General features: G+C 38.6%; 4 protein-coding genes and 1 pseudogene across 4 annotated transcripts; all 5 read left to right on the top strand.

Annotated features, from left to right (window-relative positions):
- Positions 1–10,170, top strand: part of LOC115778253 (structural maintenance of chromosomes protein 3-like) — a 12,794-nt pseudogene extending 2,624 nt beyond the window's left edge.
- An 11,161-nt stretch (positions 10,171–21,331) lies between these two features.
- Positions 21,332–73,038, top strand: LOC115787868 (RNA-binding protein 20-like). The gene is made up of 14 exons (XM_030740633.1): positions 21,332–21,393; positions 54,588–55,629; positions 56,025–56,089; positions 56,496–56,605; positions 57,762–57,862; positions 64,688–64,834; positions 65,611–65,742; positions 65,823–65,902; positions 66,007–66,700; positions 66,791–66,877; positions 66,988–67,573; positions 68,014–68,079; positions 70,819–70,940; positions 72,784–73,038. Exons 1-14 carry the CDS (start codon positions 21,332–21,334, stop codon positions 72,829–72,831), a joined length of 3,342 nt encoding a protein of 1,113 aa, XP_030596493.1. The 3' UTR covers positions 72,832–73,038.
- A 3,161-nt stretch (positions 73,039–76,199) lies between these two features.
- pdcd4b (programmed cell death 4b) lies at positions 76,200–87,015 on the top strand. Its single transcript, XM_030733157.1, has 12 exons — positions 76,200–76,298; positions 76,751–76,855; positions 77,200–77,517; positions 80,264–80,355; positions 80,621–80,734; positions 80,871–81,092; positions 82,282–82,379; positions 85,292–85,406; positions 86,048–86,155; positions 86,477–86,587; positions 86,690–86,829; positions 86,924–87,015. Exons 2-12 carry the CDS (start codon positions 76,813–76,815, stop codon positions 86,982–86,984), a joined length of 1,422 nt encoding a protein of 473 aa, XP_030589017.1. The 5' UTR covers positions 76,200–76,298; positions 76,751–76,812; the 3' UTR covers positions 86,985–87,015.
- A 5,794-nt stretch (positions 87,016–92,809) lies between these two features.
- shoc2 (SHOC2 leucine rich repeat scaffold protein) lies at positions 92,810–111,666 on the top strand. The gene is made up of 9 exons (XM_030733101.1): positions 92,810–92,870; positions 102,205–103,262; positions 103,824–103,961; positions 104,122–104,252; positions 104,340–104,528; positions 105,217–105,339; positions 105,659–105,796; positions 106,141–106,258; positions 110,147–111,666. Exons 2-9 carry the CDS (start codon positions 102,560–102,562, stop codon positions 110,353–110,355), a joined length of 1,749 nt encoding a protein of 582 aa, XP_030588961.1. The 5' UTR covers positions 92,810–92,870; positions 102,205–102,559; the 3' UTR covers positions 110,356–111,666.
- A 9,543-nt stretch (positions 111,667–121,209) lies between these two features.
- Positions 121,210–124,072, top strand: adra2a (adrenoceptor alpha 2A). The gene is made up of 2 exons (XM_030736773.1): positions 121,210–121,428; positions 121,607–124,072. Exon 2 carries the CDS (start codon positions 121,813–121,815, stop codon positions 123,094–123,096), a length of 1,284 nt encoding a protein of 427 aa, XP_030592633.1. The 5' UTR covers positions 121,210–121,428; positions 121,607–121,812; the 3' UTR covers positions 123,097–124,072.
- Positions 124,073–140,896: the final 16,824 nt, after the last annotated feature.

The raw sequence follows: 140,896 nt of genomic DNA, 5'->3' as shown, positions 1-140,896 counted from the left end.
CGACACATGGTGAAGACATGAGTAACTTTTCTGTATCGATCTCTCTGTCCAATTGCAGGACAACAGACAATTGTTGAATGAGAGAATCAAGCTCGAGGGTATAATGACCAGAGTGGAAACGTATCTCAATGAGAACTAAGGAAACGCCTTGACCAAGTGGAGCAGGTACACTTTAAGCACTTGGCATGCAGAATATTTTGTCACATGATCTATGTATGTTTATTTTCCAGCTTATTTCTCTATTTATAAAGTTATAACTGCAAGGTTTGATTCTTTGTTATCAGCTGTTAGAGAGCTTTCCGTTAATTAAATTGTGTTCTGTTATAAATGAAGTCTTGAGAACAGCTGACTTGGTTATAAGTAATGCTTTCATTTGTACAAATAGGCAGAGGGGTGTTAAACAACTGTTTATTATTTATTTTGATGTTCCCTCTTTATTTTATTTTATTTTATTTTTTTTTTAATTCCACAGGAGCTAAACGAGCTCCGTGAGACCGAGGGAGGCACGGTGCTCACAGCCACAACCTCTGAGCTGGATGGCATCAACAAACGTGTCAAAGAGACTTTGGCTCGATCAGAAGGTGTGTGGTTTTTAACTTGCTGATATGCTCGTCAATACGACTATCCATATGTTTGTGCGAGACATCTGGATGGATGTCAGGACAGCTTACACCTACTTTTTAATTTAGACATATTAACTTCGAGGGGATCCTGCTGGTGTATTTTTATTTTTGGTTCCTCTGTTGTAGTTGTTCGCTTTCAATAAAAATCTAAGTATGTTTCACAGTTGTACAGGAGATAAAGTTGAATTTTTGAAGAAAAGTCAGACAACTGAACAGCTGATCACTGTATTCTGGACAGCAACACAATTTGTGATTTATATTCTGATAATCACATACAGTTATTTTAATAAAGTTATCAGTGTGCTCATTATAAATCAGGAAAAATAAAGGAATTTAAAAAAGTTATTTTCATGCAAGTTAAAAAAAAAAAAAAGGCTTCTCAAGCTGAATGTTGCTGTTTTTGTGCATGTGTGCTCCAAATACTTTCAGTTCTACTTTTTCACAAATGTAAGTGCAATCCTTGCAGTGCTGAGCCCCGAATATTTCTTGACATTGACTTTTAAGTCTTATTTTTCATGTATAGCTAGACTATGGGTAAATATGTGTATGAACTCTGAAAGTAGTACTCATCACTGCATATTGTTGTTAAAATGCAAGCGACAAAAAAACACAGCTTATCATTTTAATCTTGTATCTCTTGAGATTTTGTTTAATTTATTATCTGTCTGGGCCAATTTGTTGTATCAGCTGAGTGTAAATTGAGAAACTGTAGGATGCCTTTAGTGTGGTGGTACTGCAGCAGATGGTGAAAATGGCTCTGATATGTTTGACTCACAATTTGATAATATGCTCTTGCACAAACGGCTTGGTCGCACATTTTTATAAATGTTCTATAAATGTGGTGCACTGACTAGAGGTGATAAAATGCAGTTGTCAAAAGCACTCGTTCCTGAATAGACTTAATTTACATGGATTCATATTTCATCATTGGCACTAACTAATGAAAGACATACTCACGGCATGATCCTTTTCTTAAGTAGGCATTATATTCAGTCATCTTCTCTTGACTATTGTCAGTTTACCATTTTTGATCAAGTAAACAGTCTCATTTATTCTTTCTTTAAATGACATTGTTGCGATTTAGTAGGCTGTTGATAAAAGACTGTAAAGACAAATGCTGTAATACCTGCTGCTGAAACGAAGATGACACAAAGTCTTAGAAGCAAGTGTTGCGCTGCAGCAGCCATCCCTGAAACTAAGGATGTACCAGAGGAGTTAACAAAATGATTTAAAAATTGCTGCCCTCGCTAGCTGGCTCTTGTAATACTAGTCAGTTTAACTAACTACGTATTTCAGTGATGTACAACAGTTAGCTCGAAGATGTTTTGCACCACCTTTATTTCTCTTGTCTGTGACGAGTTGTAAATAAGCAAGGTGGACAGTAAAGCAGTTGGCAAATCTGCAAACCAGTTTGTTCTGCAGGTCTTTTCAGTGTGTGACCACATTCTGCAAAGGTGTGTAGATGTTGATCTGCAGCTAAAAGACAGCTGCAGGTTCTACACTGCCAGTTTAGTTACTGTTGGCAAACTCATCTGAAAGTGCATTAAGTGTCAAACATTTCATCATTTTAAATGTTTCATCACCAAGGTAATTATGATTGGTTTAACCTTGTTATTTAGATAATAGATTGCGTTTTCTTACTTTTAACTAATGAACCTGAAATTCTTGGGGCTTTTTGGGATTTTTTTCAACACCCTTCAACATTAACTTTAATTTCTAGAGAGACCGGTACATAAAAATTGTACGTATGGAATTACCAAGTCTGATTTAAGAAAAGGCTCAAACATTTCACCTGACCTTTCCCCAAATAAGGTTGTAAAAAAGCTTCCCCGCACCATCTTTGCTGTTTTTCCAGCTGATTTAAGAAGCAAATTTCAGTAACTTTTAAAACATTGTGTAGACAAAAATCTAACTGCCACTTCCTTAAATGCCTTCCCCAGATCTGGATTCTCTGATTGACAAGACAGAGGCAGAGATCAAAGAGCACATAAAGAGTATGGAGCGATGGAAAACCATAGAGAAGGAACAGAATGACGCCATCAACCATGCCACAAAGGAGCTGGAGAAAATGACCAACAGACAGGGCATGCTGCTGAAGAAGAAAGAGGAGTGCATGAAGAAAATCAGAGAGCTTGGTTCTCTGCCTCAGGAGGCCTTTGAGAAATACCAGACCCTCACACTCAAACAGGTACATGCCCCCTCCAAACGCACACACAGCCCAGGCACACAAGCGAGCATGATGTTGTTACAAGCTTGCCCTTGCTTTAAAATTTCTTTCTTTCTTTCTTTCTAAGCCAACAGTAGAATTTTTTTTAGGCAGTTATTGTTCAGTGTGAGTTTATTCAAAATATGAACTTTATTATTCTTGAGGGAAATTATTGTGCATTTTACATGGTCAGTGTAATAAAAAGAAACTCTGGGTGCAGAGAGTCACAGAATAAAACAGTCCATTAAAAAAAGATGCACATAAAAGAAAAACTGTTGGAGTATGATAAGAAATATAAATACGGCATATCAGTTGAAATGCAAATAGACAGTGTGACACAGTGTTAATGATATTAATGCTATCAGCAGATGAGGTAAGTGATAATGGAGAGAGAGAAATCACAGATATTATAATAATTCACCTGCCCAGTAAAGAACAGATGGAGTAGTGTAAGAGTATGGTGTGTAAAAAAGTGTTGTTGTGTGTGTGTTTAAATTTCAAAGTGTTTTTTAAATGCCCCCCCCCCCCCCCTTCTGTCTGCCTGATGATTTTAGGTAAAAAATATATTTTCCCACTTGTGTATACTAGCGATTCAGTAGAGTAGAGGACTTTGCTACTGAAAACATTTGACTTGTTGGCTAGAATGGGGTTAAAGAGATCAGTGATAGTAAATTAGTGACCTGAAATCCAAAGTAGTGAGCTGAAAGACTGCAGTATCCTGTAGAGAAATTCAGTCTTACATGAGCAGTTTTCTTTGACACTTTAGCCATTACAACAGCAGCACAAACAATAATGAAGTGTGTTGAGGTCAGTCTTTATGCGCTTCTTTTTTTAATCCATCCAGAAATATCTGCGCATACACATGCAGCTAGAGCCAGGTCTCTTTAGGAATAAAGCCCAAGGCCATCACATCCCACCCACTCACCAGTGACTCAGACACTAGGGGCAGAGACTGTGTGTTGAGTGGACTTGGCTGCATCTTTGATAAGTGTCTGAGTGTATGCACTGTGTGTGTCTATGTGTGTGCTTTGTGTCAGTTCCCCTCCTCGACAATGCCAAAAATAGATTCAAACTTGCTCATAAACACTCCATATAGTTAATCTTTCTCCGCAGGACACTGCTTGGGGGCATGATGGTGCCATTGAGTGCAGAAGTAGATGAGAGGGCCATGTAATAATGGCACTTGCTCATGTTCCCTTGGTCATTAGTGAATTTAGAGATTGGAGAGAGAGGGAGAGACACTTTTGGGCCAGACTGAACTAGTTCTTAATTGATCAGGCTGTGTCATGTTTTGGATATGAATAGGATGTGACAAAAGACTTTCATGAAATGCATTTTGAATGTATGTTGGTCAGTTAGTTAAACATGTAGAACTGAAGCTACAATTGGCAGGATTTTCTATCATTACGAAACCTGTCCTTGAGTGGAAAAATAGTCTGAAAATATGAAGGCAATGAGCAACATTTCCTGGCTGCGTAGTTGTAACAACAAAACAAAAATGCCAAATTAGAGACTTCAGGTTTTAAAAACTTTAAATTTGAAACAAGCATGCAGTTTCCTACACTGTCTCTCTGTGTGCGTACCTTAATGAGTATTTCTTTTCTAAAATCTAAAATCATGCACAACAGATTTAAAAAATTGAATCTGTCTACTAATAAAAATGGGGAAAAAAATTACAAGCAATCTACAGTATAACTCTAAAAGCAAGCATATTTCAAAAGATACTGACTGACAGCACATCTGATCTCGCCTGGAACTAACGATGTGTTGCTTCCTATTTTCACCCCTCCAACAGTTGTTCAGAAAACTGGAGCAGTGCAACACAGAGCTGAAGAAGTACAGTCACGTCAACAAAAAGGCCCTGGACCAGTTTGTCAACTTCTCTGAGCAGAAGGAAAAGCTAATCAAGCGTCAGGATGAGCTGGACCGTGGCTATAAATCCATTATGGAGCTCATGAATGTCCTGGAGCTGCGCAAGTATGAGGCCATCCAGCTCACCTTCAAACAGGTACAGTGCAGCGCAGACTCTGATGAAAATCTTCAGTAATCCAGCTTGTTTTGTTTTTTTTTTAACCCTTAGACCTGTAGTTAAATCACTCATCATCACCACATTTCCTTTTTGGAATCAGAAGTGATTGTATTTGGACAAGCATGTGGAGTGCTGACTTATCAGCTAAGGCTAGCAAGCTTCATCCATCAGTGGTTGGATTGCATTAGACAAACTCAGACACCTGCTTATTATTGCTTAGTAACACTCTAATAAAACAGTACACTTCATTACACCATAAACCATAATACAAATGCTTCAAAAGCAACAAACACTACAAACATGGTTAAGTGGTCCAGTGTAGTGACTCCACTTTAGCTGAGGTGAAACCTAGAAGATGGCAAGAGTTTTATCCCTGAAGGAAGTTCAATACTTATTTACCGTATTTTTTGGACTATACGTCGCTCCGGAGTATAGGTCGCACCAGCCAAAAAATGCATAATAAGAAGAAAAAAACATATATAGGTCGCACTGGACTATAAGTCGCACTCTTTTTTTGGGGGGGGGGGTTGATAGAATCCGAGACCCAGACCAGAAATTCCATCTTGAACGGCAATTTAAAATAATAATGGATTAAAGAACAGGACGAACACGGTTACGCCTACGTTATGCTAACGTAGCACATTCAGCTACATGACGCACAACGAACACGTGTTCGGTATGTTAACGTAACATTAAGTTATTCAGATAACCATAGCAGAAAGAACATACTAACAAGTTAACCAAACCATCAATCCATTGAATTCTTCATCCTCGGTGTCACTTCTAAACAATTCCGTACACTCCGTAGACGAAGCGCCGCTTCCTCTTCTGTGTCGCGTTAGTCAGACTCGTCGTCAGCTGCAGTTCCAATTATTCCAGCCTTTCTGAATCCCAACAGGATGGTTTGTCACTGAAGCCCATGTTTTCTTGATCCATCCAATGACTTCCAGTAAAGTTGGGTGGCGCATTCTCCCAGTTGCCGTTAAGCTGTGCTCTCCGTCCATCATCCACTGCGCCCACAGGTTACGCAAGACTGCCTTAAAGCTGCAGTTCACGGAGATGTCAAGTGGCTGGAGTATTTTGGTTCATGTGTTATAAATGTCACATATACGTCGCTCCGGAGTATAGGTCGCACCCCCAGCCAAACTATGAAAAAAAGTGCGACTTATACTCCGGAAAATACGGTAAATATTTAATTATTTGAATATTTTACTTGCCTGTTGTTACCCTTATTAGTTTACTCTGTACAAATATACTTTTGTTAATCTATTTTGGTCCATTTTCTTCTTTAAGACATTAAAATTAGTTGTGCCTGCTAATAATGTCAGAGCAGTGTGACTAAAATTCACGTTATGTCTCTTCTTGCCATCTTTTCCTCCACTCAGGTGTCAAAGAACTTCAGTGAGGTCTTCCAGAAACTGGTGCCAGGTGGCAAAGCTACGCTGGTGATGAAGAAGGGTGATACTGAAGGCAGCCAGTCTCAAGATGAAGGAGAGGGGGGAGCAGACAGCGAGAGGGGCTCTGGTTCACAGAGTAGCGTTCCCTCAGTGGACCAGTTCACTGGAGTCGGCATCAGGGTAGGAGATCTTTTCAGTTCAGTTGTTTTATCTGCTGTTAGATTGACTTTATTTTTTTAGCCTGATTACCATTTACAAGTCACTTTTTTAAGAAATAAATGGAAGACAATCAAATGGGAAGAAGGTACCTTAAGTGAGCAAAAAAGTTCTGTTCTTGAATTTTTCACATTATATAAAATTTAGACATTTAAACAGTGTTTCTGAGGTAGAATTGTGCTTTTTAAATACCCTTAGTGTACGAGTTTCCTTGAGTCTTTGTTTGGAAACATGTGAATGTGTATTTCTGGACTGTTATGATTTCTGGTCCTCCCACACAGAGAAGAACCAAGGTGAGATTGGTCATGCAATGAGTAATGCGCAACCCTCTTAAGGCTAAATTTATCTTTATCATTATCAAAGCTGTTGTAACAATGCAGAGGATTCATATAACTTCATAAAACAGAGACTATAATAAAAAACTACTTTCTCTGTTTTTGTTTCAAGTAAAATTTGACTGCATAGTGTAATTTGATGCATGTCTTGTGTAGGTGTCCTTTACAGGGAAGCAAGGTGAAATGAGAGAAATGCAGCAGCTGTCTGGAGGTCAGAAGTCTCTGGTGGCTTTGGCTCTGATATTTGCCATCCAGAAGTGTGACCCTGCTCCTTTCTACCTGTTTGATGAGATCGACCAGGCCCTGGACGCTCAGCACAGAAAGGCTGTCTCAGGTAAAGATGAGTTATCTTTGTGCACACATGAAATTAAAGGAATTAAATATATAGGTTCAGTAGGCCTGATTAATAGAAACTTAAACACCAGTGTAATCTACCTAATATAACAGCATATTGGCATACCTCTATCTCTCCAGGCTCTCTTTCACCTGCTCCCTACTCTCACTACAGATGACATTGTGATCTGTTGTGGGTATGCTCTGGAGAGAAGAGGAATGAAAGTTAGTAGAAGGAAGATTGAATACATGTGTATTATGAGAGGGAGACAAATGTAACAGCAAGCTGCAGAGGTAGTGAAGGTAGATGAGTTTAAATATCTAGAGTGAACCATCCAAAGCAACAGAGAGAGCTGAAGAAGAGGATGCAGGGTGGATGGAGTAGGTGCAGACAAGTGCCAGGGGTGATTTGTGACAGAAGGATAGCAGTGAAGAGTGAAAGGAAAGGTTTACAAGATGGTAGTGAGACCTGCTACGATGTATGGTTTGGAGATGGTGACACTGACAAAAAGACAGCAGGCCAAGTTGGATGTGGCACAGCTGAAGATGCTAAAATTTTCATTGGGGAAATGACCAGGATGGACAGGATTAGAAATTAGTACATCAGAGGGACAGCTCAGGTCAAGTAGTTTGGAGACAAATTTAGAGAGACAAGGCTGAGACGGTCTGGACATATGCAGAGGAAGGAGAGGGGATATATTGGACAACGGGTGTTGTATATGGAGCTGCCAGCCAGGAGGAAAAGCAGAAAACTACAGAGAAGGTTCATAAATGCAGTCAAGGAGGGCATGCAGGAAGGACATGAAATAAAATACTATGGATGGGGCGAGATGGAGGCAGGTGATCCGCCGTGGTGACCCCTAAAGGGAGCAGCTGAAAGAAGATGGCAGCATAAAAAGCTCCTTTCAGCTGTGCTGACAATAAATAAAATTCTCTTTACACATTTTATGAAACAGAACTTTGACACTGCCAGAGACCGATTGTCCGACTCAGATGTTTTTAATGCTGGTTTTAAATCAAAGCGCATGTTATCTTAAAAGAACAGTTGCCAAAATATTGAAAAACAATGTGTAAAGAGCCACTGTTTATTTCTTTTAATTCATTATCTAAAAATTTTCTCTTGAAATAATCAGATCACATTTTGCTTATAATTGCAGATATGATTGTTGAGCTGGCAGGCCACGCCCAGTTCATCACCACCACCTTCAGGCCCGAGCTGCTCGAGTCTGCTGACAAATTCTATGGTGTCAAGTTTAGAAACAAGGTGAGGTCTTCCTTCCAAGTCTCTGTGTTTCTACCGAGGGTCTGAATATGTCCAAATATGCTCAGGGATGAATCAGCTTTAATCTTCCCTGTGTGGGATCTTCATAATGCCATGAGGTCCCAAAATACAAATGCACTTGATGTATTCAGTGCCATGTGGTCATTTATTTTTTTAAACAGTAATAAGAAAAATAAGCCACATTCATGCTTCCACAGCCCAGACTACCAAAGTTAGTAGGGGAAAAAAAACAAAATCAATTTTCTTCACTTTAACTTTAGGATTTAAGGGAGAAAATGTAGTGGTGGTGACAGTGTTGTAACCATAATTTGGCTTTCTGTATAAATCCATTTTTATTAAATCAATAGCACTCGAAGTTAGTTTGTCTTTGTTCTTCCTCAGAGAAAATAGTAATTTCTCTTACATTTGTCAGCGTTTCTCTAAAAAAGCGATTACAGCTCAGTCAGTACGTCATTGATTAGTCATTAACTGTCTTTGTGTTTTTAGGTGAGTCACATCGATGTGATCACAGCAGAGCAGGCCAAAGACTTTGTGGAGGATGACACCACCCATGGTTAAGAGTCTTCTGCTCTTTATCATCTTCACGGTCCCTTCCTCCTATTCCTCCTCTTCCTCCACCTCTGCAGTGCACTGCGAACCTCCAAGGCCTCCAAAGCAGGCCCAGACAGAAATTTCCAACTCAATCCAGAAACCTTTTTATAGTCCTGTTAAACATAAACAACACAGCAAGTCTGTGCTTCTTAGAACATTTTGAAGATTAGATATGTTATTTAAATAAGTTTAGAAACTGGCCATTAATCATATTTAGAGTTTAATCATCAAAGGCTGATAAGAAAACTCCGGAGGAAAAAGTGTGGCTGTTGAAAATCTTCAGAGGACTTGATGTGAAGCAGCCTCATTGCATCTGACAGCTAAGTGTAGTTACTTTACACTAAAAACAAAACAAAACAGGTCCTGAAGGAAGCACTTCACTTTCGTGTTACTGCAATGTTTTATTTTAGCTGAGTTTTGGTAATCTGTCATCTGACGTTAGAAGTGCCAGAGATGTAATCCTTCAGGATCTACGAAAAAGCAAATCCTCTTGTGTACAGTTGAGTGTTTTGATATGACTTGGATAAATCTTTGGGGGCCTTAGGCTAATCTGGGTGTGCGTTTCTGTTCCGACATTGGGAGGGAGAAGAAAAAAAAAAGTCACCGGTGTTCATTCTTACTCTCTGGTTTCTGTAATGTATACTCTTTGTACTCATGAAACATTACGTAAATGAGTCTGTCACAAAAGCCACATGGCTTAAAACTTTCAAAGGCTGTGGTTCCCTTTTTATGCTTGTATTGTCTGATTTCTGTTTTTAGTTCATTTCAGTATATCAAGTTTAATTCCAAAACAACAGATACCCATTTGGAAATCAGCACATCCTCCTAACAGATTATTTGTTAAAGTAATCCTGCTGGATGACTGTGTCCACTCGGGTTCAGTAGTTGGTCAGTTGCTGTCAGTTGCTAGAAAGCCCAAGTTGTCATTAATCTTTAATTTTCTTCTTGGAGTTTTTGTTTGGGATTGAACTCTTCATATGTTGTACCTTGTTTCAGATCTTTCTTTTGTAATGTTTGTGTTCCTTTTTATGTAATAATAAAACAGAAGAAAAATAAAAAAACTTATCCTGTCATGCTGCATTTTAGTTCATAAGACTCCCACCATAAGATGGTGCTGTACCGCTGTTGCCCTACATCCTCACATGATAGAGCAGTATTTGTACAGCAAAGTGGTCCGTTGATAGTAAAGTTGAACTTTTAAGGAGTTCGGATATGATTAGGTTGTTTTTGTATTTAGTTTATTTACATTGTCACCACAATACAGTAACTGTTGAGCAGCAAAGCTGATCAAATTATACATTTACGAATTTAGTGACAGGAAAATAATTTAAACCGCTTTAATGTGCTTAACAAATTTATAAGATCACCTGTCATAAAAACAAGAAAACAAATATTTTGGAAATCTGTCAGACTTGTTTACAAATGATGTTTATTAGGCAAATAAATTACGTTCATGTTGTTATACCCAGATTTGAGCTGGCATCCTGGACTTTTTCTTCTCTGAGAAGTCAGAAGTTAAATAAGTATCACATTCAAGCACTAAAACAAATTTCTGTTCAAAAATGCATGTAAATAACTGTAATTTGTCATTTTAGTCAGAGTGCTTTACTATTTTTTCATGTATCTTTTTAAAACTGTAAATCTGAAAATTCATGGATAATAATTATATTTTAACATCAAAAATATTTTTGATTAAAGAGCTTGCACATACGGGTGGATTAACCATTACAGAAACATTAAAAAATAATGTTGGTAATTACGAGTACTGTTAATTTATGGCAGCTGTGGCATAAACCTTACACTGGGTGGTGGTCTAATAAATTTGTTAAGCACTGTAAGTCGGCTACATAAAGTGTTTACAGAAGATCTTTTAAAACAGCTTTGAAAACATAAATTCATAGAAACAATACATATGCATTTACAAAAGAGGAAGATAAAAGTGTCAGTATATTCTCATACCCGATTGTACTCTGCCACGTCACTTGTCTGTGTGTAATCCTTTCATTTCAACACCAAATTAATCTAACCTGAGAAGGAAACCTAATCCCCGGCCACTTCAGATTCAGACACAGGGCACAGTAGACATGCGGTCAGCAACAAGGTCAGTGTCTGGCACACACTGCACGGCCCTTTAACGTGTGTTATATTTTGTTTTTGATATCAATGATCCTGAATTACTTTGTGTCAGGGGAGCTCCCGCATGTCACGCATGCATGGCTGCCATTCTAGTGTAACATCACCTTGCACTGGCAGTGCATTTGAAAGGTTGTGACCTCTTGAGATTGAGTCTTAGATCCCCGTTGTAATACCGCAGACCTCCTGAGCATCTCGGTCCACAGCGTTCGCCAGCACTAGCATGGTATCTTACGTCAGAGTGTTTTCCCCTTTGAAAGCAGAGTACCAGGAGCTTTGTCCTACACGTAATGACTCCAGTTCTGTTGTTAGTCGCGATCTAAAACAGAAATATATTTCTGTCCTAAAGCTGGTGTGTGGGGGTGACCGCAGAGACAGAAACCAAATAGGAGTCAATTTAGATTTTCCTATTCTCCATCCATGTGAGATTCTCTGTATTTAAGAGCCAGTGCCTCCAAAACTAATTCACAATCTTTACATAAATAATTAGAAATAACCATTTATCCCACCTCATCCCAACATTTATTCATTCTTAAATGTCCATGGGTATAATAAAAAATACCATATGGCATCTTCATCTCCTTTTTTCCACTGTGGCTATCATACTCAGTAAACAAGAGCTTCAACTGCCTTTATTTATTTATTTACTATTTTTCTGAGTCTAAAGAGAGCATCAAGGAACAATATATAAAAGTGTAAGATGGCATAGGAGATGTAAATTGAATTTTTAAAGAATAAAGCAAAAATATAAAAAGGGAAAGGAAAGTGACTAAATTCATAAATCAGAATCCGTGGTTACGTGGTGTGCCTAAGTTGAAAACTAATCCAGATTGGATTCTTTGAGTTAATGAGAGTGAATGTATCCATTTTGTGATTGGTATATGTTGGCAAATCCATCACATAGACAGGTAGGTAATATACAGTTGGCCCTGCTGTTCCTCTATATGTGAATACACACTGTAAAGCTAACTCTTATCAAATATAATATTTCAAGTATTGGTAATGACAGCCCAGCTCATCTGTTCCCCTGTGGATGCAGATCTGCTTTCTCTGCCTGTCACATATTAACAACTCTGCACGCTTTCTGTTGCAAAGTCAGCTGATATACATCAAAAAGGATCCAGCCTGCCTACCTACTCCACCATACTCTGTCCACCAATAGAAAAGCACGATCTGCTCTCTCACACAGGTGTGAACAACAAAGTAAAGGCTCATACTTTTTTCTTCTTACGATTGACATTTAAATAGAACAGGAAAACCACTGTGTGCACACTGTTTAGAAAAAATAAAATCTCATAAGCTTTATTTGCAGAGTTTTTACTAAATAAGCCAGCATGAATACACAGATGCCTGAATCAGGTGGAGTTGGTTTTATTACTTTATCCAGTAATTGTTAATCTGCTTAAGTTGTCTGTGTAAGTCCCAACATGTTTACAGTGAATGTTTATTCATGAATTTTGTGCAGCAAATTTAAAAAGTTTGTATGTCTCCAGAACTTCTCTGGAGACATCCCAACTTCTCTTCATAGTCAAACAATAAACACCATATCAAACCATCTGCTCAGCCCTCTGCCCCCTGGTATCAACATATGGAATACAGTAGTGGACTGATAATACCAAATCCCATAATCAAGCTCCTTATCATAAAAAAAGGCATAAAGCAGTCAAATTAATTTGTTGTGTAACAGGTGCTTATTAACTGCAGTGGAGAGGAGGAGGAGGGAGCCTTGTGAAAAGACTGGCTCTGTCCTTGCACTTCATGGTGGTCCATCTGCCACACAGACCCAACAGTCTGACTGGTTATTCCTCTCGGCCGCTCCAAAGTCATCCGTCTGTTTTAAGTGCCTGTCAGCTGATCAGTCAGTCTGTCATCTGTCTATTTGTCTCACTGTTTTTCCCATCACAGACATGCGATTCTGTTCAGTGTTAAAGTTCCTACATAAACATGTAACTGATCCAAACCCTGACCTGAAGCCCCTGGACGTTGTGGTGAGAGATGAATTGCAGAAACATTTTTGCTCTCGGTGTGAAAAGAAAACTCATTCATTAGATCTCAGTAAGCACAGTCAGCTGTGTATCCAGCTACGGAAATTTAAAAAAAAATCTGGGTTTGCTCTGGTTTGTGTGTGTGTGTTGTGTAAATGAACTCACAAAATCCTTAAATTATGGAAGCCCTGGAGGAACATTTGTAATACAGTGAATCAGTGATTGGATTTTTTGAGACCTTGGGGAGAAGTTGAGTAAACCCAAGCCAAAATCCTGCTAATATAGCTACCAGTTACAACATTTCATTTGGCACATTGAGTTAATTAAATATCTCAGAGTAAGTTTATAGGTTGTAAATAAACACAAAGACTAGTGAAAAAAAAAAAAAAAAAAAAAAAAAATATATATATATATATACATATATATATATATATATACACACACACACACACACACACACACACACATGTGTTTTTTTTAGATAACTGCAGAGCTTGGGTGCTGATTTACAAGAACAATTTCACTCCATACAGATGGTGTATTTGGAGCAATTGGAATAATAGTATAACAATATAAAAACAATTCTTTATTTTATGGCGAAAGGTTTAAAAAATACATTATCAGTCAGGTGGATTCCTTCAGATGTAGCCATAGCTATAGCATACCTCAAAAACTCTCCAGATAGATTAGTGCCAGATGGTTGTATTTATACTCCGGATAACTTTACACACAGGTGAGCATAATGGCCAGAATTATAATTAAACTGGCACTTGTTACCAGTTACTGTACAGGGTTAGCAGCGAGGTCCTTCATGTGAACAGAGTATCCTGGGATCGGCCCCCTGATGTTGACTGAAGTGAATAAACAGAACACACTTGGCAAAATGTGAAATCCTAAACCTGAGTTAAAACATCTCTCACTCAACCTCAGAAAAGATGTTTTTGTTAATGACACAGCAGCTTTTGATTTTTTAATTTTATTTTTTTTAAGTGATCAGATCAAAGCTGCCAGTCACTTAAGGGAAGGGATGTTGAGCCAGCAGAAGGATTTAAATAGTGGTTGCTGACACTCTAAGTTCAGGGGCATATCCAGGCCCAGGGGTGCCAAACACATTTTCTCATTTGGTTTACACACAGAAAATAATCACAGAAAAATAATAATTTTATTTAGCACAAGTACAACTACATTCTGAAAACTTTCACATTTAATCACCTCTTTGAATTAAAAAATGATGAAATGTCGATGTCAGTGCTTCTCATTATATCTAATTATTATATCTAATGCTATAATAAGGAGCAGCATGGCTCCTGGGTTCATACACCTTACGCCATGCCAGGCGCTGAATTTTTTTCTTTTCTTAATTGATTAATTAATTAATTAATATCAGGTACAATTAACATTGCTTCATTTAAATAAAATGTACAAAGGACTTGTATCTACAGCTGATCTGCAAACCTTGTTCTTTGCTAGGCTTTTAACACAACATGTCCATACAAACAAAAAAACAACACAGTGATGGAGACAAGAGCGACTAACATAAATAGGTGCGAATGTCTTATAACAGCAATTGCGACTGGTAAATGATGATCATAGACATCCTCACATTTTAACTCCGGATCCATAAGAACCACTTGATTTTAGTCCAGCTGAAATAAACACTGATACAGTTTTTGCCATTTCAAAGTCACTATGATTCACTGATCATCTGCTCATTCAGTAACTCTCCAGCCTGTTGTGTCTTTGTCAGTACTGATGTGTACACTGGCTCAGATGTTTGCAATCACTCATGGTGTTATCCAGTCTACACAACTTGCAACACAGTGCATCCTGATGCAAAATAAGGTAAAAGGTTCAGAAATTATGATCTCCTTTTTGACAGTTTCTGGCATACCAGTTCAGGAGTGTTTGACATTCTTGCACGCTCCAGTTTGCCAGAGGCATTTACTGCTTGAACTGGATCGCCCTGCCATTGTAGAGCAGTCTGTTTAGCTGATAACAGAAGCCTGCAGTAGATCCCAATCATATTGATTCTGTAGAATTTAACCAGGTTTATGCCATATTTATTATGCAAAGAGGATATTTCAGTAATGTGACACATGCTATTTCTTGCCTAGCTACACTATAATACAGTCATATATTCAATGTGAAAATATTTTACACTTGATTTCGCCTTTACTAACATGGTTATGGTTAACCACATGGTTATCATGTAAAGAGTTGCAGAATTGAGGTAAGGTTAAATAAGGTTTTTAATCAATATTGTGAATTGTTCTATTTAAGTGTTCTTAAGCTATGATAATGTGACAATACAACAAGAATTGGGGTCATAAAACTAAAGCAGCAAACAGAATATATTTCATTGCGATAATATATTCATAATTTATTATTTATTAATGTTATTTCTATGTGAGTAATATCTAAGAGCACATGTGCATACACATTCAAAATACTGCTCTTGTACTCTTATCATACAGGAACTTCAGCTCAAAGAGTACCTGTGGAATTACAGGAAGCTGCACTGTTCACTGTCGTAAAGGCTTGCCACTTACTCACTGTCGGCCAGTTTAGGAGCTCCTCGGGTCTATAAAATGTTCACAAACCCTCTCCGAATCGCAGCTTTTTAAAGCTTCTCTTAAACCATTTACACAGGATCTCATGCAGCTTGCGCTGCTGGTGTTAGTGTCGTTCGGGCATATAAAACATTGAGGTGTTTATAAACTTGCTTCTGCTTTTGGTTATTTAAAAGACACCTTTCTATGCTCCATGCAGCCAGTAACATTGGAAGATAGTGATTGTACTCGGTGTGTCACTGTGTAATTTTAGTTCATCAATAAAATAATGCAACTGCTGTCCTGTCATGAACAAAGGAATTTAAACGCCGTTGTCAGTGATCATTCCTTTTCTAAGCTTGTTTTATGAGGTCATATGTTCTTTGGGTCCTTGGCCAAATGCTGATGACTGGTTATAACTTCTAGCCACTAGGGCACCATCATGAAGTGGTCTTAGACGAAAAAGTGTAAACACAGGGTTTTGTGTGTGTGTGTGTGTGTGTGTGTGTGTGTGTGTGTGTGTGTGTGTGTGTGTGTGTGTGTGTGTGTGTGTGTGGTGTGTGAGAGAGAGAGAGAGAGAGAGAGAGAGAGAGAGAGAAAGATGGATCTGTAAGCCAAACAGCTTTGGCACTTACAAAGAACACTCCTATTATATATATATGACCTTTAATTAGGCAGCAAGCAGCATCAAATGTTGATTTGAGGATTAATAGCCTTCCCGTGACTATGTGAATTGGGAAAAAAAAACATTTCTGGGAAAAATTGTTAATCCACAGACCCCATATAATTACAATAATTTAAAAAGATATCTTAAACAGCTTCAGCCCAAACTACAATTAACACTAATGCCCTGTATGTTTGTGTTTGCTATTAGTGCTAGCTGGTGCGCACACAGAGGCAAAGAGGTCTGCTGAAATAGATACCTTCTTCTCATGCAATGGCCACAACCACATTTGACCTTCAGTGTGCATATGTGTGTGTGTGTGTGTGTGTGTGTGTGTGTGTGTGTGTGTGTGTGTGTGTGTGTGTGTGTGTGTGTGTGTGTGTGTGTGTGCGTGTGTGTGTGTGTGTGTGTGCGTGTGCCACATGTGTTAGTGAATGAGCTTGTGAGCTCTTACATGTTGCGTACTGCTCACTTCTGGGTGCAGAGGTCTCGCTGTAATGAGGCCAAAGGTAGAGTATTAGAATGGATTTAATTAACAAACTAAGTCTACTTAATGGCTTCACACTTGTCAGTTTAAATCCTGTGCAAAATGAGCATTCCCATCTTCATGGGAATGCTCGGCTCCACAGAGGCATTCTCAGCTGCACCGGGAGAATTTTCTGAAAACTGATCGCTTGGAAAGGGAGTTGCTTCTTACTTAGCGCAGTATTACTTGAGCATTTCACAAGTGGTATGGATTGATAGAGTTGTATTTGTTTCACTAAATTATTGTGTCACAAAAGTTAATGGTGATATTGATATGGAGAAGTTGTGGTGCCATTAAACTTTACATCCAGTGAGATTTGTACAAAGGGCAAACCATATCCCTATTTCATTTATCCCTGTAAAACCAGACACTCTTAATTTTCTCATAATGACTACATGCTCTGCTTTCAAATCATAGCAGTGTGGACACACATGCTGCAAGATTAACCACACACATAGACTACCAGTCAAAATTTTGGACACACTCACTCATTCACATGAATGGGCGAGTGTGTCCAAACTTTTGACTGGTACTGTACACAAGAGTTCTAGCCTCATATCTTAAATTCTGTCAAAAGTATTTCATTGTTCCAGTATTTTCTAGTATGTATCAGCAATAGTCTGTCACACAGATATCTGCAATATTTCTGGAGACACAAGTACTGTGCAAAAGTCTTGAGCCACCCCTCATTTATTTATATTTTGCTAGGAAACTTATAAATAGGTGCAGCCATTTATTGAAGTGCACAAACACACATCAAAATACAGCCTGTAAGGCAAAAGCAGAGTTTGTACAATTGTCACAAGCTTGATATTTTATTTTTCAACACAGCCTGAACTCTTGGGCAAACCTTCTTGTAATTTCTTTAAGTAGCCTTCAGGAATAGTTCTCCAGGCTTCTTGTAGGACATTCAAAGCTCTTCTTTGGGTGTTGGCTGCCTTTTGTTTCATTTTCTGTCAAGATGATCCCACATTACTTCAGTAATGTTGATGTTGGCGCTCTGATAGTGTTCCTTTGTGTGTTTTTCTATCGAGGTATGCTTTTACTGCATTGGCAGTATACTTAAGATCACAGCCATGCAGAAAAATGTCATGATGCTTTCCAGATGCTATTGCATGGTGGCTCAAACTCTGACAGTATTTCTCTGTGTTCGTAATTCCATCAATTTTGACATGATCCCCAACACCACTGACTGAAATGCAGCCCCAAACCATGACAGAGTCCATCGTGTTTCACAGATGGCTGTAGACACTTATTGCTGTACCTCTCTCCTGACCTCCTCTTTGCACGCTGAGGATTTGAACCAAACATTTCAAATTTGGATTTGTGCCACTGATTTGTTGCAAAAAACAGAATTTTATCCAGTCAAACTTTGTTATTGGTAGTTTTTGTAGATTCATCTAAAAATGTTTTTGCAACAGGCTGCTAGTAAAAATGTGCCTAAAAACGCAATCTAAAATGGATAATTTGCTAAGTTGTCTGTTATGTGTAAACAGAGTTTGTTGCACTTTTTATGCTTGAATGATCAATTTTAGGTTGCTTAATAAACATAAAAATGTTCCTCTGAAAATGGACAGGTCCGAGGACTGGACTGAAAATGAGTGAAAAAGCAGCCAATGGCCAAAGAAGCACCTTGAAAGACCTTCAGAAAGCCTGGAGAATTATTGCTCAAAACCACAAGAAAAGTCTGCCTCCTTGGAAGCAAAATATAAAGAATTGCCAGGTAGCTCAAGACTTTCAGTACTGTACATTTAATCACATACTTCACATATTTCTCCTGTAATATAAAAGCTGCCAGGTCTTACTGGTAGCTACATTGCTATTAGTTGGCATCAGTTTGTGTAGAGAATTGTTTAAAATCAGAATTCCTTAAAATATAATTCCCATGACATTCAGAGTTGATATTTTTAATGCTGAACACCATCACGGTGCAACAAAAGGAAACGGATTATATTTCTCTCAGATCATTAAGTGAAAAACTGAAAGAACTTAAAACACATTTACTTAGTAACAAATGTGTTCAGATGCGACTCGGCTTCCTTTAATGTCTCATGTATTGCTGTCCATTTACCATTTTTACCATGTAAGTGCTGTGAAGTTGTGACCTGGACAGCACTTTGTCACTGATTAGCTCTTTGCTAGGCCTCTTGTTGTCACTCCTTATCATCAAAAATGACTTTTCATCACTCGGCTTTCCAACTGCAGCTGGCTACACTGAATATGACAGATCACTTGTCACTGTGGTCTCAGTTCACATGACAGTGCTAATGTTAGCTGCTGCATTAGTGAATTGTGGGAAATGTGGTTTTATCTCACATAGTGAGACAGAGTTTTGTTACAGACAGCACACGCAGACTCACTTACTAGATGGATAAAAGTGTCTTTGTGTTCTTGATGCATCACTATTGGAATAAATCAAAGAGAAGGGAACACAAAATATTTATTCATTAATCATCATTAATCATTATTTCATAAAATGCGTGTCAGTAACTTGAGCTGTTTGAGATGTTTTTATTAATATTGCAGGTGATTCACAACAGAAACAGTTCAAATGTATTTCACCTCTGTAACTGCCATGCTTATCATTGAGTTCATCCAGTCACGCACCATTATAGAAACCACTTCATGCTACAGTGGTATCTGCTTTCTTGCAGGGCCAAAAATAAGTCGGGGGGGTTGTTATGTAGAGTGTCACATGAATCTATACACACGCTTGCACACACACAATGCATAGCGATAGTTTCCTAGTGGTTGTCAGCAAGGCGTGTCAGATATTTAAAAAAAAAAAGCCATTCATTATTTAAGCAGACAATGTGAAGATGGAGAGAATGTGCCCTCTCTTGGATGATTAGGAAATGCCCCCTCATTTACTATGATTTATAATTTCAGTCCTTGTAAAATGCTGATAGGGGAACAGCGTGTTGTCTCCATCAGCCAGTCAGTAACGTCCCTGGGTTGATGTGGTTACCGCTTAAATATAGACGAGGATTAGATTTGCAAAAGGCTGTGAATGGGTGTTAGACAGAATGTAAAGTTAACTATTGTCTTGCCTTTTTTTTTTTTTTTTCTTGAATTTGACTGCTGGACGTTTGTGTTCTCAAAATTATTTACCATAAATAGCTGATCAGTCAGCAGCAGCTGGCTTTAAGCTAGCCGGCAATAGAAGCAGCAACCATGAGTTGCCGTGTTTTTCCCTCATAGAAGTAGATTCATTAAGCACAGGATAAATCCAGATGATGCTGATTTCACCAATTTTGATTTGATTGATATCTTTGGGTTTGGTATCTTGGGTTTTGCAGATTTGTTAAAAAATCTTTTGTTTTGTGATCAATCTGATAAAATATATTTATATCTGGATCTCTAAAGGAAACATAATGTTCAAACTAAAGTCAAGATCAGATTCTAAGACTCATGTCTTGAAAACAGTCTCGGTTCCTTGTAATAATTTAACCCCCCCCCTCCCGGCCATGCTCAAAAATCCAACCATACAGGACAAGCACGGCCCTGAGGTGCTCTCGCTCCGTACTATTCTTCTCTTAATAGTGATTTATTATCAAGCACAACCTACCTTTTGGCTGACCAGATGTGAAACCCCAGACTGTCTGACCATTACAAAATGTTAATAATCTGACACCGTGTTCCAGGTCTAGAGACTGGATCTCTCCAATGATTCAGCAGCTAAACTGATCTCGACACCTACTGAGTGACTGATGGCAGTTCCAGAACCGCAGGCATCCCTTCATCAGCCAGACTATGCGAGTGTGGTGTCTGTGTTTGTGTGTGACTGCAGAGGCGATAATCAGCAGTGGACTGGAGCGACTTTCTTGCCCTGTTGTTGTGCCGCGTGGAGCTGTCCTGGGCAGGGGGGCTCCCTTTTAGTCCCCCCCCCACCCATGCCATCCCTTGAGCCCACCTCTTCTGTTATTCCCTCTTTGACTTCACTCAGTCATCCTCCTGTTTCTCTTTGAACAGGCGCTACTCTGATTTCTCCATCTCTGGCCACTGAGAGGAACACAGGAAGTGAAGGAAAGTCTGGGAAGTGTATGTAGCATAGTTTGTAGGGAAAGAGAGACAGACGAGGGTAAAGGGGGGTCTTTGCTGCCTTTGCGCTGTCGATCAGGAGTGGCTGAGCAGCAGAGACCCTGCTGAAGTGCATCAGCAGCCAGTCTCTCTTCCTGCCTGCTGGTATTTGTTTTCATCTGGCCATTCAGTAAAAGGAGAGAGAAAAAATACAACAACAAAAAAAAAAACAAAAGAAAGAAAAACAGAACAAAGCAGGCTGGAGAAAGTTACTCTATCAGGATTTGTTGTCTTTGGTCTGTGGTTGGCTACTTCTAGGAGGGCTGTTTGGAGAGATTAGGGGTGTTAAGGCTGTGGGTGGTGCTAGGGGAGTTTGTTTTGCCATGCAGAAGCTTGGGATCGGACAAGTAGCGTTGACAGTGACAAACCAGGCCATACAAAAATGCTGGGGAAAGGACAAAGCAGTGGATATCCCCCTGAGACAGCAAGTGACACCTTACAGAGGTAAGAGGAAATCTGTAAACCTCAGAATCAGAAGGTATACAACACATTCACACGCCTTGTGCTCACATGGCTATATGAAAAAAAAAAGTTTGCAAAGTCCACAAAAAAAAAAGTAGTTGTGTTGTTGGAATAATTTCTGTATCTGTGGTGTAAGGTCTTCCTGCATGAAACTGAAATTGATAAGAACGCAGCCGTTATCTGCAATGTGTCTCAAAAAGTATATGAATATTAATACAGTATTGAGGATTTTATACTCTAATTATGAAAAAAAAAAGCATGAATAAACACTATAAAAGGTGTTTTAATTTATTTTATAATCATATCTACACTCTAAAAGGTTATTTTAAATTACAGGTATGCTTTAAAAATAAATGGAGGGCTCTAAAATTAATTGTGATATTTCATAGCATCCTATTAATCTTATTGTTGTTGCTTTTTTAAAAAGTAATGTAAAATGAAATAAAAGGGAAACTGTACAGTCAGGAGATTTATCTGAATATATTGATCACCGAGCTAACACATTTTGCCAAACATGTCCAGGTTTATATGTAACAGCAGAAAATGCTGACTGACACTAAATTCTTATCAGTCACTATTATGAATTAGATTTCCTGTTCATTCAAATCTGTTGTTTATCTTGTCCAAAATTTGGACAGGTTGGAAATAATCCCACTATTACGTGCATTATGTACAGGATTGTGTGAGGATTACATATATTTTATTATGATTTAGAAAAAAAAAATCACGGCACTTTTTCTGTCATGTAAGGATTTAAAATGTTTCACTGGGCTGCTGCTCTTACAGTTTAATAAAGCAAACAAATATATTTTTCTTTGACTTTTTGTTGCTTTTCTTTTTAAACCAAAGTAATAAACTCTACAAAAAATAGGCTAGTTTTTCTGTATGTACTGCATCCATAAAAACCCCCAAATTCAGTTGATAAACATATCAATTAATTGGGGAATTCAGGATGTAATTTCTAAGCCAAACAATCTCTCGATGAGAGTCAGTAAACTTCTCCGTCTTTCTGTCGAAAATACACACAAAGCTCCGTATTTATCGAATTGTCAGCATCACAATAACATGCGCTCAGCGCTGCAATAAACAACAAAAACTGTGTGAAGGTATTTAATCATTCCTGTAACAAATCTTGATTGTACTTTGTATTATGATGATTTTTTCTATGAATTGCTGTGCAGTGTGTGAGGACAGAATGGTTCTTTATTTTTTTTATTAATCAGATTATTTTTTTAAGTGATTATTTTATTAATCAGAATATTAATTTCTTTGCAAGGGAGTGTGCTCTTGTTGACTTAGTGTGTGCTGTATACTGGATATTGGTAGAAAACTGTACTGGTCAAAGAGTAGTTACTGAGTCAAGAATGATAATGAATAAGTGCAAATTGTTGTGTTGGATTGCGTGTGAATGTGATGGCAGCTACATTTTATTTGGGTGATTGCAAATCAGAGTAAAATAGTGTGATAGTCCTTTAATGCATTTCCAGTCTGTTGTTAATTTAAGATCATCTCTCCATCAAGGATCTGCCACCCTGCCTGGTCAAAGTCATTTACCAAATTCGGCGTATTTTCACAGCTCATCCTGGGCTTAGATCGAGTTTTTCTCAGTACTGTACTGTTAGTTACCTATCAAGAAATATTGGATAACCTGGAGAATCAAGATTTGAGATGAATTATTAACAGTGAGGAATTTAGAAAATGAAAAAAAAAGAACTCAACAAAACAAAAAACAGCTATAAAAAAATTTCAAAAACAGAAAAAACAAACAAGAGTAGGACTGTACAAATATTCCAATTCAAATTTAACAAGATCATCATAATCCAGCATGTAAAAATGTACAATAAAAAAAATGTTGGGTAGTGGACTGTAACTGTAAGTTTTTCATTTTAGCTGTTTTTTTAAAAAGCCCACCAAGGTCTTTTTAATTATACTGTGACAGGCTGGGGTCTCCTTATCTTATTAAAAATTTCTTTGCCGTAATTCCCAAATATACAACTTTTGTATGGATTTAATCATTTAAGTATATGTCAAAAAAAGTCTTTACACTAAGTATTAATTTCAATATTGTTAGATGAGGAATTTGTTACAGGAAAACCATTAACTCTGATTTATTTTTGCATTTTTATTTTTACATAGTCATCACAGGCTACAGTAAAATACAAGATTCTCGCTTTTAAGTGCAGTTCTTGACTTGTCCAAACATGTTATCTAATTATTTAAAGCTACTTTTAAAATAATTTTCTTTTTCTACTTGGCGTAGTGGATTTTCCAGAGCTTAGCGCATCTGTGTACTCAGTTTGCTCACTTGCTGTGACTGTTAGGCATACGGGCCGGTGTGCAAACATCTGCAAAATAAAGAAGAAAGCTGTGAAGTTAAAGCGCCGCAAAAACAAAAAGGTGTGTTTTTACAAAAAAAAAAAAAAATCCAGCCAGAGTTTTTTTTATATGTGATCAATATGATAAAATGACTAGATTTCAGGCTAGTTTTGCTTGTGTGTTAGTGGTGGCTCAGTGATGAGTTGTCTGTGATGGATTGTCCTGTAACAGATCAGTTAAGCATGCTTGACATGCTTTGTCACAGCATCTATGCATTAGCATTCATACCTTCCCTTATTTTGCCATTTCACTTTCCTCATCTTATGACGCTTTCCCACCTGCTACAGCTCTATATCACTGTGACAGCATGTCACAGAGAGGACAGTTAAATGCCTGAGCAAATTTTACCTTGTACCACAGACCCTGCAGCACTGCAATCAGGACACTGACATGTGAAAATGCCACAGGAAAGGTAAATGCCAGAGTTCTTCCATCTTTGTGTTTTGTGTTCATGCTTTAGGTCCTTTTGTGTTGATTTATTTATTTTTTTCTTGAGCTTGAGCTTGAGCCTGAAGGCTGTAAATGTTGTATTGTGGTAAGGCAACGCAAGTGCAAGAGAGAAGACAAGTCAAAGTGAAGGACCATTTTGCCATGTGCAACTATGCTCAAGCCTTACAGGACAGAATATAGTCTGATTGTGCTCCTACAGCTACAGCTACATAGCATAGATTTCATCCCATTAAATACAGATGTTTGTAAATTTGGTAGGAACGCGGTAGATGAAACACATCAGTACAAAAATTCAAATTCACACCATTTAGTTTACACTCCAAGCACATCGCGTTTAAAAGTGCTCTTTACACCGAGTCGTCAACTTCAAGTTCCAGTCATATCCCCTGCAAGGTCATTAACAGGGGCTAATTTAGACTTTCCCACACTTTAAATGGCTCTGCCCAAATGGTCATCTGGACAGAGATGTGCCAAGTGATTGTGAGGTTGTTTCACAGCTCTGTGATTGTGTGGGGTCTCCCTGAAACCCAGGGCATCTGTTGGTGCAAGGCTGAGCAAATATAAAATGCAGAATAGCAAGTTTTAGACAAAAAGGAACACCAGTGCCTCCTACAAAATGTTTTGATTTAGTCATTTTTGATATTAACACACACAGTCATCACTGTTCCAGTGACTTGTTCTTATCTCTCCTTAAGGAAGGGAGCAAATTAATCATGCCCGTACCTCACTTGTTGGCAGCGAGATTTGTCCTTTTCGTTGCTTACAGAAAATCTTCATTTCTAGTGTCGTCTATTTGCGTTTCGGGATCATCTACCTCCCCCACCAACACCTCAAGCATGTGTTCATTGCAGTGTTGACACATGGCAACAACTGTGGCTAATCCTGATGTTAAATGGCTGACAGTTGCATGGCACCGGGAGAGTCTTCATAGTTACAACTGTGACATAGCACTTGTGAAAATTAAATTTTAGTGGCTTGTACACAAAGATGACTGTCTATAACGGGGAGTACCAAAGCACAACAGTAAAAACATAAACATGTCACAGCTTTCTAAACACAGCAGTTTGTTTGGAAGAGTTGCACTTAATCTGAATGAAATCTAGCTTCTGTTCCTTTTTAGTTTACGTACACCTACTTAAAGATGCTTTCTTAAGCCTCTGAGATTCAGCACACATTCTTTCACACCCCGAGGCTATTGCCAGAACTATTAAATGCATATTCTTCAGGCTAACAGTTTGTAAAATGGCCTTAGAAAAGCATTGTTACAAGCAGGATTTGTGACATGCCTCAAACGGTGCAAGAAAATCCAAGAGGTTAACTTCCTACAACCTGTTGCAACAGCTTTGGTTGGTTGGTTGAGTTGCTGTTTTATTATGCACATCAAAGAAAGTTCTATGGCCAATTTTCTGCAGACTTGAGACTTGATGTTAATATAAATATCGACCAGTATCTGGTGTAGATGTAATGGCTGAACCAAACAGTTGATCCAAATATCAGAATAAAAGTCTCAGTTTTAATGTTCAAAGTTTGGCTCATGCACAGGCAGGCAGTCCAGGAAGAAAACAATTGACAAAAAGGGGCAGGCAAGAGGCAGAGACCAAAAATAGTGCAAAGATTCAAAAATTCCAACAAAAAAAAACTGGCAGGGGGTCTTCACAAGAGAATCACCAGGTCATAGGAAAACGGTGGAACGCTCAGGAAAATGCTGCAACAGTCTGACAGGGAACAAAGGGAAACATGGCTGTATAAACACAGGGTGAGTAATTCAGTCATGGGAAACAGGTGCACTAGAAAATTGGTGGGAAAACAGAAACCAAGAGAGCAAACAGAATAAACAGCTAGGAAATTTCAAAATAAAACAGGAAATGATTCCATGCTGGTGGTTACAGTAGATTTTTGTCTGCAGTTCTTCTCCTGCAGCACACAGGGTTACGTCCTAGTGGGAAAGGGTTTACAGGCGTTGAGTTGGTAGACTTAGCGGGGTTAACTATCTGGAACAATGGGAGTGGTCAGAGTTAAAGGGGTTTAACTGTCTTTACAAATGGTATTCACATTAAAAGATAGCAATGATAAAAGAGCATTGTCAAATATCTGCATCTGTATATATTTACCAATGAGATTTGCACGCAACTTAGATGGGCTTGAGAGGGATACACTAGTTAATCCTGAAATCATCACAGTTTCAGTTTAGTTCTGGTGTCTCTATAAACGAAGCTGTAATGTGACTCCGATGCTGTGATGGTCTTCTTAGCTGAGGCAGAAAAAAACAGATGCAGCTTGAACAATATTAATAAAATGAGAAGCTGTAATTATTTGTGAGGTTTGATCGCAGTTGCTTGGATTCATCAGTGACACAGTATCAGCTGCACATTGCTGTAAATTGTACGGACTTTTGGTCTTGAGATGGACGGACTGTAATTCTAGCACTGTCCTCTGCGCCGTGACCACAGAACTGATAAAGATTAGCAGGATTGCTTAGAGAGATAGTCACAGTATCAAGATCGTTACAGTTTTTTTTTTCTGTGCAGAGCTTTAAATAGCAAATAGCCGTTTGACATTTTTATTTTTTTCTTGAATAAGTGCAGTCACAGTTGTAGTGTAACATTTGTGCAAGACTGTGTGACACTGACATTTTGAGCAGTTGATCTTAGTTCTAATTACAAGAGATAATTGGTCATCTTTGGGATCAGCTCTCCATCACTACCTTTCGAGCTCTTAATGCTTAAACATATGAGCTGGCAGAGTTTAAAGGTCTCGATGTGAACACAATCTAAATTTAAAGGGTTGTTCATTTGAAACGGATGAAGTGTTCTTCCCAGTACAGGCTGTAACACTTACAATTTTTTTTTCTCATAAAATCTTGTGTGTGTTTGTATGATTTGCTCTGTGTGTGTGTGTGTGTGAGTGTGTGTGTGTGTATGCTTTTATCTTTCCGATGGTGTGTTTGTGGTGTCTGGGATAATATTTCTCTACACCATAAAACATCCTGATATAGCCAAGCCTTTCTCTATTTCCAGAAAATGCAATTGGTGAGTTAATGTGAAAACTTGTGTAAGGGAACATTCCCATTGTCACCCACTGGGAGCTCAAAACCAAACTGGGAATTTTGGTTTTTACTTCCTATTTTAATGATGATTATATGACTTGTTTTCCATCTTTTCAGTACTTGTATAATCAGATAACATTGACCATCACTAACTAAGGTATGCTTTTTTAAAAAAAATCAAACTATCTGCTGGTGGACTAGACTCTCCTTCTTGTTCTAACAAATTATGTTGGGAAAAGAGCTCTGCTGTTCCTCTGCAGGTGTGGGGGTTGCATCAATTCTTTTGTAGCTTGTGTCTGTGACAGTTATCAGATTTTATTGCTCAGGTAGTAGGTAGGTAGTGGGCTGCATGTAAGCTTGGATATGTGGGCACTTTGCTTGAATTCAGCATAATTAATCCCCACATTTGATTCAATGAGTCATAAGTGAGTCAGATACTGTTTTAAGGTCCTGTCAGTACTGCTGCTGCTACGCTATTTTCTTCTGACAAGGCTAACATGAGTAGGAGGCCTCTGCTGCCTGTTGTCAGTCAGTCGTTTAGTGGTATTTGTTCAGGATGTAGTAAAGGGAGGGAAAGGCTGGTGCCAAAAGCAAAAGTTTATTTTTTGACACTCTATACACTGTCTAAACCTTACACTGTCAACAACAACAACACTGTCCAAAACCACAGTGTAGCTGTCATAAAGTTTACTTTTCACTATGTTAGAAGATTTTGCTATCCATACTGAGTGCTCAATATTGATTTGTTATGCATATACATATGGAACCATGCAGGGCAAAGGAGTCCCTGTTAGAAGTTAGCAAGTTTTCTGTGTATGGTTGGTGTTTACAGTAACAGTAACCAGCTAGTCCCCTGCTAACCATAGTTACTCGATAGAGATAGTAAATATAATTTTGCTTTAATCAATAAACCATATATCAGGTAAAAGCAACATTTGCAGAAGAACAGAATTTAGGTGTTTTTATGAAGTACTGTTGTCAGCCTGTCATTTGTTACATAAGACTATAGTGCTTTTTAAGCCTTGCTGTGCATTTGAAACCTGCAGTATTTACAAACTGGCAGTGTTTAACCTGGAAGTAAGGTGTTATTTGAAGCAGGAAAGCTTTGAATAGACTGAAGTATTATTAATAACCGGTGAGTATTGGCTTGCAGGTCTTCTGATTGTCCTAATTAATAGGAATAAATGTCACCCTGCAGTACAGCTACCGTATGCCAGACTTCAGTGCAAGGTCACACATCACGGACATAGTTAAAGGAACCAGCTCAGCTATGAATTTGGAGAATGTACTGAATGCGTGTTGCCCTACAGTTTAACAGAAGGAGAGTATGGGTGTCTAAGTGACACATAAACCCGCACAGTATCACACAGCCTCTCTGCTCTGCTCTGTTAGGCTGGCATCAACAGCTGAGGCCAGTGGAGATTGTAGCACGTGTGCTCACCCCAAAGGCATCCTCCTTTCATCCACATAGTGATCAGGCCAGAATCCAGGAAATCAAATTCCCTGTATATTTGTCACACACACAGGTGGAGTTGGCATACACACATACACGGACAATAACTGCATATTGTTCAATATGAATAGTGTTATGTCACATGTACATTTCTAGAAGTTGCTGCTGGAAGCGAAATGCAAGCGCGAGAAAAGGAAGTGTGCCCACATTTCTGCAGTTTGCACATCTTCACCCCAAGATTATGTCACTATGTAATCTGTGTGTTTGCCAACACAATCTAATCTTTTGTGATGTGTTTTTTAAAGACACATACATTTTATTTGCATTTCATACATTTCAGAAACATTTTTATAGCACGCTTTGGTTATTTCAATCCTCAATGTATCAGCGTTTATTTTTTTTAGGTGTTGTTTAATTGTTTAGTTGCAGCCGTGCACTTTGTGTGTGGGTGTATTCTTGTGTTTAAATGTGTTAGTGTGCTTTTGTTTGCGGTGTGTGACTATGTACTGCTATAGATCATTACATGCTTGTCATCATGGAGAAAACTAATCTGGCGCAACATATTACCAGCAATGAATTTATTATTGCATGGTGCTAATATCTGTTAATATAGTCCCTTTGTATCTTGAAAAACGTAAAGCTGAAAGACAAATACATGGTATTAGGGATGGACAGATCTGTTGTGTTAAGGATTTATCCTAAAATTAGTTGGTTATGTAAATTAAAAGAGCTAGGCTATTACTGGTTGTTGAATTTGGGCTTAAATTCTATCAGTATCTGGGTAGGGCAAGTGAGCAAGTGGCCCCCGTCCCATCACCAGGGGTTTGGCTATGTATAGGCCCTTAATAGCAGAAATACCATGCTCAGCTTCTCGGCCTTAAAAGAGGGGCTGCTCAGCAGGGGACATCATTGCAAGCAGAAGGAAGGCAAAAGACGATAAATATCTTTGTAAAATTATTTATAATCACCATATAAATGAACTACGTGTGAAATTTGATTCATTCATCCTTACCACCACAGGCAGTGGAGCAGTGGCTGATAGTTTTTGCTTGGCTTTTTTCCACCAAGGAGATATTTATGTGTTTGGCTGACCACTAAGCCCCCCCCCCCAAAAAGTCAGTTAGTCTAGGCTTAAGTTGTATTTAATGGTTACTGTGATCTAAAGCCTACTCATAACTTTGTTGAGTGTTAAATTAGTTGAGTACGCAGTGAACTGCTCTGTGTTTTAAAGTCTGTATGTCTCCCTAACTTATATACCAGTGATAGATATTTTGGAATAAAGTGAGCTAACAGACAGAAACACTCTGATGGTCAGTTGGTCGGCAGATCAAGCAATAAAATGCTTTTTCTCTTTTTGCTTTATGCAGGAAAGTCATTTATTTGTAGGTGGCTGCCATTCAGGAAAAGGGAACATGTTACCCAAAGGTCAGATACCAGTAATTTAAAAAAATGTTTTGGGCAAATTAGCAAAAATACAAAACATAACTTCATCAGAGCAGCACAAGCACTGCAAAGTGATAATAGGTCTGAACACAGTCTGAAGTACTAAAACTGTAAAGGCTGACATGGTATCAAAGCCCATTTGACCAAGTTCTACATCATCCATAAATATCTGGCATTTTTTTACCAATGTTAATGTTGCATTAGATTATTAATGCTCATTACTAGTCTATTTGCGTATCAACTGACTTGTTTGTTGTTCAGCTTTAAAAGCGACATACATAGTTCTTAAGTGTCTTTTAACTTGCATCATCTTCTCTGTCCTGCAGATCCAGACTTATGGGTCTGGATTCAGCTGTGGACCACAAGTACAAGAACAAGTTTATTTCCCCCAAAGTCCAAATGTATAAGACTTTCATTTAGAAGGCAAGTCAGCACTGTTCACACTCTTTTGACTAATGTGGAAATGAGCGACAGCCTGAAGAAGCTTGATGATTTGTGGTGGTATTAAGATAGAGCTGGACATTTAAATAGGGTTGGCTCATGTTGCTTTTTGACCCATTTCTATTTGTTTTAACCCTTGAGAGGTGAGTGGGAAAGTAGGACTGAGGGAGTAGATGACAGAAGCTGTTCTCAGTGTGGCACATTCAGACCCTGGGATTTGTGGAGGGCACCAGGTGGGGGCAATGTATAAATTATCAGACATGCCAGGGAGAGAGCTCCTTTAGTTGTGTAATATACAACATTACAACTCAGCAATTGTAATTGTATATACAGTCCGCACAATGTTGATGGGGCAATGTCTGATATCCACTCTGGAGTCAGCATATCAGGTGAACAGAACATTTCTGTGTGGAAATGTAGGCAAATAAGAGATGTCAGAATGAGGTAGGCTGTCTTTCAATAAAGATTTGGACTTTGCTTATGATCCAGTCGAGGAGATAGGAACAAAATGCAGCCCTGATGATAATGTGAGGATTAAATAATCTAATTCCTTTGGACACAAAGCAACAATAACATAGGGTGAAAAAATCAACGTGGATGAAACCTGTGTTGTAATATTTCACAAAAAAACAAAAGCGTTATGAGAATAATAATAATATTGAGAAAACATAAAATAATTGCTTCATATTAAGCAACACTAAAGGTAACTTTCTTAGATCAATTTTTTAAGTGGTCAGTGAAGGTGGTGTGTTGGTCCTGCCTCAAACCTGGGCATTGTACACCCCCGGGCTACATGTGTGAGGTCAGTGGGAAATTCAAACATAAATAAGTATATAAATAAATATACAGCAGCACTGCAGCCAACACAAAACAGACCTGCAATGTCTGTGTGAGCATGAGAGTGTGAGTGTGCACATGTGTGAGTAAAGTTTATTTAGTGTGTAATTAACGTGATATGTTAGAAATACTGTTTATCAGAACAACTTAATCTTTCAGTTTATTATTATCCACATCGTATTTGGTCATTTTGTCAGAATAGTCCCACTGGGAGGCCTATTTCTGTGAGTTAATGTCCAAATGGTGAACATCTAATTTTGGTTATAGAATCTTATCTGTATCTATCTTATCTCTATATTATTTGTTTTATTTATGCTAAGGGAACCACATTGAGTTATTTTGGGGTTTTTGTCACATTTGATATGAAGGGTGTATTTTCTATGTTTCATCCATTACCTAAGTTCAGTAAATGTTCAATTCTTTTCTGTTAAAGAGTTGTCTGGCTCAGTTTATTTAAAACATAGTGGGTGATTTCAGCCACAGAAAATTCAGTTCATTCAATTCAATTCACTTTATATAGAGCCAAATCACGCGCTTTATATTGTAGGGTAAAGACCCGACAATAGTGGAGGGAAAACCACAACAAAGTTTGCTTAATGTTAGCGTTGTGATCAGATCACTTTAAATAAACCTTCATGTATCTACCTTACATCAACTCAACACCCCACCTAGTTTGGTCAAAACTAGGATACCAGGATTAGATAAAGTATAGAGCAGTGGAAGTATAATGAAAAAGTATTTTCGTAGGTTGTACACCGTAAAGTATTTGTGACCACTTATTAAAACATGGTGATTTTATTTACACTCATCTTAACTTTATTAATTATTGTCTTTGCCTTAAACTTGTGACACTATGTAGATTATATTATGTGTTTATTATTTATATTATTAGTGCTCTAATTGAATGTGTTTTCATTGCTTTTCCATTAAAGTCAGCTTTTGTCTCAGTTTCTGCAATAACCACTTCTTTTTTGCAGAGATGCTTGAGCTACAGTTATGCATTAAAATACCCACACTTCACAGCCATTTTGTACTTTATCTACAGAATGGTAATTAGAGGAGTGTTTCTCATGAGACCACATTACTACCAGTGGAGAACTACTTTATCTGTCATCTAGCCCACTTTGTGTTATCTTTTATGTAATAAGAAACCTGGCATTTTGCCAGACTCTCAGTACCAGACCAGTAAATGAGCATTACTTGTAAAACATTTTTTTGTACAAATGTTATATAAAAACTCAAAGAAGAGTACATCTAAAGTACATGTACACCAGTGACGTGCAGTCAGGGAGGCAGGTGAGGCACGGCCTCACTGTCATCGTGGAAATATAAAATTAAAAAATAAATTAAATGGTTATATTCATTCAGTGATTTGTATTTTAAAGTTCTTTCCATTTAACTACAACCATTTTTAGATTAGTTTTTTCAAAATCGTTGAATTTTCGCATTTGCCGGTCAAATACTAAGAGACGAACGGTGAGGCACCAGCCCGGCGAGCCGCACCACGGATTGCGCAATCCGTGGTGCGGCTCAGTATAGTCATTGCCAATGACTACTAACTGTGCTGGCATGCTATGCAGTGAGACCGGATTACTTTCCCTTTGCATGTGGCTATTAAAATGTTCTAACACTTTTACTATATGAACTAATTTCTATATTATAGGTGGTGTATTAATGCACAGTTTTTTTTTTTGTTTTTTCATTAACACTGTATGTGTGTGTAATGCATTCTTGTGTTGAGCGATCATGAAACTGCTGCGAAGAGACACTAGGTGAGGCACGCAGTTCTCGTGCCTCATGGTAGGGGGCGCTGGTGATCCCAGGGACTCTACGACTCCTCGGTGGCAAGCTACCATAAACAGTTAGCAAGGCCAGTTAGTTTTTCCTGTTGCTTGGCCTTATGTTCAACATGGAAGATTACATAACTCAACTGAAAGAATTTTCTAAACTGGACTTTCAATCGAAGCAGAAGATAATATTAAAGGAAGACCACACCGGAGCTAAAAGGTTTTGCTTCAGACTATGTTAATGTTAACAAAACAACTGTTGCCAATCAAATGGTGAATAAGCTATATGTTTGTAAATCTGATGTGATGACGTCAGTGCCTCACCAGTCACGACCCTCACCGCACGTCACTGATGTACACTATACTCTTAAATAAAACAACCCAAGCTATTGGAAAATTTTAGATAATGGAAAACAGGAAAGTGTCTATGTATAGTAAAATAACATGGATATAACACCAAAAGTAATCAGATGCTACCTAAACCTGCTAGTGGTGAACTAAGGCTGGTAAATTTAAACTGAATTTACAGTGATGAACTGTATATATGTGGAAATAACATTAATTATACTGAGAGAATTTAGAAATCTTTCAGGCCCTTAATCTGAGCTTTGAAACGTTTGTTTCCTGAGTGAATGGTACAGCAGAAAGGTACAGTACAGGTAATGGTCTGTTCACACCAAATGTGAAGTGAAGTTTTGGCTTGTGTTATTCGTGTGAATACAGTTGTATGAATCATCGTGTTGGACACCTACAAATAATCACCCCTAAAAGCTAATGTGACAGCACGGAGTACAGCTGATGGCTGGAACCAAGTTATAGTAACATATTTTCAGAGTTCACCATGAAGCCTACAATTTTGCTCATATTCCGTCAAGGTGAGAGCACACACACATTTGTGTGTGTATATATATATATATATTTTTTTTTTTTTTTTTTTTTTCTTTAAAGCGAAAGTGAACCATATAGTTCCAGCTGCCCTCAAACAGCATCAATAAGCTTGTTCTCACTGTGTGATTGTCTACGGCATGTGGGAAACTGATGGGTTTTTACATTTTAAATTCACCCAAAAGTGGATTCGCCTCTACTTGCATTGCCCAGCACAAATGTGTAGACTTTGCATGTGACTGCACCATGAGAAAACCTCACTTAATGTTTGGTGTAAATAATCCTGAGAAGCTGTTTCTCATCTATTGGCGGCTAAAGTTAAGTGGCTTGCTCAAGAGAACCCAAAATGCGGTAGTAAGGAAAGGGATTTTTTTTTATATTACCACCCAGATTTACAATACAGGACTGTAAACTGTCAATCATCAAACTTGTTTCTCTAACCTTTGGGGCACATCTTAAAATGTATTGTTGTCTGCATCATCACAAATCCAGTTTAGTGCGGTTTCAGTTACTTTCAACCAGCTCAATGTGAGTGATAACATTTTGCAGTCAATAAAGTTTCTCTATAAACATTAAAATCTGCGTAAATAGATTTCTGAAGAGTATGAATGCCAGTTCAGAACATTATTGGGAAGCTTTGTTGCAATTATGCTGCCATCAGATGACCTCTTTTTAGGGGAAAAGCTTGCTTATTCAAGCAAGATACTGCCAGTCATATTCTGCATATGCATTATGAAAGCATTGCAGTGAAGTAAGTAAATCTGGGTGCTAAACTTATTGTTGTTATCCATGCATTTTCAGAGTTTCAGATTTACAGTTTTACAAAAAAAAAAATCTGAAAAATGATTGCGTTCCTGAACAGAAAAATTTGTTTTAGTGGTTGAATGTTATGCTTGATTCATTTCTGACTTCTCAGAGAAGTCCAGTGTGCCGGCTCAAATTTGGGAATAAAAATGTGAACGCACAATATAATTTTTAGTCTTGAAGAAGTTTTTGACACATTTCTGAAATATTTGTGTTTTCTTGTTTTTATGACAGGTGGTCTAATACATTTGTTAAACACTGTAGTTTTAAATTCTTTGCCTGATACTAAATTCTCTTATCCACGTTTTAAAAAGCATCTTTTTTGGAAATTAGATTTTACCTTTAGTTTACGGTTTTCTGGTAATTAATAAAAAAAACAGTTAATAATAAAAAAAATTATTATTAACTTAATAATATTAATAATAAAAAAAACAGACACAATCATCCCCGTGCCCAAAAGGTCATCTGTCACCAGCCTAAATGATTACCGCCCTGTGGCCCTCACACCGGTAATCATGAAGTGCTTTGAGAGGCTGGTTCTCCAGCACATCAAAGACCACCTGCCCCCCACTTTCGACACCCATCAGTTTGCATATCGAGCAAACAGATCCACAGAGGACGCCATCGCTGTAGCTCTCCACTCTGTGTTGAGCCACTTGGAGCAGCAGCAGAGCTACGCTCGCATGCTCTTTGTGGATTACAGCTCAGCGTTCAACACAATCATCCCGGACATTCTCACCACCAAACTGCACACCCTGGGCCTCCCCCCTCTCACATGTTCCTGGATCAAGGACTTCTTAACCAACCGGCCCCAGACTGTGAGACTTGGCCCCCATCTCTCCTCCACCCGCACACTGAGCACTGGCTCCCCACAGGGCTGTGTACTGAGCCCCCTCCTGTACTGCCTCTACACCATGACTGCAGTCCGGCCCACAATAAAACCTCATCGTCAAATTTGCTGACGACACCACAGTGGTCGGACTCATCTCGAAGGGAGACGAGGCAGCTTACAGAGAGGAGGTCTTGAAGTTGACAGCCTGGTGTTCAGAGAACAACCTGGTACTGAACACCATGAAAACCAAAGAGATCATCATCGACTTCAGGAAGCACAGGACTGACCCAGCTCCCCTCTACATCAACGGCGAGCATGTGAGAGGGTCCACACCTTCAGGTTTCTTGTGTCCTCATCTCTGCTGATCTCTCTTGGTCAGATAACATCACAGCTGTTATCAAGAAGGCTCAGCAGCGACTTCACTTCCTGAGGGTCCTCAGGAAGAACAACTTGGACTCAAACCTGCTGCTGACCTTCTAAAATAAACCATAAACACCGCTCATCCATTGAGAGCCTGCTGACGTACTGTATCACAGTATGGTACGGCAGCTGCACTGAGGCAGACAGGGTCAGGCTTCAGAGGGTAGTCAAGACAGCACAAAGAATCGTTGGCTGCCCTCTCCCCTCCCTGATGGACATCTACACCTCCCGCTGCATCAGCAGAGCCAGGAACATCATCAAGGACAGCTCACACCCTGGCTTTGACCTGTTTGACCTGCTGCCCCTCTGGCAGGCGCTACAGGTGCAATCAAAGCCAGAACAAACAGACTCAAGAACAGTTTCTTCGCCAGAGCAATCACCACCCTGAACTCACACACTCACCCACTGTAACTGTGCAATATTATATTATTCATACTGAACAATATCTGACATTCCTATATTGTGTAATATCCAGTATTCATTCACTAGTGCAATATTCATTCACCAAGTGCAATATTCATCATCTTCATTATTATATGTATACACATATTTACTTTTCTTACAATGTACAGATGCACCAATGTATGTATATATTTTTATACATGCTATTTTTTGTATATTTTACACATTGTTTATTTCTGTATATCTCTTGATTATATTGATCATACTAGATTATAATATTTTCATATATTTTTATTTAGAGAGTTTGATTTTCTGTTACATGGCACTGAACAGGAGTGGTCCTCCAATCTCATTGTACATCCTGTATAATGACAATAAAGGCATTCTATTCTATTCTATTCTATTAATTGTCAGCGTTTGATCACTCACAAAACTCAGCTTAAAGTTAAGTGCTATTGCTTTTCCCAAAGTGTGGAGCAGCAGGGGTTCAGAATTCACAATATTTTTGGTGTAGTGTTGAGTCATGGAGAGATTTGTGGGTCTGGAGTGAGTCATTGCCCTGTCTATCAGCACAGACCTTACATAACACTAAAACAGTCTATTTTTTTTTTTTCAACATTTAAGCAGCTACTTCGCAAACTAGGTCAGGCCAGGCTCATTGTGTTGATGTAACATCAAATTTTTCTTTTTTTCACTGGTGTGGGTTGTATTATTAAAAAGGCTTTGAGCTCTTTGGCTTTAATAACAAGCTTATTTTAATTTTGTAGTTCATCTATCATGTAGGTTAATGACAAATGAGCTGAAAGCAAAAAGAACATCTTCATTTTGTCATTACACTTGACTCATCACTGCTATGTAACTCTTTTGTACACATTCATTTTCTGCCATCATCATATCATCTTTTTGAATGCATATTGTGTTCATGTACATATACTCACCCACACTAGGTTTAATTACAGTATAGATCCTTGATCATGCCTCGTCTTTGCTCCAGCCCTCATCTGAAAGGTTGGCATAATGTTTTTGCATTTGTTTAGCTTTAGTTTCGAAACTTTGTTGGAGGGTGATGCAAAAGCAAGTCTTATTCCAGTCCATTCAGCACTGGGTAAGGATGATGGATGTCTTCTCATGTGCTGAATATTATACAAGAGAGGTGTGATCACCTGTGATAGTGAGGGAGAACCAGAGCTAAAACTGTAAAGTCAAGCAAACCACTAGTTTTACATCCAGAAAAAGCTTTAAATTGTGCAGTACAGAGTCTAGATGGAGATTTTCTTTTCATTTCTTTGTCTTCTTTGCTCTCACACTAATTTAAAATCAAAAGAATCAACCATCTCAAAGCATTCGCAACTTTTAACACAGGCACAGTTTGTGACTCTTCCTAGAAAAAGGGTTAACTCTTTATCTTGTAAAGAGAACTCTGCAGTGCTGTGTCCAAGGCAGAAACAATGATACGTCAACCTCCTATTTCTGGCTTCTGCTATCAGCCACTCTACTTCCCCTATCATCGACTGACAAGCAAAGATGATGAAGAGATGTCTGTGTGGATGTCTGGGATGGGGGAGGGAGGTGGCAGTGGTGGTGATGGGAAGGCATTTCTAAAAAGAAGTAAACAGTGGATAGAGCATCAAAAACCTTCAAACAGGAAGAAACAGTGAGACTGCACTGTACATACATACAAATACATAGGCAAACAGAAATTATACAGCAGTAGTATCATTACAGCAGTTTGAGGAAGAGATTAGAAAACAGGCATGCTAATGGGTAGCCTAAAATATCCAGTGTCACGAGGGAGGTGACCTGGAAGATTTTTGCTTGTCATCACAAGGTCAATATCCACGCCATAGAGCTTCCTGTCAATTAACTTTCCAGCTAATCAATTGCACCACAGGGAGGTGGGAGAGGTGGCGGGCTGACATAACTGTTATTGTGCAGTTGGCTGTAATTGAGCTACTGATTTGAATTTGTTCTCTTCATTTTTCATTTGTCCGAGACACACGGACTGTCAGCACAGTGCACAAGAAAAAAATAAATAAAGTTACACTGGTGTTTTGTGCGTGAGTCTGGAACAGCTCAGACACAGCTGTCAGTGACTCATCAGTGTGAAGATAGCAGGGCAGTGACCTTCCTGACTCCCTGTGGTGTGTGGATTGCCTGTTCCCCTATCGCAGGCACTAAACTGAAGATAAAACTTCCTCAGACTGCTAGAGCTTTATGTTCTCAGCAAAAATGCATGGCTTAAATGCATCTGCGTATGTTAAACATTACCCCATGTATCCACACGAGGCTTCTGCTGACAAAATTTAACAGAAATGACGTGTAACATTGAAAATACACTACATCTAACCATAGAAAAGTTCTACACTTAGCATTTCTTAACAGCATTTCCCTCAAGAACTGCCAGAGCTGTTTCTACCAGACTAACTTTATAGTTATTGTACACCCCTGGCACTTCAAATTGTTTTTAGACTGCCATCACCTTACCATATGGTGGTAACCACACACAAACTAACTACCTTGCTAACTGATCAAGGCGCATCATCGCCACTATCAGATTATTTTGCATTCAAATATAAGGAGATGTGATTTTCTGCATATGTAACTGTATATTGTGCAAATTTGTGAACTATACGAAGTCAGTCTTTGTAATGGGGGATTTATTTTCATATGACTATGATTTTGTATTTCCTTACTAATGTGTCAGTTTATAAACACAATTTTATGTTATTTGATATATGTGTAGACATATATATGTGTGTGTGCATAGCAGAGTTTTTTTTTCAGCCGTCACAGATGCTGTGTGGATTTTTTTCTTTAGTTTGATGTAGTTTATGTGAATGAAGGAAAGACATGACTCAACACTGTGTATTTGTAGCTATAAAATGATAAAGTACAAGATGAATAGTCTTATTTTATCGTTTCAGTTTTATTGGTGTGTATTACCCCAGTGACCAACCTCCACAGAGAAATCCCTCGATGGTCATTACTCCAGGGCATAGCCAACCCATTCTGTCCACTGGCTTTGTGGGGGATTTCTCACTTACACTGGGACGACTGTCTCTTCTTTCCCTTTTCGTTCATTTTTTTGTTTTAGGGTTTCTGCCGAGCAGCTGTTGGAAGAGGTGGTAAATTCATTTGCTTTTGCCGTTTAGGCTAAATTTTACTAAAGGCTCTTTGAGCAGCCTGAGATGCCAGCAGTTTCCTGAGATGAGAAATGTTGAGACATATGGCAGCAATGCCCTCTCCGTCACTGTCAGCTTTGTGCTGTGTTCACAGTGTGTGGACGTGCGTGTGATTGGCTGTTTTACCCCGAAAAGTTTTATCCTCCTGTCATCTTCATTTTAACTCTCATCTTCATTGCTGTGCCCATGTGGTGCATGTCTTGACTGTATTTCAATATCTCAATGAGGCAAAAACATTAAGCCATTTTTATTGTTAAAATAAAAGATGACTGAACTGTTCCTAAACAGGCAGTAGTAGTTTGTACTGGAATATTAGCACAAATAACATTAGAGGATTCACACCAGATTCTCCGACTGCATTCTTTCTTTCTTCTTGAACTTTTTTGCATGAGACCAGTATTTGCAGTAAAATAGAGGGAAAGTCTACAAAAGTATGTGTATAATCACTCTCAGTTAGTTATTTGTTGAATTTGACTCCCAATCCACTCCTAAGGGAGCCTGCTGAAATACCCATGCTGTTGGATAACGGATATACTTAATCACACTGAGAAAAATTAAAGAACAGTGGTAGAAGATGTTGTGTTTTTTGCTTAAAAAAAACTGTATTTTAGCTCATTGCCAGGTAGTTATTAGACATATATAATTCAAATTTTGTGGCTACATATCAGATGCTATTGTTTTTATTGTTGGTTGGCACTGTAGGTAAATAAAGGCTGAAAACTGGTTATTTTAGCCTGTTGCTAAGTTGTTGATGACTTCATAATATACTATGCATACCTCAACTTTTGTGCACGCAATTTAGATGTTATTGCTGTGAAATAAAAATGAAATTTTATAAGGTGTTATTGGTACATAATTGCTAAAAAGTTTCTTTTTTTCTTTGTCTGTTGCTAGGCACTTGCAAAGCAACATGATGACATCTTAATAATCCAAACAGACAAGTTTAGTTGCTCAATCCCTGACTGTGTAGCAGGAGTTTGTAAATCCTTTCCACAACTTTTTTCCACTCTTCATATTTTATTTTTGTCCAGTTTTGTGCAGTCATCTTCCAGTAGAGAATCCTGTGCATTCTTGGCTTGGTTTGCAGTGGTTTTACTGAAATACGTCATATCTTAAGCACAGACACTGCAGAACAGTTTAACGCTGTGGAAGTCAGGGATCATTTTAAAAAAACAATATTTTAACTTTATTTTAGATTTGAATACAGCACTCTCATTTGTGTATTACAGACCAGACTATTTTTCTTCTGTGAATTAATTTATTGAACCATTAATGATGTATTTCACTTTGCTTTGGAAAGATGCAGTATTGTAATGTAGGTCAGGAAACACTAGCAGGCTTGCAAGTGGCACTCATGGGTGGATGGAGTAATTTTAAATAATAATGGGAGGTGAGAAGGGAGCTGCATTGCCATTGGCTGGGAAGGTCAGTGCTGGGATGACACAGCTGGGTGCGATTGGTATTTGTGAGGCTGGAAGAAGTGACAGATGGCAAAATGCAATGCTTGCTTTGGAAGGAGATGGAGGAGAGTGGGAGTGAGGTAAGACCATAGAGACAGGGTGAAAGGAAGGAAAGAGGGAAGGAGTGAAGGAGGGGTTTTAGGAATCATCGCTACGTCACGTTGTGCACCAATATAGCTCTGATGTTGCTGACCACAGTCAGGGAAGACTCCAGTTACGTGTTCCTTACTGTACCATGCAGTTACTCATGAACAGAACTAATTAGCAAGCTTGTGGAAATGTTATGCTTTATTTTTATGTTTACATTCAGAATTTCACAAAACATTAATCTGGCACTGCACAGCAGCTTCCAGTGAAAAGTTAAATTTCTGTCTACACTCGGAGAGCAGCTATAAATAACTGTTTCAGAGCAGCAGAAAAAAATGGCTGGTAAAGCTCAGTTGTCAAAGCCAACACAGCCCCCCCCCCCCATGTTACTTCACCTCTGAGTCTTGTGACAATTCCTGTGCCTGAATTCCCGCATTACAAATATTGCACTGACTTTAAACAACGTTAAATTGCCAAAGAAGAAGAGCCTTCTTTTTAATATTATTTGGACTCACTATATTTCTTTTCCTTAGTTTTATGATGAGTTTTATGATGAGCATATTTTGTCTAATTGTGGCTAGTTTAGAAAGTATAGACTTTCCCTATCAGGTCGCCATCCTTCTGTTGGCCAGCAGCAACTCTGACAAGCTAGCTGGATCTTTGATGTCATACTGTCCAAAGTCCAAGCAAGCTGTTCAGAGACTTGAGTCACCTGGCCCCCAGCTCTCAGCACCCAGTTTGACACTCAATGTCAGCAGATCCCAGGTAACCGAAGGGCTTTTCTTAGCTCGCGTCAGCACTACTGCATCAAAACTAACCACAGAACATCCGATAGACCAGAAAAAAGGGCAGAGCCTTGATAAATTGTCAGAAAAAGTGTGGTGATACAATTTATGGTTTATTTGTGATAGCTTATCTTGTTTACTTTATAGTGAGCATGTTTTTGTCATTAGTCGGCCAGTAACATTTTTATTTGCAAATGCTTCAAGCAGTTGTCACTGTCCTCAAGTGGCCACCATGCCAGCGGAGCTTTAATTACTAATTACTGATTTCCTGCTAGGAAACATACTTGTTGGAAGGTTCTTAAAAGTCCACAGTTGGGAGACAGCTGTCAAATCAGACTTTTGACCTGCATGTTCCAGTATCCCACCACGCTATGGTTGAAACAAGATCACCTTCGGCTACCACGTGCATGTGAGAAGTGGAGAAAAATGTTTCTCCAGCATAAGTCTCCCGACATGTAGTTGCACATCTCCTGTTCACTTTTGGTGTAACTTAATGCCAGCCACGAGAACCTAAAGGTTTATTTGACACTGATAAGCCTGAGGCCGAGTACGCACGATTACAGTTACCTCACAAACTTTAGTTTACCTTTTAATATGACTTCATAAAACCCTGTGACTGATCCTCCGCATAAATCTTACCATTTTACAAGCATCATCAGAGAAGCATGGTATGGATCAAAGTGATGCCTTTGAGTGGATGGCCCAGCTTTACGGGGGGCGTGATGGGCCAGACCCTATGTCTCTGTTGCCAAGATACCCGACCCATTGCTGGAGAACCATAAATCAGGAACCACCTCCCTTACAACTGTGCCAAATGTGGAGGAAGGCAAGCTGACCCTGCTTCCTAACCCATATATCGTGCCATGTGACCGTCTTTCATTGCTTGATGGTGTCTATGTGTTGACTTTGCAGGCTGTAGCTGTGTGTCTCATTTGTTGAAAAGTTAAATTAAGGCTCTGGAGTGTCAGTAACGGTTTATGCCCTATTAGGAAGAGAAGAGCTTACATGTGCTCCTCTTGATTAGTGTCTTGAGTCATGCATTCAGAAATATGCATGTATACGCATCTCTCCACAGTCTGTCTGCGGGATTGGAAAGCCTTTCTTTCCTAATCCAAGGTTACCGTACCACCAAGATGGCATTTCATTATGAGTCACACTTTGTAAATCACTGCCTGCAGATGTAAACATTCTAAGTCCCAATCTAGGAACCTGGGAAGGACCTGCTAATCAAAATGAGAACAGTGCCCTCACATGGCAGACCAATGCTTCCTTGTCAGACCACCTAGGGCTAGTTATGTCGATATGTGGCGCCACCTTGTGGGCAACAGAAATACTGTTTCAGAAGAGACCTGCTTTGTGGGTCTGTTTACTAAGGTTTTGTAAATTATTACATTTTATGGTGAAAACTTGGTTTAAGTGTAGTTAGGCACATACCCAACACTGTTTGTGGTTAGAATAAGTCTTCAGGGAATGAATACAAGTCAGTGAAGCAGCAGAGGTATGACAATGTGTGTATAATCATAAGCTCTTTCCCTCTACACAGTGACAGGAAATTACAGATCTGTAAAACAAAAAAACAAAATAAGAGTGAGAAAAAAATACTTATTTAAAGTGTAAAAGAAAGTTGTGATAAGTGCAATAAGCATTACTTTTACTTCTTAACTAAGTAATAACATAAATACCAGTGTCACTCTGTATAATACTTCTGGCTTTCAGTGTATTTCTAACTATAGTTTTGAGAAAACTGTACTTACTCACTAAGGCAAAGTGGTGCCACAGTGTATAAAAAAAAAGAGCATCACAAGACACTGCAGCTGCAAATGCTCAGGGAAAAGATCTTAATTTAAAAACTAAAGCAGACAAAACAATCTGTTTCTTATATTAGGAAAAATATTATCAGCATGATCATTTTTTCCCCTTCTACACTAACACACAGTTTTAGTTATTGTATTAGTCTATTGGATCCAATCAGATATCTTCAGACAAAATTAAATGTAGTCGTACTCATTTGTTTATTGCTGTCGTGTTAATATCAATGTTAGTACACAGTACTTATGAGCCAATATAAAATTTGTCTTACTGGACATTAATAATACTAATAGTATTTCTACTACTAATAAAAAATAATAGCCTTTTTTTTTTAATAGTTATAAAGCATGGTAATCAAAAGGGATAAAAAGCAGCTTGTTCTCTCCCTGCCATCTGGTTGTGATGCTAACAGATGGAGTGTCTATAAATCTGTCAAACTGAAGGCCCCCCCACCCCCGGGAGTTGAATGCATGTGTGCTTAAAGTTTTCATTTACAGCTGCAAAAAAATGTACTGATAGAGCTTTAAAGAAAAAGAAAAAAAGTATGATTGCAAATAATTTCCTAAAAATATTTTCTTCAATGGAAATTTGTTTGTGTTATAATCTATAAATTTAAAAAAAATGTATCTGCATTAGACTACAACATAGAGTAGTGATTTACACATTCTCCTGACAAGCAAAAGATCTCGCTATGATCTCAGGAGGAGACGTAAATCCCTTTTGGGGTTGTATCAGGAAACATGTCTGATGTAAAAAAAACAAACAAAAAAACAAATCAGCTACCTGCTGTAGTGACCCTTATGAATATTGGAGCAGCAGAAAGTAGTTTTTAGACTGCAACAAAATGGTGTAATTCTGATGATCTGGTTTTAGATTAGAAAAAAAAGATAAATGCATTACAAAAAAAGCAGAAATAAATCAAAGGAAAAATGTTCTGGCTTTTATTTTCTTGCATGTAGTAGAGCATGTAAGTTCTAATCCAAACAGCACATTTATAAAATGATATGTTGATGAAATGTTGTGAAATGCAGTAAAGTGTATTATAAATATAAAAAAATAAATATAAAGACACATTGCAATATTACAGTTGTGTAGTTGTATTGCGGAACAGAAAATAATTTAACTCATAAAAAACAGGAGGGCATAAATTTAATGTAAAATTTTAAGTTTATTTATTCTGTTCACAGTGATCAAAAGTTGCTGTGAGCACTGCTTGTCTGATTGCAGTGAGTTTTAAGCATACTTCACTTATTTACCGGGTGCCTTTTAGAGAAAGTAGAAATCATTGCCGATTGGTTCTTAGGCAAAACAACTTTTTAATTTTTTCATATCATATCTTGATCATTCCACAAATTTTATATATCTTATAGCCTAAATTTTATAGTTTAAACATGTGATGCTGTAAATAGGTGTGTTCAACATTCCCTTGAACATTCTTGTGTTCTCTGCTTTTTTCCCCTTACCTTTGCTTAAATATCATTTATTGTTAAACTCACACCCTCATACCCTTCAGACTGGAGGTGTTTGAATATGCATATTTTCCAGTTCATCAAATGGTTCTTTTAAACAATCTGCATATTTTGAGAAAACCTGCTTCTCAAAACTTCCTGATCATTTTTTCCTACTGCAAAAGATGTATGAGGTAGTTGGTCAATAGTCCTGTGAGAGGTTTTACTGTTTTCTGCAACTTTGAACCTGACAGTTGACTCTACACCAAGCTTTACAGCTGCCACTGTGGAAGCAACAGATTCAGGATTGCACAGCATTACCCAAATGCCTTCCCTGTAAATACTTTCTCCCCCTATGTGCTGGTCTGCCCCCGTCCTCATACACACACATGCTGGCCACTTGTGACTTTTCATCACATGCGTCTCTGCCTCTGCCTGTCCCGTTAACAGAGGGACGCAGCGTCACTCACATTGGGGTAAAGACCTCTAGCAGTGATGTTATGTTAGTGTACATGTGCTAGCATTAGTCAACATGCTAGAGGACAAAGATGCAGTCTCAGCTGCTAGGCAAAGGTCAGTCTATGAAGAAGCAGTGCAGACTTTAGCGTCAGTGGAGTAACTCGGACCTTCACTGCCTAACTTTTCAAGGTTTGTGTATTTCTTCCATTACGTTCAGGTTTGCTTGGGTATGTAGCTGTAAGTCTTGTCAGCTGGACTGTGCTGGGAATCTGCACAGAAGCAGGATTTATAGCTATCCATAAAGATGCAGAGTGTTTGGATAGTGTGGGGTATTTTGCAGGGTGTTTTACTTTAAATGGTTGGCTATTCTTAAATCAAACTGGACCAGAATCCTTCCTCTAATTTGTTACTTCCTCTGATAGGGCTTTGTAGACTGACTGGGTCCAAGTTTTTTTTTTATGACTATGATGCCATTTTAAATCTTACTGAAAGTGTGGGTTTTGCAAAGAGGATGCAATTGGTTTAGTCCCCCAAATGATTGAGTAATTATTATTATTATTTTTTTTTACTAGAATAGGAAACCATTATCAATCAAAGCTGCTCTGTGTTTCTGACAGCTGTTGTTTTCTTTCTTTCTTTCTTTCTTTCTTTCTTTCTTTCTTTTCTTTCTTTTTCTCTTTCTTTCTTTTCTTTCTTTCTTTCTTCTTTTTCTTTCTTTCTTCTTTTTCTCTTTCTTTTCTTTCTTTTTTCTTTCTTTCTTCTCTTTTCTTTCTTTCTTTCTTCTTTCTTCTTTCTTTCTTTCTTTTCTTTCTTCTTTTTTCTTTTCTTCTCTTTCTTTCTTTTTTTCTTTTCTTTCTTTTTCTTTTCTTTCTTTTTCTCTTTTTCTTTCGTTCTTTTTTCTTTCTTCTTTCTTCTTTCTTTTTTTTTTTTTCACTTTTTGTTATTTTTAGCAACACACAGCATCCACAACTGTGACAAATTACAATTTAATGAGAAGCTTCAACAGGATATTATGATGCAGTCTTATATTTGTATAATACCTTGTTGAGCAGAATAAATAAGGATTAAGACATTCATCAGAACTCCAGTTGCAGACTAGAACTGTTTGATTACTTTATTAGACTTTGTATCCATGGGCGTTCGTTTCAAATGCTGCAACCCTTTCACCATGATACATGATTATATGCTTTTAATATTCATACCCATTTTTTCACTGAAATATGAGAAATAATGTGGTTCTTGAACTCCTGCAGTCAAAATGTGGTGCGGAACATTGTAATTCATCAATTATGTGCTCCTACACACAAGTGAAAAGAAAAGAAGGCATTCTCATAACAAAATGATTAATATTGTTGTGGTTTTGGCATTGTGTAATGGTTTATATTATTAGAAACACAATACTCTCTGGTATTAAGCACCGATGGTTTTTCAAATTTGATTGATGACAGTCAACTTTTAATTGGTCGGTGTTTGGGCTGCTCAAGGTTGAGCTGTTAACCTTTTTTTAATTGTCTTTTCTTTTTTTAGCAAAAATATTATTAGGAGCCTTTATCATCTTTATAAAAAAAATGTATGGTTCCCTATCAAAAAATGAATCAATGAATGAGTGTGCATAATTAACAGCAACTGAACTTGTAGATGAAGCCATATGAAAAGTGAACATTCTTGTTTGAAACTATCCACTGTCACTTTGCTCTGTATATAAGTTCATATACAACTGTAATTCTGATGTTGTTTATTCTCTAGAATTATGCATTTCTTAATTTAACCTTTATTTTTTGTGGGTCAGAACAGAAATATCGCATGTCATGTAAACTTGTACATTTATTTATGTGGCTAACTTTTTTAAAAGAACACATGAAGCTATTCTGAAGACTGAGCTAATGCTGTCTGCTTTGAATCTCTGCTGCGACATGACTCTGAGACTATGAGAGGCTTTTTTCAGCTCGTCACGCAGAGCAGGGACTGTAACACACCCAAAACTTTCAGACGTAGAAGTTGAGAATAAATAAAAACAGTTAAACACATCACAGACAGACATACACTTTGAATATTATATTTGGATTTCATACATATTATTTTTATATATGATTTACAGTAGTTTTCTCTTTGAAAGAGTGAAAATAACAGGCACATGCAGGCTCAAATCCAGGTTTGCTAAACTCGTCATTTTAAACAGACATTTGAGTTTTTGTCTGCTTTTGCTAATATGTGTTTCAAATGATGTCTTTAAACAAGTTCAGGTTTGTTTGTGACTTTATAGTTCTCTATCTATCTATCTATCTATCTATCTATCTATCTATCTATCTATCTATCTATCTATCTATCTATCTATCTATCTATCTATCTATCTATCTATCTATCTATCTATCTATCTATCTATCTATCTATCTATCTATCTATCTAATATTGCCAAAGGTATTCACTCATCCATCCAAATCATTGAATTCAGGTGTTCCAATCACTTCCATGGTCACAGGTGTATAAAACCAAGCAGCTACTCATGCAGACTGCTTCTATAAACATTTGTGAAAGAATGGGTCGCTCTCAGGAGATCAGCGAATTCCAGCGCGATACCGTGATAGGATGCCACCTGTGCAACAAGTCCAGTTGTGAAATTTCCTCGCTACTAAAAGTTCCACAGTCAACTGTTAGTGGTATTATAACAAAGTGGAAGCCACGAAGTGGTGGGCCATGTAAAATAACAGAGCGGTGTCAGCTGATGCTGAGGTCACCAGCTTTCTGCAGAGTCAATTGTCAGAGACGTCTGAACGTCATGTGGGCTTCACATTAGTTCAAGAACAGAACCTAGAGAACTTCATGGAATGGGTTTCCATGGCTCAGCACCTGCATCCAAGCCTTATATCACCAAGCACAATGCAAAGCATTGGATGCAGTGGTGTGAAGCATGCCACCACTAGTGACGAATCACGCTTCTCTGTCTGACTGCCAGAAGAATGGTGCTTGTCTGAGTGCTGAGTGGCAAGTGTAAAGTTTGTATTATATTGTAAGGTAACGACCCTACAATAATTACAGAGAAAATCCAACAGTCAAAACAACCCCCTATGAGCAAGCACTTGGCAACAGTAGAAAGGAAAAACTCCCTTTTAACAGGAAGAAACCTCCAGCAGAACCAGGCTCAGGGAGGGGCAGTCATCTGCCATGACCGGCTGGGGCTGAGGGGAGAGAGACAGAACAAAAGACATTATTTTTTCAGGAGTTGGGCTTGGCCCCTTAGGTCCAGTGAAAGGAACGCTTAATGCTTCAGCATGCCAAAACATTTTGGACAATTTTGCTCCCGAATTCGTGGAAATAGTTTCTTGTTCCAACATGCGAACCAGTGCACAAAGCAAGGTCCATAAAGACATGGATGAGTGAGTATGATGTGGAAGAACTTGACTGGCCTGCACAGAGTCCTGACCTCAACCCAATAGAACACCTTTGGGATGAATTAAAGGAAACTGCAAGACAGGCCTTCTTGTCCAACATCAGTGGCTGACCTCACAAATGTGTTTCTGGAAGAATGGTCAAAAATTCCCATAAGCACACCCCTAAACCTTGTGGAAAGCCTTCCCAGAAGAGTTGATAGTTGCAAAGGGTGGGCCAACATCATATTAAAAGATAAAGAATGGGATGTCACTCAAGTTCATGTGCATGTGAAGGCAGGCGAGCGAATACTTTTGGCATTATAGTGCATCTCTAAAGTTACAGAAAAATATACATATCCTGTGTTAGTGTTAAACCCTTCCCTTCCACAACTGGTTAAGGTTATTTTGACACCTATATTCCCTATCGTCATAACAAGATTAGTTTGAGGTGTCTGGCACACTGTGCCAGGAGCCCAAGAGTCCATATTAGTCTATTAAGGACACTATGTATCATGATGGCAGTGGGCAACTCCAGTATTTATAGCTTTGAGTCATGAGCTGGAATGGTGTAAGTGTATCTCTCCATCAGCATGCTTGTTCACTTAAGAGCATGTACAATCATCAGAGCAACTGAGAGCTGGGAATTGTCCGAAATCAGAAAAAAAAAATTATATTTGCAGGTATTATAATTCCACAGACTATGTTACATTACTTTGCTTAACCATGCAAAATAACTTCTCATCTTAATGCAAATATTTCTTGAAGCTGTTTTTTGTTTGTTTGTTTACATTTTGGTCTAATAATAAATAATTATAGTTTGCCTACATATTTTTTAACAAAGTTAAAGAGTTAAAATTGTAGATGAAGAACAGACATAAAAACAGTGTACTGAATTACAGTTATGAGAATGATCAAGTATAAGTGGAACATGTATGTCCAAAGGAAGGTTACACAGATGAACTCATTGTGTTAAATGAATGTTTTATTATCAGATTTGACTGAAGTAGGAATCTTTTTTGATTCGGTGGTGTTATTTATCAGCCATTACCGTTATATTGTGGAGTTTAGTGATAGAAATCAAATGAAAATGCACCACCTTTGATACAATGTTTCAACACATAGTGAACTAAAATCTTTCCAATTTTTCTCAAATTCCAAAACAAACGTACAAAGTTTCATGTAGAGAGGTGGGATTTTAGGACCACAGTATGTACACCAGGATAATTTATGGCTTGCTTGAAGTATGAGTGATAGTTGTGATATGATAAGTTTATGATGTGGCGATGTACTCACAAGACCATATCACAACTGAAGAAGCCAACAGGATGACAGACCTGGAGGTGATAATCCCCTGCAAGATTCAGTTTCATAAATTAATATTTGAAAATGTCTTTTGACTTTTTTGTTTGTTTGTTTAGGGACCACCAAAATCCATTTTATAGTCTGTCACTTCTTATGTGCAGTACTGCCTTTTAAGAAGGATTACAAATAATCTTCATTATATGGCTGCCCAGTCTTCATTAATGCTTCATTATCTCAGTATATAAAATTTTATGGCTGCTGTTGTTTTGTCTCAGACAAACTGTGCACACAAAGATTGAAGCAGTGGCTAGACAGGCCAGTGCCAAGTGCTTAACATAGATAATGTGATGAATAGTCAAGTAAACTAATTTTAGCCTTCCTGTAAGAGCATTCATCAGAAAGTGAAAAGGCCGATCAGTTAAACAGGGTCATGGCACCAGTGGGCTGTGTTGTTCTATTACAACAGTTTGTGTTGTAGCAGTAGGTAAATAGCTACCTGGGCTGCTAACTTTCTAACATATTTGTAAAAAAAATTACAATGGAATTTAGATGTTTTTATTGATGCACAACATTAAATAAAATATTAATGTTAGTTTAAAAAAAATCATACAGGACTCAGTTATCTGACATGGATTTGTATTGGTTCATTTACATTTTTTAGATTTTTGTAGATTTTTGTAGATTTTTGTACATTTTTGTACTTTGGCTATCCAAATTTATTTGATTTTTCTTGGTTTTTGTGGTGCTTTTTCTTCACATTTGTAAGGCTATTATATTGGGAGAATGAGCATTGTTTTCCCCAGCAATCAGCTGATTGAGCTCGCCAAAGCCACACTGCAAGACTCCAAATCCCCAATCAGTTGAGGAGGATACCCTGTGAATGCAGGGCCGGAGCCAAAATGGAGAGCAAGGACTAGAATGTCTAAACGCTTTCTTCATTCCATTTCTAATACAAAATGGAGAAGGTAGCTGCACTGACTCTGACTAAGACCCGGTGGGACTATTGGTAATGGAGGATTATGTGCTTTATGGAGATATTCTTCCAGACTCACACTCACCAGTTTTCAGATCTCACAGGCAGACAGACACTTCAGGCCGACTGGCAAGAGGAAAGGTGTGAGGATTGCAGTACTTGTGATGCAGGATTAACAGATGGTGTTCTTTTGGACACGTTAATGTGAACCGCTTGCTGCGAGACTCCAATCATGTCATCGTCGAGGGAGTTCACATGTGCCATTGTTGTTGCTGTTTACATCCCACTGTCAGCTGGTGCAGATGGAGCATGTGAAGACATTAATTGTGTTCAAGCAGACAACACCCAAATACTCTCACACTAACTTCAGGAGACATTCACCACACACATTAACCACACTTCTTTTGTTGTGAGAAGGATGTAATTGCACTACTGTTTATCCACTTGGTAGACTATATATGTATAAAATACATACATATATTATATACACACACACACACACACACACACACACACACACACACACATGTGTCACAGGTTGCTAATAAGGCTCTGCAGAGACTTTTTAAGTGCACAGATTGGAATGTGTTCTGTGAGTTATATGGCCATGACATGAACACCCTGGTTAACTGTGTAATGGAGCAAATTGACTTCTGTGTGAACAACACAATCAGTACCAAGACAGTGTGATTTTTAAATGCAGAAAGCCCTGTTGCACCTACAAAAGCTGCTAAATGTGAAGACAAGAACCTTCAGAAATTTCCACAGAAATCTAAGAGCATGCAAACTGAATGTCAAGGTATTTACAGGGGAAAGATGGAACGGTAGCTACAGCTAAACATATAAACAGATGTGTGTACAGTAATCCCTCACTTATCACGGCTGTTGCGTTCCAGGACCACCCGCGATAAGTGAAAATCCGCGAAGTATGGACGCTATATTTATTTTAATACTTATACATTATTTTAGTAGTTATATACTATTTCAAGTTTTGTAAACCCTCCCCACACACTTATACACCAAATATATACATTACTGTACAACACGTACTACACATGTGAAGAACGAGTACCGCAAAAACCCGCGAAACAGCGAAAATACCACAATAAATATTTTACACTAATATTGATTGAAAACCCGCGAAACAGCGAGTCCGCGAAAAGCGAACCGCGAAGTAGAGAGGGATTACTGTACTGAAATATACAGATCATAGGATTTATTAGGGGAATCTAGCACAAGAAATACTAAACAAAGCTGAGGACTGAACAGTTTTGCCTATCTCTTATTAATGACTGCCAACAATGGTAACAACTCAAAACATGAAAATTAAATAAATAAAAATGTCATCATCCCTGATGTGGAGCCCTTTATGTGGTACTTTTACCAAAGCAGAGACTGCACTGCTTTAAAGCTCCAAAAGATGCAGATAGCCTAAATAACCTCAAGGATTGCTGATTACTTGACAGGCCACAGCTGCTCAGCAGATGTATCATTACATGTGGTGATCGCCATGGGAATACCACCATGGACTGTTTTCTTACCTTTCTACATCATCCTTGCACTTTGGTCTTTGAATAAAATTGTGGCATTTGCAATTTCTAGATGGTTCTGCAGCTCTGGGGCTGTCAACAATGGACAGGACACGTGCTAGTATAGAGAACTGCTGGACGACTTTGAAATGTATGCTGCTTTAGAGACATATAACATTGCTTTAACTATGCTGGTATATGCACCATAGAGTTTATTATGAACTTTCAAAAGGTTTCAAAAGTACCGTGGCTCTCTGTATGCACACACTGATTAGCCACTACATTATTAATGTGTAAGTCCTGAAGAACAACTCTGATCCACTGGGGCGTGAACATGAACCTCTACAGGTTTGCTATGGTGTCAGCCAGCAGAAGCTGACAGCAGATCCTATGAGGTCTGATAGCTTTAGGTTGGGACCTCTGTGAATCAGACTTGTCCAATCTGCTTATCAGCTTATTAAACATCTTACTTCTTGTACAAGTCATAAAATCAAAAGAAAATACACTTGCTGACCACAGAAGACATTGCTAGATTACAAAACAATTTTACCAGAAGCAAAATGCTGTGTAATTACATCATTTGGGTTATCCTAAACCCAGCAGCACTTTTTGCTGGTTTATTGCTGCGTTATTGAAAGATTTCCCCTGTGTTAGGTGTGCAGAACATAAACATTCAACAACTGTAAAAATTAACAACTGAAACTTTAAATCAGCCAGTGCCAGCAGGAAAAGGAAAGTTGTGAAGTATCCAGTAAAGATATCTTTGTAATAACAGTGACATGTGGTTTGTGGTTATTGTTTGTTGTAATGAAAGCTAACCAAAAATTAGTTGCCAGTGGGCAGGTAGTCAAGCATAATATGAGTACTTATTAGCCCTTTCCAAAGTGTCTAAAAGTGGTCATTGTTTGGTATCAGTACACAACATTTGCAAAAAGAGTAATAAAATGCTCTGGACACTATGTAATACAAACTGTAACATGTTAAAAAATATGTGAAGAGCCACATTGTTACTTATGTCGTCAATAATTATGGAGCTGAAAATGATCTAAAATTGGTATACCAATCACAGTATTTGCTATACTATATTGCTCCCGTTTTCTCATCTAGTTGAAAATTAAAAACAAGTTCTAGTCCTCTTTCTAGGCACTGTTATAATGTTTAATAGAAACTTGCTATTCCTCTACATTTGAATGTGTTGTGCTTATCAAGTTTAAGCATCTTTTCTTTTTTTTTTTTTTAAAGTGTTTTACATTAATTGCCTTGTTAAATAAGTGGTGCCAGGCACAACAAACCCCGCCCCCAGCAGACATTTTAGCTGATGGCCATCTTTCCTGCAAATTCGGTATGAATCGGACTGATAGTTTTGCTGTAATATTGTTAAAAAGCAAGCAAACAGACAGACCTCTGTTTCAGATTGACTGGATCTGGTTGCTGTAAATATCAGCACAAATTTAACTGGCCTAAAACTTCAGGAACATGTTTCTAATCATAAGCATGAATATTAGCTGCTTATTGACTATTGTGTGATCTCTGACAAGGTTAATGGATTAGTTCTTTGAGGTTCCTGAAAAACATACATGATCTTTTGTACCCCGCAGCATCACTGTGGCACCTTTGGACAGTGCCGATAATAAAGGCCTCCAGGTGGGTGTCCAGCTTCCAGGCAGTTCGCAGACAGGGCCTCAGCACCAAAACCAGCAGCTCCTCTTGACTCCAGCCAGCCTCCAACTCGCTCAGCTCCAGGCCCAGCTTACCCTCCATCGCCTAAAACTGGCTCAGGAAGGCAACACGGCTGCTGCTGCTGCTTCCGTTCTCAATCAGGTTCTTTCCAATGTCAACATGTCTCAGCCCTTGTTTAATCAATTACGGACTTCCTCTATGGTTGGAAGTCAACAGAGTGCCTTTCCCACAGGAGTTCTAGGTTTCTCCTCTTCAAATTCACCCTTGGGGGCCTTGGTTGGCGGAGGATTCAACCAAAATCCGGGTAATGTGAGACTGAACCATCCTTGTGGAGGAGGTACGATGGGTCAACAGGGTGCTGAGTATGGGAAAACGGGTGGGTCAACTTACCCCTCTGACACTGACAGACGTCTTCAGTACAACTTAGTTGGAGCGGCATCTGCTGCATTGGCCACTGCTGGTGATGGACCGTCCACAGTGATGAGCACTCAGGCAAAAAACATGACCAATGCTGGTCTTCAGAGAGATTTCTATGGGCAGGATATACAAGTGCAACAAGCTGGGTTTGGTGAGCAGAAAATGAATGTTTTCAACTCCATGGGACATAAGGAGCAATGGAAAGGTCATGCCAACTTGTCTCACACTGGTAAGGTGGATGTGGTTTCTAATCCTCCCCCAGCGTGGACGACAGCTGGACAGCCAGTTCAGCCCAGGATTGAACTATATAACCCAGAGGAGCCAACCCCTGACCCAAAGTTAAACTGCAGCAGTGCGGCAGCTTCCTCTTTCGATTCAAGTGGCATGCAGGGGTTAGGAGTCTACCACCGCCTGCATGGAAAAGAGGACGCTTCGGGCACCAGGACACTTCAGCCTTATCAAATCAATGATTACCATGCTGTTACACCAACTCAGCTGCCACACCAGTGCAGCATTTGTGACAAGAAGGTCTACAACTTGAAGGTGAGCAAAATGATTAGTGTAAATCTTTACACCTGTCCATTATATGAATGTATGCAGTCGTATATTTGAAACAGAAACAGAACAAAGTTAAGGAGTTTGTGTGACATTTATAACATTTTACAAAAATAAAAAAGTTCTGACTTTTTAAATGAGAATAAAAATAGACATTTTAGCTTAAATATAGATGACATACTGTAGCTAAATGTTTTTGTTAGATGGGCAGCCTCTAACTAAATCCAAGATGGTGTCTCTTTAATTGGTTCCAGCAATGAGGTTATACAAGGAGTATGCAAGTGCCACCAAGGGAGGGCAAACATTGGACTTCCTGTGTCCAAGCTGTTTGAATCTACATGTTTAGACAGTGCGTATGTGTTTATGTGTGTACTTGTTTTTAGGACTGGGATCAGCATGTGAAGGGAAAACTACACCTGCAGAATCGAATGTTGTATGCAAATGAAAGGTGAGTTATTTGCAACTCTAAAAATGAACTGGACAGAGTTTAAATTAGATCTTGATTGCAGAAAGTATTCTATTATTAACTTAGGATGGTCAGAAAGCCTGTGTCTTCACATAGTTTGTTCTGATTTATCATCAATTTTCAGACTATTATAAGCAGAAGGCATTTTTTTATTCTGTATTATTATTGAAAAGGGCTTAGTAATTCCCCAGTTTCTTACCACAGTTTTAAAACAATGCCGAACAATTCAGGGCAAACGTCTTTTCGTAGTTTGAAAAATTTTAGTTTCCTTTTCCTTGCGCCATATGCAGCTGTCTTGATCTTTCTATGAATATGAGCTCTGTCATAAGATATGAGCGAGCAAGGCAGGGGAGAGACAGCTAAAATCAGCCGTCTATGATTGTTGCAGTTCAGCGGTGGTATCAGCTGGAGCTATTCACTATGCTGTTGGCAGACCTTCTGATGGAGGTCTGAACCCCGGAGGAACGAGTCCCATAGTTTGTTCTGCTGCAAGTCAAGGTAGGATAACCCACCACCAGCTATGTGTCTCCTTACATTAGCACTAAGAGTAAAACGTCACTCTTAACTCCTGCTGTGAGAATGATGTTTTACTGATCACTCGATTATGAGAAACAGAGTATTTTTAGAGTCACTTGAGAGCCTGAGGCAGCATGTTTTTATAATTTAACCCTGCTTATTTTAACACACTGTAGTGCTGTGTGCAATTAGAATGAAGTATTTTGAAATCCTAAAACACTACAGCACTATGTCAGATCATCTTTTTTTTTTTTTTACATGCTGGAGGAGTTGCAGTAAACAGCTCAGGACTTCTGTGTGTTGCTTTTTATACACATTATAACGACAGACTCTCTTGATCCTGTTACATATCTTTGATGTATTCACTTAAGTATAATTACTTATTGCAAACCACCAGCATAAAATAATATTTGTGCCTAACTGCCTAACACAATTTTTATTGGATGAGTAATCTGATTTTAGAAAGCGCTTGAGAGATCTTCAGAGATCAGATGTAACCTTTAATTAATTCCTTGTATTTTTCTGTTTAAGTATTGCATTCCCAATGCTAGTAAGGTGGCTGAGTAACAAGAAGCAGCCTCTAGCAGAGCCAGGGTCAGGGCAGGGCAGCCATCTAGCTGAGGGCTGAGGGGAAAGAGAGAAGAGAAAAAAAAAAGAACGACCACTATCTAGCTGTGACTTATACCTGCACGATTTTCACATCACCTGAAATGGCAGAAATCATCATAAATTGGCTCAGTCAAACACCACGTGGGCTTTGTAGTTGAGTGAAGGCAGGATGAAGACTCCAGTCCAGCTCATCTCAGCATTCTCAGCTGCATCTCCATCTGGTTATGTCTATGGAGCTACAGGGCTTATGTGAAAATGGATTATAAGTAAAAAAAAAACTGGAAGTACATCTGCATCACAGCGGAGCATCTTTACGTCCAGGTGTTATTTCTCAAGAGTGATGAGTCTTTCAAAGCCTTTTCTTCCAACTAGATGTTGTTTGGAAGAAAAGGCAATCAATAAACAACAAAAAACTATGGGGGAAAAAAAAAATAGATAAACCTACTTTAGTAAAGCAAAGGTTTTCCCCTTGCACTGGGTTTACTGTTTCAGGAAAGTTGTAAGTTCCCATTTCAAATTGTTTCCACAGATGTATCCTCAGGAGCCAATATGTCATACTTGCCAGCTACAGCCATGAAGACTTATCCCATGTCAGACACAGGATTTGCCTCACAGCAGCCAGAGTCAAAGGTCAGACAAATGTTTTTTTTGCTTTTTTTTTTTGCTTTTTTTAAAATCAGGATTATTAGTTTGCCAAGGGTGCATAAATCAAATTTTGAGACAGGCTGTAAAGAGTGCCAGTGACAAAAGAAACAGCTGAAACACCATGAAACACAAATTTTTGATTGTGCACTAAAAAATAATAAAAAATTTATGGTTCAAATTTGAGTCTTTTCAATTACCTCTCCAACAGTATACTGAAAGGGCACTAGTGTCTTTTAGATGATCATTTGTTCCATGTGACAGCTAAGCAGCAGGAAAAAGTGAATAAGGTCAATCAACGCTGAATGTGTGCTGGTTAATGAATGGACTCAGTGCGCCTCGTTGACAGCTGCTGGGGCCCAACACCAGGCTTCGAGTTGGTTTAACAAATCTTTTCCACTGAACTTTAATAGCTGGCAAATTATATCAACATAAAATACCTTAAAAATATACAGTTATAAAGATTTTTTTTTATATACTCCTATTTAACCTCATAATGATTATCGACCCTGCCAAAACAATTTAGACATGTATCTGTGAAATTATTATTTTTATTGGTTTTTGCATTAACTGATTCCTCCATTTACTTGAGGCAGGAAAATCACATTTACCAAATGTGGGGCAAAAGCAAATACTAATCTTAATACTCATCTTAAAGTATTCCTAAGAGTATTATAATTGGAGTGTAATCCTAAATGTAGTCCTACAGTCAGTTTGCCTGATGTAAAGAGTCTGTTTTTGACTGGGTTTAAAAAAACAGCAGCTGTTGATGGGCATCCATCATGAGGGAAGGTCTCTTGAAAAGCACAGTGCAGATGATGAGTGAGGGAAAGGGACACCAAAATTAGACCCAGCAAACCTTCAGAAAGCCTATACTTATGTCTAGCATGCAGCTTTCAACAGTCGGCGGGCATCAACACACACACCCAATGTAGGACCACATATTGTTTTCCACAAGTTAGTACATCTCCAGATGCTTTCTTGTTGTCTTTAAAGCCACTTGCTCACAGTTTATTAGCTATATCGTTAACCTTTCAGTTGATATGATGCGCTTTCTTGCCCAGTTAGTCCTTGAAAAATATATTTTAATCTCAAGAGACTTCCTAAATATAAACTTAAGATACAAAGTGTAGTTTGTACATAATACATGCTGTATATTGTACGCATTTAATATTAGATAAAGATTTAAATAAATAAAGTAGGAAGATAAAGTGCAAATACATTGGTGAATAAAAAAGTACTTTGATTATAAAATCATAATAATATAAAGGAGGTGTGCTTTAACTTTAGGTCTCTGAGAACAAAGGTCTGTACAGCTGAGAGAGGCTGATCCAGAGATGGATGCCTTAGTGTTGAAACTACATTCCTTCTGCTCTAAAGGCGCTTCTTTGATGTGCATGACTCTACGGTTTTATCAGCCATTTGTTTGCTCTTTGTTGCCAGGATAACTTTCTAACAGGAGCTTGAAGTTAGTGATGGAAGAAGCCATGCGTGTCTTTGGTTGGTTATTGACAAAGGATTTTATTTTATTAGCACAGAAATATTTATAGGCTGTGCTACACGAGCTAATGTTAGCTGCAATAAACACACACCTGTCCAAGTCTAACGTGTGAGGTTTTATTGTTTTAAAAGCCTTGTGAGAGCCCAGAGATCACACAAATGCACATAGATGTGTGTGTGATATTTCTTTTTGCAGTGTATGAAATTTAGTTTTTGTATGTGCACAGAAAGAAAATAAAAAAAAAAATAGAATTAAAATATTACTTTGTAGTTTCCTAAAAATAAAATAAAATCTATACCTTAGAAAGTAAAGTTTTCTTTATAAAATTCCACAGACAAGCAGTCACAAATCACTGTCCAAGGAAATAAAGTAAAATAAATAAGAAAAATAAGTGCTGTAATAGCAACACAAACCCAATTTAAGACACAGAATAAAATAAACAGGAAGTTTTAACTACTTTTTAAAAGAATCCACAGAGTCAACCAAACATATTTGTAGACTGTTCCAAAGTCTTGGTGCCACAGACTGAAAGGCATAGCTAATAATTTTTGAGCCTATGATCAAAAATTGCCAGCAGCAAATGTGTTTAAGAAGAAGCTGGGATAAATAGTCTGGAACCTGGCTGTCTAGTGCTCTGTATCAAAGATTTTACAAATCCTAAAGTCTACAGGGAGCCAATATAAAGAATATAAAATAGGAGAAATGTGAGCGTGCTTACTAGAACACATTAATAGTCTGTCCAAAACATTCTCTATTGCTCGGAGGTGTGAAAGAGAGCCGGTAAACAGGGCACTGCGGTAATCTAAGGTGCCGTTTACACGAGACCGTTTTCATTTTGAAACGGTGTCGTTTTGATGCGTTTCGGCCTTGCGTTTACACGACAACAGAGTGAAAATGATGTGTTTCAGAAACGGGGTCCAGAGTGGAGCGTTTCAGAAACGCACCTGCTTGCGTTTTCGTGTAAACACTTGAAACCGGGGTGATTTGAAAACGCTCGACTCGCACATGCGCACTATGGTTGCGACGGCCAGTTTTTCGCGCACGCGCAAACTGATAAACAGTACTCGCGGATTTACGAGTGCTTCTTATGCTTTTCCTGTGTTTTTACCGTTTTGTAATTCAGCGTTGTGTGCAGCAGCGATCCAACCTCATCATCGGTCCACACAAAACCTCTCACATTGGCCGTTTTGTAAGTAATGAACAATTTGCCGCACTACCTACTGTGTCACTCCACGCATGCGCGTCTTGCATAAACAAACTTTGCAAAGAGAAAACCAACGCCAACTTGTGGCCTGGCATGAGAACTACATCGTTTTCATCGTTTCACATGTCCTCGTGTAAACGCGGATCGTTTCTGAAATGCCATCGTGTAAACGAAAGGCTGAAACGCATCAAAACGACACCGTTTCCAGTGAAAACGGCTTCGTGTAAACGGCACCTAAGTGCAATTACACAAATGCATGAACGGTTTTCTCCAGTTCAGCCAAGTAGATCATATGTCAATATGTTAGAAATATTCCTTAAATGAAGGAAACAGGGACGAGAAATAGATTTTACATGTGCCCAGAGAGGAATCAAATATTATGCCAAGAATTCAAATGCTGGACTTGGCAGTTGAACAAAGAGAAACAAAAGCCTGCCTGATTTTAGGAAAGAAAAAAATGTAATTAAATTAACTGAAACACATATTGTTTACTTACAACCCTAACTATAATAAAAATATACAGATCTTTTTTTTTTTTTTTTTTAGTTTTAGAAGAGGCATGACAAGATCTTGATGCATATGTTTATTGAGGATCACATGTCATGACTGTGAGTCAGTGGCCTTTACATGTGGTGTTGTAATTACCTATTCTATTATTACAGGAATCTGACAAAAACCCTCCATATTATGACAAAAGCTGCAAGCAAAGCTAAACATTTTTGAAACAAACAAAACGAAGCTGAAATGTTCACTTTGAAAACAAACAGGAACTAAAGTGAAATGAAAGCAAAATTCAATTGAAACTGAAAAATAAAAACTACAATAACTCTGGTAGAAACCATCATAACAGAAAATCCTTTTGAAGGGTTGATTTTGTGATCATATATTTTTTTAAAAAAATCCCCTACACTCAGTGCAAAGCTAAAAGCTTTTACTTTTAGTAGGGCTGCAGGTAGCGCCACATGTTTGAACTGGCAAATTTTTACACAGGATGCCCCTCCTGATACAACCCCCTTGCCCATTCAAACAGTATATATATATGCCTTGGCACATACATACATTAGAAGGATGCACAGTTTTTGTTTGTTTGGACTGCAGTGTCAGCTGTCCAGCCTGAAGTAACACAGTAGCTTCTTTTGACAGAACTTGAACAGAGATAAACACAGGATTACAGCTAACTGCTGTGTGGAGCACAGACCTAAAGACCCCAGGGTCACACCCCCCGAGGCAGCAGTGTTAAGTTTCAGACTGGTGAGAGACTGGTAAAGTGATCTGAGGAATCGGCGTGTGAGCACTCTGCATTGGAACGTGGGGAGAAACTGTGAAACCAAACTGACCATCTCCCTGGATCTTTCAACATGAATCCTGATTTGTACAAATAAACAGACATATCCTTAGGAGAGATTCCAGATAATGTCAGTGAGTGTGCTGTCAGGGAATACAGGGGGACAGGTAAAGCCATTATCATGATGTACTGAATACATTACAAGGCTGTGATTTTAAGACTGTTTTCTTTGTAACTGTAATGAATTCACAAGGGTTTAATTCATATGTTTCAATCAGGGTTAATTTCTTAGAAGATCATTTGGAGCTAGTTTGGGAAACTGTTTTCATTATGACTGCAAGTAATTCCAATCCTGTTCTTTATGTAGTTGTGCTTTTTAATTGTTAGCCTAATAATTAAGGTAATAAACATGAATACCAAACATCTTCCGTGGAGGCAATTCATTTATCCAGATTCTTGTTTTCTGTTGCTTTCTGTTGTGCATTTGCAAAATAAACCACATTAAGGAGGCCCAGGCTGAGTGTAAAGTGTCACCTTGTGAGCAGGCAATGAACCAGCATAACTCGGCACTTCTGGTTTGCGGTCCACAGAAATGGCTACTGTTCAAAGCCTGAGCCAACCTTAACAGTGATCTTAATGCTGTGGTCAAACTGTCTGGCCTTTCAGACACAGGCCTGACTTTTACAGGTCACACATTTGTGACTACAGCAAGCAGCGACCGAGCCTCTTGTTCTCACTAATATTCCAGGGACATAAACAGCCTATTCCTGGATCTGTTTATTGAGCCCATCCTGAATTGACCTTTATGTATTCTGGTGGTGGCAGTGGAACTGGCATGGGGCTGTTAATAGAATTATCACTATTGCATCTGAAGTTGTTAATGTCACTATGCTGGCCAGAAACCATTAAGTTATTAACCATTATTAATCAATTTTTTTTGTCTAAAATATAGTCACGTGACACATGTCATGTTTGTGGACAGTGCTTCATCTATGTTTTGAATTATGTTGCTCAGCATATGTTCCACCGTGCACTAAAGTGACTTGTAAATTGTAAAAATTGTCTCTTATGAAGAGATTTATACATTCTAGACTCAAGTGAAGTAAAGTCTTTGTTATTGTTGGGCTTTCCTTGAGCAAATTCCCTATAAAATCTGAGATGCTGACTCCTGGTCTGAAGTTGAATTAGAGCCCCAGTCTGTCCCACACATGGAACTGTCTGTCAGGTTTGTCAACCAGAGATGCCGGAGGAGGAGGAGGGGCGCTAGAGAAGTTGCAGTTGCAGCACAATGGTTGCAGAAATAAGACTCCGTGATATAACGAGTTGAATTTACAACCGCTTTCTGCAGTGATGTCAAAGGAACATGAGGTGTCAAATGGCATTTCAACTAACTAGTTTGACGAAGACTACAGTCCTTGCATTTGCAAGATACAATATGCAGTAGATGGACCACTAATAGGAGGGTGTACTGTTCTCCAACACAGTAAAGAAGATACATAAGATCTGCAGGTATCTGAATTATCAATCACAATATCCCTTATATGGTTCAGCTTTCTTTGGTAGTTCCTTTGCCTTTCCTTTTCTCTAATGATTGGCCTAAACAAAATAATACATATAATATGTACAATAGTTAAAATAACCTACATTATATTAAAAGCTTACATAATACAGAGAAAAGTACTGATTAGTTAAATAGAGCATATATAATACACTTATATAATACAGGTATAGTATGATTATAGTCTTGTTAAAGGTAAAAGAAGAAGTCGCTGTTGGTTGTCCATAATCTATTTCTTGAGGCCATGTTTAAATTCAATAACAGGATGGGTAATCTGATAAATGGAGATAGTGAAGTCTATTGAGGTGATGCTCTAAAAAGTAAAGACAGCTGAATAAAGTTGTTTTAATACTAAAATTATAAGTGCTATAAAAGTCTATTAAATCAACTTATCAAACAGTAGGTATGTGAGAATTACTGAGTAGAAGCAAGTCTGATAGTAACTTGTTTGCAGCCTCTGTCATGATATACTGTGGTAAAAAAATTTTTTTTTAAAAAGGTAAAAATAATAATAGATTAAAAAAAAGATATTACAAGTGGGCACTAAGCATTACAGGTCACTATACTTGGCAGCCTGGAGGGATTTGTGTCAAATGTCTGTACCTAGTCAGCTGACGAGTCTCTATAACTAAACAAAAAAAAAACTAGCATTATCACTGCTGCATTACTCCCAAGGAAGTATTAATAGATGCACTGAGGTTAACTGTATTAAGGAAAGAAAATTACACATTGTCCTGTTTGTTAGCATTGTTAGCATAATGTTAAACTCATTTTTAAACTACAGAGATTATTAAAAGGTGACAGATATGTTTTCATTATCAAACCAAATTAGATAAGCCTAGCTTCATATAATAACTGAAGGAAGGGGGACACTGCTAATCAAGCTTTGTCAAGTGGAAAGGGAGAGGGGGAAATTTCCCCCTCGAAAAGGCTGTGATATCTTTTATACTTACCTTAGAAGCACTGGGCCCACTTCATCTGAATTCCCTGACCAACAGCTATGTTCAGCATTCTGAAAGTCATGTGCTCATTGTGGGGCACACTAAATTTAACAACTAAACACAGCTCTTTGTTTCCTGGTCATGGTGTTAATAGCACTGTAAATAGGATGAAGTTATTTTAACGTGTGTGTGTGTGTGTGGTTGAAGTTTGAAGATCTAAATACTAAAAAAGTTATGTGAATGTTGTTAATTTAAATGCTGTAAATGACCAGTATGTTTAAACAAACACAGTTGCTCAAAGCTTGCATTTTTTCATATTCACAGCCATTTCCCATCAGAAAGGCCTCTGCAGGCCGAGTCATCCACATATGCAACCTCCCTGAGGGCAGCTGCACGGAGAATGATGTCATCAACCTGGGACTACCCTTTGGCAAAGTTACCAATTACATTCTCATGCGGTCTACACATCAGGTGAAACTATGATTATTTATCAGTTAATAATAATTTGTTAATGTTTAGCAACAAGTATTTTCCTTATTTAGTTCTCAGTTACACATCCATATAAAAAGCTAATTAGATTTTTGGCCAACACTCATTAAGAACAATATATTCTTTACTTGTATTAGTATAAGAAGTTAACCTGTGCACCACCCAGCATAAAAAGTCACAGTCATTTTCTTTATTTTGCCATTATTCATGTGCTATTGCAGTCCAGCTGCTTGTCAGACATACAGTTGAGCGATGGGGTTTTAATACCAGTGCCAGGGTGTTTAATTACACACTTCCAAACTTTAAATTATATTAAATGTGTTTCTGTAGTGATTACCTCCAGGAAAGATATGGATCAGAAGATGATCTTTATTTGGAACAAATGTGTAAAATTCAAAAAACCTAATTATATTTCACTGGCATCTTCTTTTATGTTGCAGCAGTTTCATGAGACCATATATTTTGTTATAACTTACTGGCTGTTTAACAGAACTGCAGCATGAATATCACCCCTATCAAGTTTAAAGCATTCACTCTAAAATCATGGTATTAGCTGCAAAGACTAAAACACATGTTCCAGTAAATTCATATGTTAATGAAATATGATATTCATGAATGATGATTTTCAGATTTCCTTTCATCCACGCTGCCGTCTGAAATGTACAATATATGTTTGAGAAGATTAAGCCTGAAAAAAGAACCTCTCATAAGAGGTTTTATGTTTATAGCAGCTTTCTAACTTTTTGTTATCCCATCAGGCCTTTCTGGAGATGGCGTATGTTGAGGCAGCTCATGCCATGGTTCAGTACTACCAACTTACTCCAGCTATGATTAACAACCAAAAACTTCTAATACGAATGTCTAAGAGGTACAAGGAGTTGCAACTCAAGGTAAAACCGGAGAGCATAGTAAAAAATAGGTTATAAACTATGTTGGGCATTTACTAAATGCAAATGTCTGTTTCATTTAGAAGCCAGGTAAAGATGTTCAATCGATCATCCAGGATATTACCTCACAGCGGGAAAGGGATGAGATGCAGCAACATGAACAGTAAGGAAACTTTGAGTTGCAAATGTTTGTTCTTGTGCTGCAGACTTCTTTGAGTTGCTAATGGAGTAAATGCAGTCTCAAAAAGGTACATAATCTTTGTCCAGCTACATGCCAGAGAGAGCACGTTCCCGCAGCCCTATCAGCCACTCTCTGAGTCCTCATTCCCACAGCCCCAGTTTTACATCATGCAGCTCAGCCCATAGCCCCCAAGGTGCACCATGCAGGGGTCCAGAGAGAGGCTTCGATGGCCTGGGCCCCCACCGGGGCTCTTGGGAGTGGTCATCACACTTAAGAAAAGGTGAGGATGAAAGAGAGAGGGATGATCCATGGAGGAATGGGAGCAGTGTGGATGATGATCGACCTAATGGGCGGGCTGACCGTCGAAAGATCTACCAAAAGTCCTTAGATCATCTCAGTCTGAGATTTTCTGATGAGCGAGGAGGTGGAGGTGAAGGGATGAGAGGAAGCAGAGACTGGCACCCACGAGGCAGCCCTCAAGGCTCATCCTTCAACTCATACCGGAACAATGAAGATGATTTCTACATGGAGCAAGTGTATAAGTCAGACAAGCCGCTCAGACCTCCATACCAGCGACATGATGCAAAGCCAAAGAGGAAGGATGGTGGTGACTACCACACTCGGTCCAGGCATTCAGAGACTAACATGACTGATGAGCCACTTTGCAGAACACCTGAAAATAAAAGACAGAGTTCACCAGGTGGGGGCAGGAGCAAAAAGACAAGCAGGAGGTACACAGCCACAGAGAAAAAAGAGAGAGAAAAGGCTGCTGGAAATACCGTGAGTAACTTCTGTAAAATACATTGTTATTATAGCCCTGCTTCACATCTGCCACATATTTCCTGCAATTAAAGACTTTTTGTTTTTTAGGATTGCCACTCAAAAGAAAAATCAGCTTCACCTCAGCAAATCAGTAAAACAAAAGAGGCTTCTGAATGTGGCAAAGACAGGGACATAGTAAGTCAAAATTGTTAATGTTTATGACACCTTGTAAATGCGCGTTCTAGCTGGAAGCTGGAAGCTAGAAGTAGCGTATTAACAACTATGTTCTTGATCCATTTCCTTAGGAGAAGGATTGGGAAAGTTGTGATGACACCGATGAAGAGTGTTGGTATCCTAAGAACATGGAGGAACTAGTCACTGTAGATGAAGTGGGAGGAGAAGATGATTCCATTATTGAGCCAGACCTTTCTGAGCTAGAAGAGCTTACATCCTGCCCCAAAGACTCTGCAGTGGAACAGTCAGTAGAGGAGCGCAAATCACCATCTACCTCATCCTTGGAGGTGCAGCAGACATTTAACGACAAATCTAAGACTGAAAAGTCTTGTGGGGATGGTGGAGACCAGGCAGCAACAGCTGTAACTAAGAAAGAAGAGAATATTTTGTCTTCAGCCAAAGAGGAAGACCAGAAAACAATTCCAGTGACTTCTGAGTTACCAGCTTCTAACCTTAGTGAATGCCCCAGTGAGGAGTTAAAGGCTGCATTGGAGGAGACACGCTTAGAGGACAGTGAAGTAACCAATAATGGGCCACCAGGAGGGCCAATGGAAAATCATGTTTGTGTATCAGAGGATAGTAAGACCCCAGAAGTAGGACAGGTCACGGAAGTAGTCAATAATGGAGTGCAGCACAAGGACAACATTCATAAAAAAGGTAAGTTTAGTGTTCATAGAAGAAACAAGTGTTTGTTCTTAAGCTTATTATTTTACAATTATACAAATCTTACCAATTCAGCACTATAATGGACTGCTAGTCATTTGTTGGACAAAAGACTCTAGTTTTACTTAAAAAAAAAAAAAAGGTGGGACCTGTAAAACTATACCTCTTTATGTACCTTATTAGGATAAGATATGTTCTTTGCTCTCTAAGTTCACACTGAAGACACAGGACAGCAAATTTATCTCAGCTGACTGTAGATTATAAATGTAATTAGAGCTATTTGATGCTTGGAAGGATGGTTGTAACAAACCACAAAACACTTGAAGGTTTTTTCTACAGCTCTCTTATTTAGTTCCCTAAACTCAGATAAAAAAAAAAAAAAAAAAAGACAAAAAGTATAAATTCCTTTCTCATAATTTATTTGCCTTTTATAGACACTGAGGCCTGCTCACCATCCCATGAACAAGACAGAGCTGTCAGTGAACACAGCATACCTTTAGGTAAGCAGAACACATTTCATTACCATAACTGTTACACTAATAAAATCACTGAGAGCGACTGGTTCTTATTTTGTCAGAAAAATCAGCTTACATCAGTGGCTAAATGTAAACCAGCTTAAACACAACTGTAAGTTTTTCCACCCATTTGGAATAAAGTTCACAGCCTGAAAAGATTTTAGAAGTTTCAGATTTTGAATGAATCAAAATGTCACACATGGAAAGTCTTGACTGAATTTTTTTCTTTGGTACTGCAGTAACTTAGTGTGTCATCCACCCTGACATCCAGTCTACTTCTGGTATCTTTTTATGAGTTGGGATGTTGTCTAAAGTTTTGCTTACTTACATAAAGCACAGAAGAGGGAAAAGTCAGCTTCAGATGTAAATGTACAACTGGAAATGCTTTGTTTAGTTTAGGTGAGGGAGCTACCTGGCTAGAGCATGCAGGAGATCGGACACCACTCTCTTGCTGTGGATTCACTTGACTATTACCTCTGTTCTACTATCATACCGGTGCAAATTACAAGACTTCATTCTATCAAGCTAAAGATTAAAAATTGTTTAATATAAATTTCCAGTCTCACATGCACGTTCTCTGAGTCATCTCCAGAAACGTTTAGGGTGGCAGTGCAATAATGAAAACACAAATGCTAAACAAACTCACTGTGGTCAACTGAACAGTTGTTTATTAAAAAAAAAAAAGATTTACACATAATGTGCAAAATGCTCCATTGAATTTAGTGAATAACCTGGTTCTGAGTTAGAACCAGTTTAGCATCTTTTGCTGTTTGCATGTATATCCTGATGGTCAGAATATAAGGTCTGAAACAGGAGTCTCAGTGTGCATCCACGTGCATTGCTCTGCTCTCAATTGAGAAAATTCTTTAATCCATATATGTCAAAGCAATACACTTAAAGCCCACTTATCACTGCTATATTTAATCATTATCATGGACAAAAGCTGATGGAGTCTTGAGCCTGTAGTCTTAGTCCAAAGATAAAGTATTATCTTGGACACCATTAGTTAAGGACACTGACAATCTGTTGCATTAGCACTCTAATTGACTGGAACTGCTTGGCCACTTGCTGACCTATTTCTGTGAGCAGGTTGTGAAATGCACCCCTGAGGGATGAGTATTTATATTATCATTAGAGTTAGAATGACACAGCCAAGCACATGGCCAGGTTTCAGCCTGCACTTCAGAGACTTACAGCACATAAGCAAAACAACAACAGACCTCAGTGCAGAGTGCAGACACGGAAGCAGTGTGCAGTTATTTCTGTTGTATGTGTGTCCAGAAAAACCTGTCTGCAATAAGATCAAGACAAACATAATACTGATATGCCTTCTGGTTGTTTTCATCATGCTCATTTTTACCTTTTTTTCTTTTTACTGTAATATATGTGGATATGGGAGCATTGTCAGAAGCAAATCTAAGAAGGTTTCTGATTCGCTGTCATGTACTCACCAGTCTAAAGCCTCCTCATGACTGTTGAAACAATTTTACAAAGATTTAGAAAATCTTTGACATCCAATCTTTAGTTATTCAAGCACACAGTCTCATTACAGTTTAGTTTTTTCTAAAGTCCAGCATTATTTTTTATTTCAGCTAAATGAAATATTATCTTCATATCTAATTTTAGTTATTTGAGTTATATACAATTAACCTTGTTATTAAAAATAAGCAATTGTGTACTTGAGATTGAAATTAAGGCAGTGGACATGGTACAAGAAGTCACTGTCAACACGGTGCTGCAATTCCATCACAGTATGATCTTTTTTTATTGTTACACTTATCAGAAATGGAAATGCTGATTCAATGAAGTATACTGTGGTGCTTGGAGAATATAATCCTATACTCTTAAATTACTTTAACGTAACACAAAATCAAATTGTAATCTTGTGACATTACACTACAGAAATTAACACAAGTGCCCAGTGCAGTCAGATTGGACATTAAACAGCTGCTGTCTTGCCAGCTCCCTAATTGAAAGTGTGTGTGCTGTCTGGTTGTGCCCAGCAAATAGCTCAGATAATTGTCTGGTAGAGTCAGAACAAGTGAGTAGATGTCACGTGTCCTGCTCCATACACTCGATCCAGGTGCTCCCTGATTCCCCTGACACTGTCCAGAGTTCATGATAAAAAAAGAAAGAAATGGTGATGACTGTAAACAGAGGGTGGGGGGTATCAACTGGAAGAGGTCAGTAATAGGGAAATCACTAAAATCAGTAAAGGAAAAATTAATTTAGACTAGTAGAAATGTATCAGGGCACCACGGGGGGAGAGAGAAAGAAAAAAAAAAGTGTAATCTGAGAGCAGCAGCATGATGGTTTCAGGCAGCCATGAGTCCCAGTAGAGTAGTTAATTTATGTTTGATAACTGACCTTCAATAAAAGATTTTTTTAATTATTATTTATCGATAATATATGTAATTTTTTTCTTAAAATTTATTGAGTATAATCAATCAAATTTGTCCCATTTTTTGATTTGAATACATATAAATGGTGGGAAGAGGCATGACTGTGATTCTGGGTCAAAGTTAAATTTATTTGAATGACAAAAAGGATGTAGAATCTGTCTAAAAAGTTTTTATTAATAATTACCATTGTGAGTCCCCCTCTTTTGTCAGACAATTGAATTTTTATTTATTTTTTTGTTTGTTTGTTTTTATTTTATTTTATTTTATTTATTTATTTTTTATTTTCAATTGAATTTTAATTATTGTTTTTCCTGTCTGATAGGAGTGGAGTTTGTTGTGCCGAGGAGCGGCTTCTACTGTAAACTCTGTGGACTTTTTTACACCAGTGAGGAAACTGCAAAGACCGCTCACTGCCGCAGCACAGTACACTACAGGAATCTACAGGTACAACCTGCACAGCGGCACACTCCTCCTTTATTTTATCCAGTCTTTATTAATTTAATTATATTAAAACATAAACCCTCATGGCGGGAGATACACGTATGTGACACAAAAGTGTGTGTGGGCATATGCACGTCTGCCTATTTAAAGTCAATCTGTACGCCGCACACTCCTTACTGAGGACTTCATTGGCCACATTGATGCGGCCATGAGATTACACCAGCTGTTTTCAGGCTTGTGAGTAATCTCTTTGTTTTACTTTCAGCACGTTCGTATTATATTAATTTTCCTTGCCTTTCTTCACATGAGGATAAAACCGACTTTTAATTTTTTATTAAGTATAATTTTGTTCTCCAAGCAAAATTCTCTGCCGTGGAAAGTTAATGACTTTCCTGTTTTGATTTAGCATCAACCCCACTGTATAAACTGTATGACATATTTATGCACTGAGCACATTATTCATAAACACACATTTTTGAAAAACAAGCTCCTTTGCTCTCAGAAGTATTTTCTTTATAAACTGTGATTTGGCAAACAGCACTGATCTTAAATAATCACCTCATCAGGCATCAAAATTTTGGCAATAAATAACTGTTTATTGCTGGGTTTTTTTGAGAGGAAATTTGCTGAAATCCTCACATTTCCAGTTCCTGATATGTAAGGATGTACAATAGACGTTTGTGGCTGGACAGATCTTTATATTTCGTTTTTTTTTAGCCCATTTTCTGAAATTTATGAGCCTTCATTTGATCATAGCTAAAATTTCAATAACTAAAAAAAGTCAACAGATCATAATCTTAAATTGAAATCTTAAATAAATGTACAGTTTACTGCCCCATCCTAGTGCACACACATACACACGAACATTAGCATTGCGTGTAATCTTGCGACTGTATTAGGTTTCCTGTTACTGGCCAGTCAGCACCGAGCCATCTTACATTTCCCTCGTCCTTTGCAGCACAGCTGAAGCGAGGTCGAGGAGCGTGTTTCCTTCACATTTGATGCATTACATTCCACGAAGAAAAAAAAAAAACAGTTTTAAACAGTTGTGCTGTCTGTCACAGCTCTGTGTGCTCAGAAGTTCATTTTGTTTGATTTTGTTGTTTTTATTCACGTTCTACTCTTCTCGTCTACAGCAGAGTGAGTTTATATTTACAAAGGGAGCACAAAATAAATGATTTAAGGACTGAGGCTGGTCATTTATAACATTAAATCCGGATATGTGTTAATTTAATTTTACTGGATATAATGTATCCATTCATAAAGTATTTGGACCACCTGTGACTCAATCAATTCTACAAAAAAAAAATTGTGAAAAGAAACTTCTGGTACATGGAAAAGACTGACCAGATGGTGGTTTCCCTCTATTACTCTCTTATTCTGACCTTTGTTTAAAGAAAAATGGATTTCAGTGGAATGACCTGGATAGATCTACATTAACACATCTTTGCTATAGAGGTCTTAGTCTTGGTTTTAATTTGGGGTAAAAAAAAAAAAAAAATCACATTAACATTTCACATTACCTTCTATTATGAAAATACCTTGGTGCAGCTGGATCATTCACAGTCATCAATAGGTAGAATAGGTGTTAGGGTGTAGGGGGGAGTGCTGGAGCAAGACTGATCCATGAAAAGTCTATAGCATGCAACTTGCAGGTATTAAAGGATCTCCTGCTAACATCTTGGCATCAGATACTGCAGAGGCACCTTGAAAGGTTAGACTGGAGCTTTTTTGACACCATGCAAAGGATCAACAACACAATATGATAGTGGTTATATTGCTGTAGCTCATCGGTGTGTATTTTATGTATTTAGATATTTATTTTTTTATTTTTTCTCTTTTACAGAAATACCTGTCTCAGCTGGCAGAGGTCAGTCTATCGGGCGTGCTCTGAACCTCCAGCTGCACGGTGATGATAGCTTGACCTCTCACCTCCTGCAAAATGAACATCAGAAGAAGGATTTGTGTGAATCCTAAAGCACGGATAATGCGCTTTAGGACAACACGGCATAAAGCAGACAAATTCAACAATGCTGATGTTTGTTTGGATAGGAATGCTAGAATGACGCAGACAATAGACGCTTTCAGTTCTGTAAATATACATGCGATGAAATGTATAGTGAGGTTTTAATATTTAACTGCAATTTTATCATTTTTCTTACAGTTTTACTTTATCGGTTTGTGTGAGATAAAGTTCTTTTATTTGAATGAAAATGCATTTACAATAATGTTAAATTCTCTAGATAAAAGTCTTTTACAGTTTGTCTCCACATCACTGAAACAACCGTGATAGATTTACATCTGCTAAATTACTTGAATATGTTGAGTATTAAGATTTTTTTGTTTTGTTTTGTTACAGAGCCTGAGAGCTCAGTGTGCTTAAGAAAACAACAAAAAGCCAACATTGGTGACACTTGGTGTTGGTTTTTTTTTTCACTTTGCAACATTTGTTGTTGTGCTGACGTCATATTATTGAGGATGTTTTCATCATCTTCTCGTACTTGACTGCGACGTGAGCTCTCAGGACCACTGTATTTTTTTTTTCCTCAGTTTAAAAACTGAGGCAGATTCTCAGGTTTGTTCTTCTTGTTAAACAGGTTTCACTGTAAAGATCATAAAATTCAAATTTTTATTTATATCTGAGGTTTTGCGCCTTTGGCTGGTTTTTTTTTTTTTTCTTTTTCTTTCCTTTTTCCCACACCCGATGTGAACTTGAGTATCTGTCAGGGAAAAATGTACATGGTTTGGATTAATAATATTTCAGTGATACAAAAGATCTTTATTTTCTGGAAGTTTTATGTTGAATGTAATTTATAGGACAATCCCAGTCATATTTGCCAAGAGATGCCTTAGACATGAAAGACCTTCAACTGGACCATGTGTTTAACTTAAACATGAAGTGTTTCATGTTACGACAATTTGTTACGGCAGGATTATCAAGCCACACTCTGTTTTTGTATACTGTGAATACTGATCCTGTGATTCAGTGATAGTTTTGTTTTCTTTGACAATTTTTTTCATATGATTTTTGATGGAAAACACTTGAATAAACATTGTGAATGTTTCAAATTAGCAGTCTCCCTTTTTTGAACAAAAATCGAATCATTCAGATTGTTTTTACAGCTTTTTTTGTGTGTGTAATAACCTTGAAAGGCAGTGCTGTGAAAGAGCTCCACCAAGTGTTGGGGCAAAAAAACACTTCAACCATCGACTTTAAAGCTGCAGTAAATCTGCTGTTGTAAAGAGAAATGTAAAACTCAGCGGAAGTTTTCAAATGCTGATGCCATCATCCTTTTTATTTACTTATACTGTCAAATAAATTTGAATGTGCTTATTACTCACAGTATGAAAGAATGTGTAAGAAAAACACAAGAATGCTGTCAGTTACTATTGCACACAAAAATACTTTTGGTTGGCCTAATCATAATGTTATTTATTAGATGGCACTAACAATGACAAAAGAAAGTTTATTCATAATAAATTTTAGCAATTTATTTTAAACACCAGCTTTAAACACGGAAGGTGTCATGACACAAAACCCTTATTTTGATGCACTATCCCTTTATATCACAATTTATGTCATAAAAATAAGAAAGCACACATATTTTTTAAATCCTCAAAAACTTATTTACAATTAAAAATTATACTGTTAATTAATAGACAAATAATAAACTGAATTAATTTTTTTATACCCAAATTTGAGCTATACTGGGCTTCTTTGAGAATTCAGAAATTAATTAAGCATAACATTCGACCACTGAAACTTTTCTGTTCGGGAATGCAAATAACTGTAATTTGGTATCTTAATAAAAAAAAAATTAAAAAAACAAAACAATGTGCTTTTCTATTTTTTCACTTTTTTTGTAAAATTGTAAATTTGAAACTTTATGGATAGCAACAGTAATTATATTTTAGTATTAAAACTATTTCATTTAAAGAGCTTGCACATACTGGTAAATTAACCATTACAGAAACATAAAAAAAAAAAAAATTGGTAATTACTAGCACTGTTAATTCAGAGTACTTGTGGCATGAACCTTATGTCACACTGGGTGGTGGTCTACTTGTTAAGCATTGTAATGTTATATGGCTTTTAAGTTTTACTGCTGCTTTTTAACTTTACTCTATGCAAACCCTAATTTGTCCTGCACAAAATACCCATTCTGATATTCAAGCAGTTTAACACACACATAATTTTGGTAAGAGCCATCTCCTATTTTACTTAATGGACTGCATGTTTCACTATTACTGAGAGCTCCAGATTGTAATCAGAAATTGTTTTGTTACAAATGCTCACTTAAAATATAAATATGACAGACAGAAAATGTCAACTCTATATACAAAAAAGTAAAAATAGTGCACTCAAAGTGTAGTAATGTTAAATTAAAATGAAAGGTTCCAAAGTTAAAGCAATACTAAATACAGTATAGACAAGAAACTACATGACAATAGTCCAGCTGTCACATAGAGGAGTTATAAAGTTTGACAGCCACAGGTCGAAATGATTTACTTGGACAACATCCTCCTTTCTGAAGCTTTTGTCAAAAAGTCAGGCTCCACACCCACAATATTACTGTCCGTGTGGATCCGTTTATTGAGTCTGTTATTATATGCTACCCTCAGTCTGCTGCCCCAGCACACCACAGCATAGAGGATGGCACTGGCCACCACAGACTCATAAAACATCCAGAGTGCCATGCTGCAGATTGTAAAGGACCTCAGTCATCTCAGAACATAGAAACAGCGTTGGCCCTTCTTGTAGAGGCTTTTGTGTTTTTAATGAAGTCCAGTTTATTGCCAATGTGAACACCAAGGTCTGCACACAGACCCCGTGGATGGAAATAGGGGTCACTAGTGTTTGTGTCCTCCAGTTCAGCTTTTATTGATTCTAGAGTGAAAATATCGTGCAAAGTATATATATAAAATGTATCTATTATAATATAGAAATATATAATATTTTAATAATTATTTAATATTATTTCAAACCTTTTTTTGGGGGGGGGGCTGTCATGTCTGGCAGTTTTTGCAATCAGAATGATGGTCCGAATGCACTGCTGTAACAAATTATTTCATATTATTTCAAACCACATTGTTGTAGTTTATATGAATAAAGGAGTTCTGTGTGGAAAGCGCAGCTCCTCACCATCGCCGACAGGGTGCAGCACTTAATAAGCCACACTAACCTCACAGAACATGCGAGAAGAACATCCGTGTTGCATGCTGATTGGCTCTTCGTTTAAAAAAACCTTCTCTCCAACCAATCAGGAAATGAAAACAGTGGCCTACGTGCCAGCGCTGCCTGTAAGTAAAACAAAAACAACGGTGTTCGTGTCAGAGTTTGAAGCTTGGACGCAGCAGACGGTCAGAAATTTATACTTTTTTTTTTTCTTTTTCTTCTGCAGTGATTTATATGATAGCGTAGCTAGCTAGTTAATTTTATGGTTGTATTGAAAGATGGCTACCGAGCTAGCCGACTGTGTAATTTGATATTATCTTTAATTGACGTTCGGGCTTCGATAAGAACTAGACAGCAGTTAGCGATGCATAAAACGCCTACAAAAGTGCGGATATTTGATTGTGTTGGAGTAGTAGCCGTTGATACGCGCATTGAAAAGGAGTTATCTCCTTTTTAAAAAGCAGTAGCGTCCCTTAGCAGTGAATATTTAGGCTAATGTAATGTTATGCATTGTTTATCAACAGTGGGACTTTCAATGAATAGGGGGGAGGGAGAAGGCGTGGTGTTACCGCAGCTTGTCTGGACTTGTTATTGACGCATGTCCGCACAAAACGTGACAGTTTATTTTATATTGCAGGTATTGTTTGAAATTCTGTTTTGCGCTGTTCTGCCGTAAAAGCCTCTTTTCTACTGTAAATCATGGCAGCTGACTGCGAGGCCTGGCTGAACGCAAACCCTGTGGGTAAGTGTGAATCATTCAGAGCCATTTGTTAAATATTGTGCTTCATCAGCAGGATGGGGGATGCGGGGCAGTGGGACTTTTTCATACAGGCAGCAGCTGAATGTGTTACCTTGCACTGTCTATGGGTTTGGTGACTCTTCCATTCCCACCCGCAGCTCATACTATATTTTGTGTTTGAGTGCAGATAGAAATTAACTGTATTGTGACATAAAGCAGCTTTTGCTGAGCTTACTGTTTTTGCTGTGGGCAAAGAGAATATAAATGCTTTGTGTCTAAAAGTTACATACATATTGTCAATCAAATCAAACATGAATTCAGTACAATGTCCTCTTCTAAACCCACAGAGGTTGGGGACCTGAGCGACTCTTTTGTATCTGGGGAGGAAGACAATGGAGGTTTCATTGTCTCTAATAAAAATATCAGCAACGAGATCAATGGCAACTGGGTGTCCTCCTCTAGCAACAGCATCCACGAGGCACGTCTGAAGGCCAAGGCCAAGCGGAGGCTGAGGAAGAACTCTTCCAGGGACTCTGGCAGGGGGGACTCTCTCAGCGATACTGGGGATGCGATTAGGGGAACCTCAGTGGCACCCACGAGTCCCAAGAGCAAGCTGCTGGATAGAAAGTCCCGGCTGGGGAAGGGCAGAGGCCTCCCAAAGAAAGGTAAGAACATATTAATAATGCAGAAGGTAGTAGAGTAATTTAACCATGTAATTTGTTATCACGAAGATCAGATGTCTCAGTCTCACTCAGTTTTCAGAGGTTAACCTTTGACTGGTCATTACCAAAGGCATGTACAAGCTTATCAAAGAGTAACTTGTATTTCAGATTCCAGGACTTCAGAGGGAAAGTGCAACATTCACGCATTCATTTAGTGTTGTTGTCCTTGTTTTTTTTCCTTTTTCATCTGGTAGCCATAAACCAATTAACAAGTAAACAAATGGCTCAGACTCACTTTAAATGTGCTCTTTTCCTCACCATTTACTCAGCCAAGCTTTTCTGGAAATTTCCAGGCTACTTTTCCACATGGTGAAATGTTTGGCGCCCCCCAAAGAGCATTGTAATGTAATTGTTCCTGTAACCAGTTTTGTTCATTGAATATTTAATTTTCTCAAGCATCATAAAATTGTTTGTCAAATGTGCAGCAATAACAGCCAAAAAAAAAAATCCTGGCACCATTTTGTCTGTAATGTACCATGAGTTGCTTTTGTTATTGATACTAATGCACAGGATGCGACATGAATAGTTCATCTTTAACACTACTTTTTAAAAGAGAGCATCTTCTGTTTAAAGGAGTATCAAATAGGAAGTTACATTTTTGAGGCTCATGGAACATCTAATTTCCTATGTTTTATCTCTTTTTGTGTTGCTGAAGTGAGATGATCTTGGGTGTCAAAGTACAGTGATAGCTATAGATAATTACTACTCATAATAGTGTTAAGGCCTCCTCTTGCTGCAGATCTTCATGCAGTGATGTAACCATACAGTGCTCAGTTACAGTATGTGTCCCTGCAGACTGCAGTACAGTTCAGGCACTTTGCTCTCCCCATGGGCATGTCTAGTTTCTCCCAGCACAGAATCTGCCCATTTTTTTTTTTCCTGGTTGCGTAACAGAAGTGCGACACTATCGGTGCCCTGCAATTTGAGCTCTTAGCTGCATTAAAATTTTATGTTTGAAAGAAATGGAAGAGGGTGTATACAATATTTATCATAATATTTTAGTGCTAAAGCTTGGTGGTTTTCACAACCAAAGTGAGCTCAGCTAAATATAGTGACATGTCGTATGCCACACACTGGGTGGGACTAATGGAGGTTTTAAGGGATGTCTCACAAGCTGCTTTGGCATTCAGCTTCTTAAACTGTCTGCAATCTGCCGGTGCTGACCTCAGTCCTGGCAGATGTTTGCTGCAGAAAATGTAGTCTGGGCAACATGTTGGCAGCAGCTTCAGTTCTCTGGATGTATCTACATAGGCAGTATTTAACCATCAGAGCCCCATACACCACCACTGAAGCATGTTAACATACAGGATCTCAGATTTAAAGTGGATGTTGGGATGTTTAAAGGCATGTAACATGAATAAAATGTGACCTGTTACATGGCCTAAGTAGACAGGTGGATTGTTTATATGATGCAATGTATACAAAGGAATCACCGCCCCACACAAAGGGATTATAGCACAGCATGTTTGGTGCTGGGATTAAAAAAGTGCTTTGGGATTGGTACAAATTAAAAACATGCATAGATTAAATTTAAACTAAGTGCTAATAGAAAAATGAGTATTTTTCCTTTATCGATCAACAACCTCTCTGCTGAAGGGCATTTGTACTATTATGACCAAGACTTTACTTTACTTTATTTTCTTTATTTTTAGAGCACTTTAAACACAGGGACTGTAACAAAGTGCTGTACAGACAATACAATACACATTCACACAAAATACATAGCAAGAAGAACAGGCTAAAAGCAACAGTCTTAACTCGGAGTAAAAGACAAATGGTTAAAAATGGGTCTTAAGAAGAATCTTAAAAGTAGATACTAAAGGAGCACTCCTATTATATGATGGAAAGTAATTCCACAGTTTAGGAGCAGCAATACTGAAAGCTCTATCTCCTCTGAGTTTAAGTTTTGACCTAGGTATTCTCAGGAGTAGTTGGTCAGCTGACCTGAGCGAATGAGTCAGAGTATATGGGTCAAGTAGCTCAGAGAGGTAAAAAGGAGCAGAGCCATGTAAACATTTAAAAACAAGTAAAAGGATCTTATATTGAATTTTAAAATGTACTGGCAGCCAGTGCGGGGGTAATATGTTCAGAAAGAGAATTTAGATTCAGCAAACGTATAGTAAATCAAGCATCATCACCTGTTTTAGTTCTGAGTAAAACACTGGATGAACTTTTGTTGAAAATTTTACATCTTTGCGTCTTACACTTAAATCTTACAACTCTAAAATCATTCTTGATGTCAGAACTGTTTCTACTCAAACAATGAGCAGATGTGAAACTAGTCCAAATGTCTCAGATGATGACAAATCCAGTCTTATAGTTAGCTTATGTTGTGTGGATATAATTAGACAAATGTTTAAAAAGGCTACATTTAATTCAAGTTGCTTTCTTGCTGTTGCAGTGTCTTATTTTTAAACATAACATCATGCTCAGTAGCCCTCACTACTCTGCCCTCTTGTTATGTTGGCTTTGATCTTAGAGTTGCGATGTTATACCATAATGATTCTAAAAGCTGCTGCTGAACTGTTTTTCAGTGGCCACCATGAATTGAGATCCATTCAGTGGAGCTCAGTAGAAATAAAAGTTTCAGGTAGCCAAAGTGTGGTCCACTAAAGCTTTAAAAAAACAAAATGACAGGATTATGTTCTTATGCATCACATTTCACATTGTCACTGCCCTTCGTCTCCAGGTGGGGCTGGAGGAAAAGGTGTATGGGGTAGATCTGGTGAAGTTTATGAACCAGAGGCGGTCGATGAAAGAGACCCCAACTATGATGATCAGGTAATGACTCCTGTGTTGACAGCATACACCTGCATTATTATTATTATTATTATTATTATTATTGTTATTGTTTCTATTACTATTGTTGTTAATACTGTTAGTTATATGGAATGTTTGGAATGTTATGATTATGTTATAACCTAATACAAGCCAATATGCAGGCTTTGTAAATTTTAAAATTCTCAGGTGTTCCTTCCTACCAGACTCTGCTGCAAATGCAAAAACTATATACGTCCCACAAACAAGTGTGATTCTGTTTTGACAGGAAAACTGTGTTTATGAGACTGTGGTCCCCCCGCTGGATGAGCGAGACTTTGAGAAGACAGTCACCCCAATTGTGCAAGAGTATTTTGAACATGGAGACACAAATGAAGTAGCGGTGAGTGTTATTAAAATAATATGGAAAGAGATTATCAGTTAGAGTGAGCTTATTCATTGAGAGCGCCATGCTATACAAAAAATAAACAACACAACCATAAAGCTCAAGACAACTTAGTGTCCCTTTACATTTCCAGGAGCTGCTTGCAGAAATGAACCTGGGGCCTATGCGGAGCGAGGTGCCCTCACTGGCTGTGTCACTGGCCCTGGAGGCCAAAGCCAGCCACCGGGAGCTCACTTCGAGGCTGCTGGCCGATCTTTGTGGGCCTGTTTTGTCTCACAGCGACATGGAAAAGTCGTTTGACAAACTTCTCAGAGAATTGCCCGATTTGGTCCTGGACACACCTGGGGCTGCTCAGGTGAGTGTTGAAAGACAAATGTGTGTATACCTGTTGCCCAAATAGCAACTTATTCTGTGTGTTTGTGAATTATAGTTTGTATTATTGTTGGTTGTGTTTTTTTTTTTGTTTGTTTGTTTGTTTTTTTGTTTTTTAAACAGGAGTCCAAATTAGGACTGTTGATCAAATGGTAACTTCAGTTATAATTTCTGGTGAATATTAAAACAAGATAATTGAGATGAAACAATTGGTAAAGGACATTTAACAGACTGATTTGCTGAAGTCTAATCTTTTATGTCAGCCCCTTTTAAAGAAAATTTAAAGAAAGAAACTCTTAACACTCGTCAGCTAAAAGTATGCTCTCTGTTTGAGGAGTGATAATAGCTTGTGGTAGAGCACAGGGGAAAAACGCTGTGGGTTTTTTTTTTTTTTTTTTTTCGTTTTCTCGTGATATGTTGGTGTGCGAGAGAGAGCCTGTGTGTGTTTTAGGGCTCTTTCTCTTTCGGCCTGCGCAGACATGAAATCTGTGGCTATTGTCTGACTGTGCTTTCAAAATGCAAGCTCAGCATAGGACGCTAAAAGGGTTGTTCAGCGTCCTTCCCCCTCACCCCTCATCTCGTCATCTCAATGAGTCTCGATGGTCATTTCTGTTCCACTCTCCCAGTTCTCAGTGGGTTTAAAGGGGCATTATGATACCGCCCTGCCCCCACTTCCTTCCCTCTGCTCTTTCACTCTCACTCTCACACTCACTTTCACACACAGGCGTACACACACACACCCTTTCTCCTCATATGCCTGTCAGTCTAGACACAGCAGTGGGTCAGCTGAGATGTAACTGCCTCTTGTCTGTACAGGAACAATGAGCAGCAGTGAGCCCAGGCTTTGTGGAAGCCAGAAGAGCAAAGCCAGCTCTTTTATTTTTCTAAATCATGTGCTCACACTACTGTAAACAAAGACACACGTGCCACTGAAGCCACTGTCCGGTCAGTGTTTTTGTGGGGCCTCTGAACTGAAACTTGTAAACTAAGAATAATCAGATTGTTGCAGGCTGCTGATAACTGACTTGATTTTTTTTGCAGAAAATACATGACCAGTGAACCATCTCTCCTAATTTAGTTGACAGAAAAACAGTTCTAAGCATCAGGAACATGATGCTAGGTGTTGTGTTTAGGATTGTTTACAATTTTTTCTTCTTTGTGTTTCTTTTTAGTTGGTGGGCCAGTTCATTGCACGAGCTGTAAGTGACCAAATATTGGCCAAGAGCTACATTGAGGGCTACAAAGGAAAAGTTGACTGTGAATATGCAAGGTATGTGGTTAGATAAGTGATGTTCATGTGATTTTCAGTTCCCTGTTAATTCTGTGAGCATGAAAATTTTAGGTTTCATTGTTTTGAATTTGTGCTGCTAACTTGTTAAAATAAGCAGCCTGTTAAAATTATAAAGAAGCTTTCTCACACATAATGTTACATGGTCTCATCAATACATATAACTTAAAGTGCTAATTTCCAGTTTGTTCTTGGACTCTACCAGAGTAGCTTTGCATGATTCACAGCTCCAAATAATGCTGTGTGAAACAGGCAGTTTTAGCTCCTCTCCCTTAAATGATCTCTGATCATTTAAAGGGAAATTAGGTTTGAATAGTAAGTAACTGGGGCTGCTGTGGGCCTGAAATGACCATATTAAAGACATTCCCTCTCTGCAGTCAAAAACAGAGTGATTAGTTTGAGGTGTGTGAAGCTTTTTGCTCACAGGGGTTACTTGTACAAACACTGACCTGATGTTTAAAACACTGGCCATATTTAATATGAGCACCTAACAATATAACTGTATATTTGATAGAAAATAAAGAGAAGCATAAAAGTTCCACTATCTTTTAGCTATAGTCGTGTAAATTGAACACTGAAACTGGTGCTTCTTGCTGTAATTATTCTCCTGTTCATATTGAACCTGTTGGCACTCCCTCTTAAATTGACCAGTGTTGTGTTCTGTATAGAAATGTATTTTGGAGTTTTGGAGTCAAAGTTTGTCTGATAAATTAACGAGCAATACATAATTCCCTCTTTAGGTTTTAATCTTGTGTTGCAGTAGAAGGATAGCAACAAGATGTTGTTTTTGTTTTGTTTTTTTCTGACTGTAAGTAAAAACATCAATTTGGTTTTTCTAACTCAGGTGGCCAAAAGCTCAGATTAGCTTAAATTTCATGAAACTTCTAATAGTCATCTGGTACATGATTGGGGGTAGCCTGCATACAGTGGTGGTTATTATAGATGGATGGAAGGAAAATGGTCCTTTTTCAAATAAAACAAAGATGCCATAATCATCAACCGTGTTTTAAAAAGTTAATGGCGTCTTCTTGTTAATCAAGTGTAGGACAAATTAAAAAAAAAATCGTAGAAATTATAGTTGTTGTCATATATAGTGAAATATTTTCACAGTAAGTTGATGGAAAACCCACAATCAGTTGCTTTCTTATGTTGCTTTAATGGTCAGCTAAGGATTTGCACTATTTGCATTTTTAGAAATCAGAGTAATTATAGTTTTTGGAATAATGCAATAAGTTAATGTGATTTAGTTTACCCATGTAGTCATCTGTTCTTATGTCGTCTAATTGGAGAGCAGCAGGTTAACGCATACAGTTTTGTGCAAATATTTTTGCAGCTTAAAGTGATATGAGGATGCTTTAAAAACTAATGCCATTTATAATTTTTATTTATCAATAAACTTCACAAAAATTAGTATTAAAAAAACAAAACAAACAAGCACAAATGTAATAAAAAGAAATGGTGGGACTAGGGGTGTGCGATATATATATATCGTCTACGATAATATCGTAATTGCCGTGTTAACGATGTGCGAGCTGACATTATTGAGTATGCTAATTAGGAGAAAAAAAACAACAATCAAAGGCCTCGGCTCCACGCGTTCACTACTTGATGCTTTAGTACAGGCTGCTGCTCGTGCGCATAGAGAGCACCCGTACTTTGCACTAGCATAGCTGCCTGAACAACACACCTAAAGCTGGAAATGAGTGAACACACTGCGCCAGGGGAGGAAAGTCAGACATCGCCAGCCTCGCAGTCTACTGCCTTAAGTCCTAGGCGAGGAGGTGGTTTGCAGTTTGCGGACTAGTTCAACAACTAACCTGTTCCATCATCAGCGAGAATGAGGAATATGAAAAGTTTCAGGAAACCGCCGTCCAAGACAAACTACGACTAGCGGAATAAGGAGGAAAATAATGAAAGGATTGATGTTAATCTCCTTTAAGTTAAAGTAGGTATGTTACAATCACTGGTCATAGCCCAGCGACGTTCTTGGAGCTCACCTGTTTGGAGCCTTGGATAATACGCTGAAGCGGTCTTGCGAAAAATGCGGGTTTCTGATCAGATGAGGGTGTGTAGTTTGTGATTTTTATTTTGCTATAATGTAGGCGGAATCCCCCTGGACAGCCTCTTTTTTTTTTTCTTTTCAAAAACTCGCCGAAGTTTTTCTATTTACATTTGTCATGCCCAGGACACTTGAAAAAGAAATTTTGATCTCACTGCGTTTTTCCTGGTTAAATAAAGGTTAAATAAAATTAAAAAACAAGTTAATGTCTCAAAAACACTGATTTAAGTCTTATATTTTACCAGCTTGCACTTCTTGTATGAACACATTTTTAAATAATGCAAAAACATCATTTATTATCTTTATCAAGAAAATTACAGAAAATATCGATATTATTTTTTGTCAATATCGCACACCCCTAGGTGGGACCATGGTTTGCCTTTGAAACTCCACTAATTCTCACATTGTACAAGGTGCAGGGCAGGTAGGTTGAATGTAGCCTGTCTCAGTGTCCATGTTTTCATGTAAATCCCAGACTGACTCCCTGGTGTTGTGATTAGGTCTGTATGGGGACCTGACCATCTGTTGTAGGACTCTGCTCTTGTTTTGTTTTTGTTTTTTTGTACTACACAGTACCTGGCTGTGGTGTATGTAAGAATGTAAATGTCCAAATAAACTGAGTTTTCCTTGCCCAGCTCCCTTATTTGGAGAAATACATGAGAGTGCATGCATGAGAGTTGAGCACTTAAAAAGTTCCCAGTGTGCATCACACGTGCTGCCTCCAGCACAGTCAGGCACCACCCACATTACACACATTACAAGCAACTCTCCAAAACCAGCAGGCAGAGCTTAGGCTAAAGTTTTCCAAACCTTGTGTGTGTCACTTTGTTCTCAGGGCGGCTCTAGACCGGGCAGCTGTGCTGCTGAAGATGAGTATGGGTGGACTTCGCATAGACAACCAGTGGGGGACAGGCGGAGGCCAGCGACCTGTCACACAGCTCATCAAGGAGGTAGACTACATGAATCAGATTCAAGAACGCACCAACATTAAACCGGTTTTTCGTGATTGTAATTAGTTTCTGTTATAAAACTTTAACTGACTGAACAGATTCACAACACTGGGGAAGACTCAGTAAACAGTTAAGAACATATAACAATCAAGAACAGGTGAAGACTCTTAAAACTGAAGCAGCAAACTGTGTAAACAGTCTTCTAACTTCAGTTTAATTTTAAGTTCAGTATCCATGGGGGGGAAAGGTGGCAGGACGTCTTCCTCAAACAGTGCCATGTTGATGAACCGGTCTTGCCTACTCTTGTTTTTGGAAATAGAGTCATAAGAGAGAGATATGGCAAGAAGTCAGAAACGGCAAAAATGGTAGTATAACTTCCAGGAGGAAGGCTTTTTACAACTTTTTTTTTTTTAAAGCAGTTGTATGCAAAATATGTCAGTTTTCATCACTTTCAAGCAAAATTAGATAATGCTTCAAATTACAGGCCAAACTCATGGCATGAGGCATTTTGACATGGTTGCAGAATTGTAAGATTTGAAGTTGCCTCCTTTTTTTTTTCGTTTCTCCTTTTTGCAACTGTGGTTGCAGTATGAATATTGCCATGAGTTAAAAATTCTTATTTGCATTCTCTGTCCTGCCAGATGAACCTGCTTCTGAAGGAGTACATCCTATCTGGAGACAGCAAGGAGGCTGAGCGATGCCTCAGAGATCTTGAGGTTCCCCATTTCCACCATGAGTTTGTCTATGAGGTAAAATCTTGGCTGCATTTGATTTATCAGCAGACATACAATAAATCCCACAATCCAGATCTTATAAATACTGTTTTACCTCTTTTCATCCATTTATATCCACTATTTCTTCACTGTACATGAAAAACTTTTGAGTTGATGCTCTCTCAATGTAAAGCTGGAAAATAAAGATTGTTTCTCTCTCTTTGCCCACTGTGTGTTTATACCTTTAATGTTGGCACCCTGTTGAACTTTTTTTTTTTTTTTTTTTTTAAATAGCAGATTGTAGTAAAGGCTTTGAGTACTAAAACAAGGTTGTGAATGTTTGTTTTTATCTCTCAGGCAATAGTGATGGTGTTGGAGTCTAATGGAGAGAAAACGTTCAAAATGGTTCTGCAGCTACTCAAGTCACTCTCTGGGTCCTCCATCATCACTGTGGACCAAATGAGAAGGGTATGGTGCCACCTGGTGTTTGGATTATGTACTGCTCATAATTTTACAATCACTAGATTTGTTCTTTTGGTTTGTTATCCTTATAAAATGGTTTTCTTGTAGGGCTACCAAAGAGTTTACATGGACATCGCTGAAATTAACATTGATGTCCCTCGTGCGTACTTTATCCTGGAGCGTTTTGTTGACAAGAGCTTTAGCATGGGAGTCATTGATGTAAAGTTGAGAGATCTCTGTCCCTGTCGGTAAGTGCGCTGGTTTTCACACACATCTCACGTTTGTCTCCAGAGATGCGTTTCCCTGTTTTTGTTAATCATATTGTTGTTCTTTTACCCTTAGGGGCCGTAAGAGGTATGTCAGTGAGGGAGACGGTGGTGTTGTGAAACTTGAAAGCTACTGAGGAGACTTTGTGTGCCAGATCTCCCCCCCCCCTAAAAAAAACTCCATAAAGCTACTTTTTTACTTGCATATTTTTCAGTACCTGAAAACAGTTTTCTTCTTTATAACGGTCAAAAGAAGGTACATTTCCGAAATTGAGGTGAGGGTAATTTAAAAAAACTGAAAAAAAAAAATTGCACTTGTGATTGAAACTGAAGTAGATCACTCTCTCCAAGGTGTTTCAATATAAACATTTACATAAGCTAGCTCTTAAAGTGCCACACCTCTCTGTCAGTCATTCCATGTTGTTTTGTACAGTATTTTCTTGATTTCACTGCCACTCCTTTTGTGTTTTCTAGAAAGCAGTGTTTGTATCGACATGACTGGTTTGTGTCAAGAACTTTATAAAAATGTATTAAAAAAATAATAAAAGGAAGTATGTTGGCTCAATGCAATACTGGCTTCCTAACTAGCTGCTGTTTTTTGTGTGCTTGATTTTTACCCTTTTTAAATTGCAAAAATCAGTGGCATGGGTACAATGCAGTCAGGGTAGCCTCACAAAATGGTGTTAAGAGTCTTTATTTTTATATTTGACATAATGCTTCTTTTTTGTTCATTTAAATCACTATGAGATAATCTGTTTTTGTCTGTTTAACACAGTGCTAACCACATGTTGCAACTTCACTTAAACTAATCAGAGATGCAATAATAATATAACAGTTTAAAGAAGTACATAGGTAGTTGACCACACTGGCTAACCATACTTGCTGGCATGTAACAGATGCAATCTTCACTAATGACATCCTGTAGATCAACAATAACTAGAAAAAAGCAAGACTTTCAACAGAGAGGGGGGCAGGGGTTAGGCTCACTTTCCCACTCGTTTGTGAAGCCAGATTCCATCTAGGTCCGCACAGATATATTCCAGCGCTTGGAATCAGTGGGCCAGTTCTGTCCATCTTTTTGCCAGTTTAGCCATTTCTGTTTTTTCAAATCCTCCATTGGGTATCTACTGCAGTTGCTCCTTCATTGCCAGTTCCTGTTGTTTAACAGCCTCTTGAGCCTCCATTTGCATCTTTTCCAGTTTTTCAAGGGTGACTGATTTGAGTGGGAGCAGCTTTGGCTTACACAAAATCATAGTAGGGACATCTTCCATGGAAAGCTGCCCTGTGAATATTGGGAAAAAAAAGTAATAAAAACAACACACAAATGATTCAATTTGAACAAGTAATCTTGGCTTAAGTGCAAAGATAATGGAAAAACCTAGCATGGGTGCTATTTTTCACAAAGGTCTGCAGCACATTAGCTGAGAAATGTCTAATCGTTTTAAAATTAAACTTTTAAAGTACTAGCTGGTCAATGGTCCATTTAAAGGAGTTTTATATAGACAATGTTACACCTACAGACTTATCTGTTCAACCACTCTGGAACGAGTTCAATATTTTTGATGTCTGGTCATCTAGTTAAATTTGACATTTTACATATGATGGTGAGACACTGAACAGCTTGTTCTCACTGATCTCTCACATATCTTGACTAAATCTGCTGGCAGTGAACTTCTAAGCAGTTCACGTGTTTTATCGAGCTCCACAAGCAACCTTTTGTAACTACTGCTGTCCACATAGCTGTGGTACAAACCTTGTTTAGGCAGAACCTCTCTGAATATTGACTTGACCTCTGGCATGGTGTCTTCTGAGTGCTCGCTGAAAGGTAAGCATATTTGGTCATTACTTTTCACAAGTTTCTGGGTTTTTTTTGTTTTGTTTTGTTTTTTTGACGCAGATTCATAAAACAAAAGTAGTTTTAATATGAGTCAGTGCTGTCTGTGCAAGAGGAAATGCATAATTCAAGCAGCTTGTTAGTTTTAATACTGGGTATTTCGTAGTTTATGATGATCGGACGTCGGTTAGCCATAGGTCAGTGCACAAGCTGCTGCCCTAGGATGTATTTGTAAAATCTGGTTACTGCAATATGGTAAAACGTTAACATTTTTTCGGGGTTGTATTTCAGGATGCTTTACTTCTAATGAACCATTTCGACCACTTTTACACATACAGTTTGATGCCTTGGCTTTAAAGGCATCATAAATGCCCCAAATTTTCAAAAAATAAACACCATACAGCGTCGGCTAGCTACACAGGCTCAGCTCCAGCTAAATTAACGGCATTCCTGCTTTTAGCGAACTGCCTCAAATGTAGACACTATTTCTCACCAATACACGACAGTATAAACGGATGAATACTATTCACACACCATCTATAAATCGGAGTGTTTTTCGCTAATCTCACCTTCAGTACCAGGTACAGATTACAGTTGTCAAGCCAACGGGTTTGCAAGAATCATGTGACCTTCTTCTGTTGTCTATTTAATTAGCACAATGCTTTACTGGCGCCTACAGGCAGCTCGCGGAATAGCAAAACTCAATAACGTTAACAATGTTTGTTTTCGACGTAAATATGACTATGAGCGTGTCACATTTCACTTCCTACAGTCCGATAAAAAAAAAAAAACGTGTACACCAATTTGTACTTTCATTTATAAACAGAATAGATGTTTGTGAATGACAGGGAGGCAGGTGTAACAGTGGCGCTGCATAGAGCAAAGGAAGTGAAGGTAGTGAGGTGGAGTTTAAATACCGGGGGTCAACCATGCCAAGCAACGGGCAGTGCACAACAGAGGTGAAAAGGAGAGTGCAGGCAGGGTGGCGTGGGTAGAGATGAGTGTCAGGGCTGATTTGTGACAGAAGGATAACAGCAAGAGTGAAAGGGAAGCTTTACAAAATGGTAGCAAGACCTACTATGATGAGGTTTGGAGATGGTGGCACTGACAAAAAGACAGGAGGTGGAGGTGGGAGAGTGGAAGATGTTTGGGAGCAAGCAGGAGGACAGGATTAGAGATGAATATATCAGAGGGACAGCTCAGGTTGGAGATTTGGAGACAAAGTTGAAGAGGCAAGGCTGAGATAGTTTGGACATGTTCAGAGGAGAGATAGTGGATACATTGGACAAAAGATGTTAAATGGGGAACTGTTAGGTAGGAGGAAAAGAGAAAGACCATAGAGTAGATTCATGGATGTAGTGAAGGAGGACATGCAGATGATCTGCTGTGGCAACCCCTAAAGGGAGCAGATGAAAAAAAGAATTATTTGTACTTTTATTGCATTGCTATGTGGTGGAAATTTCCCTATTTATGTAAAGAAAACATAAAATTCAACATATAAAGCAGCACTCTGTATTTTCAAATATTTATTCTCAGCTTTTCAATATCATCTCTGCCAAGCTGATGTGATTTACTCTTCTGTCTTCTTCTCAAGTCTGAGAATTCTGCAAAATTCTTTTTACTCCATACATGTTTGAGCTGTACTGTATGGCACGGCACGGTGGTGCGGTAGTGTCACTGTCACCCCCCCCTGGCAAAAATGTTCAAACCTTCTGGTTTACCAGGGCCTTTCTGTGTGACATTTGCATGTTCTCCCTGTACCTGCCTGGGTTTCCACTTTCTCGCTCAGTCCAAAGACATATTGGGGTTGTCTTGTCAGATTACGGTATCTGGTGATTCCTAATTGGGTTTAGATGTAGCTCTTAGGATGTACTCTGTACATGACCCTAAGCTGGATAAGCATGTATATATTTCACACTTTAACACTTGAGGACTGTTTTGAAATTCCCTTGAGAAAGAAGGTGTGCATACTCTGAGAATTGAAAATAGCTTAAAATGTGTGTCCAGCACTCATACTTTTAAGTGAAAAAACAAGGCTCTCACATGGGCCACAAATACAGCCAGTATTATCAAGAAAGCTAATCAGTGGCTGTTTTTGATGAGGACACTGAAGCTGACTGGCCTTGGAGCAGCTGTGCTGACTTCTTTTTATCATTGTGTGGTGGAGAGCGTCTTGACATCCTCCATAATTGTCTTGTATGGCAACTGCTCTGAGGTCGACAAGAAGGCGCTGCAAATAGTGGTTGGGTGGGACCCCTCCCACCCAACCCATGAACTGTATACTCTTCTCCCCTCAGGCAAAAGGCTGGGTAGCCTCAAAGCCCACACAATGAGGCTGAGGTGCAGCTTCTTTCACAAGGCTGTGAGGTTCATGAACTCAGTGCCATAAGTTGTCCTCTGCACTCTATCAATTTATGTATGTTTCTTTTTTTATTATTATTAGGATATGATTTTTAGGTTGTTGTCATTAAGTTTTATTCTATTATGATTTTAATACTGACCTGAGAAGCAAAGGTAATTCTGAATGACAATAAATATGTCTATCTCACCACTCTATAAGGTGTGCCATGGTAGTTGTATATTGATAAGAAGCTTGATATATAAAAAATTAATATAGTTTCATAATGAACAATATCATAAATAATTGTGTAACTGTTCTTTTTTCTTTGTATTTGAAGAGTTGTGGTTACACACTTTCTTGCCACTTCCAGACAACAAATATATAGGTGAATTTGAAAGAATTGCTGCTTTTTTCATATTTTCCATATCAGACTAATATTGTTATAGGTTTATTTTTATTTATTACAACAATGAACCTGAAGTGAAAATATGATCTAGAAAGCGTAAGACATGCGCTCTATAGAAACTTAATTTTTTTCTAGCGTTAGACAAGCTGTTTGATATATAAGGTAAAAACTGTTGTTAAATTATAAAACTGCTACATGTGAAGGTTTTGAGTCTTTCATTGTTGTATTATAATGATAGTAAACTCACTGAATATGGAAAAATTACAGACTCCATATAAAACATGGACATAGTCACTGTGACCTCATCCATTGTTTTTTGTACTCATTTTGAAGTCTGAGTATTAGCATTTTGTCTGCTGCCATGTTAGTCATTTGGAGCAAGAAGTGTGCCATATTGGATGAGAGGGTGGAGCTACAGTCTAATTATTCTATTATGATTTTAATGCTGACCTGAGAAACAAAGGTCATAATGAATAGCAATAAATATGTCTATCTCACCACTCTAGAAGGTTTGCCATGGCAAGAAATTGCAAGAAAAAATGGAAATGTGTTGAGGGTATTCTGCACTCACAACTATCCTAGTGTGTGGTGAACTCATTAGTCCATGTTAGCAGAACCTCTGTTTTGTCCTAGTGAAAATGTACTTTTTTTTTCTTTAATGAAGTAGCAAAGTAACTTGAGCCCTATGCTCGGGCGCTGACCCTGCCGACAGCACAAACATTGTATAGAGGTCCAGTTCAGTGACTAGAATTTGCAGAGGTGAGGCCTAGCAGACAGCTATAGCTACCACTAAGTACACCAAGATGGATGAGTTATAAAAAAATTAAACCTGCCTAGAGCTGTTAGAAACTGGGAAACTACCCACAGAGGCCAAAACCATGTTTTCATACCAGGCTCTAAAAAGACTTTTCAGTGCTGTAAAGCTGGGCAAGTCTATGGAGAAGGAACAACCTTTGGAACCAACCCCAAGTGGCCACTAGAGGAGCTGCAGTTTTTGGCTTTCTCAGCTCTGGAGATTGCCATATGGGAAAAACTGAGACATAATGTTAAAAAACAACAACAAAAAGACAAAACTTATTTTTTCCCCCCCAAGGACCGGTTTTGATTGTTTTATTCGCACTGTTTTACACATTTATTTTTCCTTTTTTAAAATCTTCTTTTCAATATATGGCTTTATTGCTAGGACCCATTTGCAATCGAACTTATTATTATTATTATTAGTAGTATTATTATTATTATTATTATTATTATTATCATCATCTCTGTTAGATTTTATAGATAAATGTAATATAATGGACGTTTGATTGCATTTCAAAGTCTCGTGATAACATTGGTTAGGCGTGTGAATGACGCAGTTTGGTGACTGGGGAGGGAGGGGAGCAGAGCAGCAGTGTAGGAAAAGAGGAGGAAGCAGCGAGGATGGCGGAGTCACACCTCTGAAGGTAAAACAGTTATTTTATCACAATAACAGTGGACATTTCATCCCCACAGCATGGTAACGCAGCGCTCTAGAGGTAATACACGTGTCAGCCTGTCGTTACGGCGTGTGTAACACCAAAGTGTCATTTTGCGGTGGCGAGTACGAACGCACTCTTTTGTTCAGCTTCGGAATGGCCGCTGTTTTTCAGTGTTTTCTTTTTCCTCTGCTCACATTCACTCCGGGAACGGCGCTTTGATTCAGCGTTACTGTTTTGTCGGCACCTCGGTGGCATTCCGTGACTGCTCGGGTCGGGATATCAGCTGCTTTCACACCTTCACAGGATGTTCTCTTTGGGTTCCTGCTGCCCGTATGCGCTCAGCTGGTTGCAGCAGAGATTTCCCCCCCTTCGGTCGGGTCGGTCTACGTCCGACAGCCGCTCCGCTCAGGCCTACGTTACACACACATCTCTGCTAGTGATTAAGCTAAGCGCTGGATGTGAATATTAAGGGCAAATCTCGACACCCTCACCACGGTCTAGCACACACATCAATTGTCCTTCTATTTTATTATGTGCTGTTGAATGCTGTGTTGGTCTTCCTTGTTGGAGAAAAAATCGCTCGCCAAAAATACCGTTAGCTGCTGAGCTAAGTTGCTTGCTAGCTGACGCTAGCAAGTTAGCGGTCTGGCATAACTGACGTTTGCCGTCCTGTTGACGCTCAGCTTAGCTGTTTTTATTTCCTGCTTTGTTGTCAGTCGTTTTTGCACGCTACTGTTTCACCCAGTTTAAGACTGGACTTTGAGATGTGCATTGTAGATATACGTTTTTAGCCTACTCGAATTGGTTAACGACAAAGTTGTCTTGTTGGTGATGTTAGCTTAGCAGTCACAACGTCAAGGATTTACACTCAATGATCATACAGTATCGTACCCATATTAAGTGTTCGTATCTTGCAAATTGGGTAATCTTGAAACGCAATTTGACTTCTCGACCTGGTAGCTACCGTTTTTGTCGGTAATCTGTTTCCAAGGATTTGCCATTTGCACACGTAGTCACCAACCTAGTGGGGTCATGTGGAGTGCTGTTTAGTGGCAACAGCGATAGCTGCCACCTCAGGCAGTTTTGCCTCCTTTTATTACGTGTAGAATTATCTGTATCGAGAGGCTTTAACTTACTGTGAAGTAGCAGCAGTAACCTAGATGGTTGGATATTTCTTGAATCTGAAAAATGCATTCTCTAATTAGCTGAAATTGGTGCATGTTTCATTTGATTCTAAAGGCATTATAATGGACAAACAAGGGAGAACAGTTCTACTCAGGCCTAAATGCACTGACATTAGCAGATGGGCCTAAGATATCCTTAATGGATAACTTCATTAGTCTGTATGTGGGAAGTTCAAATAGCACTTTATGGTGGTGTTGTGGTTGTGTTGATGGACACATGCATTAGCTTTTTCTGCAAAAAAGTGCTTGAGTTAAGCCTCATATTTACATCGACTAAACAAGCAGTTTTAGCTTACACGCATTCACACACGAGTATATAGCACAGTTGTGAAGGGTGATGTAAAGGCTGATCCATAGTGTACTTTTCTGAACAAACAGGTTTAGTATGGCTGAGTAGTTAAATAATTCCACACACAAAATTATGATTATCCCTTGCTAGCTATTTAGGCTCTTCAGTCGTACGGTTCTAGGAACATGTCAAAGAACAATCTTAAATTGTTCTTTTGTTGTAGATTTTGTAAGCAATCATTCAGCTATTTAGCTGAGTGATTGCTTAGGTGGGGCTGTAGGCTTACAGCAATGTTAACACCCACTGGGTCATATTTATTTAGCAGGAGCAAGTTGGTGTTAGTTTATGCTTCGTACATTAGACTTTTTTGTTTTGACTAAGCACACCCAGTACCTCAGCATTACCAGTAACCTGGTTCTGACAACCTACCAAACCTGTTCCAAGTGTATGTGTAGGTTGAACAGCTCCCCCTAAAAAAAATGTAGTTGTCATTCTACAGAATTTTCTTAGCCCTCTACTTGTTTAGACTAAGATTTAAAATAATAGCAATAACAATCTCAGTGTATACTACAGCCCCAGGAATCTCTGTATCCCACAATAATTTAATGCTTCAGTAAAGAATCACTGATGAGCCAAGTAAGATTTCACTAAGATTTCTCCCAAGCTTCACTATTAAGCTTGGGATAACTTGTTGGTTACCTATAACACAGACCACACAGGAACATATTAATTACTAAGGGCTGATTCACAATTTTCAGCATTTTCCAAAGCGTACTCTTACCCCCCCCCCCCCCCCCCCCCAAAAACAAAAAAAAAAGTGTACAAAGAAAATGTTGATCTTTTTTCATAACATTTAATTTCACCTGATTCTTTGGTATTGTAATGTAATAGAAAGTATTAAAACTATGGAGCCCCACATGGTACATGGGAGGAAAAGAAAAAAAAGAGATGTACTTTTACAAGATCTCGCAAAACTTTTTAATTTTAGGCCATGCGCTTCCACGGTAATCTTGATACGGCAGCGTCCGTCAGAACGTTGAAAGGATCGGCGAGAAATTGCCAGCAAAAACCGTCTTTAATTTATAATTCAGCAGTTACTGTTGACCGTAACCATGTCAAAACTGTACAGGCATGAAGGAAGGAAACTGACTGTCTCGCTCTCACGCCATCACTGCTTCACTCAATCACCACAAACACACACAGTGCTGCCCCTTCCCCCTTCTCCTTTCAGCCACTCAGCTCATAAACAACCACAGTGATGGAGGACACATACCTATTCATCTATATCATATTCATATATATATATATATTCATAAAATAAAAGCTCAAGCTCGCAAAAGTACCCCCCCCCCCCCCCCCCTTTTTTTTTTTTCCTCCCATGTCCATTGCGAGGTTCTGTAAAAAACACATTCTGGTGTTGAAAAATTCCGTAGATCTTGGTATCAAATATACTTTTTCCTATCTATTAAATCATTGTATTGTTGCACTAATAAAAATCCATCCACCCATTCTCTTCCGCTTATCCTTTTCAGGGTCACGGGAGGCCTGGAGCCTATCCCAGCTGTCATAGGGCAAAATGCAGGGTACACAACGTAATTAACAGATATACCTATATATTAGAATTTATAGAGTGCAATAAACTGATTTGAATTTTAATGTGGATGTGTACTGCACTGCATGTACGCTAAATGTACATGCCACCACACTGTACACAGTGGCAGTGGAGCAATTTGTCATCTGAATAGCCAGTCTTGTGCCAAAAAGTGAGTTCCAATATTTGCCCAAAAAATTATTGCTGGTATTTATATTGTTGCAAATGACTTGCGGACCTATTATCTGTCAAGCATATCTCAAACATCATCTCTTATGAACTATATCAATTCATTTTGAGTCATAAAGAACATTTCTGTCACATGGTAGACGCTGCAGACAGTTTTTGGCAAAGTGATTTTCGTATTGTAGCGATTCTGTTAAAGTTAGATGGTTCTGTGCAGATGTTCTGTGATTTCCCACTGTTTTGTTGGTACTTGAACATGTGTGTGCATGCGAAGGGGAGGGAGAGTGAGAGCAAGAGTCAGAGCTGGAGTCCCGTTTTGTTGTTTTTGGTGTGGTTGTGGCCCACAGCAACCATTTAATTGTTAATAAAAGGGCAACTTTTGCTGGCAATCTCTTGGCATCTTCTTCAACGTCTTAACAGACACTACAATATATTCTTTATTAATGAGGGTAAGAACAAGTCATTTCTTCATTTTATATATAAGCCCTTCATAAATCCTGTGCACCAGTATATTTACCGATATAAGCAAAGAAGAAACATTAAAAAAAAAGGAAATCCCTTTTTGACACAACACCGGAAAACTGAAAACTCCACTGTTGCCTTGTTTTGTGCACATACAGCGCTCATACTACGTCCCTTGTACGCTTTGGCATCGCCTGGACCTCGATTCGTCCTTTAGCGACTTCTAGTGATTTTTGAGACAGCCAACAGCGAGTTTTGTTACACAAAAGTTGGCAACAGTGCTGGCCGCCCATCACCAGATCACGCACAAATATACGGGCCAGCATGGATGAAAACAGGCCAAATCCATCATTGTTTTCTGCGGTTTACTGCGTACGGTTTCCATTTTTGAAACAATGCTTCCACTTCTTGTTGAATTTATCTCCGGCTGCTTTCCACACCTGCTGTGCCACACTCGCAGCTTGTTCCTGTTTAATATCGTCACCAGAATCATTTTGTGAATTGATGATTGCCTATTTTAGAGAATTCAATGAGGCCTTTGAACTGATCCGCCAGACCGGAGGCCATATCGCTGCAGACCACGCAATGGTGCAGTGGTGTGGATGCCTCGGCCATTGGCGGTCAGACGGCAGCGCTCAAATTACACAGACCGACATTTTCTAACTATTTGAAAAGCGTACGCTGGGTGTTACCTCCCCTCCCCCCGTCATACGCTCTGGAAAATGTCGTTATTTGTGAATTGTCCCTAACCTTCCTTCCTGAATATGAGTGTATTTTTTTCTTAATCTTCATTCAAAATCTTTTAGAAAGAGATTGCTTGCTGTAATGTGTTTATATTAGTCTAATGATACCACAGTCAGCTGTGGGGTAGCAGATGCCAGCTAACAAGCTAGGTTACTGCTAACTTGTAACCTCTTAAATCCTCTTTTTCACGCAATGCCTTAAGCATAATTTATGGTCCCACAAATCTCTGTCTGCATACACGTTTTTGTTTAGGCAGTGAATGGAGAGGGGTTTTCACCCACTGCAAAAGTGCTCCTGTGCACTCATCCAAAATCCTAACTGCGTTACTGCACGCGGATGACCTATGCGTCTGCTGAATGCTCATTGGTTGACAACTGGGCTGGAATAGTGAAGGGAGTGACAGCGGCGTTCACAGGGAATGGGAGAACCCTGGGGGAAAAAAAAAAACCTTCAAAGATAAAAAAAAAAATTAAAAAAATACAGTATGAAAAGCACAGGCAGTGGCTGCAGTGGACACTGTTAGTTGCTTTTAACACTTGGTTTCACTTCAGCTCTTTGTATGTTATAACTTCACTGACTGACAAGCCAGCAACAGCACAAGCAAAAGTGGCCCAAAGACCGGTTGTACCACATACTTCGTACACTGCCTTCATCAACAACAGCGCTCTCTGCATTTAGACAGGCCATCCGCAGACATCCAGCGGACTGCGAACACGCTTCTCCTGCTAAACCGTAAATTCTGCCTGAGTGTAACAGAAGAAAAGTTACACTGATCATTCTATATGGTGTCTGTGTTTGTCTACTTCTAGAACATTATATTACATGTTAAACCAGCTGAAGACCTACTCTAATATTAGTTTAGAGTAGTTTATTTAAATATATGCAGTATTTATTATAAAAACCCTTGGTATAATATATAAATGTCTTTTGAGAGAAAGAAGTAAATGTCATTTGTTGAGGAAGGAAAGCTTACCTTGAAAAAGTTTTTAAGTAACAGCAGTTTCCTGCAGATGTCCTGACATGGTCACACAGTGAATGACCTGGCTATAGTATGTCCCCACTCTAAAGATTGGTGTTGCCAGCCTTTAGTATTTGAATCTACTTATTGCTATTAGATCCCATTTATCATCATTGTGCAGCAACTTAGCAAAGTGAGGAGCTTTTGAATGTTGCCTGCCAGAACAAACAATCAGATATTCCAATCTGAACAGGGGTCCAGTATTTATATCCATTCATTACATTCATGCAAGTAGGCACTCACCTTAACCTTGTTAGAGATGGAAGAGTGACTGAATATCTTGAACCTGTGGTTTTCCAACACAAGGACTACCTGTTGTTTCTTCTGACCCTATTCTTCATCTTCCTTCTGAAGTGAGAGCTTATTTGCTCATTTGAATATTAAACCACTGTGATTTTTTTTTCTTTTAATAAAAGTACTTTTGACCATTTTTTTTCAAACAGGGTTTCATTTATTGAAGCATAGAAGCATAAAATACTTTTGGGGTTTTTTTTTTGTTTTTTAAATCAAATTACCATAAATGAGTCTTTGCCATAACTATATGTGGACCAACCGTGTTTGGATGGACCAACATATAGTTGGTCCACTATATGTGGACCAACCGTGTTATTTCAAACACTGTTTGAAATAAGTGTTTCCTGTTGGTTGACTGCTTTTGGGTGGGAGTACACAACAAAAAAGGGAGGGGACAACAGTGTCATCTTCCAGTTGGCTTCTTAATTTTTAACTGCAGATTTTCATTTGCTTTTTCTTGATGGTCTTGAGGAGCCAGTAATTGTCTTGGTCTGTTTTCCTGTGCTTTCAGCTGTATCAGCAAAAAACCTGCCAATGCTCCAGATAGGACTAACATCTCTGATATTGGTAGCAGAGCTTGTGGCATCTTCACCATTGTCATCATATTCAGGACTATTGCATTTCAAAAATGCAGATGTTTTGGCCCTTACTTTCAAAAAATTGGAGGTTGACATCAGTTCATCTTTGGTTTAAGAAGGAGCTATAATTGTTGAGGAGCTTTAATTGCACATGAAGTAATGTAACAAGTTACCTTAAACTCTTTGCTTCACCAGGACACAGATGCTGAACAAGAGAGAAAAGGGGAGGAGAGAAACGTGTAGATTTAAATGATAGCAGAATGTATTGGGCTCTCACTGTTCTGAATTGAAATCAATGTGCATATTAGGTGCACAACATTTTTTTTCGCTTATGACTTGTTTTGGATGGGTCATGTTAGGAGGTCAGTCTTTTAATCTGGTGTCTTTGGTTTAATGTCAGGTCTAAAAAGAAAAGTCTTTAAATGCAGACAAGGCTAGACAGATCATTTTTACTTTCGGTTTGTTATAACCAGAACGAAGTAAAAGGACAGGGACAGAGAGTACAACCATAAAAGGAAGTTGCTTGCACAGTTTGGTTTACATTGCTCAAGCAGTTGGACTGGCCTGGGTATTCTCATTTTATTTAAATAGTTATTTAGCACACCGGTATGCCTGTTTGAGACAGTGTTAGATGTCCAGCTTTTTATTTAAGATGGGCAAAAAGAGCAGTATATGCCTCTTTTATTATTTACAGAAACACCCTACAAGTCCTTCTCTCATGTAAGGGGTGCTGCTATTGACTGAACATTTCTTTTACCCAAAAGGTCATATGACCTGTCGTTGTGGGAACTTCATGCTTTGAAAGCCACTTCTAAAGATTACTCTCAGCAGTCCTAACCTTTTCACTTAGCTCTGATCGTGAGCCAAATCTGCCTCTCTTTTTGCCACAGCTTAGCCTGTACTAGGGCTGGAGAGCTTTACACAGTCATCAAGGTACACCAGCAAGAGACTAAACAGAGACGGCTGCCAGAATGGCACCTCAGTTTGTCACATAAAGATCCAAAAGACTGTTTTGTCTGGGAGTCTTTGAGACACCAGTACCAGACATGTATATTTCTTAAGATCCCTCCTCGTTTTTTTCTGAGCATTTAGGCCCCAAGTCGTACCTCAGTCAATATGATTGTTCTGCTGTGAATTTTGTACGGGATGGCTAATGGAATTCATACTTATGTCAATGTTTGTTTTGTAGGAATAAGTTGGTGTGAGGTTATGTTTAGTATATTAAACTGATTTCTTGATCTGGCAGAGCACACTCAATACCACATTTCTCATTGTACTGACTACTGATAAAACCTGTTCAATTGTGAGTTTAATTTTTTGGCTTATGCATACGGAAGAATATTGTGAGGATATCATGTTTAAATGCCAGTCAATGGGGGGAAGCACTGTGAGAGAAACCTGTACATGTTCAGATACAGCAGTGAATGCTTTAGTCTACTGTAATTAGTAAACATAAGTGAATGGATATCAGGTCAACGGCTAAAACTTTCTTCCTGTGTAAAATATCTCACCTGTCTCTCCTGTGCTCTTCACCATGCTCTTCCCACACACAGCTGACTTTTTAATTAAAAAACCCAACAAGTGGGGAAAAAGTCACAGCCCCAGTCATACAAGCTTAGAAACCAGTTGGCGATCCCCTGGTAAACACTGATGTCTGGGGGAGGGGAGAGAAAAAAAGTATTTACCGACCGGTTGTGACTGGTTACTGTGAAATTGACTGTTAAAGCCCCAGTCAAGCAGGCCCAGATACCAGTTGCTAGGGGAAAATGTGTACTTTCTGACCAATTAGTGAGTACTTGTGGGAGGTTGCAACGAAGCAAAGCAGTATACGATGCTGCACCAAAAACCTGCTTGTAATTGCCTTGGTCACTAGCAGACTGCCCTGGTCACCCATAGATTGTATGGAATACATTGAATTTTCTGAAACCCTTGCTAACCACCGAGCTGTTTTGAAAAAGTCCGATACAAACCGGAAATGGGCAACTTTTAGTTTACCTTTTAGAATAAAAGTTGTGCCTTACCACTGAAACCAGCACATTTCAGAAGGCACAACGTTTACTCCGAAGGTAAATGGTCTCCATTTCCAGTTTGTGTCACACTTTTTCAAGTTTCAGTAATGCTCAGTGGTTAGCGAGTATTTTCAGACAAATTGGTGTCTTTGTGCAAACTATGGGTGACAGCAGCAATCTGCTAGTGATCAAAGCAATCACAAGTCGCAAGGAGGTTTGCAAGAGTCGCAAAGAGGTTCGGCACCCTCTTTGCGACTCTTGCAAATTCACTCAGTGACAGCCAGCAACCAGTCAACTGCTGTGAGACAAGTGTCTCTGCAGTCACATTAAGCCCTGTTTTAAAAATCAATACATCAGTCAGAAATATCCTCCTGTTGATTATATGTGGGGATACAACATGAAACTATAGTGAGGTGGATCCAATTTATTATGAGTCTCATGATGATGATGATATTAATTTAATTCATTAAAGGGGGAATGAGAAAAAATTGCCTCGATTGGTGAGCTATCAACGCTCATTTTCACATTGTCATATGTCAGCACAACTCTAAGGAGCGTATGAACATTTTATTACCAACATTTTGTTCTTATAAGCATATTCTGATTTGTGCTCCAGAGGAAAAAACATTTACTGTGAATGGTAATGACAGTTGCCCTGTCAGCAGGAGTCCAGGACAGACTCCACCCCCTCATACACCTCCACTGCTAAGGCATGCTGGATTCTTTTAGCAGGAATCACTTTAGGATTCATTATAAGAACAGAACATATATTTGTTTTGTTCCTCCTGGTACTTAACAAAATTGTTTCTTTGCATAAAATCTGTAAAAAAAAAGAGTTAAAATTAATTATAACAAAAGTGGCAGGCACTATAAGTTAAAATTCACTGTTGAAATCCAAAATGTGTTTGCAAAATGTGAAAATAAAATTGCAAATCTAAACACAATTTCTGTTTTTCTCCTACAGCAAATGTCGGAGGGATTGAAAAGAAAAAAAATCTCAACCTGAAAGAACTTCATCTGAAGGTCCTGGGATTGTATGCTGTTCAGACATTTAAACATGTGGCCCATGGATGCCACAGTCCAGCTACTTCAAAGGATTTTTTCACCCATGGCATTTTAACAAAGGGACAAAGTTTCATAAGTATCCAAAAAATCTTTGGATCCCAAGGCCTTTATTCCAAGGGTAATCATAAATGCGTGGGCCTGCACAGGAATGTGTTTTCTAAAAGCCTTTTTGGTTTTCTGTCCTTTTTTTTGGAATAAGTAACCTGACAAGCGACTCCCATGAGCAACCTTGCAGGATCCCCGATAACGTCGACATGAGTAGTACTTTAGGCAAAGAAAAAGAATCAAAAGAAAAGGACCCCAAAGGTGGTCCGGCTGGTAAAGAAAGGGAAAAGGAGGCCAAGGCTTTGGCCAGCTTAGTCAAGGATGGGGGCAAAGACTCAAAGACCAAAGGGAAAGATGCCAAAGAAGGAAAGAAGGACACCAGCAGCTCAACACCAGGTGTTGCCTTCTCTGTTGACAATACGATAAAGCGGCCAAACCCGGCAACAGGTACACGCAAGAAGTCCAGTAATGCAGAAGTGATCAAAGAGCTTAACAAATGTCGGGAGGAGAACTCAACAAGACTGGACCTATCCAAACGGTCCATTCACATGCTGCCCACTTCCATTAAGGAGTTGACACAGTTGACTGAACTCTACCTATACAGCAATAAGCTGCAGAGCCTGCCAGCTGAGGTGGGTTGCCTGTCAGGCCTGATCACTTTGGCCCTCAGTGAGAACTCCCTGACCAGTTTGCCTGAGTCTCTGGACTCGCTGAAGAAGCTTCGAATGCTCGACCTCCGGCACAACAAGCTAAGAGAGATACCACCTGTCGTCTATCGCTTGACATCTTTGACCACTCTATACCTGCGCTTCAATCGCATTACAACAGTGGAGAAGGACATCCGAAACCTATCCAAACTCACCATGCTCAGCATTCGTGAGAACAAGATTAAACAGCTACCCGCTGAGATAGGTGAGTAAAGACAAAATGCCTCAGATGAAGGAAGGGCAAAGGGCAGCCTGGTTTCTTAGTGGCTGTAACAAGTCAAATTTGAGTGTAACGTGGTGGGATACCACTGATTTTAGAACATTTAGCTGTATTAATTTCCAATTAGTGTATGCCATGATGGTCTTATATTTTATTAATGTAATTCTACAACATTCCCATACTATGAATCTTAGCACTAATAAACACTGGGTACAGAACATTTCTGTAGTCCAAAATCACAAACTATTAACAGTGTTAATTGTTGATCGCTTTTTGTATTTTTGTCCTCAAAATACTGTAAATCAGATTAAAAAAACTTAATTTTTAAAAAGTTTTTTTATTGATAATCAACTGCGGCAGAGCTCCATTGTTTTTAGCAATTTTGCTAAGGTGCGGGCAGGGTACTCTGATATTGGACTGAAATTTTCTATGACTCATTTTGTCCCCTCTTCAGTAAAGCTATTTTCTACATTATATTTTGAGTTTGAATTTTTGGCGGCTGGTACCTACTAGTAGTTTTTGAATTTGATACACATCTTCCTGCAGGGGAGCTATGCAGCCTCATTACTCTGGACGTTGCCCATAATCAGTTGGAACACCTACCGAAGGAAATTGGGAATTGCACACAGATAACTAACCTCGACTTGCAGCACAATGAGCTCTTGGATCTGCCAGAAAGTATAGGTAATGAGTGGATCATTCAAATATAGTTTAAAACTGTAATGCAAATTCAGTTTGTTTTTGTTAATGCTTGTTTTTACTCCTCAACCAGTTTGTGAATCCAGCTACATTTATGTAATAATTTTTTAAAAAGCTGTGAAAATCTTTTTGGCTATTGTTTCAGGGAACTTGGCAAGCATAAATCGCTTAGGTCTGAGGTACAATAGATTGTCAGCTATTCCCAGGTCTTTAGCAAAATGTCGAGAACTGGAAGAGCTAAACCTTGAAAACAACAACATTTCTGTGTTGCCAGAGGTAAGTAGAACATGAATTTTTATCACCAATGTAATGTGATATGTCTGTGGGCTATTAGCCATGTCTCTGTGTTCTATGTTTGGTCAGGGTTTGCTGTCAAGCTTGGTCAATCTGACAAGTTTAACACTGGCAAGAAACTGCTTCCAGTCATACCCTGTGGGTGGCCCATCCCAGTTCTCAACCATTTACTCCCTCAACATGGAGCACAACCGTATCAACAAGATTCCCTTTGGTATCTTCTCCAGGGCAAAAGTGTTAAGCAAGCTAAACATGAAGGTATATTTATGTGTTTGTAATGCAATGTAAAAATATCTCTTGGATAAATTATCTCAATTTTGTCTGCTCTAGTTTCACTTTTGCCAAAGTCTGGTGCTATTAAGGTATCTGAAGATAATAAAAATCAGTGATTATTAAGCTTTTTGTTACTTCAGGCACATTTGACTTGTCATAGAAAGGTCCAGGTGGACAGTGGCTCTGTTATATTCAAGTGTTCCTGTAAGCTGTGACTGTGAGCCAGCATGAGCAATACCAGGAGGCTGAAACTGAGGCAGCTAAATTGAATTCAAACATCATTATTAAATCTGTGCTGTGACATGTTAAAATATCTTCAGAGAAGAAAAGCCGTGGGAACATGAGGTATTGAACTGAAGCTTTGTTATATCTGAGCTACACTGAATCAGAAACAAGAATCATGCACTTAGATTTGAATTCATAGAAAATTTACATCTTAAAAAAAACAGACATTGTGAGAAATTCGCTCTTGTCATCAACATGGTACACATTTGGAAAGTTTGTTTTTATTCTAGTTTAAATAAAGCAGGTGGAACTGTAAAAGTGCATATAATCATTAAACACATTGAGATCGAAAGATTTATCTGTTATAATCAGTCAATCTGCTCAATCTCTTGTGGTGGCCCACCGAATTATTAGTTTTGCTAATAGTTATGCCCTTGTCTTCTCTCAGGACAACCAGTTAACAGCACTGCCTTTGGATTTTGGTACATGGACTAGCATGGTTGAACTTAACCTTGCCACCAATCAGCTGACTAAGATCCCGGAGGATATCTGTGGTCTTGCTTCTCTGGAGGTGAGTCTTTCATACAGAAATGTAGTGATTTTTAGTTTCCCAGCACAGTATCCAATAGATCATATTTTGTGCAAATTCATAATAAATTGGGAGCATGTCGGCCAGTTGTCATATTATTGTTCAGGCTAGTGATCTAGCTAATAAGTGTGGCTCACTCCTTGTTGCTTGTTCTCTTTTGTGTGATTTTCACAGAATAAATTGAAACAGGATTTTTCATATGCCTATTTTTTTTTTTTAAATAAGTGATTTCTTGCAGAAAATTGCTTCATTTCTGTGAATAATTGTATTTAATAGTGCCAAAATCTCATTGTCTTTACAGGTGTTAATATTGTCCAATAATCTTCTCAAGAAGTTACCGCATGGTATTGGGAATTTGAGAAAGTTAAGGGAGCTTGACTTGGAGGAAAACAAGTTGGAGTGTCTACCTAATGAAATCGCTTATCCTAAAGAGTTACAGGTAAATCTTCCAGACAGTTGTCTTGTTGCTCTGCTTGATTTTTGTTGTAAATAAAGGTTGAATTGGAACCAGGAAGTCATGAAAACCCAGTTTAAAAAAATTATTTACAGGATGGGGAAAATAATCTCGCTAACAGTTTGTTGTTTCAACAATCTTCAAAGCTGAGAGGCTGTCCCTTCACCATAGAATTTTCATTTTAGTTGTAAGGAGCAGATTACAGGACAGCCTGTCTACCCATTAGATAATCGTCCACAGTTGGGCTCCAGCTGGTAAATGCTGTGGCATACAGTGGAATCAGAAGCCTTTGTACAGTTTTCATTGTGTTGTCTCTGCCTTCATTTCAGAAACTGGTGTTGACAAATAATCAGCTGACTACGTTACCCAGAGGAATTGGTCACCTCATCAACCTGACTCATCTAGGTTTGGGGGAGAACCAGCTGCAACACCTTCCTGAGGAGATTGGTCAGTACTCCACTCACATCCAACATTTTTAAAATCTCCTTTTATGACAAAGCAGATACATTTTAACCATTATTTTCACATAAAAGCTAAATGTAGCCATAAGGATTTAAGAGCTTAGCAATCCACTCTGACCCTTCCTCATAGTGATTGGTCCAACCTGGATAAGTTTGTTACAGCTGAGTTAAGCCAGAGATTAAAATGAGTCGGGGAAGAAGCTCAATGTTAGCGCATTTTTAGTGTTTAGGCTGTTATAGTTGTGGCTTGGAGATACTAAAGTTTTCTTTTGACGCAGTAACAGCTGATCATTTATAGTTTGTAATACTTTAAATTTGCACAACTAATGACAATTGGAGCTTAGCCCATATTGTAGCAGACTTTAGCAGCCTTTTCATTGCCTCTTAACAGCTGTTAATAATTTTTCCTTAGCTTGTTTTAGCTTGGTCTTTTTATTATTAGCTCTGCTGTCAGCGACAGATGACAGTCAGGGGAACTTTTCCAGCACCGAGCCGTCCAGCGTCCATCCGTCATTCGTCGACTGTTTGCTAAATTTGCTACTCCTTGGTTGTTTATATTTGAAAACTTCTGAAACTGCCATGACAGACTGCTACTTCTGCTGTACGGTTTTATACTTCTGGTTACCCAAAGTTAGAGCCAGAGTTAATGACAAAATTCGGTTACTTGTTTTAAGTTTTCCTTTAATGGACAGCCTTTTATTTTTTTTTACGTTATTTTATTTATAGTGTGACACTACAGTAAACAGCCTACACAAAGCTTAATGTGTGCTTTCCACATGTAAACACGTAGCAGTTAGCAAGATGACAGCTGCGCGTCTCCTCGATCACAGCCTTCGGCCAGTCCAGTGTTTCTGTTTCAGTGATCTGAACATTCTGATATCCAGATAAGTGATATACCTTCCACAGAATAGCTGCAGCATCACTGCATGATTTCCCTAATCAGCGATACAGGAACAGCTGACTGTCTCCACCACTCCACTTTCCCTTAGCATGACCCATGCTAAGTGCTTAGCTTGGCCGATGCTCTGGCTCGGCTCTACAGCTGCTTTAAGGAAAACAACGTTGCCTTGTTTGTTAAGCATTACGTTATTGGTTTTATTGCTTTTGAAGGTAATCTGGTGCTCTTATAATTACGTGATTCCTCGCTGTCAACACCTTCGGAAAAAACAAGGTAACTGATAATGTCGTAGCTGACTTCGGGCCATAATTTCATGTCATTTACATAAGTGACGGGTGAGGCACAGTTACCTCGCTACATTTTAAAACATCCTTGCAATGTATCCACCTCCAGTGTGGTACCATTTAGGCCAGGTAAAAGGAGCTGCAGTGTCAAAATGTTTAAATGAACGGCAAGTGTGTAAGCCCGCAAACGGAAGTAAAATACCGGCTTCCGCTATGAATTATGGGTAATGGCGCGAAGTCAGGAATACTGTGGATTCCCAGGCTGATTCTTTTGAATCTTGGTATGAGTATTCAATATGCAAAGCTCCACAAAATGCTTCAGATACATTTTTAATTTTTCAAACTTTTTTTTTTTTTTTTTTAATTTTGAAGATCAACAGAACATTTATGTTTTGTTTCAGTGACTACTTCCCTTTATTTATTTGCTGAATCTTTTGAAACTTGCTACAAATATTAATTAGGCAAATCTATACAAGATGCTGCAGATACATTTCTGATTTTATTTATTTATTACAAATTTCAAATTTTGTAAACAATAAAAAGTAAATATCAGCTCCATTATGGTTGACCTGCAGCAAAATTAGTTTCCGTTCCAATTAGAGATGTTCTGGCGACTAATTTATTAGTCGATCTTAACAAGGAAAAAAAAATTTGATTAGCCGACTAGTCTCAAACTAACACTCGGATATCAAATTAAATTTTATGCCTGTTTAATGGACAATGTCAAAAACTGTCTAAACAAAGGCATTTGAAACCATTTGAAACTTCTATGAATTGAACCTTAAATGCTGCTTAAGTGTGTGGCACCATACATTATGAACACTGCACGTTATACTCCAAACAATGAAGAAAAAAAACTTAAAATCAATCAATGTTAAATATATGAAAACATGTTACTGGCAATGATGTTTATGCATCATTAAAATATGAGAAAATAACATTCGAAAAATGAATAAATTGTGACTTAAAAGTGTGGCGCATTATGAACGATGCTCATTGCTCTACTATTCATGACACACATCAAAACAATACAATACAAACATCCATCCATTTTTTTTTTTTACGCTTATCCGGGGCTGGGTCGGGGAGGCGGCATCCTGAGCAGTGAAGCCCAGACCTCCCTCTCCCCCAGCCTCCTCCAGCTTACCAATAATTCAGACTTCAGCGCTGTGTCTTTGCAGAGCTACAACGTAACCTACGTAAGTGGCCGATGTTACCGGTGTATATACTTGTGCAGGTGCATTGCGTGTGTTAATTACCTTTCGGTCGTGTCCCGGTGTTTTACATGCAGTGCTGGCTGACAGAAACATAAAATGCTGGGACTTTTTTCCCTCCTGGGTCCTACTTTTTGCTGTGGTCAGTTTTTAATTCTCAAGGTGCAAACACATTTGTCCCTCTAATGTTCTCGCTTCTTTGTACAAACTTCCTTCCCTACCAGAAATGCAGGGAAGGAAGGGTGGTTCTCTGGGGGTGTGCTTCAGGTTACGTTGTAAAACGTCAGAAATAACTAACAATATTACACCTAATAAAAGTATCAGGCCAAGATTAACAGAGTTAAGACATTTTTCTATAACCATGTCAGGGCTGCAGCTCCGTCTGGAGGCAGATGGCTGTGTAACCGGCACTGGGTATCATTTAAAACCTTAATAATTAGGCTAAAAGACTAGTACGTCTGGTACCGACTAGTGAAAATAGCGATGATTAGTCATCTAGTTGACTAGTCGCTCACATCACTAGTTCCAATATATGACACATTGTACAAGTAAAACATTTGACAGTGGCACTCTATAGGCCAACAAGTCTCTTTTTAAGCTCTTGTCTGTACATCTCAGCTCTCATCTGTAACATATGAAGTCTTTCAAAAGGGCACAATAACTGGCAAAGCAATATGTTATCATTGGAGCTGCAACTATTATCTATGGGAAATGAATTTCTGGCTTTTCTGAGAGTTGGTTAAAGGTACTTGTCCTACAATAGTTTTGAGTTGGTGGGAAACAGGGAAATAATAAATCAAGATAGTCAGTAATAAGTATTAATTGTAATCTTAAGTGTCACGATTCAGTAAAGTCTATTGTGAAACATTAAAAGGGGACCTATTATGCTCATTTCCATCAAATCTGTACCAGAACTGATATTGTGTCTTTACCTTGCAATAAAAAAAAAAAAAAAATCTGCATAATTAAAAATTTTTGTATATTCGGGGTGCCAGTTACTGCGGGAGCTTTGCACAGTTCACTTCAGTATAATCGTTATTTGTCTTTAACTGCACTTTGTTGCAGTCCCTCAGTTTGTCCACCGTCTTAAGTGAACGGTTTTAGGTTCCCTCGGTTTAGCCCAACTTTGTTCTCACTAGCTGCCCCTTAAAAACAGTACATGGTTGGGGCTGCTGTGCTTGCAACCAGGGCTGTCTGATGAAGATGACCATATTAAGAATATCTGCTTTCTACATAAACATCCAAGAATTAAAAAAAAAAAAATGTCAAAAACCAGTCTGAAGCCTGAACTCTTGGCTCACATATGCTGACCTCATTTGCCATTTCATGCGTACTAATGTGCCTCAAAACTAATATCAAACTGGATGAAGGAGCTGTCATGAGGGGCACTTTTATTCCTAAAAATTGTATTTTATTCACACCGTTTCTCTGGATGACAGTATTTGGTTTAACTAACACTACATAATGTCTGTCCTCAGGCACACTGGAGAACTTGGAGGAACTGTACCTCAACGACAACCCCAACCTGCATAGCCTTCCATTTGAGCTGGCCCTCTGCAGCAAACTGTCCATCATGAGCATCGAGAACTGTCCCCTCACCCACTTGCCACCCCAGATTGTCGCAGGAGGCCCTTCCTTCATCATCCAGTTCCTCAAGATGCAGGGACCATATCGTGCCATGGTCTGAGCCAAGAGCAGCTCAGTGCCAGTCCTGATGAACTCCAAACCCTCCACTTGCTCTGCACCCTTTCACCTGCCCGCCCCCATTATGTGTATCATACACTGTAAAGAAAACACACTTGTCACAATCAGTGTCGGGGGCGGGGGGGCAAATAAAAGGAGGAGGAAAATGTTTCTTTTTACCATTCTTGGGCAGAGGCAAACCAAATCTTTGGAGACTTGACCTCTGTGTTTCTGCAGTCTATCATGGTCATGGTCAAGGACCCCAGCCCACTACCCGTAACTCATCTTTCATTCCGAATCATACAAGAGGAAATATTTCCATCTGTTTGCCAAAACTGAAGATATATACAATTATATATATTGAGTAACTGTGAGCTAAGTGGCAAGTCTTTCAACCATATAAACCGTGCTCCCATTGCCAATGTATTTACAGTAATTACAAGCATCCATTATGTGAGCAAGGATACAACTGTATGCAAAAACAAACAAAAAAAGTCTTTGGAACTTTTAATTTACTGCTGCTGCCGTGATTTTTAACATTGTCATCTTGTTATATACTCTTTTGATAGTCCCGTTTTTTTTTGTTTGTTTTGTTTTATTTTTGGTTTTTTTTTTTTAACATCATCTTCCCTTGACATAAATTATGTTAATTGCTTCTTGACTATAGACAACAAAGGTCTAATGATGGTGTGCTTTTTCTTTTTTTTTAATCTTTTTCTTTTCTTTTTAAATGTGCCTATGTTTAGAGTGAACCAGTGGTTCATTTCTAAACACAGTTGTCCACGAGAATACAAAGAGATAAATTATTTCAGTAACTTTTTTTTTATTATTATTATTACTGCTGTTTTTACTTTTTTTTTTTTTCCTGTTTAGGGTCTTTTTAACAGATAGCAGCAGGAGTTGTTCAGCATTGAGCTAGTAAATGTATACATAGAGAAATGCCAATCACACGTGCTTGAAAAAGAGAAGCAACTTGGACTTTACTCCAAAATGGGCGGTGCTGTGGGCCCTGTCACCTGTTATTGATTCTATGTGACAAAAAAGGTATTGAGAAACATTAGAACATACTTCGGTGATGGGATAAATGATGATTTTTATATATGAATACAAATACTGGTTGTTGCCTTGAGTGCAATTTTTAGTTATGTTTACTCGTTTGATATTATCTTCAGTGTTGGGTTGCATAGCTGTCATCCAGTTGATCATTGACCAACATATCAAGCGTTTTTAAAAGACGTTTTGAGCTTCTGGAGCAAGTGGTGAGTGTATCAAAATTTAAAAAAAAGAAAAATCATAATAAAACATTGACAGGTAACTCCTTGACAATTCTTTTTTCTTTTTGTTTGGTTAATATCTTTAATCTTCTGTAGTCTGTTTTGACAGGGTCGACTTAAGAATCTAAATAGCATCATGGAAAATATTCCCTTGATTTGTATTGATTTGTAATTTAATTTTTTTTAAGATATCTTTGTTGTCCCACACTGTCCCAGCAATGCTGCTGCTTGTATGCACTTTTTATTTGCATCCTCTATATTAAGACAAAAAAAAAAATCAGTAGTCTCTCATTGGTTATTTTGAATGAGGGCATTTTATTTCATAAGTATTTTATTTGTTAAACGGGTTATCATGTAAATTTGTATCAATTAAATATAAATGCTGAGTTTCACTGGCTCAAAATAAATGGTAACTTTCTTTGGGGAAGTTTTTCCTCTCAATCGCAAAGAACTAGAACTTGCTCTCTAGAACTGTAAAAAAGGGTCTCTGGGTGTGAGACATTATAAGCTTCACATATCCTGCTTTCTCCATTGCAAGCATAATGGGTAACCGCAGTTCAGATGAGCACTGTTTATTTTAAATCAATTTGTTTTTTTCTTTCTAAATGATGAAATGTGCTTTCAGTTAGTATTATTTCATGTGACTGTGCATTAAAAAAAAAACCCCAACAAAAGGTAATCAAAGCAAACCTTTTTTTTTTTTTTTTTTCTTTCTGAAAATGTTTTGCATCCCGATTCTATATTCAATCATGGATCTGTTTTGTATTGACATGGGTGGGCCTACATTCTTTGCAGCAGCTTGGTGTGTTTTAGTGGGCTACTCTCCTCCACAGGAGGCCTCAGTGATGAGCATGCCACGGCTCACTTTGGGGTGGGGTCGGGTCGGGTCAGGGGAACGATGAAACGCTGCTTCTAATTTACCAGCAGAACCTGTTGCTGCTTTTCATGGACTTAAACATATACTGTTCGAGACAGCGAGCCGGGTAGGGCAGGAGAAGGGAAAACGACCCGCTCCCAAGACTGATACAGACTTTACCCAAAAACCTGACAAGGGACAAATCCACTGACTTTTTCGATTAAGTGTCAGGCCCGGTGGTTTCACACAGATCAAATCGTTTGGACACAACGATGAGACAACACAAGGTGCATATTTGAGCTTAACGCAGTTACAGTACAAGACTGTCGGAAAAAAGACAAAAAAAATTGTAAAAAGGGCTTTCTGTGTTCATGCTGAACAACACACCGGAGGCATTGCATTCCTGGGTTTTATATAAAAGCTTTGGAAGTTTCTTTTCTTTGTGTGTATTTACTTTTAGCTGTAAACAATTGTGTGAAAAATGCCTTCAACGAGTACTCAAAAGTGAGATGTGCATTAGGTATGCAGCGTGAGTGCTGTGACCCATTTTTACATTCAGTCTGTTTTACTTTATTCATGTGCCATTTTGCAAGGCTGAGAATGCCAGTGTATGAAGAGACAAGATGATGGGAGGTGAGGCACGAATTGAACGGGGCTAATCAACTGGAGAGCATTTATCAGATCGTGGAATGTAGTTTTAATGTTCTGAGGAGGGGAAGGAGATCACTGACTGGTCAATTGAGTTGAAGGCGTGACCTGTTGCTGCATCAAGGTGGTGATGATGTACTGCATACTGGTGAATCTGAAATAATTGGAGTATTTGTTTATTTTTTCTATTTTCTGTGATTTTAGGCCATTGAGAGCATCGCAGAATCAGTCATTTTGCTTTTTGTTTCTGGATCACACAAATTGTCATTTTTCTTGCCTTGTTATTTTGTACAGGAAATAAGCATGTTGAACACATATTTGACATGATTTGTCTGGGTCAGAATCGGGCGTTTTTGCATAGAAGACTTCGATTTAGTGGCTATTTGGTGTATCTGCAAATGCTCCCTTTTTGTATATTGCAAAGGGTGTCAAAGCATTGTGTGGCAATGCTTATCCTACTTAATCTACATTGACAAGCAGCCTTAATGGTCTTTTTTATGTGTTTGTTTGGCTATTCCTTGTGTCTATGGCCACTGACTGTACTTGATGACAAGCAACTGGTTGTTACAATGTAAATTTGGGTCTAGTTTCTTCGGTCTTATTTTTCCTTTTACTCTGTACAGTAATCTGGCGTTATGGTAGACTCAGTATTACAAAATCTGTAATGTGATGAGAGTTTTACAAGAAAACAGAGAGTGCAATGGAAGATGATGCCATTATGCTACCAAGTGGATGTGCATTAGCTTACGTCTCGCTTGTCTTTGGCATTAAAGGGGAATTCCACCAAAACTGACTTGCATTGTTATTTTGCAAAGGAACAACTTATTTATTTTTATATGTTCTTCTCTGTAGTCGTAACAGGTTCAATTCCAGAGTTCGCTGAGGGATTACATTTCATTAGGCAAACTTTTCTTTTTTAAACTAAATTTATATTGAGATTTGAAAGTAGTTTTGAAAATGCAGGAATGATTTGTTTTAGAAAAGACACAAACACGATTTACATCTTTTCCCCACATGAAGGGCACATAAAAAATTATGACTATTCACCTTTTTTGTATTTAAACCTAGTCAACTTTGGTGGAATGGCCCTTTAGTGTGAAGCTGCCCACTCTTTCCCAATGCATACTTATCTGAATCCCCACACACACATCCTTCTATAGTATCTCCATACATTTACTTGACTGCCTTATGTGCACCAAGCAAAACCTTTATGACCATTTGATTTAATCCACAAAGACAGTCTTCTTTTATTTCCTTTTTATGTCAGTAAAGAGATGCGGGTCCTTGGACTGAACAGATAGATTCTGGGTGAGTTGTCTTTTGACTGGATGAGCAGATGCAGACATGACTACCTCTATGTGAGTCTTCATTGCTAACCACAGTGACCAAGATCCAGTCTGAGGTGTTTCCACCTGTGTACAGCCGTGTGTTTGAAACAGGAAATTTGGACCAGCAGTTCAACAACAGTTTGTTTTACTAAGCACCCTCCTGATGTTTTATTTTTGAATATATATATGCCTTTACTAAGCATTATTTGGTAAATGGAAAAGAGGAAAAATACACTGACTTGTGTGCTTGGTTGTAAATGACAAAGTTAATCAATGCCGCCCCATTGTAAGAAAATTCTCCTGATACCAACTAGCTGCAGAGTGATACGTTGCGAGTGAAAATGACCATGATTGGTGATGTTCTGTATGTACATACATCTTTTTAACTGTAATAAACTGATAAATATTTACAAATTTATACGTGCTTGTATTTCACTTACACATTTTTGTTAAAGTTGGGATTTTGTTCAGCTTCTCTTTTTTTTTTACGTACTTTTTTTTTTTGTTTCCATATCATATACCAGACAACATTCCAGCATGGGAATACTGACTTATACCACATTTATAATTTAAGAGACTTAAAAAATTAATAAATATTATATATATCTTGGTAATCAGCCTTGGTTGGTCTTGGATTACCGAGACTACATGAAGTACCCTCTGAAAATCTACTAGAAGATGTGAATGCAGCACTAAGGACAATCCCTACTTTGACCATCATTGAAACCAATCAGTTGATGTATACCATGGCAGTAGTGATCCTTGAGATACTTGGCTTTAAGATGAACAGCCACAAGGAGCAATACCCTCCATGGAAGTGACGACTAGAGGCTAAGATCAAGGTATCATGGAGGTAAGTTAGCTATCAGAACTGCAGAAAGTACAGCAAGCTGTCTCTACCTGAGGCCTTAGAAACTGCCAAGCAAAGACTCAGCCTTGGCTAACTGTCTGAAGAGGTATACCAGAGTGATAGAAGCCAGGAGAATAAACCAGATGTTCTCCACTGAACTATCCATGGTATACTAGTGGCAGGGGAACAACATGAGAACAGCACCCCCACCAAGGTTAAAGACGGAGTAATACTGGAAGAGCATATGGGAGAAGGATGCAACACACAACACCAATGCTCAGTGGCTAGTGGACATAAGAGCAGACCACAGCAACTTCCCTGAACAGGCTCCAGTAACCATCACAGTGGCAGACAACCAGGAAAAAGTCTCATGTATGAAGAGTTGGACAGCACCAGGCCCTGACATGATTCACACCTACTGGCTAAAGAAGCTAACTGCACTCCATGAGTGCTTGGCAGCACAAATGAATCAACTGCTAAAGGCTAATACACACCCAGAATGGCTGACCGAAAGCCGGACAGTCCTGATCCCCAAGGATCCCCAGAAGGGACCAGCCTCATCCAACTATCGGCCAATAACCTGCCTCAGCACAACATGTAAACTGTCAGGCATCATATCAACTAAGATGAACAGGTCCATGGCACAATACATGAGTGGGGCCCAGAAAGGAATTGGCAGAGATACTAGGGAGCAAAACACCAGCTATTAGTACACAGAGCAGTCACTCAAGACTGTAAGACCAGACTGACTAACCTGAGCACCGCCCAGATTGATTACAAGAAAGCCTATGACTTGATGCCTCATACATGGATCCTGGAACTATACAAGATTAACAGGACCGTAAGAGCCTTCATCAGGACGTCAATGGGGATGTGGAGAACAACACTAGAGGCCAGCTTCAAGCCAACTGCACAAGTCACCATCAAGTGTGGGATTTACCAAGGAGATCCTCTGTCCCCATTATGGTAATTGTTGCCGGAAGTCGTCAAACGGCAGCAATTTTGAAGTATGTTTTGTCGCCGGTGACAGGTTCAGTATTAAAAGGTTAACAAGACTGGCTACGGATACCATCTACAGAATGGAGCAAACATCAGCCACCTCCTCTACATGGATGACATCAAGCTGTATGCCTGGAGTGAACGAGATATCGATTCCCTGATCCACACCACCTTGATCTACAGCAAAAATATTGGAATGTCATTTGGACTGGAGAAGTGTAATTGGATGGTAGCAGAAAATGCAGGAAAAAAACAACAACCACTGATTAATATTTAACTTAAAAAATAAACACTGTTCATACTACAAGGTTACACTCCTTCAACTATCAAGTCCAGACACTTTACCTAAGCAGTGGCAGATAATTTTTACTCAATCTGTTTATTTATTTGTGTGAAATTTTTTGGTCACAGTATTATTTGCTATGCAGGCATAATTGCCATTTGGAAAATACATTGCAAAGATTTATAAATAATCTTTTTTCTGTCACCCTGGTGGCAATTTTAAGAGATAGCTGTGCTGTTAAAATGTGGAAACAGCTGTACAGATAAACTGTTCCAGTTAGTGGGACATGCACTGGATCACACATCAGTGAATATGTGCAAGTCCCCATAAGGGGCTCCATCATCATCATCATCATCATCATCATCATGTGGGATTTGCCTTGATATGAAACTTCCTAAGAGCTAATAGTTTCTTGCATATACCCTCGCTGAGATTTGTTGTAGTCTTCTAATGTTCTTGTAATAGGAAAAAAAAAAAATCAGCTTCCATTGCTTGATATTTAGCTTAACCTTTATTTATACAGCACAAAATACACGAGTGTTTGTCATCCCCAAGGACAATTTCAGCACTCACTATACAACATATTTCCTGTTTGTTTTGTGTTGCTACTTATCTCTGCCAGAGCTGAGCCTGTTCTTCTTCACAGCTCATCTTGGAAATGCTGATGTGATTCATTATTTACCTGTGCCGTAGTATTACCTGGAGTTTATATGTTTGCATCCAGCATTTATCACTTGTATCACTTATGCAGCAGTGCCACATATGTTTTCACAACCGTTTCATTTCAGATTGGCCATGGCTATTTTAACCTTGCCTTTAAGGCTAATACAGTAATTTATTTTCATTTACGCTATACAATGTGTAATCACACATGGTATAAAGAGCAGCGGGTACATTTTAAACAAATGTTTTTATATTCACGGTGGTCTTTCTAATGGCCTGAAGCTGTATTGGTGCCATCAGTCCAGTACAACATCGCCCCCTGCTGGAGAATTTAAGTCTTACTATAACTAAAGGTTGAAAGTTTTTTATTTTTGTTTTTTTGTTTTGCTTTTTTTAAATAAATGCATAATAATACTACTCACATAGCAGTGGGGGCTACCACCACCATCTGAAAATCATCTCGTCTAGTTTCGCTGAAATGTATGCAGTGGGAGAGCACTGTCTCCCACAAGTGTGTTTTCAACAAGAAAAAAAAGAAAGAAAGAAAAAAGATTTTTTTTTAAAAAAAGCACTGACCTCCTCCACTTCCTCATCCTCTATGCTATCCATAAATATCTTTTTTCCCACGGAGCTGTCCTCCCGAAGCTGGGAGGCTCTTGCTGGAGACGACAGGTGTCACTGTATGCTTGCGCTTCGTCTGCGCCCTCATGCATCAGCCAGCGCCACGAGACAATGTTTACCCCAAAACAGTCAGCCAGTTCGCTACACGGCTTCTGTCATTTCACTGGCTGGGACAGACAGAGCTGGGCTATCAGGCTGTTGTGGGCCGTGTCTGTGAGCACCGACTCACAGGTGGGCGCTTTGAATATTCACTGACTTCCAGTTAAAAGCCTTCCGCACATTTGTCACATGATTTGATTTATGGCTTCATCACAGAGTAAACAGAGTTTCTAATAATCCGTTAAGCTATGGGCTTGCATGTTTTTTTTTTGTTTTTTTTTTAACAAGATTCATGCCAATTATCTCGTCCACATCTTAGTGTCCTTTTCCCGAGCGAACAGGGTCCGTGACACACTTCCGTTTCCGTGGGAACAGGTGTGAGTGACGTCAACTCAGGTTAGGCACTTGTCCAGCACGCACACAGAAAGGTAAAGCTTCGCTCACACCACGGGTAAAGAACGGCACGCTTTTCATCGGGTCGCTTGAGCATTTTGTATGCTAAACTGGAAGTGCAATTCACTTTAACTTTTTAAAAAGTAAAATTTAAATAATGCTCCAAGAAAGCCATACAGTTAAGGTCAGATAGACAGAATAAATATGTGCTCTTGAGTCATTTAAAGAGCTTTGAAAAATAGAGAAAATTAGATGCCACACTAAATGTAAACATTTGATTGTAAATTCCAGTTTATCTAGTCTATTAGTAGTCTAAATTTGCAAACCAACGTATGTCTTTGATCCAGCTTATCATCTCTACAGCATAGACACCTATGTTAAACACAATGAAATCATTAACTTTTGCAGCTTTATATTGTATGTGTGAGAGACTACCACAACTGGAGTCAAAATGATCACGACGCTTTCTTCCAGTGTGTCTGCTGACTCTTGCATTCTGAGTGCGCTCGGCACACTCTGATGATAAGCATGGTACTCTGTGTCCTCCCGCAGTTCAAGATTTTCCTTTTTCGAGTCGCCCTGCGGGAGTGATTTTTAAGTCTGCCATAGAAGTGGAACACAAACAATGCATTAAGGAGAGTTTTTGTGGTAAGAAAGAATTTCTGGTAAGACTCTGGGGAATTTGGACTGCAATGAATCCCCCAATGGATGAAATCTAAAGAAATGCTAAAAGTATCTAAGCCAAGCTATCAGTGTATCAGCTTCTCCATCTATAAACTGTATATATAAAAAGAGGGGTGTTAACATTTCTGGGTTTTGTATGTAATATCAGAGGAATAATGGCTCCACAGCCTAGGCACACTCTTGGTTTATTTCTGGCATTTTTAATACAAAACGATAGTTCATTAAGCATTCATGATAAATACCCCTTTTTTCATCTTTCTAAGTATTAAAGTCCTGCAGCTGTTGCACACTTATCTACCACATCTTTATTCTATGGACACAATGTAAGTATCACATGACACCTTAGTATGGTCTAGTTGAACGGGACTGGGCAGATTAATGCAAGCATCAGGTGAAGTTAAATATTTGAATTCAAACATCAGGACAACTGCTAAACAGAGTTCACGACACATAAGGAGACAAAGAGCTTCTGTTCATTATCAAATTGATGAGCAGTAGGAGGTTAATTAGGAGGGTCACAGGTGAGATTTATCATCATTAGGCATCAGGTCAGAGTGCATAAAAGGAATATTTGTGGCAGTTTATTTGGATAACATTTTGTCGGCATGTTTTTAGTGTTTTGTTGTGCAGCATTTTGTGATATTTATCTTGAAAGGTGCTATACAGATAAATTAATAAAACAAAACAAAAGCAAAATTACTCTGTTAGATGCTTAGCTTCAAATTGATCTTAATATCAATAAGTCATTAGTTAAACTAACAAACAACCCAAGTCATTGATTAAACTATCCAATGCAGGATCAAAAGTAATTAGCAACATAACCCTGTGATAGACTGGTGACCTCTCTGGGGTGTACCCCACCTCTTGACCCATGACAGGTGGGATAGATCACCTGCATGTTTAAGAAAAATATTATTTGTCGGCAGTCTATTTATGTCCCAAGATGCTGACAACGCCTTGAGGCGACAGTTTGTTGTGATTTGGCGCTATATAAATAAAATTGAATTGAATTGAATTGAATAAGATATTCTGTGCCAATGGAAAAAAAAAAAATTTCTTGGAATCACAGAATTTGCTTCAGATTCAACGTGCGAAAGAGGGAAGACTCCTTAAACAAGAGGTTGCATTTTTTAGATTCCATGGGGATATAAACCAATACTCTCCAGCTACCCGAACCTTTGCTTCTGAGTCATATTTGCGGACACTTTGACACGTGTCCTTCAGGCAACCAGGCCTGTGAGTCAGTCAGAGGTCTGCTCCCCACAAAGTCTGGGGACTCCCTTGTGCGCTCTACACGGAGTGTGAAAAGTGGACAAATAAATTAAGTTTGGTGGGTAATAAAATGCCTCTATCATATCCACGTGGTGTGGCCATGGCAGCTGCTTAGCAACAGAATCTAGCAGCTGCACTGCAAAAAATGTCTGTCCCAACATGGTCTGAAGTTTACACTTTAAATAGTGTCTCGTTTTGAAGCAAAAAAAAGAAAAAAAAAATTTCTTCCTCTATGACACTAAATTAAACCCAGTACAACTCTGCTGCAAATAACAGTTCTTGCACTTGCATTAATTCTCCTTTTATTCTTTACTTGTTCAGGCTTTTCTGTTTTTTATTATGAGGGTCATGAGGCATGATGTCAAACACCTGGAGCATTTATTCTTGTAAAACGGGCAAATTATTTAAATTACAATAAAGTGGAACAACATTGGATAATAAAATTTATCTGTTATTTTTTCCAGCAGTTGCACAATTGTTGTGTTTCTTTTCTTTTTTTCTTCTCTTTTCTTTTCTTTTCTTTTCTTTTCTTTTCTTTTCTTTTCTTTTCTTTTCTTTTCTTTTCTTTTCTTTTCTTTTCTTTTCTTTTCTTTTCTTTTCTTTTCTTTTCTTGTGATAACTCACCCTGATGATGTTCTCCTCCTTTAATACCTTCTCATTGCAGCAAACCTCCAGACCATCTTTTTGTGTGGAGTGTGATATGTTGTCAGATAAACATACCATGGCAAAACGCCAATGTTGACACTTCATGGAGGAGCAGTGGCCCGGTGAGGGGGACACTTTTTGCAGCGTGTGGGTTATAAAGAGAGGGAGTGGCGCACTGGTTAACACTGAGGAGAGAAACTCCACACGCAGACAGAAGCACGGCAGCGCCAGGGATAACATGATTATCGCTCTATTAGGTCCGCTACTGAGCACAACTAGATGCAGCACAGAGATCATTGTGTGATGAGAGAGGGGAGACGCAGAGGAAATGCTTCATCTGCCACATGGATCCTTTTTTCTTCCAAATGGTCTGCCTAAAGAAGTTACCCACTGACAGTTTTTTAATGCTTGTGTCTCTCATCCACTGGACACGTTGTGCCCCTGCTCCTCATCTCATCTCAGGTAAGGTTGTTGCACTCTTTTTAAAGCTCTTTTCTCAATATTACTCAGGTTCAAGTGCTCACCTAATGTCTAAGCCAGTTATATTAGTAGCATAAGACATGTCATAGTTGATTGAGAAGACCATTATTAGCATTGAAGGATCTGATCTCTTTTTCCTTATGTTGCCTCATATTTTCAGATGAACTGACAGCCTTATAAATAATAAAGGCTAATTCTTGAAGGAGGCAGTACACAATGAGAGAGAAAAAAACTCAAGAAAGCCCCGGAGGAGTGATTCATTTGCTTCCTTTCTCATCCGTGCTGTGAGATACAAGCTCTGTCCTTCCTGGTGGATATTTGTTAACCTCAGGTGAACTCACATAGGCAGTGAGCCAACCTGCTCCAATGGAGTCTGCTATGGAGACCAACCAGACAGACATGGATGGTTACAGCCTCCAGATTGCCCTGCCACTCACAGTACTGGTGGGGATCATGATCCTGTTGATAGTATTTGGTAATGTACTGGTGGTCATAGCTGTGTTTACAAGCCGGGCCCTACGGGCTCCCCAGAACTTATTCTTGGTGTCTCTGGCATCAGCAGACATTTTAGTGGCTACCCTTGTGATGCCTTTCTCCTTAGCCAATGAGCTCATGGGATACTGGTACTTTGGTGAAGTGTGGTGTGAGATATACCTTGCACTCGATGTTCTCTTCTGCACTGCCTCCATTGCCCACCTTTGTGCTATCAGCTTAGACCGCTACTGGTCCATCACCCAGGCCATTGAGTACAACCTGAAAAGGACACCGCGCCGCATCAAATGCATCATCTTCATTGTGTGGGTTATTGCAGCAGTTATTTCCTTCCCACCTCTAATCACCATGGAGAAAGAAAAGAATACTGAAAGTAATTCTAACAATAATAACAATTATACTAACATCACTAAACCTTTGTGTAGGATCAATGATGAGAAATGGTACGTCATCTCCTCCTGCATTGGGTCCTTCTTCCTCCCATGTGTCATCATGGTGCTGGTCTATGTGCGGATCTATCATATTGCCAAAAAGAGGACGCGAGCACCACCTGGAGACCGAACACGCAAGACTGCCACCATCGCTGCTGCCAACCAGAAACAGAATGGCCTGGGTGATGCTGAGGACCGTCTCTGCCATGAGAAGCTGAATGGTGAACAGGCCATGGAGTTGAAGGAGGAAGTGAAACAAGTAGGGGGTGCAGAGGATGGGAAAGGTGAGGTCAACGGGGTGGACATTGAGGACTCATCCTCCTCTGACCACAATATGAACAATCCATGCTCAATTAAAAAGAAACCGACTAAGGGGAAACCCAGGCTGAGTCAAATCAAACCAGGGGACAATGACATCCAAAAGTGCGAGCCGAGCACCAAGGGCAGCCGCTGGAAAGGTCGTCAGAACCGGGAGAAACGCTTCACGTTCGTCCTGGCAGTGGTCATTGGAGCATTTGTGATCTGCTGGTTTCCCTTTTTCTTTACGTACATGCTGAAGACACTGTGTCAGTCCTGCTATGTCCCTGACACCCTGTTCAAGTTCTTCTTCTGGTTCGGCTATTGCAACAGTGCATTGAACCCCATTATTTACACCATCTTCAACAACGACTTCCGGAGGTCATTCAAAAAGATACTGTGCAGGAGGGACACGAGAAGATATGTATGATGGACCATCTTGTACATACTTTGTTTGTTTGTTTTTTTTACCATATTGCACATAAATTGTAAAACACAGTGATCTTTGTGCATGGATCACCAGTTTGTGATCGCTCTAGGTGTAACTGCTTGGAAAAGCTTTGCCAGGATGAGCTTCCTGTGCACTAGTGGGAAAAATTTGCCTTTGGGACTTTCTGGGAGAAAACTTTGTTTTCTTTAATATTCGTCTAGGTTTGGGTACTTGGTAAGGTTTCAGAAAGATTGAGGTTTTGGGTTAAGAAACATTCTTTCAAAAACATTTATGTCTTACAGATTCTGTCCAGCAGAAAGAACTGAAGGCTAACTTCTCCCATGTGTTGCGACATTCTCTTTTTGAACCATCTCTGCCACTCACAGCCTGAACAATAAGTCCACAAAAAGAGAGGCTTAAAGTACAGAACACCACAGTGAAAACATGTTTTGTTGTAACTGCTATTTGTATTTTTATAAAAGAAACACAGTGAAGTCCATGATATGTATTGTATTTTATGGCAGTATATTGTACAAAATGATCTGTCTGAACATTTGTCTCTATTTTTGTTGGATACAGTATTGTGCTATTTTTTTTTTTAATGATATGAAGTGATGTCAGTGATGGTTAGGATGATGATGATGGTGGTGATGACAACTTGTGGGAAAAATGCAGACCCTTTAAAAGAATAAATAAAGGCCACTTCCTGAAACAGTCTCAAGGAGCCATATAAAACTTCAGACCGGTAACAAATGTTATAATTTACAGTATGTTATACTGTGTTGACACGCACTTTTTTTTACACAAACACACTAGAGGCTCGTAATAAAATGGGAAAGAGGCATAAAGTCAGCACAAACAGGAAAAAAAAGTCTGAATTTGTTCTCAGAAAATGAGGCGCTAAAGAAGAGTTCCCAAAGAATAAAGCGTTTTTATCTGCCTGCCATGTGAGGGTGTGAAAACCTTCTTGTACAGTGAATTGGATACATCAACAGAAAAGTGCAAATACACAGGTCTGTTGAATCTGACCTTTGCAAGAGATTAACAAGAAGCTTAGCTCTTAGTGAGCCTCAGCAGAACATGTGCAAATGTTCTTTTGCTCTCTGGATTAATAATGATCGTGATAAGATGGCCGACTTTTTTCTTTTTTCTAAGATGTCAAATTAAATTAACTTTTTAATCTTTTTTACCGCCCAAGTGTGTTTAGTGGAGCTTTAGACTTCGGAGTCCGTTTTCGATGATAAATACGGTTGTAATGCAAGGCACAGGAAGCAGAGAAGTAACGGTTCATTTGCCGTCTTGTGCTACCACAGTATGCATCATTAAATAAAGACACAGAAGCTGACAAACCAGATCCTGATTGACTGGTTCATCTCTCTCTCTCTTTACTGTCTTTTCTCTATCAGGCTTCAAAGACGGGGTGAACAAAAGAGTGACTATAATCTGTGCATTGAATACAAAGAGCATAGCTTTTCCCCGCAGAGGAGGAGTATGTAAATGGATTCCTTTTTGACCATCAGGAAGACAGCGGAGAAGCACAGCCCCTCAGAAAGCAACATGGTCTTTTGGGAGTTTTTCTGATTGTGTATCCACCTCATCCAGCACAGCCTGATATACACTTATTTTTAGCTGGGGGAGTGTTTCTCTGCACGTTTACAACATGTATAAGTGTGGTGAGCCTGTGAGAAAGAGGGAGCGTATGTGTGTGAGAATGTGCGAGTGTATTTGCAGCACATATAAACACAGGGTGAGCTCCCACTGGACAGACAAGTTTGCAGTCGTGCTGATACTCCACGTTCATTTTTAATGAGAGGAGAAATATTGAGGGATTTTCTTTTTTGTCAAAATAAAAAAAAAGAAAAGAGAAAAGAAGAGAGATGGGTGTCTCATTAGGTGATTTTTCAATAAAAGTTAAAGGAACTAATACCCAGTTCCTAATGCTCATAACTCTGGGAATATCAAGCACATTAGTTCATCCATATATCAAAAGCAAGACTTCTCAGTTTCTGGTTACCTCTTTCAAAATGGGCAGGAAAGCCAGGCGTTCACTGTCAGTACATTTGTCATAAGATCTCTTGGGGTGCTGTGTCCTGATTAACGGCAGTCACAAACTATGACCAAATCCACATGTTTTTTGTTGCAGCTTTTTACAATACCCAGAGCAGAGGGTTTGCCATTGATTCCCCAGAATCCTGTTTAGATGCTTCCTCCTGTGAGGTTCCAGGTAGAGAAAGTAAGTTTTTCAAAAGGGTTTCCATTCCCTGATGAGAATTCCCGTGATAGAAAGACACATATTAATGCTTGTCCTGAAATATTAATGTTCAAGAAAGAGTAACCGTCTTATTAATTAAACAAAAACTTGAAAGTAAACTGAAGTTATTTCAGAAGTTTAAATGTTTTATAACACTTCAATATTGAAGCATTTCTACTTCAGTTTAATAATAAAATACACATTAACATTTTTACAGTACATTGAAAGAATTACTGGTTACTCTAGATTTTTGTATCCTCTTATAAACAGTTTTTTTTTTTTTTTTTTGTTCTTACAAATCCTGCATACTGTCACTGGGGTATATAACCAGTTTACATAGGGTATACTGTTGCACATACTGATGTGGTGTGACCAGTATGCTGGCTAATGTAGCTAATGTTAATAGCTAAACAACACTGTAACTGGAGAATCACTTTGCTTAACATAAACATTAATTGAAGTTCTAAACTGGCAATTACTGACACTAATAAGGGGGAAGGTCAAAACAACACCAACATATCACCCTGTAAAATGACATGGCAATCTTTTTAGTTGCTTATTTATGTAAACAGTGGCAAAAGCGGAACATAATGATTCAATTGAAGTTGAGTTGAGGAACAGTTACTGAATGTAATCCAATATTAACTGTCATTTATTTATTTTTTGCTCTGTATATGATCTCTATCAACTCCTGAGGGAAATATCTCCACTAGTTACAGTGTCCCTCTGCTTTTTGGTGCTGAGCAGGTTGCACTGCTTTTGCCATTTTATACATTTATACATTAGTATTACATCAGTGTATATAGATGGTTTAAATGCATGTATCATCATGTTAGTTAGACATATTTGAAATATTGCACAGGAGGTGATAGGGGTTTGTGAGAGGATGCTAACTGATACATATGTGTGTTTACCTCGTCTTGTCCTCCTGTTCCTCTCTGTCTCCCCGTCTGTACCTTTCACATCAACAAGCAGTAGTGATATCATTAGGCGGATGTACTCGTTGACTGCCTATTGGAGGAAGCCAGCTGTTGAAGTCAGCAGACCCTCTACACACACACACACACACACACACACACACACACACACACACACACACACACACACACACACACACACACACACACACACACACACACACACACACACATTTAGCCTCTGGGAATCGGGACATGGATCATCAGGTTAGAGTGCACATCCGTCTCCAAAGGCAAAGCATGGTTCACTGCAGTAACTATTCAAAAAGACAAGAACAAAATGTCAGCATGTCTCAAAAATCATGCATGGTAGATGGAGAATGCATGTAGGGATGAAGCTGCATTTTACTTGGCTGCTTTGTTTTGAGATGAGCGCTTCTAAGTGTCTGTGGGTGGATGGGTGTGTCTGTGTTGTGCACATATGCTGTAGGTGGCCAGGGTGAAAAGGTCATGATGACGATGAATGTTCGTTGAGGCACCCACGTACTACAACCTGTGCAGCTTTTTTTTCAGAGTGACATCCGCCTATTTGAGGTGGCTGTAATATACAGGATTATTATTCATAGTGTTACTGATGACTCACTGTTTTTTTTTCTCCAACTTTTATTTGCCTGCTTCAGAGCGGTTTCACCAGAAGGCCTGGACTTGTCATCTAAACTACGATTTACACCATCCAAGAACATATTACTAAACAAGGATCATATTTTCTAACAGTCATAACTGGCTGTCAGCTCCTTTTTGAGGAAAGAGAGAGTTTCACAGCTGTCCTTTAAAATGGAGTTCCAATCTCATTAGCAGCAGCCTGATTAGCTGTCAGACCTCTGGTCTGACTGGAGAAACAAAACCACACTGGATATTTCCCTTGAAGAATAATTTGTTGCGACAAATCTATTTTCCAGGCAGTCATTATGATTGAGTGCATTCAGATCCCATCGTCCCAGGGACCACACAGCATTATGCAACGTGATTATTAGACTTGTGAGGTACTTAGCTTTGCCCAAAAAAAGCATAGTATACAGGGTTTAGTGTAGTCATAAAAATGTTGGAGCAGCAGTAGACCAGTTTTCTCCTATGTCTAAATATGTCTTCACAAACTGGACTGAGAATATGCAATCAAGGAAAGACATTTAAACATTTAAATAACTTCCACAATTTAAGAGTCATACTGATGCAGATTGTACAAGTGCACACATACATCTCACTTTTAACCCTGGTGTGCATTTCAGCAACAGTATTTAGCTACAGAGTCAAAACAGGTGTTTCTTTTTTCTGCCAGTTAAACCCAGTTTTAGTAACAGTAAAATGCAGCACACACACACACACACACAAAAAAATGAATAAGCAAACACACACAAAACCTCAAATACTTTGTTATTTTATTGTATGCCTATTTTTGATTAACTGATTAATAAATAAGTCTGTAAATGTTATAAAACAGAAAAAACATCCAAAACATCCAAACAACAGCCTGAACAAATATGGATGTTTTGTTGTGATGCAGACTCACACATAGTCCAAGAGTTTTACTGACGTAGTTGCTTTACTTTTATTTTACAGTAATTTGAAGAAATAAGCAATAATCCCTTCGTCACACTGGCAACCTATCCAGGCTGTACCCTGCCTGTCTCTCTATAGCAGCTGGCATAGGCTCAATTAAGTTAAAATACTACAAAAATCACACACTATAAACACCAGTACATTGCATGAAAATATTATAAACAGTATGAACAGCCAAATAAAAAAAAGTATCAGTTTAAATCAGGTTTTCTGGTTGTAAATTTCTGCATTTCTAATTGATTTACTGAGTAAATCAGCAGTAATGTCTGTCCAATGTATATTGTCTGTCCAAGCAGAGCTTCCAGCTAAGAAGCCGTTTAACCTGATGGACACTCCACACACACTGCCACACCTCACATCAATCACAAGACAACCAGCTGATAAGTGAGAGTAATGTTTTGGAAGAATGATGGCTAAAAAAGCCTCATGAAAGAGCGTTTAACAGAGGTGGAAGATTAAAAAAACATCCAATACTTTTCCAGCCCTGAGTGAACTGTGTGGCTCTCTAATTATCACGGATAAAAGCAACAACTAGCTGATCTCCTTCTCACCATTATTTAAGGTCTTTGTGCTGGAAATTCCCAGCTCTCCATGAGTGATGGACAGCCGAGAAGAATATCTGTATGGTGACACGGGAACAGCAAAGTGAATGGGAGGCAGAGAGGGCATTTGAAGTGGGTTGCTGTAGTGTCCGTAATGACTGTCTAGTGTGTACTGATGGACAGGCCAGTGGGCGTTTGAAGGAGATTATACCTGAGCACTCTGCTGTTTCATTGCTGCAACCCTTAATAACAATGACTTAATGAAAGCAGTCGGTTCATGAATAGCATCTTTTTGTGTGCGGTGTGAATTTCGATGTATTTGATCTTTTTTCCCTGGAACTGACTGTAAGTTGACAGTACAAGCTTTTAGTCAACTTTCATAATCACAATAATTGCAAAGGAAACGTAGATGACCATTTTTTATTTTAAAGTTACAGCGCGATGACTTTATAGTGTTGGGGAGAGAAGCTCAGGTAGTTGAAAGGGCTACAAATGCAATGAGTCTTTCTAGTCCATTCTCACTCTGAGGGTAACAAATGCTGTCATTTTGTTGTTTTCAGCAGCAGTTTAAACCTTATTATGTTTGAGTCAAAGTCACATGATCACTTCACCGATTCTGTGGCCTTAGAAAGCTGTCATTGAAAGACAGACTGGATATAAAAGATGAACATAGATGCTGAAAAGCCTCATGCTGGGTTCTGGACTCCAGATTGTGACACACATACCTGCCAGTTAGTGCTAAGTAACAAGTTAATAAAATACTAGAATTTCACTCATTAAAACAAAACACAAGTTTCTCATATGGGCTGCACCTCACAGTAAACCATAACATTTGTGAGTTTTTGATACTTTCCATCTTAGTTTCATTTTGCCGCGTGGATTAAAACTGTACATTTGAACCCAGTTTCTGTTACCTGATTAAAAAAAAAGTTTACTCTTTAATAGATTTCTGCAGTTAAGAGCATTTGAATATATTCTTTTGTGGGCATCATTAAAGCTGGCAAAGTTCTATAATTATGTTCTATAATTACAAATAAAGGTGCACATGTTGCAGAACATATGTGATTTTTGAGTTTGTAATCGCACAGCAGCCATTTCAGTGGACAGCTCTGTGAAACACCATAGGCAATCACCTAGTGACAAACAAGTGTAAGTACCAAGGGAGGCACAGACGTACACTCACCACAAGTTTTGGTTTGCCACTGGTGCTTTGGTACTGTTTTTGAGTCTCAAATCTTTCAACATGGAGACATGGGTTTGTTTTTCTCTGTTTCACTGTTTTAGGCACTGATTAATTTATTCTTTACACCTCTTTTGCTTTTACTCACTGTTTGGTTAGATTGAGGCATGAAGAACTGCATGACCATGTTCAGGAAAAATACAGAAAAAAATACAAATAATCTCACTATTGCTAAAACTGAGTGCACACAGCACCGATGCCAAAAGACACCTTTTCATATCTGAAATATCAGTGATTTTGAAATAACTACAGTATTTGACACCTTGGAAATGAAAATGGACTGGCATTAGTGGTTTAGCATTAGATGCTCCTCATGTTAAGCCAGCGAGCTGCTAAAGGGTGTATTTTAATTCAAACTGAACTAAGTTGTTTATATGACAGGACCACTCTCAGCAGCCAATACAACCACCACTGGTGCTCCAACTCCAAAGGATCCTTTGTCTGTATCTCTGATAAAAACTGCATTATTTGATGCACTGGGATGAAAACAAGTTGCTCTTTCAAGTCTTCCTCCTTAACAACAAATATTAGAGCATCTAACACAAATCACAGTTAAATCTTGTATCACAAAGCAGTGTGACAACAGTGACCCAAGGAATCACTCACACAAGAAGACTGTTTTTATTCAAAAGTGATAAAAATCCTGATTATTTAAACTATGGGCCACCATTGTGAAGATGTGTTTTCATGGCCTCTAAGGCATAAAGAATTTAGCTCGTACAACTGTAAAGGAGCATGAAAAGTGGGCTAGTTGAGTTAAAAACAAAGTTGCTATAGTAACAAAGAGTTATATTTTGTTCACTGACTTTTCCTGTTCAGTGTGAGGCTTTTGATCATTGCACATTCTTTTTATGTTAAGGCCTTGCATTCCTTTTCAGTGGTCTCAGAGAGCGTTTTTAAAGTGGCTCCACAGTGATACAATACCGTTTTGTCCAGCCTCAGACAATGAGTGTGATCAGATTAACCTAACGTTTTTATACAGAATACAAACCTTTTGTCCCAAGACTCTCAATCTAGACAATAACAAGAAAAAAAGTAGCAGCTGTGATATATTTTTTCAACAATACATTAATGAATCCCTAATTCTACAGACGAAAAAAAGGTATGCAGCAGGAATATTTGTAGACTTAAAAAAGCTGTTGACATCATTGATCACAACATACTATTGGTATCAGTGTGTGGTATCAGAGGGGTTGGACTGAATTGGGTGAAGAGCTTTTTAAGAAACAAGCAGAAATTTGTAGAAATAGGTGAATACAAATCAACCTGCATGGATATAAACTGTGGAGTTCCTCAGGGGTCAGTGCTAGGTCCAAAACTATTCATATTATACATAAATGACATATATAAAGTCTCCCACATACTGAAATTTGTACTATTTACGGATGATACAAATATCTTTTGTTCGGGTGACAGTTTACATCAGCTTCTCAAAACAATCTCAACAGAAATGAATAAATTTAAACAACGGTTTGATATTAACAAATTGTCATTAAAATTTGAGTAAAACAAAAATTATGTGATTTGGAAAACAACACCTAACTGATCAAGTACAAGTGATGGTAAATAAGGTATGTATAGAAAGGGTGTATGAGTACAAATTTCTGGGTGTAATGTTGGACCATAAAATCTGCTGGAAGCCTCGTGTCAATCATGCAAAAGCAAAAATAGCAAAGAGCATCACCTTGTTAGGAAAAACAAGGCATGTTCTGAACCAGAAATCATTGCATATTTTATACCGTTTAATGGTGTTATCTTATTTGAATTATTGTGTGGAAATATGGGGTAATGCATGCAAAAGCACAATACAGCCACTATGCACATTACAAAAAAGAGCAATAAGGATAGTTAATGATGTTGGATATCTGGAGCATAGAAAGGCTTCATTTTTAAGGTCAAACATGTTGAAATTTATGGATCTGGTAAAATTTAAAACTGCTCAAATACTGTACTGTTAAAAAAATATTCAAAGACAGAGAAGGGGGTTATGAACTGAGGAAAGAGTTCAATTTAAAAAAGAAAAAAACATAAAGTAAGGACAACAATGAGGAGCCTGTGAAGAGCGGTCTGTGGAGTGAATTTATGGAACAATTTAGAAGAGAAATTGAAAATGTGTACCAATATAAATCAGTTTAAAGAATTATATGAAAAACAAATATAAAGCACTATATGAACAAGGTAGAGTGTTAAATATTTATATGGATGTTCTATATATATATATATATATATATATATATATATATATACAGATTTTTACGATATACTATCAAATCAATACTTCTGGCTAGGTATAGTTAATTCATAAAGACAATACAACAAGGGAATATGTATTATGTACATATTAGGCACATATGTATATTTCTGACTGTATAATCACAACAAATATAAAGAATGAGCAAGTTAGGGGTAGGAATTAATAAGCAATTGATTCCTCCAACTCCTTTTCATAGACACACACACACACACACACACACACACACACACACACACACACACACACACACACACACACACACACGCACACACAAAAAGTCACTGACTGCATGTGAACTTGTTTTTTATTTTTATTAACTTATGTTATTTACATGTTTGAAATAAAATTTTTTGATTTGATTTGATTTGATTTGAAGCACATGAAGTGGGTTTTCTCCACACCTAGGTTCTCACTCAAACTTCAATACAACAGATGAAAGTCTGTCTAAAAGACAGCAGCACCACTGTTTTCTGATCTGCTCTCCTACAACGTAATCTGAGCTGCAATCTTAATTTGAGTGACAGCTTCCTGTAAAACAGGCCTTTAAAAAGAGTCCAATTATACACACTTGTGGAAACAGTTCAAACTCATCCTTTTATGTTATCTCCATGACTCACCCACTCTCACCCACCTATATCCATCCCTGTAACACTCAAGCTATGTTTCTCCATAGGTGCTCTCAGTAAATACAGCACAGGGAATAGCAGACTTGTTAGTGTGTGGTAATTATGAGTAATTCAGGACCACGGTATTTTACACGCAGTTTAAACGGAAAGCTTACAAATCCCAGAAAAAGAAACACATTACAGGCAATTATCAGGAAAATTGAAAGAGATGTGCTAGTGAGCATGAATCCAAATGATATGTGGGTGTTGTGACAGAGATCCTATTTGTTTCATGTAAGACAGGTGGATGAACATGTAATAAGGGGATGGTGGAAATGGAAGAAGAAAACAAAGACAGAACAGAGTCAAAAGGGAGCAGGTAAACTCCCAGGATGATTTGATGTGAAAATAAACAGCTAAAAGATATTAGAGCCAAAGGTTCACACGCAGAAGGTATATGTTATATGTATTTAGGAAATTGGCAGAAAGAGAGAGAGAGAGAGTGAAAGAGAGACAAAGACAGAGACAGACAGAGAGAGTGAAAGAGAGAGAGAGGGAGAGAAAGAGAGACAGAGAGAGGGAGAGAAAGAGAGAGAGAGAGAGAGAGAGAGCGAGAGAGAGGGAGAGAAAGAGAGACAAAGACAGAGACAGACAGAGAGAGAGAGAAAGAGAGAGAGAGGGAGAGAAAGAGAGACAGAGAGAGAGAGAGAAAGAGAGACAGAGAGAGAGTACACAGGGTACCTTGGTGGGAACACAAAGTCCAAGTCATCTATATTCCAAAGCCTCCTGTTCTATTTTGTACTAGATGATCTTCAAACCTCTACAGTAAAAGCTCTACTCTGCTTGTGTCCTACCCAAACTGCATTCGGACTGCCATCTTCTCATACAACAGCATTTTTGTTGTTGTTGTCAAAGCAGATGTGATTCTGCCTCTTCCCATCAATGAGAATAATCCTGTTTCCCTGAGACAAAAGGCTCATCTTTCATATCAATGACAGTGGTAAATTAGTCTGAGGCTCAGCCATGGAAAATGGACACGATAGCCCATATTTATACGTGAATTGGGTTATGTGGCCGGCAAACACAAATGGAAAAAAACCACTGGTATTCTCTCTCAAGTGAAAAGGCCACAGACAAGAAGTGTATACATTAAACAGTGGATAATTGTGGGTCTGGAACCCCCTGGGACACTAAAAAATTGAAAAAGTCACGACAAAAACAGCTGCGTATTAGAACAACCCAGAGTAGAGAACTGGCAAATCACATTTTGATTGACTGCCTTCATTCTGTTCCTCAGCACAACCATAGGGGATCTCAGTTGTGTCCCTTTACACTTCTTTCTAAGAGTGCTCACTCACAAACTGAGTTTAACCCCCACCCCCACCCACTCCCCACACAGTGTGCATTTGTAAATATTTGTTCTGTGAAATATGAAACATAATTGCTCAAGAAAAAATCATATGGGAGACAAATATTCTTTTGTTGGATGAAGGTAAAAGTGGTGGCAACAGCTGGACTTTGCTACCATGTGGACACTGTTCCTTCAAATTAAATGATAAGACAGGCTTGTCGCAGCACTTTAGATTGCATTATACTGTTGAAATAACAGGCTATTATTTATGAAAGAGAGCACAATGCATTGCTCCAGCAATCTGATATTCACTCTAAGTAGGTTTGTTTTAAAAGGACACAATTTTCTATTACACAACAGTCTTTTAACCTCATTAAAAAAAGACCAAATCTCAGTGATTTCCTCTCGTTCTGCTAAGGGTGACTTTTAAACTATCCCAATGAATTCATAGCATCCCTCCCCAAAAAAGTCAGCCTTAACCCTGCCTGAACAAAACAGCAGGGAGCCACATAATAACCAGCTGCAAAAGCATGGCTGGCATCATCTTCACCTTATAAGGCTGCCTGTTTGTTTGCCTGTATCATAATGGCAAAATCTGGTCCTGGAGTCATCTTCTGTTACAGTATCTATTATTCATAAGTACCAGATTAACATTTTGGGAAAAGATCAGGGTGATTTCTGAGAAGATTATTGCAAAAGAAATTTCAGTGAACCCAAAGCTATTTCTGGTTGGAACACAGTTGTAATAAAAAATAATTATAATGGATTATCCTCAGCTTTTAAATGCCAAAAGGCAATCATTTTTGAGAAAAAAATCTCATAGCCCAAATGTGGCTCACCAGATGGCATCAAATCTTGAGGCAAGAACCTGCTATTCCAAACTCATACTTGAAACCTTAGGCGATCTGCTGTGGCTGCTTGGGTTGTGAGGAGAAAGAGACAAAAAGGGAGAGCATATAGACAATGACAAAACACAAACTACTGGAAATAGTAGCCAGACGTGGCAATCTGAACACATCAGGAGTGAAAAGAAGCAAGTGAAGAAAAAATGCTCAGTGCATCCCCCAGCAGCCTGAGTCTATAGCAGCACAACGAAAGGATGGTTCAGCCTTGAGTATAATCTTTATCAAAAAGAAAAGTGTAAAGCCTAATCTAGAAAGTAGAGATGCCTCCCAAACCCAAAGTGGGATGATATCAATGGAGAGGGGCCTACTATATGAAAACTCTGCCTCCCATTCTACTTTTAAATACTCTAGGAACCACAAGTAAGCCTGCAGTCTGAGATCAAAGAGCTCTGTTAGGATAATATGGTACTATGAGGTCTTTAAGATACGACAGGGCCTGCTTATTCAAGACTTTGTGTGTAAGGAGACGGAGTTTAAATTCAATTCTGAATTTAACAGGGAGCCAGTGAAGAGAAGCCATTTTAGCAGAAATATGATTTCTCTTTCTGGTCCTCACCAGCAGCATTTTGAAGGCTTTTCAGGGAGCTTTTAGAGCAGCCTGGTAATGAATTACAACAGTCCAGTCTAGAGGTAACAAGCGCATGCGATAGCTTTTCAGCATCACTCTAATTTTGGCAATATTACACAGATGAAAGAAAGCAGTCCTAGAAATTTGTTCAATATCCAGTTTCCTTGCAGCGTGGTTAGACCGCGTGAAATTTTTTTGGCTAAATAAAATAAGCTCTATTTCATCTGAATTTAAAAAGCAGAAATGTATTATTCAGGCCTTTATGTCTGTAAGATATACCTGCAGTTTAGCTAATTTATTTTCAGGGTACAAGAGCATCAGATAAAGTGATTTAAAATGTAATTTCACATAATGCTGAATACAAGATAAAAGAAAAAATACAGAAAAGAAGGTACATAACTCTTCCTGCCAGACTGAAGATGCTTCAGCTGTGGTGCTACAGCTTTTGAGATGAGCTGTTTCAGTCTATTTGTGCTTGCACTGATGGTTCTAAAATACCTGCCTGGTGGTAGGAGCTTGAACAAATGGTGCCCAGGATGTGTAGTGTCTTTAAAGATTTCCTTAGCACTCCTCACACTGCAAGTTTTGTAGAGATCTTCTATAGTACTACAGATCTGCTTTCCAGATCTGTCTTGAATCCTACTCATTGTATTTCCCCTTTGACCTCTCATCCATCTGCCTTTTCCCATCCAATCCCATGTGGATAAATTGTGAAGGAAACTCCAAAATACCCAACACATGCTCATAGATTTCATGGCAGACTTTGGCTTTAATTTATTCCATTATTTCATTTTCAAATTCATCAAGCCTTTCAGCTGGCAGTTGGTGCAGGGCTGAAAAAGAAATGCAGAATATGAAAGATGAGACCAAAAAAAAAAAAAAAATGGCTACACATGGGCAGCAGAGAGGTAGACAGCAGTGGGAAGAGGGCCAGGCTGTGAATACTGATGGGACAATCAGTTGTGTTTCGATTGCACACACAAAAAAGCTAGTCAGTGTTGGCTTGGAAAAAAGACAAAAATAAAAAAAAGTGATAGCTGAGCTTTGGGGAAGATTACATCTGGCACCGTCTCGCACTCCTTCCTCATCACGTTTTTTGGTTTTTTTGTTTGTTTCTAGGGGAATTGCTCAAGCCGTGGGGGAATTGTCTGAGGGAAATACAGACATCAATCTCCCATAACATGTAGGAGAAATAATAACACATCAAAGTAGTGCTCTCAGCATGCTGTTGGGAATTAGTCAAGAACAGCAAGTTTTGATGCTCAAAATGCATGCCTTCATATTTAAATGCATGGGAAACAGTTCAGCACCTTTTGTCTCCGTTTCATAAAACATGTCAGGATCTCTCCAGGCTTGTCCTGAGAAGTCAATCGAGCTCAGCGAGCGGATGTTTACTTTGTGGCTATCACTCACTGTTATTCATCATTAACATCCTGACAGCTAGGAAAAATCTATTTTTTCTGACTTAATGCCTTAATAAAACTGCCACTAAGCATATTCAGATCAATCAGTATCTCAGCTGTCAAAATGGACTTTGAATTAGCAGGTGGCATGCTGCTGCGTAGCAGTCCTCAGTCCTTAGCACCCTGCTGAGTTATGATTGGAGCTGAACTTCCAGAATGTGTGTGTGTGTGGTTGTTCTTGCCCTCTCCACATGGAGTCTGTCCAGGGTTCCACAGTAGTCAGTTCTCACATGATTTCAACCGTCCTGAGGGGATTAGCGATAAACATCCAAGCTTATTCTGGAACTGCACACCCCCCGCTCTCCCGCGTCTCCTTTTTCTCGTTCTTTTGAAATTTCTTTCCATTTCTTAATTTTTTTTTTTTTACCCCAATTTCTTCTTTCTATCGCACCTTTCCTCTTTACATCTGCCTCCACTTCTTGTTTTTTCCACCTATTTTTTCTTGGCTGATTTTTCCTTTCTCTGCCTCTCCTTCCCTTTTTTGAAATGCCTCTCTCCTTTTTTCTTTCTTTTCTTTTCTTTTCTTTTCTTTTCTTTTCTTTTCTTTTCTTTTCTTTTCTTTCTTTTCTTTTCCCCTCATCTAGCCCCTCCCTCCCTCCCCCCCTCCCTCCCTCCCTCCCTCCATTCCTTTCCTTTTCCTGTCATTACTCATCCTCTCCATCTTCTGTCCTCCTCCTCCCTTGCCCCCTCTTATATCTGGTGACCTCTCCTCCCCAGTGACGATTTGACTAAGTGGGAACTTGTAGCACAAAAATGAAAACAATAAGTCACACTTGAGGCAGGGGATTGTAACAGCAGCATGTAGATAAGAGACAAACCGCCAACAACATTTTGGAGTCACTTCTTGTCATACATTTAAACTTTGTACAGAAAGGAAGGAAAGCTGTTTGGCACTGGCAGAGAAGATTTGCCAAGTTTTTCATGGGTGCAACCCACATACCCAACTCTGCTGCTCAACCCACAAATGTATTTTCCTTACAAATGTGGCATAATTTAAAGGGAAGTAAACAAGCTTTTCAGCGGTATAAGATTTACTACCACGAAGCAAGAACCAAACACAAATTTCCTCACTTTTTGTACTAGGATTATATACATACAAAAAGAGCTGGCAGGTAGTTGCTGCTATTTTTGGTGGACAGGAATTATACAAGAGGGGGAATTCAATTTTAGGGACATTCTGAGCAATTTCAGGGACCTCCCAAAGGCTTTGCATCCATTTTCCTATCACAAGGGGACACTGAACTTTCTGATGCAGCACTGGGGAGATGCAAACAGGAACATTCATGAGCAGCACAATTATTATTGCAGCATTTCCCTGTGCTAAATCTGATGAAGTGAAAACATAACAACTAACATTAGAAGGTTACAAAAAAGAAGCAACAAGTAGACAATTAATCTTTTTATTGATATTTAGAGCTGAAATTACTTAGGAAAAATGGGTTAAAGGAAATAAAATTGGGCGAGCAACAGGATGTGGAAGAATTTTCTTTGGAGATGATGTTTGATTGGAAAAAGATTACAGTGTTTACTTTGAGGAAAGTCTGTCTATCATAAAACAAATGTAGAGAATTAAAGACAGGAGCCAGGTCCCACTACTGTCAGTAACAGTACAATTGTGTGTTTATGAATTCTTGATTGAGTGCATGGTGTTATTATGATGTGTGTCCGACTGGGGAATGTGAATGTGTCCTTATTTGTATGGGTGATGTTGTGGTTGTGTTGTTCTTTAGATGCTCAACTAAATCATGGTCACTAACTTCAATTAGCTTCATTAGTTATAATTAATCTCTGGCTCTCTTCCACAGCATGTCTTTCACCCCGTCTCCCTTGCCTCACCCTAACTGGTTGCAGCAGATGACGCTCCCTCTCGCACATTTGGCGATTGTTGTGATTTGGCACTATATAAATGTAATGTAATTGAACTGAATCTACAGTGTACTCTGTCTTTTTGCAGTGTGAAGTACTGAACCGACCAAAATCAGCAAACTGAAATTCCATTATAGGCATTTGTGTATTGCTTCAGAGAGGAAACTGAATGGTGACATCTGCTATGCTACTGATTAAGACCTATTTGGGGTTCTTCTACACAACATAGGCTCACTGGTTGCCTTTTTTTTTGTAGTATGCAAACACTATAGAAATATAATGTTTTATATAGTCCAAAGGCTTAAGCTTCATTTTTGTGTACAGCTGGTTGTAAAGGGTGTTTTCAAAATTGAGATCCTTTGGGGGCACTGCACCATAAAACATATGAATTTGCACTGAAATCACCCGTGCTTATTACAGATGTGAAACTGGATATTCTTAAAAAAAGTTTCACCCTCCCCACTCACATGCCTTTCAATGTTTGGGTTCACTGCACCATCTCCACAATTATTGTACATCATATATAACTAAATATAGAAATAAAACTGTACTTTTTTAAACTTATGCTTTCTAAGCCAGTTTGAAACACTATCTATTTTTTATGTGACACCCACTTCTATTAAACCATGTTTGCAGAAACAGGAGGTCTGTTCACAATTAAAGGCAAGATAACTTGTTGATTTTCTTTTCAACCTATTTTCAAGTACCGCCACATTAAAAAAAACAAAAAAAAAAACTGCTACTATTGCCTTTGCTACTCTAACTCCATAACTGTCTGGCAGCTAAGAGGTTTAAAGCACATCTATGGGAACCTTCAACATGGAGAATGAACTGTCTGGCTGTATCAGATGGTGCAAAGGGTTAATACATCTGAAGTGACATAAAAACCTTAAGGCAGGCTGCTCCAGAGATGCCCATTAGGAAGTGGTGTGTCACTTAATTTCATTTAAATGGATATGATCTGCTGATAAAATGTCTAAAATTCTAGGTTTGTGACAATACCATATTCACTCCATGATATGTGTCTGCAATATGATTACAGGAAACAGTGAAAGCAGGAGGGAAGATAGAGCTGTGTGTTTAGAACTGGCACAAACATAGTGTGCCAATGGTTAGCAGTCCAAACACAAAGAAAATAGGGTGTTTATTTTTATTAATGGCAGTAATTTGTTGGTTATGGCTACAGTGTTTTAGGCTACAAAAACACATGGTTTAGTGTGACCTGGACCCTGGGATCTGCTCTGTATTTAGACATTATTACTGTCTGCACTGTGCTGTGAATCCACATTACTTTCACTCCTACCTATCTACTGTCTTCTGGTTTTCTCCCAAAGATGAGTAAATATCTAATTTACAGAAATGGTTTCATCATATGATGCTTTGGCCTTTTGCAATTTCCGCTTGCCACTTGATGCATTGTATTCCATTCATCCCTCCGAATCTGTGATTATTCCTGGTTAGTGTTTGCTCCTGGCATTGCAGCCCACCCTTTTCACTCAATCTCCCCAAAGTGTACAGAAGTGATACTAATAAAAATACTTGTTATGTAAAAAAAAAAAAAAAAACAGCAACCACACAAATCTCTCACAAGCTTTGCTCCTAAATGGAAAAGTTGTTATGATGCACAGAGACAGAGAGAGAGAAAAAAAGGGGACTAATCCTCCCACAGCTTTTCACAGCTTGGTAAATTTTTAAATGACATTAGACATCTTTTTATCAATTTGTGGCACTTTCAGCTTTTACTGAGAAATGAAAAATGAAACAGAGAGCAAAAAAAGCAATAATAAGGCTTTTCACAAGTTGCATTCCTGGAGGAGCAACAAAGTTTTCTTTCTTTTGAATACAGGTTTTGCTGAATTGCTTAAAGAATGCACAAGGTGTGATGGGCTGTATATTGTATGAAGGTGTTATGATTATAAAAAAATAATTCTGTTTTTTCCTACTCTACCTGTTCTCTATATTTCAAAACAGACAGCTAAACATGACCTAATTCAATTCAATTTAGTTTTGTTTACAATACCAGTCAAACGTTTGTACACTGGTACTGTACATAGTGCCAAATCAAAACAGTCTCCTCAAGGTGCTTTAAGGTAAAGACCCTACAATAATACAGAGAAAACCCCATCAATCAGATAATGAATGTAGTATGATCCCCCATGTACAAGCACCTGGTGACAGTGGAAAGGAAAAACTTCTTTTTGAACAGGAAGAAACCTCTGAC

This window comes from Archocentrus centrarchus, chromosome 1 (genome assembly GCF_007364275.1).
Source record: "Archocentrus centrarchus isolate MPI-CPG fArcCen1 chromosome 1, fArcCen1, whole genome shotgun sequence".
Lineage (NCBI taxonomy): Eukaryota > Metazoa > Chordata > Actinopteri > Cichliformes > Cichlidae > Archocentrus > Archocentrus centrarchus.
Note: the sequence above shows the minus strand (reverse complement) of the source record. Positions and strands in the feature narration are given on the sequence as shown.

Excerpts from the sequence above, each read along its gene's own strand:
- LOC115787868 (XM_030740633.1), top strand. The coding sequence starts at position 21,332 with ATGCTGGGGAAAGGACAAAGCAGTGGATATCCCCCTGAGACAGCAAGT. Across the intron at positions 65,743-65,822 it reads ACAAGGAGTTGCAACTCAAG|AAGCCAGGTAAAGATGTTCA; the intron begins GTAAAACCGGAG and ends TGTTTCATTTAG. Across the intron at positions 67,574-68,013 it reads GGACAACATTCATAAAAAAG|ACACTGAGGCCTGCTCACCA; the intron begins GTAAGTTTAGTG and ends TGCCTTTTATAG.
- pdcd4b (XM_030733157.1), top strand. The coding sequence starts at position 76,813 with ATGGCAGCTGACTGCGAGGCCTGGCTGAACGCAAACCCTGTGG. Across the intron at positions 77,518-80,263 it reads CAGAGGCCTCCCAAAGAAAG|GTGGGGCTGGAGGAAAAGGT; the intron begins GTAAGAACATAT and ends CTTCGTCTCCAG. Across the intron at positions 81,093-82,281 it reads ACACACCTGGGGCTGCTCAG|TTGGTGGGCCAGTTCATTGC; the intron begins GTGAGTGTTGAA and ends GTTTCTTTTTAG.
- shoc2 (XM_030733101.1), top strand. The coding sequence starts at position 102,560 with ATGAGTAGTACTTTAGGCAAAGAAAAAGAATCAAAAGAAAAGGACCCC. Across the intron at positions 103,263-103,823 it reads ACAGCTACCCGCTGAGATAG|GGGAGCTATGCAGCCTCATT; the intron begins GTGAGTAAAGAC and ends ATCTTCCTGCAG. Across the intron at positions 103,962-104,121 it reads GGATCTGCCAGAAAGTATAG|GGAACTTGGCAAGCATAAAT; the intron begins GTAATGAGTGGA and ends CTATTGTTTCAG.
- adra2a (XM_030736773.1), top strand. The coding sequence starts at position 121,813 with ATGGAGTCTGCTATGGAGACCAACCAGACAGACATGGATGGTTACAGC.